Source organism: Ambystoma mexicanum, chromosome 13, assembly GCF_040938575.1.
Source record: "Ambystoma mexicanum isolate Mex_15411 chromosome 13, UKY_AmexF1_1, whole genome shotgun sequence".
NCBI classification, from domain to species: domain Eukaryota; kingdom Metazoa; phylum Chordata; class Amphibia; order Caudata; family Ambystomatidae; genus Ambystoma; species Ambystoma mexicanum.
In genome coordinates, this window is record NC_090938.1 from 355,028,542 (window position 1) to 355,172,720 (window position 144,179).

Consider the following 144,179-nt stretch of genomic DNA (forward strand, 5'->3'; position numbering starts at 1 on the left):
AGCTGCCTCAAATTGAAGAGATTCCGGAGAATGACGAAGTGTTTGCGAACAACCTAACCCATGTCAGTATAGCTAACACTATAACTAACATCAACTCCTCATCAATCTCTAACTCACCGGATTATCGAGCTCCGTGTTCTATGGATTTGGGCATATCTCTTGCGGTATCATATATTCAACCTACCTCGAGACAATGTCCTTCAACCTCAGATAAAGCAGCTAAAACAGTGACAGACAATCTTCTACAAATTACCTTAACAGCCATAAAGTCAACCATCAAAAGTGTATATAAAATGTTCAAATCTCTAGACTCTAAACTCAACCAACAGTCAAGACAAATCGACAAAATCATTGCATGGATGGATACAAATGCTGATGCTCTGCACGCAGCCAACACGACAATTAACTCCAAAAAAAGTGATGGGAACTCTACACTTCCTAAGATCTCCGTGGAGGCAATACCAACTGCAGTTCCAATATACAGACATATTATACGACCAATAGAAGGCGAAGAACCGGCTACTGAAGATGCAAACTCATCATGGATTAGTGTGGATTGTTCCATATCCAAAACTGAACGACCTGCACCGGTGGAGTCCTATGATGTTTTCACCAAACAGCCTCGTCCAACCACTCGCCCGAAACTACTTCTCACAAAGCCTTATCAGACTAACACCAAGTCAAGAAAGGCGGCTACGAAAGTGAAACCACGCAACTTGGTGGTTGACCTCACACAGGCACTGCCGACTCTGTGTTTACAGACTCCAATGCCATTAGAGCAGGTTCCAAAAAGCCAGCATCCATCGACACTCGATATAGAACCCCCTGCAATCATTGTGGCAGGGATGCCAAAGAAACAAAACCCGGGAATAGCTAATCCCCCAACACACTAACCGCTAAATGCCCTACTAGCGCTAGCAGAGAAGTACAACTTGGAGCACAAGGACACTCCAAGTGGTGGGCTCTCCGCAAACGTGTCAGGATCTTCCCAAATACACTGTCCAGTACCTGCTACCAAAGAAACAGCGGTTCAACAATACCTGCATGAACAAACAGAACAGATCAAAGCAGCGGTGGATGAATACTTACAATCTAGAATAAACAACTGCAATACTACTCTCCCCATGAAGTCAACATCAGTGCATACGACTTCTCAAAGAGACAGAAATCTTGACTCAGCAGATGACATCTATGATCCACCAGGCCCTTGTCATTTCCAACCAAACGAGATGCACTTGCCAGAACAGAATCAACACCGGTATGAAAAAGCAGGAACAAGATTGAGATCCAACCAGTTCCCCGGAGATAATAGCGGAACACAAGCAAAGCAGGATACCAAAACAAACAAATTCAAGCAATTCCACACTTTAATATTTAAATGCAGAAATGCTCCATATGAGAAATATGATCTACGCAGATCTAGTATCTTGAATATATTTAACGAACTCCAAGAACTAGAAGATATTTCTTCCGCTGACATCGACCAGGTAGAATTCTTGTGTGATACTAATCTTTCGATAGTGCGATTATGGATTCGCTCTGGCCTAGTTTTAAACACCTTATGGTGAGCAAAAATGGCCTTATTTGAGATGAGCTTTTTTACTTGCTCAAGATCCAGAAAGAAACACCGAGAGATCAGCAAATGCAAAAAAGCCATCAGAAGAAAAGCATAGAAATCAACAGCTTCAACCGGAGTGTGGATGTGCCTTTTGTACCTTACCATTAAAGTCATAACCACCAGCGACTCCAATAAAGTGTGAAGTGTTGTTGCCATCATGGAACTCTCGAGGTCATTACCATCTCCAAACAAATCAAAACAGTGACCTTAATCATTTCGAAATCATGGCCTTACAGGAGACATGGATGCTTTCAAAACCAATATGGGATGATCATTCCATAGCCTTTCTTCCTGCCATTAAATCAACTAAAGGTCGGCCAATGGACGGATTACTGGTTGCAGCTAAATCTAGTAGAGGCTTTACCGTTGACGAATGGGAAACACCAAACCAATTTATGCAACTGGTAAAAATGTCCAAAGGCAATGTGCTCATAGCCTTAATCAATCTGTATAGAAACCCAGGTGCCATTACTGGTAATCTCTTTTATAGAGATCTCTCATCCCTGTTGGAAACAATAGCCAAAACATCAACAATATCTGCTACCATCATCACAGGTGACTTCAATTTAAAGAATATGACCTCTAACTTCAAGCCAATATGTGAAGACTCAATTAGAGACCTAAGCTTTATGAGCGATTGGAAATTTCAGATGGCTAATGGATCATTACCGGAAGACATACCTCCCAACTCGACCTGGCAGAGAGGCTCTTCCACAAGCATCATTGATTATACATTCGTGACTGAGGATTTGTTTATGAAGGCTACAAAATTTGAAATTCAAAAACAGGCAACAAGTGATCATAACATCCTGATCCTCACTTGGCCTTGGCAAAACGACATCATAGTACAGCCACATCACTGGATGACACCAAATCTGATCATCAACAACTCCAGAATAAGATTCAGATGGACTCATGATAATTTGAAAGCTCTAAATCAAATTCTACAGATGCTAGAATTACAAACATCTGTTCCCTCCTGCTCGGACACTTTGTTGATGTTCAAGCATGTCCATCACATCCAGAACGTTGATAAAAACAAACATAAACATACGTACGATAATCAACTTCATCAAGAAAAGACAAGATATAGGCGAGCCCTAAGAACCATCCTCAAATTACCAATGAATGAAAGACAGCAAGCTAAGAATGGCATGAAATGTAAATATAAGAACTCGATATGTGCACACAAGAGCACCATGTTTCAACGCGATGGAGAACATTTCCTGAAATTTGCAAACAATAAAATTACAGCACAGATTTGGTCTATGCTAAATGAAATTTCAGATCATAAACAACTGCACACTCAACTGAATGGTGTCACAGAGGATCAATGGGTCCAACATTTCTCCACTCTGTACCAAGATGATCAATTTGAAAAATATCAATATGTTAGACAATCATCATCACCATGGCAGATGGCATGTACTCCAGAATTTATTGAAGAACTGATCAGTAAATCTTCATCATCGCGTGCAGCGGGCCCTGATGGTTTAACAAGCTTTATGATGAAGGAACATCCTAGACAATGGTCCTGCATTCTCCATAACATCTTTGCAGATATTTTATATACACAATCTATACCAAGGTCATGGCGCACGTCGCTAATTGTCCCCATCTTTAAAAAAGGGAATAGGGCCGATCCATCACATTATCGACCCATAGCCCTCCTTGACACTCCAGGGAAACTTTTTTCGCGTTTAGTATTGAGGGACCTCAATCTATGGATGAATTCAACTCACCAACGTGATCCAAACCAAACAGGTTTTATCCCAGGAATGGGTACAGCGATAAATCTCCTTACTATCATTGCAATAAAACAACAAGCACACTATAACAAAACACCTATCTACTTTGCCTTCATTGACCTAAAGGCGGCATTTGACTCGGTATCAAGAGTCAAACTAATTAACAAATTGAAAGAAGCAAAATGCCCTGGTCATCTTATTGATATCATCTACGCGCTACATTCTGAGACATCTGTGGAGATTAGACTATCCCTCATGGGCCTACTTTCCGTCTCCATCAAAACTGCAAAAGGGTTGAAACAAGGTTGTATTCTTGCTTCTGCATTGTTTAATTTTTTCATTCACACTATAAAAATAGCTTTACAAGATCTCGTCTCGGACTCTCCAAAGTTGAACAATGTAGCTATGAAAGCGCTGTGGTATGAAGATGATCTTGTTCTCATTTCAAAATCTCCCAGTGGGCTTCAAAAACTGCTCACAATTGTTACATTGTATTTTGATAGTAATGATCTGCAGATGAACCTGAACAAATCTCAAATTGTACTGTATATTCCGAAGGCTTCTAGGTACAGTAAAATGACTTGGCAAATTAAAAATGTAAATCTTGAGATTGTGCCAAATTATACCTATTTGGGTGTGGCCTTTGATGCTGTGTCATCTACAACAATCCAATTGAGGATAGTCTCTAACAAAGTGATCCTGGCTATATCCCAAACCAGGCTAATTTTGTATAAATTTGGCACACTTTCCATCTCTGCGGCCATCTTATACTGGCGACAGAAAGTGACACCAACCCTATTATATGGGCTCGAAACAGATATGCCCATCAAAAATCAATATCTTGAAAAATTAGAAGCCAAATATTGGCGTCAGATTCTGGGAGGGCCCCAAAGCACCCCAGGAGCCTGGTTAAGATATGAGCTGGGTCTCACTTCCTTGCATGCTAAATATCAATGGCAACTATGTGCCTTGTATCATCAATGTTTGGCATACGATCATTCTCATACGTTGTTATCGGTACTAGCAAGTTATATGTTTAATTCCACACACTATTTTGTCAAAGAATGGTCTAACTATGTAATGCAAATTATGGCTAGAGCTGAGGTCTCTGTGGACAATTTAGTGTGTAACCCTGATATTGCCAAAAAAATGTTTTCAGGCAAGACTGGTTTGATACTCATACGACCTGTCTCTCCTGCAAGCATTTCAGCTCTAATCTCTTTGGTGATAAAAAAAATGGGTAATCCTGAATTGTATCTATGTAAAGCTCCAAGTCCAAGTATACGATCTGCAAAATTATGATTGCGCTTGAATCTATGGCCAATTTGTGATATTCTGGCACAGAGAAAGCAAATTAGCCAAGAAAGCAACTGTTGTAGATTTTGCTGTGAGCTAACTGTTAAAGAAACTTTGAAACATTTGATCTTACAATGCATAAATCTGTCTCAGTTGAGAAACATTCACTTTGCTAATCACATGCATGAAATAGCGAATACTTCTCGTGGACGCAGATGGTCTCTGATTTTGAGCACTCGATCCATGTATATAGCCACAGTTGGCTTTCTTAAGGCCCTCAACTTGGAAGCTTAGATGCTATAAGCGAATTGTATAAGAGGCGATCTAGAAATTCAATATTGTTGCATGAATCAGTTTAAGCAAACACTGTTTTATATATTTAAATATTACTTCTTTGTATTCGTATTTTATCTTTTTGTATTCTACTGAATGTAACTTAAAAATTGTTTTGCATGAATTGAAAAGTTGAGCAACGAGCTAAATCAATAAAAATAAAATAAAAAATAAAAAACTATAACACCGCAATGTTGAAACATGTCCAGCAGATGCTCCTTTGCATGAAATAGAATAGGATGAAAGGAAACGGTAAACATTTAATTTTAGGGTAAGAGGCTGACTTCTTCACTACTTTCAGCAGCAATGCAGAAATAACAAAGAAGCATCTCCCAAAAGATCCTGGGAGAAAAATACTCAATTAAGTACTCATGTTATCTTCCTTATCAACCAGCATGCACTATTTTGCATAAGTCATTAATCAGTGATGGCAGAGTTCTATAATAGGGTCCTGCAGCATCCAATCGTACCCTTGAGTTACTATTCATTGCTTGGTGAGCCCTGTACTAGCATGCACTAGCATCTGGCCAATCGGGTGTCTGGAAACCATTAGGAATCCATCAGAGATCACTCTTATTCCCTTGGGTACCTGAAAGCCTCCCTTGGCTGTCCATCATCATGCCCCACTTTGGCCGCAGATGCAGGCCCCTTCTCTCTTTCTACCTTCCAGGGCTTTAAATGGACCAGGGCGAGCTGGAGCAGAACCCTGGTAGTTTCCCAAAATGTCTGAGACAGGGCACTGCCTGGGCCACCTGAAGTCCGCTGGCAAACCCAGCCCACCAGGAAACTCTCACATATAAGCGAGAGCTTCAGGCTTCAGAATAAAGCTCTGCCTTTTCTTTATAAATTGTCACTGACCCTCGCAAGGTACCCCTTTGATGTGGTGATCATTGTAAAGACCAGAGGGGGGTGTCTGTACTCCTTCTCTCTATATGGCAGAGGAGAGGTACAGAGGACCACAGCCAAGATTCTCTATTATTGGTAGCGTAGTTGAGCAATCAAGGCCTAGCTTTCAGGAGGTGATGTGGGCTGGTTCTTAAGTACAGTGTAGTCCCCAAGCACCCACAAAGGAATGTCCGCACACTGTATTAGTTAAAACACAGGGCCTCATTACGAGTATGGATATGGCCATGCCGCTTTTAGCGGCAAGGCTACCCCCATACCAGGTACCTGGTCGGGATTCCAGGAATGAGGAATTACCGGGCCATTCTGACCTTGGAGGGCCCAATAATTCCCTTTCCTGGGACCCGGACCCAGTACATCCCCATTCCCATTTGAGCCCCGGTAGGGCTCAATGGGAATGGGGAGGATGCTAACAACGGGCCTGTTAATGATGGGCCCGTTTTTAGCATCCTGGTCTGCTAGCGGGTCCCGCTAAGGACGCCTGGTTTTACCAGACGTCCTTAGCGGGACCCGTGAGCAGACCTGGTAATGAGCGGTAGAGGGTCAACAGCGCTGGCAGCTCTATCACTGCCATTAACCCTCTACCGCCTTCCTCGTAATGAGGCCCACAGTCTTTATATAATTGAGTTTCAAAATGTCACACAAATCAATTAATAAATGTAATCAACAATAGACATAGGAGGAAAGCAGTTGGTTAGAACAGTTGGCAGAATACTGGCCCCTACCACTAGACACAGTTCTGTGTGGAGATCCCCCCACCTGGGCAACCTGTAAAATAAAGATATACCACAAGCCCAGTCCATATATTGTTCAATGAGTCTTATTTCCTTCTAAAGTGTTTCTACTACCCCAATGTACCTGTAATTGCAGAGGTCCCTGAGGAGGCGTCGATGGATCCTTCTTTAAAGCAGGAGCCACGGATCGTCGACAGGCCTTGAAGAAAGTGAACTTGGCATCGATGATCGTCGATGGAAAGTTCGGTGGCGTCGAGGCAGCAGCTTCGATCCTGGCGGTGCTCGTCGACGATGAGTCGAAGACGTCCTGCAAGGATGAGGTGTGTGGGGCACCTCTATGTCAATAGTTCAGGACCGCAAAGAGTTTGTGAAGAACTGTGGCCCAGCAAGAACGTTGAGTCGTCCGGTGTCTCTACGGCCTTTGGGTGGTGGGAAACCCACCAACGGATGCTCCTCGGCGTGTCAACGGCCTGGCCTTCTCCAGTGGGAAAAGGCAGTCGGCGGTGCAGAGGAGCTTGCCCGGGAATCAAATGTCTTAATCAATGGAGGGTTGCGGCTCCCTTCGTAGACGGCACTGCATCAAGCAGTCCCTGCTTCTGGGCAACTAACTTTGACGGACCTCCAGCGGTTATAGCAAATCTGCGAACCCTGATCGACGACAGTAGATGGCTGTCAGATGCTTCTCTTCGTTTCATGTCGGTGGTCCCCATCTCCTGCTGACAGTCTTTTGTAGGCTGAAATCCAGGGCGCGTCAGCAAAGGTTTAGCAGTGTACAATGGTCCCTCGTAGCTCGGGAATAGGGCGCCTGACCAAGTCCTCTCTGGATCAGTCCTTGGAGACAAAGCAGCTTTCAGATCGATGAAGTAGAGCAGCAGCACTACTTCTCTTCCAGAAGGGCTTCAAGGTTAAGCTTCAGTTTCAATGTCAGTTTCAGCTCCAGCTTCTGAATGAATTCTAGCAGTGAGAGGCCCCCAGATATACTGTTGATCTCACATTCATTCTGCTGGGACACACTCAGGCAACCAATCACTCAGAAGGGCATTCAGGCAGTCAATCAGCCAATCAGGCTCACAGCGCATTCAGGCCATTCTTCTCCCTCAAGATACTCACAACACAGAATGTGGATTCGGACAAGTACCACGCCATTCAACACTACACACTGCATTCATACCGGTTTCGAGCAGGGCTATCTCAGTCATTGTGTCAAACACCAGATACTAGACATCCACAACACAGAATGCGTATTTGTCACACACTCGATTCACCCAGGTCCCACCCACAGGCGCATCCTCAACATACAGTCGTCGAAGAGGCTCCAGCCGGTCTGGTCAACACTTCCCCACACTATCATATATTGAACTTCCACCCAACAGCCAGTCAGGGGGAGGGACTGAGTCAGAGCTCCCCTGGACTTCAGGAAAAACCAAGGTAACATGTGATGGAAGGGAAGAGGGCACGGGGGCCATCTTGTCAAGTCAGGTCTTAATTGCAGTGCCGACCCCCCTGCCAGGCAACACCCCTTTTCACACAAGCACCGGCTCAATTTGGAATGCCACCTATAGCTCTGGCCCCTCCATCCTCCCATATAACCGAACTTGAAACTTGCTCTAATCCCCTCTCCTGCAACACCTTCCTCACCTGTTCAGCCCTACCCCTGGCACACGCTCCATCATCAATCCACCACAGAAATACAAAAGGGACAGACTCTCTTTCTATTCTCGATGGCGGTCCTCTTGGCTTGTTTTTTTATAAGGGAACATGCACAAATGTCACGACTGCAATGTCCCTTGGCGTAAAACAAAACCATTAGCGCCCTAGAGGGAAACTCAGAGTGCAAATATTGATAAACTTCGCTTTGTGCTGTGGATAGGGCTGGTAAACGTATTGAGCCCTCATAAAGCCCTCACAGCTCTCAGGGCTGCCTGGTTCTTGCTGGTGGGCCGTTTCTAGCCCTGCCCAGCCCACAGGGCAGTGTGTATCCCTATACGTTTCTGCGTGAACTTTCATTTTTCCTCTTGGTCCACCAACCATTAATTCTGGAGTCCCATAATTAAGGCTCTTGGTTTTTATAGTATTTATGGTTGCACTGTTTCCATCTGTATTAATCCATGTGTTTGTTCTCAATGGGTCTGTATTTAGGCACCTGGCAAAACTTTCCACCGGAAGTCCGACTCTGTAGACTGTGCCACAAGGATATTGAGACTAGTCGCCGCATTTTGACAAATTGTGTACACTTAAGAACGCTATAGGAAGGCCTTTGCCAAGTATTCATGTATTCTTTTTCTTTGCTACTAGACAAGAAAAATTGTGAAACTGAAATGTATTTCTTTTTCAATGTTTTTTAAATTGTTATTTTTTAAATTAGCCTAATTTAATTTTACTATGTACAAAAATAAGTTGTAAGAAGTATATTTGCACCTGTAATTATATGAAAAAAACACATTAACACTTTGAGGCCTGTGATAGGAAGCTGTCTTTCTGCACAATAAGTCAAGCAGTGCAAACCTCCAGCCACTTAAACAGCTTAAAAAGGAATTACATTCCTTTTTAACCTTTCTGTTATGTTACTTTGCACAGCCACTGATCTGTGATGCAACATTGACAATTTAAAGTCCCAAACAAGAGACATTCATTTCTGTTTTTATCATTTTTTTTTTGCAAATAAATACGGAAAAGAAAAAGAGTGATTTCTGTCGGTATTTGTGTCAAATTCAGTAAAAATTGAAAACGGGGCTTGTTAGCTGTAATGAACTTGCTGAGCAGCAATGCTTTCTCTTGATCCACTAATCAGTATTGGTGCAGTCCTAGAATGTGCTCCTTGCGTGAGCAGCCGTGCTCCCTCCTACTCCAGTAATTAGTGCTTCCAAAGTCCTAGAATGGGCTCCTCAACAAGCTCAGTTTCCTCTTGTTCTGCACCAATCAGTGGTTGTTAAGTCCTAGAATGTGCTCCTCGAGCAGCCGTGATTCCTCTTGAGCCACTTAGTGTTTGCTACGCCCTATAAAGTGTTCCTCATTCAAGCAGCCATGCTTTGCCTTGATCCACTGATCAGGGTTTGCTGTGTCCTCTAATGTGGTCTTGCTCAAGCAGCCATGATTCATCTTGACTCACTTAATCAGTGTTTGGCTAAGTTCTATCATGTTCTCTGCAAGCAGCTGTGCTTCCAATTGAGCCACAAACACATGTTTGGTAAGCCCTATAAAGCACTTCTTGAGCATCCTTGATCAACTAATGAGGGTTTTCTAAGACCTATTTGTCCAAGTGAAGTGGACTGGCAAGTGACGCAGTCTGCAGTGTCTTCCGTTACTGCTTGTTTGTTTGGTGCTTATTACTGATCCTGCCTCCTGCTTTGCATAAGCCCTGCCTGCAAGTACCTACATAACTGTCAGCGCCCGTGAAGCGGACCGCAAAGTGGACCCCAAGTGAAGCAGTCTGCAGTCCGCAGGCCTACGGCTGTGGCGTCTGGAACTTCAGCGTCTCCTGTGTCTGTGTAGAAACTGTGCTACGGATACCTTTGGTGAGGGTGTGCACAGCAGCAGAATCTTGCCATTGACTTACTTCGACTGGTCATTTAAGCGACCCCAAGCCTGCAGGAAATCTTCCCTCTGATCTGGGTCTGCTGCCTGCTGCTTCTTTTTCAACCTTGGAGGGTGGCACTTACGTGGCATTCCCCCATCAATATTTGCCTCATTGATTCTCCCTCTCCTTATTTGCCAATGTTAAGCGACCTTAAGCGGCCTAGAGACTGCAGGGTACTCTTCCCTTTGATCTAGGTCTGCAGTTCGCTATTCTGTAGCATGACGCCGGCTACACTCCTTTATATTTCCAACATGAGATAAGGCCTCAGAGTCAATCTGTCCAAGAAGACCAAGCAGAACTATTGGTTCCAGAATGGATTGCAAGCTGTACTATCCATGCTCCACAATAGCCTGCCTCGCCTTGTATCTTTCTGCCACCCTCCTCCAGTCCTGGGGAGCTATGACATGAACTTCCTATTAACATAGAGTTGAAAGGAGTACCATAGCTTGTTTTGAACTCAGACGACTAATTCGACCCAGCTAGTTTTGGAAATGTGGAAATTGTAAATCTACAAATTAAAAATGTCAAAAAATATCAGCTGTCTTTAAAACCCCACTATCAAACTCTGTTTTCTCCCCAATCGCTGGCCAACGATTTATGGACCACTACTTTGTAAAAATCCGTTGCTACTAGTACGGAACATAAATCTGTGGCTCCAGTGAAAGGGATAGCGATACTTGACTACTCGGTTATGAAGGAACAGAGTATCCCTGCTAGGCGTAAAGATCTTATGGACCGGTGCAATATTGAATTTGCAGACCTGGCAGTGGAAAATAATGCTCACATCGGGACCTTGTTAAATGATAATGCTGGCAGTGTCATAAAGCCAACCTGTGACGCATATAATTTGGGCTCTCCATCAGACCTGACAAACATCATCGACAAATATTCAATCACCAACGAACCGGATGGTCACGCACGTGTAAGGTCTGAATCCTCTGCTGAGGCAGTCGACCTCAATGAAAAAGACGCAATGCATCATACTCTCTGTGAAGTCGATGAAATAACTCCCCTCACACACCCTACCAGAGGCGTTGCTGGGGGGTGGGGGGCTGAGGGGGCTATAGCCCCAGGTCTTTTGGTTGTAGCCCCTGATAGAAGCTCAGGGACTACAACCAAAAGGCGATAGCTAGCCCGGAATCCCACCAGTCCTGACATTAAGAAAGCCCCGGATCTTTTACAGACCTAGCAACACCCCTGCACCCTAAGGTTTCTGCATTAAATATGGTCATGAGCTCTTTTGTTTCCCTTTACGACAACATCTGGAAAGAGCAAATGTCTACTAATTCTATGATAACTGAGGTGAATGGCAAATTGGATACCATTGGATCGGAGTTACGCTTTCACCCGATTGTGAATTGCTTGGCAAGCCTTGGTGGTGATCCCATCCCATCCATTGGAAAAAGCGCTTCCACTGGCGAAGTAATCAAAGTTATTGAAATTGCCTATCAGTCCACCAACCACTTTGTTGAAATTGTATCGGTTCCTGTCTCTGCTCCTTCTACATTTCAATGGTACAACTCGAATGAACTCTACCTGCCATCTCGCCCATCTATAATGGGTGGTATCACGATAGATCTAACAGAGGAACCACCGACCCTTCCCAACCTGACCAGTCACAACAAGGTTCATGAAGGGTCCCTCGTGTCCCACAATGCTCCTTTAGCAAACGAATTGACTAGAGCAAAGATGGCCAAACATTTGAGAAAACATTACTACTACCCGGAGAAACATCCAAAGCACCTTAAGACTTAACTCTAAGACATTTTTCCGTTCAAATATGTTGTTAGAGGAATGAAGATCTTTGGAACTTGTAGCAGTGAAGCCGTCTAAGGTAGACTCTAACTCACAGTCGGACACTGTGCCTCAGGACAATCCAACGCCTTCATTACTCCCTGCCTTAACCTGAGGTCAAGTACAGGTGTTATGTGTGATTTTTATTGGCACTGGTAGTCCAAAACCCTCCCCCATTAACTACGTGGCGGAAAAGTACTAATAATTCTTGCATTTATGGCACAAAATCTGTTGAAGCGCAAAAAGGACTTATGGGCAAATGTGATTATTTGTTGTAGTCTCTATACCACCACCAACAGCCAGGCCTTTGACCAATTTATTTATCCTTGTACGGGAGTAGCACTCAACTGCCCAAACCTGGTCTCTGGTTCTTCGGGCACACAACAAATGCTTGTGGAAGGACCTGGCTACAGGCACCTCCCAGGCCACTGCCCAAGCAAGTAATCTTGGTTCTCGGTGTTTTGAGCAGAAAGAGTAACCATGGATTGAGGGCGCTCCTGCATTGGGGAATTAACCATCTAATCTTTATCCCTTTTTGGCAGCAGGCATGGTTCAATTATTCGGGTGATTACACGTGGCCAATTTACAACTGACTGGGTCCCATTCATTCAGTGTTGCGTCAAATAGGCTTAAATCCTATAGTATACTGCAACAAGCAAGAGTTAAGGATGCTCCATGGGGTAAGAACAACAGATCGAAGCGCAGGTAAACGTGAGCTTCAACTATAAATGACTAGCCTAATGGGCTCTAATATCCCGGTTTGCCTGAACCGGTCCAACATCCTACTGATTTTTGCCAAAATCCCAGCTTTAGGTTTACTATCCTCCTCCGATATCGATCGTATTGCCTTTCCTGACAGAAACCATCTTGATGCCTCCATTATCCACTTTAATTGCAACTTGGTTAAGGAGCTTGTCTATTCTCAAAGGCTAAGCCTACAGGCCCTAGGCTGTGATGTCTGCCCCATCATGTCACAAGAGGGTGGAGACCCGGGGTGTCCGGGGGCAGGGGTCTTCGCATTGTGGTACATCCTATCACTCAGGGACCTAGATCAGTGGTGAGGGTTGATTAACAATCTGATGCTAAGAACATTGATTGGGCGGCAGTTAAGTCAACTTTATGTACATAATTATCCTACAGGAGTTTCACCCGTGAAGAGAAACATATCCCTGTGTATCAAATCATGGAACACTAGGGAGAGCCGTCATCTCTTTTCTAACCAGCTCGCTATGTTCACTCTTAAAGAGACAAATTGCATCTTGCTCCAAGAGACCTGGCTGACTGGAACCCCAGTACTTGATGGCTTCCAAGTGTTCACTCAGGCTTCTAAGGCTAGCACGGGTGGGACGGCATCGGGAGGGCTACTATTTGCAGCAGTTTTCTCAAACCTGGGAATGTCTTCAGTAACCATTAACGAACTCCCATTTGGGCCATGGCAGTTGTTTTGTCCCCAGCAGATCTGTCTCTCAATCTACTGGTGGCAAATTTATACTGACACAAGAAGATTGCTGATCTCGATTATTTCTTAGAGGTGATCTGTGAATGCATTCTTCTGTGATCAGCTGACCATCCTCGTGGAAGGGTAATGCTAGCAGGGGATCTAAATGCCAATTGCTTCTTCCAGGATCTGGATTGTGATTTTTGTGATCTACCTTCTGACATGTTCTCTTAGAACTTTAAATCCCAAGCTGGAAGAAGCTGGTGCCTTGCTCTGGGGGTGTTGGGGCTACAGCCTCTAAATGGGAAGGCCTTTAATGAAACAAATGTGGTAGTGCAAACATGGTATAGAGGGGTTAGTTCTTCAATTCTGGACGATGTTTTTATTGATGATTATCTGTCAATCTATTGTACCTCTTTCTCTGTGCTTAGGAACAATTGGAGTAACCATGATTTTTTAAAACTGCATTTGATATTATACTGATTAACAGAGGGCGAACAGACTTGTCGCATTTAAGAACTACACACTCAGGTAATGCAATCCACTGGTCTGACTCTAATATTGCTATTCTAAATCAAGATCTCACTTGATTATGCTGACAACTTCACTCGAGTGGAAGATGGAGAACCTTAATGTGAATAGGTATGAGCATCTCATTTCTGAATTAGTTAATCGTGTAAGAACTAATCCTAGATTTAGACCTATGAGACTGTCCAGACTTATTCACTGTTATAATGAAGAGTTGGGCTTAGCTAAATCTCTTATGAGAAGGGAGATTAGAAAATTTAAGCCATCAACAGATGAGCTTGCGACTAAAGTTAAACTAGTGAAGAAGATCACGCAAAAATGTAAGAACTATTGCAAGTCCAAGCCAGCACAATGAAGCAGTGTGACGCTGAGACCATGTTCCAGGTCTGATTAACTTCAGTCTGGGGGTCGTTTTAGTCATTAATTAAAAATCAAGACCCTACTTTTTCTATCTCACAAACGCTGTTCTGGAGTCGGAATGGGTCTGCTTATTTGAGAACTTATTTGGAGCACCTTCTCAAAATGATACTAATGACTTCATGTTCTGCTAAATATGACCATTCTTGGCAGCCAGAGCTTGATATAGAAGTCAATTATTATCTATTAAAAAAAATGCAAGAAGTCACAAGCCCCGGTTCCGAAAGGCCTAACTAATAATACCTTTAAGGCCGACCCAGTCAATTGGGCTAGCTTAATGTTTCTGCAATTCTGAAGTTTTCTCCACACTGGGTTTCGAGCCCAAAATCCATCAGCCAATCTCATTAACTGGCGCTGACTGTAAGATCTTTTCCTCTTTCCTATTAACTCATCTGGAGCAATGGGCCACCTCTGTGCATAGGCTGAATGATTCCAGACTGGCCTCCATAAGGAACATTCAACTAACATTAATGGCCTCACTTAGAAGTGCATATAGGAATCAGCATGGGCTACCCCTGAAGGTTGTACTTATTTTACATTTTACATTTGTAAAGCGCACTGCAGCCCTGAGGCATAGAGGCGCTGATAAGTGGTGCTTAAGAAGGCTTGATTAAGGGTTACAAAAAAGCCACCCCAGAGGAGATCTTAGAGTATACAAACAGAGTTACAGTATATGGCCTCAATAGACCTCTCTGTGGTGTTTGATTGTGTCGACCGGAATTGATTGTGGACTAAATTGGCTGGCTGGGGCATGTCTCATGGCCTTCTGTGTCTAGTTACTGGTGTTTATGGTAACTCTGGAGTCCAGATCCGGCCGAATCAAAAGGGCGATCTCACAAGAAGAATCCGCACATATGTGGGACTAAGGCAGGGCTGTGTCTTGGCCCCTTGGTTATTCCACCAATACCTATGTGATGTGGCGGTCTGTCTCGATGAAGGGGGCCTAATTACACCAAAGGTGGGCCATAACAGGTATTATGGCTGGCCTACGATGATGATTTTTTGTTACTTGATGAATCTAAGGTCGGTCTCCAAAGCCTCCTGAATATCTTCTCAAAATATGCCAAAGAGAACAGGCTTCTAATTAATCCTAGTAAGACCAGGATCTTGGCTTTTTCAAAGAGAAAGTCCAAAAAATGCAATACCTCTTGGATTGTAGAAAATATAATGATGAAGACCATTTCCAGTCTTGTATGTTTGGTTTTCCAATTCGGGGCACACTCAGACCTGAAAAATATCTCTGAGATCCTCCTGCAAAAAAGCGTCCCTTTTTCAGAGTCTGATAATTAAGATTGATCGCAAATTTGGAAGATGTTCTTTAATACCTGCTCTCACATATGGCCTTGAACTATATGGCGATCCTATTTTTAAACTCCTGGAACGTATTGAGGCAAAGATGTGGTATAAGATCCTGGGCATCCCTCTTGCGGCAATCAGATTTGAATTAGGTATTTAATTTTTAAAAGTCTGTGTTGAGTGGTGCTTGCTGTTATTATATTTAAAACTAAACTCTCCAATAACTGATTCCCTCTATGAGGTTCTGGGTGGAGCCCTTAAGAACTCTAATGACCCCATAGGGAACTCTCACTATCTTGCTCAGTTTGGTTCGAAATGCGAAGCAATTCTCTCAAGAATCTCCTTGGATTTAGATACCTCAATTGCTAATCCGACCAAGGTAAAAAGGGCCCTGTATGACCTAGATTGGGTCACCATGACCAACCTATTTCATTCATACTCTTCTATGAGCCATCTAGCCCATGAGCACAAAAGACAGGGGGATCGCTCCACTATTTTATTTTTTACAATTACCAAATCGACATCATAGGTCTTTGCTTCTCTGGCTACGCTTGAACTTGTTTCCCATGAAGGAGATCTTGCTTAGGAGAAGCATTATAACTGAAGTTAGCAGTGGCTGCAGATTTTGTAATTCTGGTACTGAATCAATCAAACACTTGCTACTACATTGTGAGGCCTTAACTTCCCGCAGGATGAAATTTATGGTGCCACTTCTGGTGTATCACACAAATTTGACAGACGATCTCCTATGGAAAAGATGTTTAAATATTCAGAATGCTCGGGAAGGTTTTGCGGTTTCGGCATTCATTAAAAGTTTAAACTTTATGTCATTTTATTGGTGTTTGCTTGAATTTTCCAGTTAAATTTAGGTTACTTGTTTTTGCTTATTTTATTTTGAGTTTGGAAATTTAGTTTGTTTTACCTGAATTTGATTTTACCTGTATGAAATGCTATGACATGTATCATACTGTTTTGTAGTGTTTTCTTGTTTATGCTTATGTAGTATTTATTCTGTTTTGTAAAGGTTTGATCTAAACCAAATACAATAACTAAAAATAAATAAATAATAATGTCCTATACTGCTCTCCTCGATCTGCTTTGCTTCCTCTTGATCCAGTAATCACTGTTTGCCACGTGCTATAATACCCTTCTTGACCAGTCTTGCTCCTCCTTATCCACAACTCAGAGTTTGGTAGGTTCTATAATGTATGGTTGCATGAGCAGGTGTGATTCCTCTTGAACCACTCTTCAGTCTTTACCAATGCCTGTATGTGCTCTTTGAGCAGATGTGCTTCCTCTTGAACCACTCTTCAGTCTTTACCACTGCCTGTATGTGCCCCTTTAGCAGATGCACTTTCTCTTGAACCGCTCATCAGTCTTTACCAAAGCATATATGCTCTCCATATGCAGATGTGCTCCACCGCTTGCCAGTCTTTACCAATGCCTGTAAGCGCTCCTTGAGCAGATGCGCTTCCTCTTGAACCACTCATCATTCTTTACCAATGCCTGTTTGTGATCCTTGAGGAGATACACTTTCTCTTGAACCAGCAATGTGTGTTTCTAAGTCCGGTTTTCTTTATTCTCGAATTTGTACTTTTAGAGTCGGATAAGTTGCTTCTTGAGAGTCCTCGGTTCCTCCTTTCTTATAAAGTAATTAAACATTAAATTGACTGACCTTAAGCGAGAATATGGAGAAAGACAGAGAAGCTGAACCAAATGCTTTGAAGGTACCAAGAGACTCTGCAAGCAGTTTTCTTCTTGGGTTGAAGACAACTCCAGGATCATTACCCGAAAAGAAGAATAGGATACAATTAACAAAGGAGTATTGTGAATAGCACTAAAAGCAGTGGGATAATCGTGGCTTCCATGTTTCTAAGAAATCATGATTACAAATCTTTGGCTGTCAATGTCCCCATTCCTCCTGATAAGAATATGAACCCTGGAAGTGGGTATGCTGCTATCAGCCTTTTCTCTAGTCCACCAAACCCAACAAGCCAATACTGGACGGTATGAGCGGTGGTGGCATCTCCTAAAACAAAGGCACACTCTAACAGTGGCCATGCTCAGCTCCATGGTGATTCATACCCTTTCAGATATCTACCCACATATAACTTGGGGCTGGTGGGAAAGGATGGATAATCAGTGCTTAGGTGCCACTCTTTTTCTGCCCTGGAGAAAAACAAAAAAATTGGATGGAGAAAAATCCATTAAAGAGATATACAGCGGTCGCAGCAGGAGGCAATCCATACTTTGGGGGGAAGGCGGGACAGGAGAGGGCCTGGAATCCCAAGTGAGCGGCATTAGCACACAGAGAAGAGCGAGAGGAGCCCCCACCCGAGAGGCTAAATGAAGCCTGGTCTGTGAATAAGGAGGCAGCACCCGAGCGAGGGAAGGAACTAGGGAGAGACACCAAGGCACTGAAGAGGTGGACCTTTCCAACACTCGAGGGCAGGACCCCTCCCACACCAGCGCCCATGAGAGGGAGGAGAGCAGGCACGTGGAGCAAAGCAGAGAGGTGCAACAGGTAACACTACCTAGACACGACCATGGCATCTAAGAACAAGGGCAGGCAAACTAAGGGAGTGCTATCGGAGGGGGACAACCCAGGCATTCTACTAACAATGTCATGACCCAGGGTTGCAATCGATGCCCAAACAAGCTCCCAGGAAGAGACGGTGAGCCGCAACGCCCCAGTGGAAGGGGACCAAGCCACCCCAATGTCCCGCCTCGACCTCCACAGAGAAATGCTTACACTGCAAAACCACATGGCAAAGACGTTCCAGGATCAAATTCAGCTGATTTGAACAGACATTAATCAGGCCATGGTGGAAATGAAGCAGGAGGTGGGGCAACTGGGTGAATGAACGGACCTCCTGGAGAGGGGTCTGCAAGAAACGGACAAGGAGACAATGACAAACAGTGAGGCAGTCGAAAGACTGGACACAGCAACAAGGAACCTGGAACTCCGGATGGAGGACATGGAAAACAGATCCAGAAGGGTCAATATACGGCTAAAACTCCTCCCTTAGTCGGTGGGGGATGGGGAGCTGAAAGGGCCCATGCAAGAATTCTTTGCCGAGCTCCTGGGGCAGGCGACACTGAGCGCAGTGGAGCTGGACAGGGTGAACAGGGTTGGACGTATCAACAAAGGCCCGGGAGCTAGGCCTAGTGACGTACTCGTGGGCTTCACAAGATACAGCCAGAAGAAGGCGGTGTTAGAAGCTGCAAGACAGCGAGAACCAGTGCAATACAAAGAACAGAAATTCGAACTATACCAGGACTTAGCTAACAGCACCTTGGTAAAACGCAGTCAAATGACGCTGATCCTCTCAATCCTCAGGGAGCGGGGAATCCGATACAAGTGGACCTTCCCGTTCGGTCTCCTGTTTGAATGGGCAGGGTCACAGAAAAGAATAACCACACTACAAGAGGGAGCAGACCTATGCAGCTGGACCTAGAACAGGGGGACCAGGAACGGAGACCGGATAGACCATCAGGGACAGAGTTCAGACCAAGGCCCAGACCATGGGAATGGAAAACAATCGTAGAGGGCCGGAGGAGGAGACCGGGTCCGCGAGGCCCGACCGGAAAGGGCAAACTTGAGGAGGCAATTGCAGAAAAGGGAATGGTGACTAATGGAGGGAAACCCTAAAATGATGACAAGACAAATGGGTGGTGGACATAAAGACAAATTAAGGGGCAGGTGGAGCGGGAAGGAGCAAACATCATGAGGTCAAGACGTGTGCAGATAACCCAAGGAGGAGGAAGGAGAGGAACAGAGAGGGAGGGAACTGTCATCAGGGGCTGGAGGAGGGGAGGGGAGTGTGGGGGGAGGGGAAAGGGGGAGGAGGCAAAAGGAGGAGGTCGCAGGACAGGGCGGAGAGACAAAGGGAACAGAGGGGGCACTAAGACAGACCAGAGGTGATCCGGCCAAAAGGGCGAGGAATGCTCAAAAGTAGGAGGGAACAAAGGGTGGGGGAATTAACCTGGGGGGTCCTGACACAGGTACAGCACAAGGCAAAGGGACAAACTGTACCCTTAAAGTGGGTGACCCATAATGTTAGGGGACTTAACTCCCCGGTAAAGAGAAAAAAGCTGGAAAGGTTTACGAAGAAGCAGAGGCCGGATATATTAGGGTTGCAAGAAACACACCTCCTATATAAAGATCAGGCTCGGCTAAGGCTACGGGGATTCAACCAAATCTACCAAGCATCAGGGAACACCAAGACAGGGGGGAAGCCTTGGCAATAAGGAACACAGTGAACTTTAGGGAAAACAGCATAGTACGGGACAAGGGAGGCAGATACATAATAGTACGCGGAATGTGCAGGGAAATACCATTCACAAAAGCAGTGGTGTACACCCCCAATATGGGACAGGAAACTTTACTGAAGCGGTTTCTGGATCTATTAGATGAGAGTGCAAGGGGCCACGAGATCCTGATGGGCGACTTTAACCTAGCTTGGGATAGGAAGCGTGACAGGTCAGGAAAAAGAGATGTGGGGGACATAAGGGACAGACTGTTATGAATGGGCCTAAGAGATGTATGGCGAGAAATGAAAGGGGACGAAGAAGGATTCACATTCCTCTCGAGTGTGCATGGCACACAATCTAGAATAGACTATATATGGGTGACAGCCGCCCTCTTCGGAAGGGTTACGGAGGTAGAGGTGGGGACGGTTGGAATAGCAGACTACAAAATCATATTCATGCTAATGGATTTAGGAGATAGAACGGGAGTGTGGGGATGGAAATACCAGGGAACGCTCATGAGAGATCCAATAATTAGAGAGGAAATGGTAGAGAAGATGCATACATTCATGGAGATAAACAGAAGGGGAGACACAAGGGAAGACACCAGGTGGGACGCTTTCAGAGCCACAATGAGGGGGGAGCTGATAGCGGCCAAAGCCCAGAGGGATGGTGTGATGCTGGAAATGCATCGGGGGGACAGGGCCTCCGTATCCTTGTCCTTTACTGCTTTTTATCGTGTGTTCTGTCGTGTTTTCCGCGCAGGAGTTCATGTGGGACTCCTGGCGGTGCAGCTCTCGCTTTTGGTTTGGTGAACAGACCCATGGGATACCCTTATGGCACCCATAGTTAGGGGGACAACCCTGTTCCCCTAGTGTGTGTTTTTGGGCACCTGTGTGTGACCCACAGAGCAGGGTACGGGCTGGTGGCAGCTCTGTGCTGAATTGACTGGGTCCTCCAATCGGTAGATTCCTGATGGAGACTAAATGGCCCCCATGGCCTCTTGCCTTCCATCGCCTGTGACCTTTATCTTCCCGAAGTCCCGGGAAGCCCTGACTCTGTCCTTTCCCCCTGACTAGCTGTTGGGTGGAAGTTCCATATATGGTAGTGTGGGGAAGTGCTGACCAGACTGGCTGGAGCCTTCCCAACGACCGTATGTTGTGGGTACGTCTGAGGGTGGGACCCTGGTGAATGGAGTGTGTGACAAATACGCATTCTGTGTTGTGGGTGTCTAGTATCTGGTGTTTGACACAATGACTGAGACAGCCCTGCCCGAAACTGGTATGAATGCAGTGTGGAGTGTTGAATGGCTCGGTACTTGTCCCAATAGACATAACTTGTTGTGAGTGTCTGGAGAGAAGTGAATGGCCTGAATGCACTGTGTGCCTGATTGGCTGCCTGCCTGCATGAATGCCCGTAGTTGTGATTGGATGATTGAGTGTGACCCAGCGGAATGAATGGGAGATCAGCAGTATATCTGGGGACCTCTCACTGCTAGGAATCGTGTTCAGAAGCTGAAGTTCACTACGACGAGTAACTGGAGTAACTGAAGCTTGACCTTGAAGCCCTGCTTGACGAGAAGAATTGCTGTTGCTCTCCTTAACAATCTGAAAGCTGCTGTGTCTCCAAGGACTGACCCAGAGAGGACCTGGTAAGGCGCCCTCTTCCCAAGCTACGAGGAATCATCGTGCACCAGCTGCTCTTTACCAAAGCTCCCTGGTAGACAGCCCTTTGACAGGCTGTCAACCCTAGACGGGGACTGCCGTTGAATCACAAGGAGAAGCGCTCGGACTGTTGTCCACCACTGTCGACGACCGCCGTCGCCGTCTGGAGCCACCGTGCTCCCGTTTGCCTAAGAACTTCATTGATCCAAGGACACTCATCTGCATCGTCGCCACTGTATCCTGCTGGAGAAGGCCTGACCGTCGACACGCTGAGGAGTATCTGCCCATGGGTTTCCCGCCACCCAAAGACCACAGAGACGCCGACGACTTCACGCCCTTGCTGGGCCACAGTTATTCAAACTCTTATCGGTCCAGAACTATCGACACCGAGGTGCCCCGCACACCTCTTCCTTGCAGGACGTTTACGCTTCCCCGTCAACGAGCACCGCTAGGAACGACATGGCCACTTCACTGTTGTAGCTCGACCTGTTCTCCGTCGGACGTTCGACGACCCGTGACTCCTGCCTTAAAGGGAGGGCACTCAAGAAGGGCCGTCGATTCCCCGACAAGGAACGCTACAATGCCAGGTACTTTGGGGTTGCAGCACTATTGGGAAATCTAGTGTGAACAATATATGGATTGGGCTTGTGATACATCTTTGCTCTACAGGTTGCCCAGGTGGGGGGATCTCCACACAGAACTCTGTCTAGGTAGCGGGACCAGTATTCTGCCAATTGTTCAACCATCTTGCTTTCCTTCCTCTCTCTACTGCTGGTTTCCTCTTTATTGATCTGTGTGACTTTTTTACCGTATAGTTGATGCACTTTAATGAGATCTAATAATCGTTGTGGTACCACTTTAGAACTGTATATATTTACCATGGTTGATTTTCTGAGCACACAGTGCGTTATCGTGATATTGTATTTACCTTTGAATATTAATTATATAAAGACTGTGTTTTAACCGATACAGTTTGCGGACATTCCTTTGTGGGTACTTGGGGACTACACTGTACTTAAGAACCAGCCTGCATCACCTCCTGAGAAACTAGGCCTTGATTGCTCGACCACGTACCAATAATAGAGAATCTTGGCTGGGGTCCTCTGTGCCTCTCCTTTACCATATAGAGAGCGGAAGTACAGACACCCCTCTCCGGCGTCTTTACAGATAGGCAGATGGGGAGCTGGAAAAGCAGCAAGAAGGGGAGGTGGAGGCGGCATGGAAAAGGGCAGAGGAGGCACCAAACAGGACCTCTCTGAGGGACTACAGTAGGGCAGTGGGTCAACTGGGAGTCCTGCGGACCAAGAGAGCAGAAGGGACATTACTCTTCGTCTGGCAAAAATTCTAAGCAAAGGCGAATAAGGCAGACGCCCTTTTGCCACGCCTCCTCAGAGGAGCGGCGATCAAACATGCGATTACGGGCTGAAGACATACTCAGGGAGTAGGACAATGCAAGAGGTGGACATGCAGGAAAGTCAAGCTTCATCCTATGAAAAGCTGTACACATCACAGAACCCCCAGTCCCATAAGCTGGAGGAATTCCTGAAGCGCGTTAACCTGCACAAAATAAGCAGGGAGGCCCGGGAGGCCCTTAACCATGAGATCACGGAGGAAGAGTTGAAGAAGGTTATCGTGGGGTTACCCACGGGTAAGGCCCCAGGCCCAGACGGCTATACAGTGGCATCTTACAAAACATTTGCAACAACACTGGCACCGCATCTCGCCCAGCTCTTCAACTCATTCTTAGAACCGGGCCGGATAGCCCCCTCCATGGAGGAGGATAAAATTACCCTAATCCTAAAACCTCACAAGGACCCCATGGAACACACATCTTATAGACCAATCGCATTAATTAATGTAGATGCAAAAATCTACACAAAAATCTTAGCGACCAGACTGGAGGGGCTACTCCCAGATCTAATCCACCAAGACCAAACAGGTTTCATAGGAGATAGGCAGACGTCGGGTAATATAAGAAGAGTTGCTCATCTATTACAAAAGCACAAAGAATAAACACTCCCACGGTTCCGCTCTCATTGGACGCTGAAAAAGCATTTGACTGCGTAGAGTGGACCTTCCTATTCTGGGTAATGGAAAAGGTGGGGTTGGGGAACAACTTCTTAAAAATGGTGCAGGCTAACTATCAGGAACCTTCAACAAGAGTAACAGTGAACGGAGCTATGTTGCAACCATTTAAACTGTGTAGGGGAACGAAACAAGGCTGCCCGCTCTCCCCGATATTATACGCCATCTACTTAGAGCCTCTCTTACAAGCAATATGAAAGGCAACCGACATCCATGGCATTCTCTTTGGAGGGAAACAGCACAAAGTTGTCGCATTTGCAGACAACATGCTGCTCACTCTAACTAATCCAATAGAATCAATTAAGTCAAGCAGACGAGTGCTGGATGCATTTGGGGAGGTATCATGTTTACGCAAAAACATGGGGAAGTCAGAGCTGATGAACATAACTATGGATAAGGGAGATGGCACCAGATTAAAAAAGGAGACCCAATTTGTATGGAAACCAGGGGGGATTAAATACCTCGGAATTCATAATCAGCCTGACACTCGGGGGATGGTGCGCAGCAAATTATCTTCCGTCACTGACTGGTATAAAGAAGGATCTTCATAAATGGTGGGCCCTGAGAATTTCGTGGCTTGGAGGCTAGCCGCAGTCAAGATGGTCATTCTACCACGCCTGCTGTATCTATTCCAGGCAATCCTGCAGGAAGTACCGGCGAGATTCTTCAGGAAATTACACTCCTTGGCAAAAGAATTTATATGGGAGGGGAAGAGGGCAAGGATCAGCAAACACCAGCTGGAAGCACCCAGGAGAGAGGGGGGCTGGCCCTAGACAGTACTATGAGGCGACCCAGCTACAGGTAATCAAGAAATTGTTAAATTAGGGCCGGGGAAACTTGGTCGGGATGAATAGGGCAGTGACAAGACATAACTTAGAAGAGGTCCTATGGCTTCAGAAACAGCACAGGCCAAAACACATGTACAAAAGCTACACAACAAGCCTAATGGCGGAGAACTGGGACAAACTCGTTAAAACGCAGGGAATAACATCCTTCCTGTCACCGTTCACACCCTTCTTCAATAATTGGGATTTCACTCCCGGAATGTAGCAGGAAGTTTAGGAAATGGCAGGTGGGAGGGTGCAAGAGGATGCAGGATATGTTCCAAGACGGGGAGATCCTGCCCTTCAAAGAATGCAAAAAAAAAATCAGAATAGGAGAAGGGGAAGGGATTAGATATGCCCAGTTGCATCACTGGTTATTACACCCAACAAATAAGGAAGCGGCCTTTAGATAGGAAACTCCCTTTGAGAAATTCTTGATGTCCAATGACAGGACTGAGGGACTGATTTCTAATCTATACAGGATTCTAGATGAGGCAACCCCTAGACAGCAATGGCAGTACATGAGCAGATGGGAACAGATACTGAGAAAGAACATTGGAAAGGGGGAGTGGAGGAAATTATGAGGGGAGATCCCCAAGCTGGCCAGGGCCTCCCAGATATGAGAAACATGGTACAAAATTCTATTTGGGTGGCATTATACCCCTTGTCGCCTCCATAGGATATACCCAGGGGCAACGGCTGAGTGCTGAAGAGGTTGTGGGAATGAACGTACTGCAGAACACATATGGTGGAGGTGTCCGAAGATCGCCCCCATCTGGGAAGAAGTGCAGCAAGCCCAGGAGCAGGCATTCGGGATGGGGGGAAAAGATCCCTGGAGCAGATATTGCTGGGCCTAAAGGGGAGTGAAGCGATGAGGGAACCAAGCAACAAAGAAAAGGTCAGAGTAATCTGTAGTGATTAAGCTTCCCCTGGATCCTGAGCTGAATGCTTGGAATGTTGGAGTGAGTGACAGAGAATGCAGCCTGAGAGAATGTTGATGTATGAATGTGTGCTGTTGAGAGTCAGTTGGAGATTTAGACCCCCTGAGAGAGGATGCCGGTGCATGTTGCCCTAAGCTTGAATGTACCTGACTTGATGTACTTAATAAAATGTACACAACTTTAATTAAAGAAGTTACTAGTACATCCAAAGATGTCAGAGTCATCACTCAAGCTTTACATAATACTAACACTAGTGGCAATGACATTAATTGCACAGAGATGGAAAAGTGGAACCATACCAACAACACAAGACTGGCTACGCAAAGTCTGGGACATCGTTGCGTTAGAATGGGCCACATACGTGATGAACGGAAATGTACAGTACTGTGCAAAAGACTGGGGAGAGACGTTAGCATTCCTTAAAGATGACTATAGAGCGGTGTGGTGCCCTCAGCGTCTTAAACTCATAGAACTTGCAATGAACGCAAAAAACTGCCACTAACAGACGCAACACAAGGGAATGACAAGGACGCCCCGGGGGAGGGGAGGGAGGGAAAGTTCGGGGAATATTTTCTTTTTCTGTTCATTCCTCAGGTTGTAAACTCAATAAAAAGAAGTTTAAAAAAAGAAAAAGAGATATCATTTTTTGGCTACTAAGGGCCCTATGGAAAAAATAGAGCCACAATTACATTTATGATTTTCTTATCAATGCCTCAAGTAATAGGTATGTGTGGTCTGGCAAGACAAAGTTGGAATCCAAACATGTAAGCACCTGGGATTTATAAAATGCGTATTCTCATGAAGATGAGGCCATGGGCTCCACCAGCAAGCGACTGGCCCCTTCCATGATTTCAGTAAACACCTTTGCTGTGGGATTCCTGTGATGCACCACATTGTGGCGGCAAGCAACAGAATCTGCCAATCATCACTGCGGATTGCTATGCACGTATGTGTGTGGGTGTTTCTGTGTGCATAGATCAGTAATGCTGGCCGCCACCCAAAATCATGGAGGTCACCATTACAATTGGCAGGTGCAACAAGTATTGCTTCAGTCCATTGTATTAGCATACCTTTTTATGGATTATTACACATAAGTAAAGACGGAAATAAATGCATTTTTATTTCCCGTAAATCTTTTACGGATGGCAATCTGTTCCACATTGCCATGCTTAACACTGGCTCAGCTGTCAAACACTTGTCTGACATCTGCAACCTCCTTGAACTCCTGGATCTTGATGTCCTTGCCCTCACTGAAACCTGGATCAAGGATAGCTCTGTCACTTGTTTTGATAAACTTATCCAAGAAGGCTACAAGATACTCGCTCTTCCTAGACTAAACAGACCAGGTGGGGGAGTAGCATTGATCTTTCCTAAGTGGATCCCTGTGTCTGTCATTCCCACTCAGGCCTACTCATCCAATGAGTGCCTGGTTTGCAGGCTCTCTCTCTCTCCTAGCTCTACACTCCTGCTGGCCACCTTCTATCGGCCACCTGGTCAGCCCTCCTTCTTCCTTTCGGAATGGGCAGACCTGGCCTACTCTCTCCTTTCCTCCTCTTCTAAACTCCTCCCACTGGGTGATCCAACATCCATCTCGACTCACCTGATTCCTCAAGACCTTTCCACAACCTTTGCGACTCTCTCTCTCTTTCCATCTTACCCTCTGCCCCAACGCACAGTGCTGGCCACACCTTGGATGCTTTCATCTCAAATGACATTCCATATCTATCCCTCTCACTACTTCTCTCCTCTCTTCTCACTTGAAGCTCTCTTCTCCTCTTACATCAGTAAGCCCGGTACTGCCTCCCACCTACAAGGTCATCCGACCCATGAAAAGAGTCTCAGTAGCTGCCTTTGCCTTTACCTACTCTTCTCCTTCCACTCCGACGTCTGACTCCACCTTGACACAGCCCTCTGTAACTTTAACCTCTCCGTTTCCAACACTCTTGATATTCTTGCCCGTGTCATGATGGTACGACTGAAACCTACCAAAAAGTGCAGCTCTTTGTACAATTCTGAACCGGCTGCACTTAAATGCAACTGCAGGGTAGCCGAACGGAAATGGGAATCCTCAGGCGCACCCTCTGACAAACTGGCCTGCCGCCTCCTCAAAAGAAAGTATAGACTCTGCATCCGCTCCAAGAAAAGAGTCTTTTTTTAAGCCCGCATCTCTGCGGCATCCAATAACACAGATGAACATTTCAAAGTCTGAAAGTAACTAAGCACCCCTATCGCAGCCTCCTCCACCATTGCCTCCCACCCCAGGCCCTTGGCTCAGCCCTGGCTGCACATCACAAGGCAAAGGACGTACATCTCTTACTGTGTCTATTTTACCGTTATGATAGCGGTCACATTTGACTTGTAGAAGTGTGAGGGTTGAGAAGATAGTTTATTCACTACCCACCCTTATACTCCTGCAGAGCAGAAGCCCTTTCGTCACAGCCATGTTGGCATTTTTAGATACTTGGGTTACACTTAAAGGAACAGAGACACACATTCTCCCTCTTTGACAAGCCCAGTTGAAGTGACCAGGTCATGGTGGGAAACTTGGGGATGCCCCAGAAAACCTGGGCAAAGAAAGGCATAGAGGGTGGTGGCATCCTTGCCCCATGGCTACCCTGCCCTTTACCTTACGAGCCAGGCAGGGAACTTCATTGCACATTGCATTGCCTGATTCCATCCACAGCTTGAGATGATCTTCAAGCACACGGACACATCTCCATAGCCTGACGCAATATCCACTGGCTTCCAGTGCGAAATCGGATCAAATTCAAAACCCTCTCCCTGAATCAAAAATGTCCAGTATACCGTCTAAGTCAAGTGTCGAAAACCCAGTCCATTAGACCCACTCGCTCAACCCACGAGGGCCAAGTCACCATCCCCAGGTTCAGATGACAAAAAGCAGGCGGATCAAACTTCCCAGTGTGCGGCCAAACACTGGAATTCCATGCATGTGGCCTTGAGGACAGACCCCTCACTATGGTCCTTGCGTAAAATCTTCAAAACATGGCTGTTCGGCCAAGATGGCAACTAACTTAAGGATGATTGTAGCCCAAGCAGCCATCAGCGGTCACTTACCCATTCTTGTCTGTATTTTCTGTAAAGTACAACCTATGCAACTGATTCATGCTTTGTCTGAAACTTATCTCTGCTGTAAGTGACCTGAAACCAATGCAAGAGAACGATGTAATCCATATCCTGCTACCTGCGCGACATGATGATGCAATTGTACAATTATGCAATGACTGTAAACTCTTTTGCTACAAGTAACCTCTGTAACCGACTTCTTAAGAACACAAACCCTAGATGCCTCTGGGTTGTGTGCACTATATAAATGACAACATAAATAAATACATAAAGTAATACAATTCACTCGCTGAAATCATATCCATCCATTCCGTTTTCCTGATTTGAAGGTATTTTAGTTTGTGCTTGTTCTTGTTATCAGTTTCGGGTCAAATTCCCTACGTGTGTAGAACACCATGAAAATTCCCATTTCTAATCAGCACTTCCACACCATTTTCCTGATCATACAGTGCTTTGAGGCTTCTGTCTGCAAACCTGGGTATGATTATTGGATGTTACTTTGCAGGCCGCCCCAGGTCACACATTGCTACATTTGACTTGGAGCTATTCAATTCCAGTTAACTTTCAATGCATTGCCACATTGCTTTGTATAATAAAGCTTGGAGAGGTTTGGGAGTAAATTTGAGTTGCACTGGGTGTCCCTCATACTGGAGTAATGAGATTTGGAAACCCTCTGCGTGTAGAGTATCTAGAAATGCAGATAACTGAGTCCAGTCATGTACTGGCCTCGAGGAAACTCTGTAGATTTTCCAGTGGGCCTCTGCACCTGGGTCACTTTTGTGAAGGAACCCCCCTTTTCTCCTGCTCTTTCCCTCTCTCCTGTCCACATCGCCTTCTTTCTTCCACCTCTTCTACTGCCCTACATCCATTTGAAAGTCTTTGTTATAAAGCTTCCAATATGTTATTGCTCCCTCCTAAAAAATCTTATATGTAACTTGTTTTGTTAGCGACAAATGTTCTTTAAAATTCAACATAGGGGCCCATCTGTTCTAAATGTTCTCAGAGGAGAACCTGTCAAACAGTACTCACGGGTGTGGTTGGGGGAAGGGTAGAGTTGTTTTCTACACTTGCTCACACGCTGTCACACGGGGCAATTTCGAAAAACATGTTCAGGGCCACTTTTGGTTCCCAGTCCACTAGTGACTGAATATAGGCCCCTAGTGTAGAGAATAAAAAGCATTCGTGCTCTTGGGAACCCCGCCTTCACTCCTCGTGTGAATACTCTCACTTGCAGTTCAGTGGAATTATAAATTGGGGTGCTTTGCATTCGCCCCTTTTATCCGGTTCTATGTCCCGTTTGTATCCTTCATATTTATGAAAGCAAGACACTGGGTGCTGAACGATGTAATTAATGTAATATTTTTTTTAAACGTCCAACTTCCGTTACATCCTATTGATCATATTGGAAATGTTTCATGAGTTTCTTATACACACCTGGGGCAGATATAGAAAATGTGCAGAACACTTTCCTTAACTGCAAAGCAAGACAAGGCATGGGAAGTAAACACTGCAGGCTGCATGAACTGTGAACAAGAAAATAAATACCGGCAATAAAACGGTATAGACCTCTAATCAATACTGTACGTGCACATGTGCATGTGGGGTTTGGTGGTGTAATGTGCTTCTTATCTGTGGCTTTGGGTGAGTCTCGCTGCTGGGGTGAGAAGGCCCAGGGCTGCAGAAAGGAAAGACAGTTTTTGTCTGGGCTCTTCCTTCCTTCCTGCCACTGTGTCTCGCGCACAGTAGTACATGGCCGTGTCATCAGCTGTCACCCCCTTCACTTGCAGAAAGTATGTGTTCCGGGCCGTGTCTCTAGTCACGGTGATGCGATTTTGAAATGTCGGGAAGTAAAGGGTTTCTCCACCGGATTTAATCAATCCCATCCACTCCAGGCCTTTCCCTGGCTTTTGTCTGAGCCAGTACCACCAGTTGCCACCTGTTATTGAAACACCAGTCACTGTACAGCTGAGATCTATAGTGGCTGACGGCTTGACCACTCCAGAGCCGGCCTGGGAGAGAGTGATCTGAGGATGGACACCTTTGAAAGAGAAACAGAAATCAGATTAAACCTCTTATGAAACCAGTAATGTAACTCAGTGTCGTACAACCACCTCTCCAGAGGCTCTGCAGAAGCACCCCCATCACCGTGCCCAACTCACCAGACACAATGGACAGCAGAAGAAGAGAAGACACCAGAAATATCATGATTTCTCTAGAATATTCCCAAGAGCAAACGCAGAGAGCTTAACTATCTCTTTCTGGGAGGGCTGCCTCGCTGCTCGAGGGATATCACAGTATAACAGGTGGGTCATTTGCATAGGCATCCAAGCAAAAACTGCAACTGTTCAGAGGCAACAATAGTTCATATCTGACAAATATTATGCAAAACTAGAAAGCTGTCTTAGCTTAGAATCACGTCAGAATAAAACTCACCATTTCCGTTGCTACTCTCTTATGTGAGAAGTATGATTTTGGGTTTATTTGCAGTACTTAGTTTATTGGCTGTTGGAAATTCCCGCCTGTCCCAGATATTAAACCTGGCTCTTAGGACCCTCTTTGTCTTCCTGCATATTTCCAGAATGAGTTGAATGTTCTGCCTCCACCTAAACATGTCATAGGGGCAGGGCCCCCTCCTACGATGGCAACTTCAGACTCATGAGCAATGACACACCAGCTCCTGCACTCCATGTGAACTGCCAACACATTTTATTCATTGATTTTTTTGTTTGCTATGCCCTGTAATTTATTTAAACTGGAGTCACAAAAAACAATGCATATCTTTATCCCCAGCAGTGGCCCGGTGCACCATTTACAGCACATTGTGAAATCCCTAGCTACATTTGTTTGCTCAAACGCAATCTTACAAGTGTATTGAAGTTGCCAGTGCAAGACCCTGTGGTTGTCTTGCAAACATGGTACTCCGCATCGGAACTAGCTACAATTAGTACCTGGCGAGGGTCAATGAGCTTTTAAAATGCAAGAAGCTCATTGGTGCTCGCCCCGGCCTTACCTGTCCCAGAAGGCTCGGAGCTCCATGCGTCCCAGAGTTCTTCCCACGACTGGCCGCCATGGAAAGGTATAGTCCCTTCAACCCTGTTCGATGGTGGCCATTTTTGTTGTTGTTTACTTTTTTTTCAATGTACTTCAATGGCCACCATAGAAAGGGAGAAGCAACTACACGTAGTCCCTTCTCCCTTTCCATGGTGGCCATTTTCTTTGCTTATTATGGCTGCCATGGAAAGAGAAAATGGACTATGTTTTTCCCTCCGTGGTGGCCATTTTTTGTTCTTCGTTTATTTTTCTCGCTGCGAAACGCATCCCGTTTCACAATCGGGGGAAAAAAAAAACATTAGTACCCGGTCTAACGGGCCTGTAACTATGGGCCCCGGGTGCATTACCTTAATGGCCCGCAGTCTTGGGGCATATTGCCAAAATAAAAAATGTTCAGTACATTTACTGTATGCGTATTTTGTGTGGAAATGCAAATAAGATGCCTGATTTATTACGGCTATGGTCTGGGCCCAGATGTTATGGATCTTTTAGAGTTGGTCACTAAATACAAGGACAAGAGGCGTCCTGCTTGCCAATACCACATTCAATTGCAGGCATTAACATTGGATGACGTAAAGATCTTATGTCAGACAGATTGATTTAAGCTGCATTACAGTGATCTACGTCGGTCTTACTGCTGCTGTTTCTGGTCACCACACTTTGGAGGTATATGGAAGTGTAATGTCAACTGCTAGATCTGTTTTGACTACAAGGCGTTTTGTTTCCAACTTTCTGGAAAGTTGAAACATTGCAGGCCGGAACATCTGTGTATTGGCACATGTTGATGGTATAGTTTTATTAGCCCATATACCAAGAGCTTTACAGTATTTGGTTTCTGGTTTTGGAGAATTTATTGCCACTTGAGACTGGGTATTGTTGGGACACAACAAAGTCTAAGCTTATGTGTGTTGGTAACTATTGGGTATTACCTTTAAGAATAACCTGCAGCGGGGTGCCCAGGTATCATACTGTGTAACAAAGTTAGCACAAATTAGCGGTGCAGTGCTGATGTTTGGTAAGAGTCTGGGCGGGTGTATTTAGCAAAAGATGTCTCTGTGGCAAGTTATGGTGAAGAGGTCTGGGGTTACTCGCCTGATGCTGCAATGCACCGCAAAGAACATTATTTCTTATGTTGTTTATTTGGATTGTTGGGGGGGTGCCCCCAGTTAACACATGCATGTGCATGCAGGACTAGGTGAGATTACAGACCTGCTTAATTTTAAATCACTGAAACTGTGGGCTAGACTCTGGGGCAAAAAAGGACATGATCATCATATGTGATGAATCGAGGGAATTCTCATCAGGGGGGAGCTGATGGCTTTGGGACTAGGAAGATGAGCTTGCTAAGCTTAACACGGACTAGGGGATAGGACAAGTGGCATCCCACACCAGGTGAGCCCCACCTTAAAGAACAGGCAATCTTTGAACAGGCATGTGTGTTATGTTATTCTCCCTTGTCTCTGGAAACTGATCGATTTGTAGATTATGAAGAAGTTAAATTATATAAAAATGTATCACTGTCTGACACTATTGCATGGTATGGTTTGTGACTCTTTCCAGGCAGCATCCACACCTCAGAAGAGAGAATGGAGAATAGACCCACCTCCTGGTTTTGTGGAAGAGTAAGACCCAATCAGTATTGCTGCACGAGAAGAGAGGAGCCCGCAGAGATGCATAGGCAGAGGGTCCCTCTCCTGGGAGTAGTGACAAGGAGAACTCAGTGCACGCGTGGCGTGGTGGTTCACCATGGTGAAGCCCAAAGTACTCTCCTTACACCGGCCAACACACCAACCTGAGAAGCCAGCTGCAGAGATGGAGTCAGGGGGTGTATTGGGGGGGCAGCAACCCCTCCTCATGCCCCCCTGTTGCTGTTGCACCCCCAGCCACCTGCAAAAAATAAGTACCTTGTGAGTGGCACGCAGTGCTGCACAGGACAGCGTACCACTCACAGGGTTTTTAAAATATTTCATATGAGCACTGGCTGGCCAGTGAGCACCAGACAGTGCTGTTCCAGTGTGGTGCAGCACACCACTCACAGGGTTCCCACAGCAACCACATTGTTGTTGGCCCACACAGTGGCCTGCCCCAGGGATTCAAGTCCTTCTGGGGCACGCCGTCACTGTGCGCCCAGCACGCTGCTCCCTCGTCATACCGCTTCCCTAGCCAGAAGACCTACGGTAAGTGTAGTGCATGTTTGTATGTATATATGTATTATTGTAATGTGTGCATGTATCATATATTGTATGTATGTATCATGTATTGTAATTAATGTATGTATTGTAGGAATGATATGTATGTATTTTAAGGAATGTATGTATTGATCTGAAAGTCTGTATGACTGCGTATGTATGTATGTGTGTTTGAATGTAATGTTTGAATGTAATGCATTGTGTGTGTGTGTGTGTGTGTGTGTGTGTGTGTGTGTGCTGGACTAGCTGAGTGAGTAGCTGTGCATGTGTGTATTTATGCATGTTTATATTAGTAGAAGAGTTTGTGTAGCCATGTGTGTGTGTGCATTTATAACCTCTCTGCAAGCAAATTACACTGTAAATCCCTTGCAGACAATGCTGAAGTGACCATTACTGGAATAGATAGATTTCCTATCTATGCCACTAATGGTTCCTTTATGGCACATGCATGAAGCTGCTGCCACAACCCATTTATGCAAGTAACAGTCACTTTAAAACATATGCATGAAGAACTTCACTATTCATGAATGCTATCTAAAGTGACCAATACTGGAATAGATATGCTGTGGAAGCAGTGTCATGCATTTGATTTAAATTGACCATTAATGGCATCGCCATGTTGTGCCTATCTTAAATCATATGTGTGTAATTTAAACAGGGGCATCTCATCCATAATGGGCGAGAGAACGTTAATCCCTCTGAGCCCTCAGACATTCTGGAGGAGCTATGTGAGCCCAGGAGCTCTCTCCCAGCTGTCTGTTGCAGCTGAGAGAATGCACCTGGCTGGCTTGAACTGTCATGGGGAAACATGGTTTCCCTTTGACAGTTCATATCCCTGCTGCACATGTACAATGGGCCATGCAAAGCCAGCTGCATTTAGCTTGCTGAGCTTTGCATAGTCCATTTGGGATGTATGCTGGGGTCCTTCACAATTGTATGTCCAATGGAGTGATAATGCCTCACCCCACACATACACATGGGTCAGGAGTTTGCATCAGTAGCACATGTGCAGGAACCAGGAAGCATTCTGCTTCCTGGTTCCTGTTTGCTGTGTGTAGGGAGCTAGAGGGCTCTCTGGAGGCTGCAGCGGAGCAGTATGAAGATCAGCCCACTCTGCATGCAGCTAAGATTTTCATTTGTTTATGTATTATATGTGTGTGCATCAGTGAGTATATGATGTATGGGTGCACATGTGAATGAGTGAGTGAATGCTGTGTGCAAATTGAATGAGCGCGTGAATTTGTTGTGTGCATGTGGGAATATCAGGGGAACATATTTGGATGCTAACACACCTTTTCTTCAATGTGGTAAGTGGGAGCTTCCTTCCGATGTCGATCAGCAAACAGTTTTTGTCTTTCCTTAGCCTTGGTCAGATGCTCTGTCGCCTTCTTAAGAACCTGAGTGATGGTTTTATGCAAGTTTTTTATGGCTGGCATTTCCAGGGTATCGGGTGGATCAAATACTGATGTCCTCGGATGTCTTCTGTGCACAGTGTAGAATGGAGTTTGCCCTGTGATTGTGTGAACTAAGTTGTTGTATGCATACTCAGCTATACAGAGTATATTTTTCCAAGAATCCTCGGACTGTTGCAACATACACATGAGATTTTGCTCTAAAGTTTGGTTGGTTCGTTCAGTTTTAGGGTGATGGCTTGTGGACAACCAGAGATCGATTTTGGCAATCGTACAACACTTTCTCCAAAAGGCAGAAACAAATTGAGTTCCGCGATCAGATTCTAATATTGATGGAAATCCATGCAATCAAACAATTTGCTCTAGGAACACAGAAGCGAGAATTGACACAGTTGGGAGTCCCTTCAGAGGGATGAAATGGGCCATTTTGGAGAATAAATCCACAACGACTAATATGGTGTTGTATCCATTGCAGGGTGGAAGATCCATGATGAAGTCCATCGACAGGGTATGCCAAGGTGCTGGCGGTACTGTTAGGGGATGTATTAAGCCAGCAGGGTTCTGTTTCTGAGACTTGTGTTGTGCACAGACACCGCAGGATTCAATAAATTGGGCCATATTTTTTCGCCAGGTTGGCCACCAGTAGTTTTGCTTTACCTTAGCCTGAGGTTTGGCTATTCCTGGGTGTCCATCCTCTAATGATTCGTGGTAATTTGTGATGATTTGCTTTTGCAGTTCTTGGTCTTGGACATATAATCGTCCTTGGAAATATGGTAGATTGGCTTTTATGGTGTACTGGTCACCTTTTAACAGCCATTCCTGTTGTGTTGATTGATCCATCGGGGATTACAAACTGGTTCTTTGGTCATCCACACACGTGGTGGCAGCTATTCTGGTTTGAATCCTTTCCTCTGGAATTATGGTCAAGGGGTTGGATGCTGTAAAAGCCTCTTTTTCTTCACTCATGCGTGATAGAGCATCTGCTTTAGCATTGCATACTCCAGGTCTATAAGTGATAATAAAATCGTATTCCGTGAAAAAGAGAGCCCAATGAAGTTGACGTGAGGTTTGTTCTTTGCCGGTTTTCAAGTATTGCAAGTTACGGTGGTCCCTGATGACAGTGACCGTATGTCCCGCCCCAAGAAGATAATGTCTCCAGGCCTTGAATGCTGCTTTAATCGCCAGTAATTCCTTATCTGTGATTGCGTAGTTCAACTCGGGGGCTGAAAATTTGCGGGACCAGAATGCGACGGGGTGTAGTTGTCCTGTTTCAGGGTCTTGTTGTGACAATATTGCTCCCATGGCTATTTTTGAATCCTCGGTCTCAACTATGTAAGGTAGGTCTGGTCGTGGGTGTCAAAGGACTGGTGCTGTAGTGAATGCTAGTTTCAACTTCTGGAAGGTTTCTCCAGCTTCTGTTGACCAATGGAACTTTTGATTTTTCTTTAACAAGGAGGTAATTGGATGTACAATTTGTGAAAACCAAGGCATAAACCGACAGTAAAAGTTGGCGAATCTGAGCACGCTTTCAGGGGTGGACTGGCCTATAGGGAACTCTGGAGATTTCCCGGTGGGCCTCTGCACCCTGGGCCTCTTTTGTGTGGCAATTCCACATTTTCTCATAGGAAAAGCATTGGGCTAGCTGAAAATGTGTCATATGGGGCCACGTTGAACTTTATTTCCAGGGCCTCTTTTGGTCGCCAGTAATCATTTCCAGGGTCTCTTTTAGTTCCTAGTCCACCCCTGCATGCTTTGCACTCCTTTCGTGGACGTTGGTGAGGGCCATTGGAGGATTGCATCCACCTTTCGTGTATCCATATGTACGCCTTGTGGTGTGAGCATGAAACCGAGAAACTCGACCTCGGTTACATGGAAAAAACATTTTTCCAACTTTGCATACAATTGGTGTTGTTGAAGCTTCTCTAAGACTGCCCGGACATGGCCTACATGTTACTCCATGGAATTTGAGTATATAAGAATGTCGTCAATGTAAACAAGTGTGCTAACATCCAGTAGTTCACGGAGTACATCATTCATAAAGAATTGGAACTCTGCGGGGGCATTGCATAGCCCGAAGGGCATGACCTGCTATACAAAGAGGCCATACTTCGTGCGGAAGGCCGTGTTCCACCATCTCCTTCTTTTACTCTTACAAGATGGTATGCTCTTCTTAAATCCAGTTTTGTGTAGATTTGAACATGTTTCACTTGAATAAGTGGTAAAGGATATCGATTTTTTTACTGTGATCTGATTGATGGCTTTATAGTCGATGCAAGTTCTTAAGTCCCCCTCCTTTTTAAGCATGAAGAATAAGGGCGAGGAGGCAGACGACTTCAACGGGCGAATGAAACCGTTCGCCAGGTACTGATCGAGGTAAGTTCTAAGATGCTGATTTTCCTGTTCTGTCAGAGTGTATATTTGACTGCAAGGGATCTGGGCTCGGGGTACAAGATCTATTTGACAATCGCAGAGTCTGTGCGGGGGCAGAACGTTGGCTTGCTCATTTTTGAAGACATCCTGGTAATCTTAGTATTCAAGCGGTAAGGAGCTGATGAGGCCCAACACGATTCCTTTCTTCGGTTTCAGATTGGTGTCAACTTTTTTGTAACATGTGTCGGCACAATCCTGAGGAAATGTCAGAACTCGTTTTCGCCAGTCGATCCTAGGATTGTGGGTCTCCAGCCAGGGCATTCCCAATATCATCTGGAACTGATGAGATTGAAAGTAATGTCGTCTTGATGCCTGTCCAGACACAGAAGCTTGACTTTTTCTGTGTATTGTGTCACCGGGCCGGATGATAGCTGAGAACCATCCACAGCAGTGACGTTTTTCGATGTATGCTTCTCTCAGAGAGAAGGCCTATTTGGTCGATGTAGTTACCCACAGCTCCACAACCAATATATGCCTCCAAGGCATGTATTTTTGATGGTTGCTTGTCATTCACCAAAAGCACTGGAAGAACTAGATGTGAGGTCTGTACAGATTCCTTTTTCATGCTCGACAAGTGGACCCCTACACTTGCCGGGCATTGGCGTTTCCCAAGTTCTGTTCTTCTTCTTCATCAGTTTTGTCTGTTGCCCTAACCGTTTTCTTGGGTGGTTTTACTGGGCAGTCACGGAGGAAGTGACCTGCTTATCCACAATATAAGCAAAGCTGTTGTTGTCTTCTTTTTTCCCTTTCTGCTTTGGTAAGGGGACTTCATAATCCACCAATTTGCATTGGCTCAGACTGCTCCTGTGGTTTAGTCTTATTCTCACAAGGTCGTACGTAAACTGACCGTCCCTTTGATCTAGCTCGATCCATTCCAATTCTGCAACTTATGATCCAGTTGCACCGTCAGGTCTATGTACTCCGCACACCTCTCAGGGGGATTCACCACTTGCGCCAACACATCCTTAAGTTGTCCATATAACCCTCGGTAAAAGAGTGTAGTCCTCTTCTCTTCTGGTCCATTGGTCTGGGCTATGAGACGATTGAAGGTTGCAATATAGGTTAATAGATCTTGACTCCCTTGACTGAGTGACAACAACTTGTTGTCCAGAGCTTGTCCTTGAGTATGACGGGCAAACAATTTCTCCATCTATTGTTGGAAATTCCAAAAAGTTCCGGAGTAAAGGGTCATCTTGATTTACCAAAGGTATAGACCAGTCCACCACACTACCTCCTAAATACGAGAGTACAAATGCCACTTTGGCTTGGTAATTAGGAAAGGCTCCTGGTCTGCACAAGAAATAAAGGCAACATTGGTTCATAAATACATCGAACTTGTTTGGGTCGCTGATGAAGCATTCGGGAGGGGCTAAAGGCACTGCTCCTGGAAGAACCACCTGAACCGGTGTTGATTTTTGTGGTGTGGAAGAATGAGAAGAATGGGTCACTCCAGGCAGTGGAACCTGTCCTGTTTGTGCTTGTAGCATTTGTCTTGCCAATTTGTCAGTCCTTTCTCGAGTTACAATAATATCCCTCTGTAATGCATTGGTTTCCTGTCTTGAAGCATGTACTTCAGCCCGTAATTCCCCTAGTAAGAGGGCTAACTGATCTGTTTCTGAAGTTTCCATAATGGCCAGGCAGATAGTATTAGAGGCTTTGCATTCCGTTATGCTCACCTGGTCTCTGCGGAGGCGTTGGGGCATGGTTGCAGCCCTCCCTGAACTTGAATCACCCCCTTCAGGCCACTCCCTCAGTAGAAAAGCTGTGAGCGGTCTTACGTGGTAATAGTGCTTCGGCATGAAGATAACAGTGTGTGAGTGCACCAATCTGTGATTGTTGTACCTCTGGAACCCTTCACCCCAAAGTACGGTTTCTGTGAGCATATGCCGGCCCATAAAGCTCACCTGTGAATTATGGAAGATAAACTCTCCGTCCTGCTACTTCTGGCAGGGGCGCATCAAATGCGATCTAGTTCCTTCACTGATCCCTGATAAGGATTAGTCCAGTCCAGCTGCGACTCTGCTTCTCGTTATAATTGGTAAGTCTTTCTTGAGCTTTTGTGATGCTGTTCGTTCTGTTTAATGTCTTTATATGTTGCTCCTATTTGGGGCCCACCGCAACCCTAGAGAGGCAGTTGACAACACGGAAGGAAGGACGCGAAAGAATAGACACTTTTCAAATTTTTGAGAAGAAATCACAGTTGGGACCAGTGAATCCTGTCAGCATTTGTTCTAAAATCAAGGCCACACACGCCAAATAAACTATGAAAAGGAAATTAACCAATGAACTATTTCTGAAATTCTAATTTGGGAGATCTATATAAATCAAGTCCTGACGACGGGTCCGACACATGCCAGATAGCATTAAATAACTAGCTACTGAGCCTGTTTAACCATCTCTCGCCAGGACCCAGAAACACACTCTTTGGTGTCGACAAAGTCAAGGACAGAAAAATTGACAAAGTCAAAGATAGTGAATTGTATTAAGGTTTCATTTAATAACAAGATGTCACCTTATATGTTTACTAACCTCACTACATCACCAGTATCTGACGAATGTGTTCAGTTCAAACCAACTGATCAAGACAATTGATTTTCAGTATAGGTTCTTTATGGAATGTTATGTGTAAACAAAATGCATTTTTGTCTCTCTTTGTTTTAATATAACATTTTTCTAAGTGTTTTGTATCCATGAATTAAAATATGTATATCTCTGTTTTCTGTCGCAAATAATTGACCGACATGAAAGGTAGCACGTTGTGCAACTAAACACACCTGGCACATGTGTAGGCGGGTAGCTGTTCTTGTGGTATTTTTTTTTTTTTTTATGCCCGCAATAATGTCTCACTTCTGTTTTCTTACCTTAGATGGAAATGCGACCTCAATGCAGCTGTGAGACACGAGACGCGGCCAGATGGAAGATGGATGCTACTGCAATGTTCGACAGCAGGTAAGGGATGGTTTAAGGAAAAGCGCGAAGTATGGCAAAGTGCAACCTTAAACTGACTGTTTTTTCGATGTCTAAACTTGTCTTCTGTTTTTCCTTGCAGGCGCTGCTTTCGACGATGGATCGTGTCATGCTGCGGTGCCAAGATGAAGATTTCGGTGTTCCGGAAAGTGTAAAGATGAATACTTGGTTCACCGAAGAGATGTACAGGTAAGAAGAGCTTCCCCCAGTTGGTATGTATGCTGGCAGGAAGCAGGCTGTCCAGGAAGTAGAATCTTCAAAGGTAAGTCTGACCTCAGGCAACGGTGAGCGTTGCGCTGCTTGCAAGGGCCAGAATAACGCAAAGTTTCTGTCTTGAGGATCGGGGCAGATCATATAGCTGGGATCGGGGGCACGCCCATTAGGGCCAGCTTACCAGCCACACCTTACAACTCCTCAATCCATTAGCAGCCACACCAAAGAATGAACTTGGGGCTGCCTAATGGATGGAATGCTCAAGGTTAATGCATCCTGCTTAATGGATGGAGTGTTCAAGGTTAATGCATCTGAAGTGCTATGTCCCTAATAAAAGCTTTTTGGTGTTAAATTGATGTTCTTGTTTACTTTTGTTCATGAGCCTGGCGCCAGAGGTGCCAGGACAGTGTCCACCCAGGTCCCCTGTACATGCGACCCCTGCATGCCTGTGACCCTGACTTCATGACCATGACACAAACTTAAAGTGCAGCACAGGGTGTGCTTAGAAGAAACCACCATTGAGCTAGTCCCTCATCGTTCCTCTGCTGAATACAAATAAGAGGTGGGGACAGGCAAAGTTACCTTCAATCAACATAGACCATATGGTCAGGAGCCACCGCAGAATGAACTAGAAAAGCCTAACAGTGAGAATTCTTAACGGACACTGCGAAACAATGCCCATTGTAAAAGCCACTCATACTAAAAAGGATGTTGGTCACTTGTTTGATGATGAATCCGCCCGTCGAGGGTCATGGTCTTTGAGAACCTAATGGTTACTGGTTAAAATAGCAGCAATTTTTATGTTTATATTGACATTTGGGTTCTGGTATCTAGAAAATGTGCTTGATGTCTTGTTACCGACTGCATGTACCTCCACTGTGTCTCCACCTTATGTGCATCTGCACATTCTTCCTCCTCGAGACCTCCAACACAGAGGGGGTTATCATAATACTCTTTTAATGATTATGAATGCAACCCATGCCATTCTAAACAAAACCAATTGCTGGGTGTGTTCGCAATTACCGCAACATGGGGACAAGTGACTGGGGTGTATACATCATCTTCCTTTGAGTACTGCCTCTAGGATGGTCTTTTTTTTGCAAATAGGAGCAAGCTCAATGTTGCTTCTATTAGGCCTTCTGACACACTCACTAGACCTTTTCAATCATTGATTTCCTTTAAGATGACTCCCGTAGGCAAAAGGGATGCTGTGCCTCCTTCCTATACTTTCAACCATAGGCCAAGCTCCGTTCCATTCTGCCTACAGAGAGAAGGTTCCCAACCAATGGGTACATTTGAAGGATGTATGAATATTGCAGTACTAACTAGTGAAGATAGACCTTTGCATTTAGGAGATCCTGTTTACTTTGTTTGTGGCAATGAGGTCTATCCGTGGTTACCCAGAGATTAGGAGGGTACTTGTTACTTGTGTATATAGCTGCCAGGAGTAAATGTTTCCACCAACGCCAAAGTCTCTAAAACCCATCCCAGGAGGGATGAGAATGGTGATACTCCTTCACAAGTCTTGGGTGATGTTGCCAAATCCTTCGTGCCATTTTGGGGACAGATAATTGATTCCAAGGATATCAGAAGATTAGCAAGGATATTGGAGAAAACCATCAATTGGACCACTGATATTTTGTATAACATGACGCTAGAGCAAAAGGCAATTAGATTAGTAGCCCTCAAATATAGGATGGTGTTAGACAACATTTTAGCTGAGCATGGTCGGGCATGCAAAATGGTGGGATCTGCATGTTGCGTTTTTGTACCCGATTCCTCTCCCACTATATTTAAGGAAATTCAGAATCTACATACCCTAAGTACTAAAGTACATGTCCCAGAGGGAAACTAGAATATTGGCACATGGTTCTGGGGCTTGTTGCGATCTTGGGTTTGCAAATTCTTTGCAGTCTTAATGGTAATCCTTGCCATTTTTCTGTTCTGCTGTTGGTGTATACAATGTATGTCTGTCATTTGTTCTATGATAGGAGGATGTTGTGCACAAGCCATAGGTGCACTAGGACCTAGGATACATATGCCTGAAAGAGCTACCAATGTCTTAGTAATGCAGGATAGTACCATCAAGGAGTTAATGGCGATTGATATCTCTGAAAATAGTGACTGCTGAGTAAATGCTCCTGGTTTAGGCCAAAAGGAGGGTTAGTAAAACCATATTTCACATAATATTGCCTGATAATGAACATTGGCCTAAGCACATTCGCATTGCACTGAAAACCACGTTCGAATGAACCTGAATGAGGCTGACTACACCGCTGTTTTAGAAGCATCCACCATTTTGTTTAACTACTGTTTCTGTCTCATGTTAAACTGTGTTTCCGGCTGCAGCAGGGAGAGATGAACGTTGCACTGTGTCAACATGTTGAGACTGCTGAAGCAGAATGTTTGTCCTGCCCTAAGAAACCTTGGAGCTGAACCGAACTGCATTTAGATGTTGTCTGCACCAATAGCTTCATCCGTGTTCAAACAGTGGAATAGAATACTGAATAGCTGAAACTGTGTGCCTTTGCAGAAACCCATTGTGTTCATTTCTTGAAACTGGACTTACTTTACGCTCCAGAACCAATGTTACCATTGTATTTTGTGTATAGAAAAACATCTCAAGTGTTTGAAGACAACATTGCTGTATTTGTCATGTGAACTGAGTATGAACCATAGTAAAATTTTAACTTGGAAAAGGGCTGGACGATGTAACCGGATTTTGTGCATAAAAGATGCATGCTTTGTAATGTCCAGCACTCTCTCTCCTCACGGTGTCTGCTGGTACACACTGAGAGGTGTTGGGAGCCAGATAGCTATCTGTACAGAAATAAATAATACATGTATCTCCAAACTCGTGATTGGCGTATTTCATTTTGGTGGTACTAAGCCTCGATATTTCTTTGGTCTTTCATGTGAGCCATGATGTGAGCGGCCAGCATTCCCTTCATTGCCCCAAGGTAAAGCTTGACAGGTCCTGGAACAACTTCACATTATATCCTTGGTATTCGACTTCCTGCACCTGTTTCGCTCTCACTAGGACCTCAGCTTTCCCTTTGTAACGGTGGAATTTCACCACAATGGAGCGTGGCCAATCACTGAATGCTCGTCCTCCTCTGTGAGTGCTTTCTATCTGGACTATTTTCCCTCCTTCCGCTTGGTAGAGGAGTTTCACAATGTCCTGTACTTTCTTCTCTACAGGGCCAGTTATGCATATGTTGGATCTTCGTTCTATATTTTCTAGGTCATAATGTTTTAGGGCACCCTCTTCTTCTCTGAGTTCTATGTCGGTCATGCTCGTATTAAATCTCATCACCACAAGATCTGCTTTAACTGGTTGTGCTCCAGGTTTTCGACCTTCCCCTCGATTCTCTCCACCGTGCCCCATAGTTCACAGATGGATGTTAGGATATCTGAATGAAGAGCTCTTATTTCTGATAATACCTGCAATGTCTTCCTTAATTGTTGCATCCCCCATTTTTACAACGGGTTCCTGGGCCACAAGTGTTGAAGTGTCTGTTTGTCTTCTAAATTTATTGCAGCGTGCCAAGCCCTCTTATTGCTGTTTCCTGAATGGGCAGCCCGTCACCTTCCTTGGTACCTATGATTCGCCTTTTATCTTCTACATTTCTGCAGCATTGCAAGGCTTCTTATTGCTGTTCCTGAACGGCAGTCCGTCACCCTCATGGTTACCTAAGATTGGCCTTTATGGGCCTGTCCCTTAGATCTGTCGCTTGGCTGCTACCGCCCTGTCAGCTGTGGTTCCCCGGTGCCCATCCTTGCTTCCGCGGCAATCCGTTTGTGTTTATGTGTCCCCACTATGCATGGGGAAGACCTCTTCTATCGTTATTAGGCTGAGTGGGGAGCGGGGTAGGAGGCACTGTTATTTTTCCTCTTCATTTTGGCCCTTGATAACCCACCTCAGTGCCTCCGCACCGCAGATTTGCCCAGTCTCACCGTTGCTTCAACGGTAGGTTGCCACAGTGTAAATATGGCACCTTAGCGAGTTCTTTCCGGCAAATTGATGACCTGTGCGTGGTGGGACAGGGTTTGCAGCCACTCTGGGTTCGGGGTCTGGGATTCTCTCCTCATGTGAAGCTGGTGCTGGTCCAATATTGCTGTGTTCAGGCTTGTGTATCTCCGGCACTCTCTTGCTTCCTCCGGACCTTGTCCTCCTTCCCCTGTGCCTCCTCGGAAGGCACAGCATCACCCTTGTGCTGGTCAAATACTCTTATCACACAATGCTAGTTTGTCGGGTGCCCTTCCTCGCTGACTGCCGCAGGCCTCCCCTGTAGCTCCAGGGGTCGCAGATTTCCCGTGCTCAGGGGCAGTGTCCTGTCGCTTTCCTGTCCCTTGCCGAGCGCCCGCTTCTCCTCCTTGTCGTGCTGTGTGAGGGTGTGACCATTAGGCTGCTTTTGATGTGGGCCTTGTCTTCTTCTTCACCATGTCTGTGGCCCCTTGATGTGCTCGATAGTGGATTCAAAATGTGCCCCTCATGTACCACTTCTTCCACCACTGTTTCATCAGGTTTGGGTCTGGGTGAGTGGCAAAGTATGCTCTTTATTGTCTCTTTTTCCCCGGCGGGTTACGGAGCCGAGAGTCAGACAGCTATTACCATCTGTGACCCCTGGTGGTCTCCGGACCAAGTCATTTTATCCAGCCCCCCTTTCAAACATATGGGGCTAAGGTCAAACTCGGCCAATGCACCTAACCACTCTTTAGCCCTCACAATCAACCCTCCATTTTTCACCGACCCATCCCCAACATGAGATTTACTAACACGATCAACATTAAAATAGATAGATAAAATAATAATTCCTCCATGAAAATTCATCAACCAGGCTCTAAATGTCTCTAAATGTCTCTACAATAATGTCAAATATTTCCGCTGTCACAGTGCCCCATGTAGGATCATAGAGTGTTGCCAGCAAAACTGGATCAGTTCTGGGTCCCAGGATCTTTATATGGGCTGCTAAAAAATTAGGATGGACCTTACCAGAAATGTACTCAGTTAAGTTAGCCATAACTCTGGCCCCAATACAGAGGCCACCTTTTGGGCAACCACTTATGGGTTCCCCCGACAAATGGAAGATTAATGAAGAGCCATCCAAATCTAAAGCGGCACACAGCCAATCCCTTGCAAACAGAAGCATGTGACACTCTTCAAAATTTCCATGGTTTGGGGATTGCCCAAGAAAGAGACATGGGACCTCGAGTTCCAGAAAAGCAATTGGATTGTTTCAGCATCTTCAGCTGCAGATTCTCACTGCCAAGCCTGTGGAACCCTAGACCATCGCCCACTCTGTTTCGGACAGTGATTTCAGTTCTGGCCATAATCAATTTATCATTTGCATATAATAAAGCTGGGACTGTACTTGTACCCATTTTATGGAAATTGTTGCCCACATTTTCCAGCCAACTGCCCAGATAATTTTTGAACAGGTTGAATAAAGTGTGGACCATAATTGTTACCCAGGATAAACCCCACTTTAGGGGGACTCAATATAATTTTTCAGCAGATGGCCCAAACCGGATCTGTTCATAAAAAGGCAGTTCTGAGGTCTATGAATGCTAAGTACGGAGGGCCCTTTTTAAGTGTTACATATTTATCATTAGCCCCCTCTGCAGGTACAGCCAGCCAGTCAGGTGGCTAGGAACCCGGGCTGGCACTACCAGTGAAAGCCAGCATTCTATGTCACCTGATGTCTGGCTCCCCACTCGCAATCTTCCCCCGACCCCACCCCAGTTTATTTGTAAAATCCCTCCCCCATTCCCAATTACCTGTTCACTGCGGTGCCAATGCTGCTCCCGTCTGCCCTCTGGCTACCATTGAAATGGAAGAAGGGCTCATACGGAGACCCGCCTTCCTATTCCATGGCAGTCATGTTGGTAGAGTATTTTCTTTCCACAAACGGGACGAAAATAGTTTACATTTAAAAAAAAAAACATTAGCACCTGTGTGTCATGCTACACGGGTGCTAATAGTGATATGCCCCTTGGTGACTGCCCCAACTTGTGGGTAACGACCCGCCACCCTCTTAAGGGTGCTTGTTACCCCCCTGTTGGGACTGCCATCTTGGGGCTTACCACCTCAATGAGCAGGTGAAGTCTTAGGCAATGATCTATTGTGGAAACCCCTTCCCTGAATCAGTCTGCATCGAAGCTAGCACACTATTTCTAGATAAACATAATTCATTCAGACCTTCTGCCTTTTATTTATTAGTGTATCAATGAATGAAATGTGCCTATTGTTGGCTGCCCCCTCATCTTGTTTAAAACAAATCAGTGAGACTGTAGAGGAGGAGCCAAGTACCCCCACTCCACCAGGCACTCCTAATTACCTGAAATGTATGAACCAAAATATGTGACGTATACTGAGCAGGTAAACCAGCAAAGAGAAGAGAGAGGGTTCTGTGCAGTACCCATAAGAATACCTATATCTAAGAGAATATGGGAAGTAAAGTACCCATTGAGGAAACCATACCTACATCCAAGACAATATGATGGCCATTTGAACGAGATTCCTGATGAAGTAAAGAAACTAAATGACCAGGATGAATGGTGACATCATACAAAGTTGAATCTACACCAGATAAAGAGATAATCAGACCAGAGAGGCAGACGATTTACAAGGAACAAAGAAGTGCCAAGGATAAGTAGCATTGTGGGATCAAGATGAAGAAACTTATGCCACAAATGTGATGAAGATACTTAGTTTAAACGTGTACAGATGCAATGAAACGCAAGCAGCAAAGCAATCATGAAGCTAGCCCCATGCTTTCAAAGAGTTAGACCGCAGCAAGCGCCAACATATACATATATACCTCATAGATACATATGGATCAAATAAATATTGAATGTTTCCACTACGTATAAAGCAGTCCTCAACAACGAGGAAGGCCTCAAGTCAGTGTCACAGTTACAAAAGCATTTGAATTAAACAGAATATATTTCAGCTAAGAAGTTGGCTGAGCCAAGAAAGCCAAGGTCTTATCAGAACTGGAATTAGTTGACATTGGATACAATTAACGTGAAAGAACAGAAGCTCCTGTTCAAGAAGGTCAAGTGAAAACAAAAGATGTCAGAGGCCTATTGAAGAATACAATCAAATACACAAAAAGGCTCACTTCGTGGTGTCAAGTCATATGATGGAAGAAAGTTGGACGGATGAGAAGATCACACCTACACACGGAAACCAGATAGTACCCATACTCCTTAAAAAGTCCTAGAGAACAGTACAGACTGAAGGACAACTTCAAAGTACAAATTGACACTGGACCATTGAGATGATGATGGATTATAGTTTTAATTGGTGGGAAGCTGGTATCAAGTCAAGCTCACCCGTACCTGGTTGTTCGGTCTGCGTGCTGCTCACATAGGTGAAAAGTTACTGACGGGGGTTAGAAGCCAACCAATTGTAGGTGACCACTTAGTTGGGGTTCCTATAGTTTGTGTAGCTAATGGGACGTCGTACATTTAGTGATGTTCATAGTGGCCGTATTGAAGGGAGGGCTTAGTTGCCCAACCTGAAGTTAAATATCAAATTATTTCTCTCCATTTCCATACAGATATAACACCTATACTTAGTTATTCACTTAGCACCAATCCAGCTTCCCGATAAGTTTCTGTAGTTTGCCATGGTGGAAGACGCAGGTCAACACGTCAGCTATGGCCAATTATGGGTTTAAGAACACAGATTTTTTATGAAATGAAATGATTGAGAGTTAGAGTATTGAGTGATTGCTGATATTCGTTGTGCTCCCTGTTTAAATACTTTCATTAAAAGAGACAAACTTTTGCCAACCTATTTGTGTCATCTGAATGTTTGATGTTTGATTAAAATCTGCATCCCCATCTTTCTCCAGGGTATTGCTACTCATGTTAAAGGGCTAGAAGCCTCCAGTTCAAGACAATTTCCGCTTTCTTCCAGGGAGGAGCATTCTAATCCAAGGCAATGGATGCGTTAGAAACTTGTGTGAGTAGTGGGGCCCCTAAATGTAAGGCAGAATGATAGCAATCAACTGGGATTAAAATCTGCCCCACTATCTGGGTGCAGACCACTTCCTCTACTTCAACCAGGCATATATGGGGCAACCTAACTTGAGTTAGTCCAGTCCCCACCACCTAGCTGATCTCTTGCACAGCCCCTTCATGCCCTTGTTATGCAATGTGAAAACGACCCTCTCAGGTCTTGGAATCTCTCAGTGAGTCCACAGTTTATAGATAGCTTTTGGATCGCTAAGCTACCAACTACAAGAAAGCCCTCATGACCCCCATTTTGATAGCAGCATTGATGGCTTTTCACACACACTCTATGGGTTTGGTTTAAAACTTATTATAAATACAATTCAAAAAGCCTTTTTTTCCACACCTTTACCAGATGTGGGTCAATTGTTATATCCATCCCCAGACATCTTACTATTTCTCCTCACACTCAGAATCAAACTATTCAAACATAATGTATCCAGAATGTTCCACTGCTCTTGGAAGAGGAAGTGCTTTAGCATGGATTGCATTTCCCAATTTAGCCACTGGGGTTTCACACGCAAACAGGCTGGTCTCATGAGGGTAATGTACTTAAACTATCATCCCAAAATATGGCAAAGCTTTGATAAACTGCTTTACTAATATCAGACTTTCTTATGCAAATCCCCCATTGAGAGGCCTCCCATTCAGCATTACAGACAAAAGCAAACCAAAGCTCCTAGCCTCATGCCTTCTAACAACTTCGTTTTCCAATGTAAACCAAGAGAATTGTGGTGGTTGCTCTTGGCCCATTATATCACTTCCAGATCCTTAAGCATGAACCATGTATTCTTCTGGATTAGGCAAAGGACACCCCGGCATCACGGGAAGGAAAATCTGAGCCACTTGTTTCATTGAGGAATCAAAAGGGCTCCTCCTTACGAAACGTCTTCCATGGACCTCTGACTTCAATAACTCGTCTGCCCCAAAGCCAATGAGGAGGGATCATCCTCTGAATCATTTTAGCCCTCAGAATCAACCATTGAATAAGTACATTTTTGGTTGACAAAGTCATGGACACATATCTGAGCAGGGTACTTTTCGCATCCATGATCTACCGCCAGCATAGAACTTATTCAATAGCGTGTCATCCTTTATCACTTGATCTGAGATGTCAGTTAAATAATCAAACTCCAATACAACTGTATTTATGATCCTGCAAGCTTGTATATCCTGTCCATTCGTCATCTAGTGTAAGTACACCACGGATACAAGAGATTAACATCTATTGCTCGTGTTAGTTAAACATAGTGGTATTCAAAACACCATACTACATTTAATCAGAAACAGTACATTCCAACATGTCTGTGGGATTAGAAGACGTAACTTCAGCGATGTTTACAGAAGGTCTTCAAATGCAGCGATGTAATATAATATGCTGCGCTGTGATTAGTAAAATAGCATTAAACAATGCTGAATGAAAAGACAATGGGGATAAGGGCATAATTAAGTTGGGAGATGGAAACCCCTGCACTAAGGCAATAGCCGCCTTGATTGTATTCCGCTATTCATGCATTAAATAGAAATTCAGCTCTATATGTGAAACTCTAAACTGAGTCCAAAGAACAAAATAGAACAAGAGAACAAACAAATATTCCTACCTGTCAAGTCCGATTCACCAACATGAGAACAATATCAAAAGAAGGAAGGAAATGAATTGACACAAACCGTCTAAGAGGTAAAAGCCTTGCATATATTCAGGCTTAAAACATTTTTTATTAATTCATAATATATGTGCACATTGACTATAGATGGGTTATGCTGCTTTATTGATAGTGGTCACTGTATTTTGCTTTGTAGGCAACAAATTAACCAATCACAATGAAAAGTGTAGTAGATTGGAGGATTAATTCCACGACCCATACAAAGAAATTACAACTAAAAATGTGTGATCAAATAATAATATTTTTTCAAAATTGATAAACGTGAACTTTGTATCCATATTATTAGGTAATCTAGACACCCTTGTTTAATATCTACAGTGTTAATGGACCCAGTGATGGCTAAAAGAAAGTAATGAGAACAGACAGTACAGAGAATGGAATTAAGCACACAGAAGATACACCTTGAACCTCCATTTTGTAAATAAGTGTCAATACAAATATGTTCACAATTGATTTAGTAGAAGCTGTATTGGACACAATGAGGCATAGCATTTTACTGTTGTGAATAATCATCTTTGTCCCTGATGAATGTCTACAACTAACTTTAAAACACAGAAACATTTTGGAAAATGTTACGTATATATTTCACATGCTGCAATTTAAAATTACACTTTTTTATAACAACTTTTTTGTAGAATCTTTGGCCTCAACATGAGTGAGAAAAAGAACAGTTTTAGCGAATCACAGTTGTTGGTGTCTCAGATTAATTTCTTGTTTGTTATGTCAATTTGAATGAATTGATGTGTCCCAGATCAATTTTATGATTGTCATGTTACTTCATAATAATGTCCTTAATAATTTTGTAATTGATATATTATACTGACAATAGAGACTAATAGTTCAGCATCACTATACTGTTTTATACTATAATTGGTAGAAAAAAATTAAAGCACATCAGCAACATGTATTGATCTTATTCTAGTCTTAAGTCTGTGTACTGTGCACACCCGTAGTTTGATTCCTCATTAATTGTTCAGTATATGGTTACCATCCATTCTTGTTCACCATTGTTGTCTGGATATCAATTGAATAATGGTAGAACATATTTGAATATTTCAATGTATTGTTAGACAATGCTTTATTTCGCAGTCAAAGCAGAGTTGCAGAGTCACTATACCAAGCCCTTTTAAGTGAGTGCCAAAATATGCAAGATGGATAACATCAATGCACTGATCTCTGAAAGGGTATTTGGGAATGAGCAAAGTAATCTTTTTGATATGAGTAGTGCTAAATTCACAGAATTAGGAGAGGCAACACTGTCTCTTTTTTACTTCATTTATTGACTGGTATATTGACATATTAAAATGTCTATCTCGTTGTGTAAAGATCTGTGCATGTTGTCCCTTCTGAATGGCAGATATTTGAATTGAGACATACCAGTTGTTCCAGACTCTGATTTGAATTAAAACCCCAATTAATGTCTAAAGAATTCAGATAGCTAATAAACTGAGTTAGTAGAGTTAAATCGTCTTTCCAGATTTCCAATATGTGGCCGATATAACAGTGCTATTTCGTGCGGTTGTTAGAATATGGCTTGTGATTGCAGATGTTTCTATTTTCAAAGTCAGCCATGTACAGTTTCTATAGATAGTCCCATAATGAGATCTGGGTATTTTTATTTTAATAGTTTGCTAAAAGACAACAAAGGATTTTTGGTCAGAAATACTTTGTTATATGTGATAAAAAGACTGTCCTCTAGGTGAAACAATTTTTTACTTTTATTCGGTTTCCTTAGAGGGCAGATTTTCTTCCAAAAGTTCACAGTCCCCTAATTTTTGTTGTAGCATTTTTACCACTGTGACCATGGTGTTTGGGGGGTGGGTATAGTAAGTACATGATGGACCGAAGGTCCTCCTGTCAATTTCTTTTTTTCTCCTTATTTTGTTTTTGTCTTAATGTTGTATAACATTTTTTAAATTTTAGGTCCCTGTGTTATGAACACACAGTGAGAAAATCCTTGATCATTCCTTTTTCTTGTTTTGTGGAAGGATCGAAACATAGTCTGGCTTTTTTATTCAATTTGACTGCACAGGTACAGTTTTATGATGAGCCGGCCGGTTTCAGTGGTATGGACCACTTTCATCACGGCTGGAACCAGGTTGTACAAAGAACACACAAGGGTGCTATACCCTCTATGTAAACACTTGACAGAACCATTGGCGTCAGTACAGCTCAGTGGTTTTCTAGGAGCGCTTATGTTAATTTATAAGCAGTGGTCTGTAAGTGTGAAAAGACACATAGAAATGTAGAAAAAGTTTAAGTGTCTAACCTGTCGCGTTTCTTGTCTTATGAGGACAGGAAGAGTTGGGAAGCAAAATCAATCCATAATTGAAAAGTGCACTGGAATGGAAAAGAGGGACCTTAGTGAGCCTGTTATCTTGTCCTATTGTCAAATATTGAGGGGATGATATGTCTCACCTGCTGCTGTGGGGCATTCATATATATGAACGATATGCCATTGATTAACCGATTCTAATTCTTTTAACATTACATTTTGAATACAATAAAATAAAGATACAATGAAGGCAGTCTTGAACCCTGGCCTATAGTGCTGCATGGCTGCACAGTTAACCGCAAGGCTATACAGATCTTATTGATTTTAGTTTGCACCGGAAGCATCATAACTGCAACTTGTTCTTCATGACCTATGTTAATATAAATAACTAGTGCCCTTGAAGGAAATAATAGCTCGATAGCATAGTGATTGGCGTTGCGGTCTCACAGAGAGTTGGAGACAGCATTAATTATTAGTTCTTTTAAATAATGCTCTGACGTGCTGAAATGTGCTGGGCCCAAAACATCCCTGCGTCGGACTGGTCGCGCCTAACAGGCTGCACCAAACCATCCGCGCCAAACTAGCCACACCAAAATGGGTCTGTACCACAATCTAGGGCTAATAAATGTTTGATTAGGAGCCAGGGTAGCTGAGGGAGGGCTTTTAAGATGTGGCCATTCGTAGAAAGGCTTAGGACCAAATAGACTGCAGCGAGTAGATGGTGGATTCTAGGAGACCATCTCGGGTGGCATTGCCCTAACCCAGGCTTGGGCGCATAAGGGATGTGACAGGATGTGGCAGTCACCCTGCCAAAGGGGGACAGGGAACCCTCTCAACCTGGGACAGGAGGCCACCACAGTGTTTCCCAGAGCCAGTCCTGCCCCAGTGACAGGGTGAGGGAGCTGGGAGGGCCAAAGTATCTGCCCCCCCAATGTGCCTGGTTGAATATAAAAAGCGTTGCCACTTTTCATCCCGTACCTGCAGTCCCACCTGCTGGCTCAGGTTTTCCCTCTTCTATTTTAACACACCAACAACCAGAAATCCGTATGTCGCAGAATGAGATAAGAAATCCACGGCGTGAGGGGCAGTGGCAAATGTTGCGTAAGACGGAATGACCATACAATCCATCCAGCAAAATGCTTTACAAACTATGCTTTTTCATTTACTGTAGCAGGCCGGCAATTCTGAACAGCGATAGGCCCACATTCGAAAAGGAGGCCACTTTATTGAGTGCCACTTGTGTAACACAGCCCCTGGGGGAGAGCAAGGCAGGGATTGGCCCGGGAAACTAGGTGGGCCTGAGAGCCAATGGAAGTGGAGGAGGAGGATAACAAGGAAGAAACAGGAAGGGGAGATGACACAAGAAAAGCGTATAATGAGTAACTCGGAAATAGATTTAGTTTTGCAATACTCAAATACAAATCCATGTAAAGCTCTAAGGAAAATAAAAGACGCAGATTGGGCAAAGTCGATAGACATGACAGTCAGTTTACAACTTACCTCGCACTTACCATGCAACACAATGAAAAGAAATCAGTTGCAGAGCTTTATAAATCAATTCCCAAACAGACAGGCGAGAAACTTAATTTTGCGAGCACGACTCAACTTAATGAAAACCAACGAGATATTACACATCAGGGGACAAGCGCCAACAAATGGCTGTCGTTTCTGTGGCAACACAACACAACCTGTCAAAGTGACAATAAGACAATTCCTCTTGACATGTCCAGCAACAGCTGCCAGCAGACAGCAGTATATGTCCCATATGGCTGGCTTTGACATCGCAAATGAAGAAAACACATGGTGATGGAGAATCATTGGAGGTGACAAAACCACGTGGAAAATTGCAGCAGCTAAAATGCTGGAATATATTGAGCAACGCCTACTTAACAGCAAGGTGTGTTAGCGAACATCAAGTCAGTGTAGACATTTGACAACAAAACCACGACACCATGAAGTGTACACAGACAGTGAGAAATATGCCAGGGAAACAAATGTTACGAATTGACAAGCAAGTTTGTAATTGTAAAAAATCTTATTTGATTAAAAAATAAAGAAAATACGGATATTTTAAAGAAGCATAACATTGGGCATGTATTGGAAATATTTACATTTATTATAGATTAAACAAACAATTACATCCAGAGCTTTATTCGATATTATTAAATACTTTCTAGCTAGCAGGCGTATGGGTATGTAAGAAAGAGTATGGACAAGTAATCCTCCAGAGAGCTGTATTCCAAAACAGGTGTGGATCACATCAGTATTGGCTTCATTTACTGGGGGCTGACGCGCTCTGCTTTCTAGATTGCCTAGAGAATAAAAAACATATGTAATGTCAGGTTCTGGATATAAAACGTTCAAATGATCAGTTCAGGACCAGATGGTGTATTGCATCAAGGCCTGAACGATCCATCAGGGCATAGACATCTAAATGTCAAAAGGGTCCTTTGAAGAAACATACAGGGGTCACAGAATCGTGTAATATTATCAGTGGTCGAAGTGTACGAGAAAAAGTAGTGGAACTATGTTCCCTACTAGCCTGCTACCCGTCCCCACAAACCCCATTGCTCTGCACAATACAAGCCCCCAAACACATGTACTTGCTGTTAAAGGGAACGTTCAGTGCAGTGGACTGAAAGCACAAGTTTCAAACTTTCTACACTTTTATTGTAAAACGGTTTCTTTTTAAAATAAAAGTATTGGAACAGTAAAACTTAATTAAACAAAGTAGAGGAGCACCTCTCTCAACCGCTCCCGCCCACTTCGACCACTGAATATTAGTGGAGGTCTTTACAACAAGTTTGCTGGTGGGGGCAGTGATCTCCCTGCAAGCCTGACCTACTTACTTTCAAATAAATGCCAGAATCACTGGCACCGGTAACACTGGTGTCAGTGATTCCGGCAACCCCATCCCATGGCGTCCTATGTGACTAATACCGTTATATCAGGCGGCAGGAACGCTGATTTAATTCTGGTGGCATCCCACCAGAATTACCGGCGTGATACCACCAAACGTGGAACAAGGGCCACAGACTTTTGAAAATAGTTGAATGATGCGCCTTATGAGGAACATTCCCTGTGTGCAATGTATACATTTCCAAAGCAAGACGTACATCATTCTGGCGGGTTCCATGCTGCTGCCCATCCCCCCTGAAATATGCAGGTCCCCTTTTTGTAACATGTGTCGGCACAATCCTGAGGAAATGTCAGAACTCGTTTTCGCCAGTCGATCCTAGGATTGTGGGTCTCCAGCCAGGGCATTCCCAATATCATCTGGAACTGATGAGATTGAAAGTAATGTCGTCTTGATGCCTGTCCAGACACAGAAGCTTGACTTTTTCTGTGTATTGTGTCACCGGGCCGGATGATAGCTGAGAACCATCCACAGCAGTGACGTTTTTCGATGTATGCTTCTCTCAGAGAGAAGGCCTATTTGGAGAGCCAAATCTTGGTCAATGTAGTTACCCACAGCTCCACAACCAATATATGCCTCCAAGGCATGTAATTTTGATGGTTGCTTGTCATTCACCAAAAGCACTGGAAGAACTAGATGTGAGGTCTGTACGGATTCCTTTTTCATGCTCGACAAGTGGACCCCTACACTTGCCGGGCATTGGCGTTTCCCAAGTTCTGTTCTTCTTCTTCATCAGTTTTGTCTGTTGCCCTAACCGTTTTCTTGGGTGGTTTTACTGGGCAGTCACGGAGGAAGTGACCTGCTTATCCACAATATAAGCAAAGCTGTTGTTGTCTTCTTTTTTCCCTTTCTGCTTTGGTAAGGGGACTTCATAATCCACCAATTTGCATTGGCTCAGACTGCTCCTGTGGTTTAGTCTTATTCTCACAAGGTCGTATGTAAACTGACCGTCCCTTTGATCTAGCTCGATCCATTCCAATTCTGCAACTTATGATCCAGTTGCACCGTCAGGTCTATGTAGTCCGCACACCTCTCAGGGGGATTCACCACTTGCGCCAACACATCCTTAAGTTGTCCATATAACCCTCGGTAAAAGAGTGTAGTCCTCTTCTCTTCTGGTCCATTGGTCTGGGCTATGAGACGATTGAAGGTTGCAATATAGGTTAATAGATCTTGACTCCCTTGACTGAGTGACAACAACTTGTTGTCCAGAGCTTGTCCTTGAGTATGACGGGCAAACCATTTCTCCATCTATTGTTGGAAATTCCAAAAAGTTCCGGAGTAAAGGGTCATCTTGATTTACCAAAGGTATAGACCAGTCCACCACACTACCTCCTAAATACGAGAGTACAATTGCCACTTTGGCTTGGTAATTAGGAAAGGCTCCTGGTCTGCACAAGAAATGAAGGCAACATTGGTTCATAAATACATCGAACTTGTTTGGGTCGCTGATGAAGCATTCGGGAGGGGCTAGAGGCACTGCTCCTGGAAGAACCACCTGAACCGGTGTTGATTTTTGTGGTGTGGAAGAATGAGAAGAATGGGTCACTCCAGGCAGTGGAACCTGTCCTGTTTGTGCTTGTAGCATTTGTCTTGCCAATTTGTCAGTCCTTTCTCGAGTTACAATAATATCCCTCCGTAATGCATTGGTTTCCTGTCTTGAAGCATGTACTTCAGCCCGTAATTCCCCTAGTAAGAGGGCTAACTGATCTGTTTCTGAAGTTTCCATAATGCCCAGGCAGATAGTATTAGAGGCTTTGCATTCCGTTATGCTCACCTGGTCTCTGCGGAGGCGTTGGGGCATGGTTGCAGCCCTCCCTGAACTTGAATCACCCCCTTCAGGCCACTCCCTCAGTAGAAAAGCTGTGAGCGGTGTTACGTGGTAATAGTGCTTCTGCATGAAGATAACAGTGTGTGAGTGCACCAATCTGTGATTGTTGTACGTCTGGAACCCTTCACCCCAAAGTACGGTTTCTGTGAGCATATGCCGGCCCATAAAGCTCACCTGTGAATTATGGAAGATAAACTCTCCGTCCTGCTACTTCTGGCAGGGGCGCATCAAATGCGATCTAGTTCCTTCACTGATCCCTGATAAGGATTAGTCCAGTCCAGCTGCGACTCTGCTTCTCGTTATAATTGGTAAGTCTTTCTTGAGCTTTTGTGATGCTGTTCGTTCTGTTTAATGTCTTTATATGTTGCTCCTATTTGGGGCCCACCGCAACCCTAGAGAGGCAGTTGACAACACGGAAGGAAGGACGCGAAAGAATAGACACTTTTCAAATTTTTGAGAAGAAATCACAGTTGGGACCAGTGAATCCTGTCAGCATTAGTTCTAAAATCAAGGCCACACACGCCAAATAAACTATGAAAAGGAAATTAACCAATGAACTATTTCTGAAATTCTAATTTGGGAGATCTATATAAATCAAGTCCTGACGACGGGTCCGACACATGCCAGATAGCATTAAATAACTAGCTACTGAGCCTGTTTAACCATCTCTCGCCAGGACCCAGAAACACACTCTTTGGTGTCGACAAAGTCAAGGACAGAAAAATTGACAAAGTCAAAGATAGTGAATTGTATTAAGGTTTCATTTAATAACAAGATGTCACCTTATATGTTTACTAACCTCACTACATCACCAGTATCTGACGAATGTGTTCAGTTCAAACCAACTGATCAAGACAATTGATTTTCAGTATAGGTTCTTTATGGAATGTTATGTGTAAACAAAATGCATTTTTGTCTCTCTTTGTTTTAATATAACATTTTTCTAAGTGTTTTGTATCCATGAATTAAAATATGTATATCTTTTTTCTGTCGCAAATAATTGACCGACATGAAAGGTAGCACGTTGTGCAACTAAACACACCTGGCACATGTGTAGGCGGGTAGCTGTTCTTGTGGTATTTTTTTTTTTTTTTATGCCCGCAATAATGTCTCACTTCTGTTTTCTTACCTTAGATGGAAATGCGACCTCAATGCAGCTGTGAGACACGAGACGCGGCCAGATGGAAGATGGATGCTACTGCAATGTTCGACAGCAGGTAAGGGATGGTTTAAGGAAAAGCGCGAAGTATGGCAAAGTGCAACCTTAAACTGACTGTTTTTTCGATGTCTAAACTTGTCTTCTGTTTTTCCTTGCAGGCGCTGCTTTCGACGATGGATCGTGTCATGCTGCGGTGCCAAGATGAAGATTTCGGTGTTCCGGAAAGTGTAAAGATGAATACTTGGTTCACCGAAGAGATGTACAGGTAAGAACAGCTTCCCCCAGTTGGTATGTATGCTGGCAGGAAGCAGGCTGTCCAGGAAGTAGAATCTTCAAAGGTAAGTCTGACCTCAGGCAACGGTGGGCGTTGCGCTGCTTGCAAGGGCCAGAATAACGCAAAGTTTCTGTCTTGAGGATCGGGGCAGATCATATAGCTGGGATCGGGGGCACGCCCATTAGGGCCAGCTTACCAGCCACACCCTACAACTCCTCAATCCATTAGCAGCCACACCCAAGAATGAACTTGGGGCTGCCTAATGGATGGAATGCTCAAGGTTAATGCATCCTGCTTAATGGATGGAGTGTTCAAGGTTAATGCATCTGAAGTGTTATGTCCCTAATAAAAGCTTTTTGGTGTTAAATTGATGTTCTTGTTTACTTTTGTTCATGAGCCTGGCGCCAGAGGTGCCAGGACAGTGTCCACCCAGGTCCCCTGTACATGCGACCCCTGCATGCCTGTGACCCTGACTTCATGACCATGACACAAACTTAAAGTGCAGCACAGGCTGTGCTTAGAAGAAACCACCATTGAGCTAGTCCCTCATCGTTCCTCTGCTGAATACAAATAAGAGGTGGGGACAGGCAAAGTTACCTTCAATCAACATAGACCATATGGTCAGGAGCCACCGCAGAATGAACTAGAAAAGCCTAACAGTGAGAATTCTTGACGGACACTGCGAAACAATGCCCATTGTAAAAGCCACTCATACTAAAAAGGATGTTGGTCACTTGTTTGATGATGAATCCGCCCGTCGAGGGTCATGGTCTTTGAGAACCTAATGGTTACTGGTTAAAATAGCAGCAATTTTTATGTTTATATTGACATTTGGGTTCTGGTATCTAGAAAATGTGCTTGATGTCTTGTTACCGACTGCATGTACCTCCACTGTGTCTCCACCTTATGTGCATCTGCACATTCTTCCTCCTCGAGACCTCCAACACAGAGGGGGTTATCATAATACTCTTTTAATGATTATGAATGCAACCCATGCCATTCTAAACAAAACCAATTGCTGGGTGTGTTCGCATTTACCGCAACATGGGGACAAGTGACTGGGGTGTATACATCATCTTCCTTTGAGTACTGCCTCTAGGATGGTCTTTTTTTTTGCAAATAGGAGCAAGCTCAATGTTGCTTCTATTAGGCCTTCTGACACACTCACTAGACCTTTTCAATCATTGATTTCCTTTAAGATGACTCCTGTAGGCAAAAGGGATGCTGTGCCTCCTTCCTATACTTTCAACCATAGGCCAAGCTCCGTTCCATTCTGCCTACAGAGAGAAGGTTCCCAACCAATGGGTACATTTGAAGGATGTATGAATATTGCAGTACTAACTAGTGAAGATAGACCTTTGCATTTAGGAGATCCTGTTTACTTTGTTTGTGGCAATGAGGTCTATCCGTGGTTACCCAGAGATTAGGAGGGTACTTGTTACTTGTGTATATAGCTGCCAGGAGTAAATGTTTCCACCAACGCCAAAGTCTCTAAAACCCATCCCAGGAGGGATGAGAATGGTGATACTCCTTCACAAGTCTTGGGTGATGTTGCCAAAACCCCTTGCTCACTATTCTTAGAGAGGCACAGATCCACCCTACTGATGAGGTCCAACCAGACCGATACACGTGTCTGGGGTTTCTGTTGGTACTCTTGTTCAGAGGAGAATTGCCTCGCATTTCGGTGCTGGACTGCCCCAGGGCAGGACAAAGACTGATATGTTTGGGATATTTCTTCTCTGTGAAAAGATAGTGAGCTAAAGACTCTGGGTAAGTCTCTCGTAACCAGGACTAATGTCTGGCAGAGAGACTCCCAGGACCCCCCTTGTTAAATCTGCACATTTAAGTAACTTTGGGCCTCACCCTAAGTTACTAGGGGAATCCAGACGTGGACCCCTTGCTCACTATTCTTAGAGAGGCACAGATCCACCCTACTGATGAGGTCCAACCAGACCGAAACACGTGTCTGGGGTTTCTGTTGGTACTCTTGTTCAGAGGAGAATTGCCTCGCATTTCGGTGCTGGACTGCCCCAGGGCAGGACAAAGACTGATATGTTTGGGATATTTCTTCTCTGTGAAAAGATAGTGAGCTAAAGACTCTGGGTAAGTCTCTCGTAACCAGGACTAATGTCTGGCAGAGAGACTCCCAGGACCCCCCTTGTTAAATCTGCACATTTAAGTAACTTTGGGTCTCACCCTAAGTTACTAGGGGAATCCAGACGTGGACCCCTTGCTCACTATTCTTAGAGAGGCACAGATCCACCCTACTGATGAGGTCCAACCAGACCGAAACACGTGTCTGGGGTTTCTGTTGGTACTCTTGTTCAGAGGAGAATTGCCTCGCATTTCGGTGCTGGACTGCCCCAGGGCAGGACAAAGACTGATATGTTTGGGATATTTCTTCTCTGTGAAAAGATAGTGAGCTAAAGACTCTGGGTAAGTCTCTCGTAACCAGGACTAATGTCTGGCAGAGAGACTCCCAGGACCCCCCTTGTTAAATCTGCCAAATCCTTCGTGCCATTTTGGGGACAGATAATTGATTCCAAGGATATCAGAAGATTAGCAAGGATATTGGAGAAAACCATCAATTGGACCACTGATATTTTGTATAACATGACGCTAGAGCAAAAGGCAATTAGATTAGTAGCCCTCAAATATAGGATGGTGTTAGACAACATTTTAGCTGAGCATGGTCGGGCATGCAAAATGGTGGGATCTGCAGGTTGCGTTTTTGTACCCGATTCCTCTCCCACTATATTCAAGGAAATTCAGAATCTACATACCTTAAGTACTAAAGTACATGTCCCAGAGGGAAACTAGAATATTGGCACATGGTTCTGGGGCTTGTTGCGATCTTGGGTTTGCAAATTCTTTGCAGTCTTAATGGTAATCCTTGCCATTTTTCTGTTCTGCTGTTGGTGTATACAATGTATGTCTGTCATTTGTTCTATGATAGGAGGATGTTGTGCACAAGCCATAGGTGCACTAGGACCTAGGATACATATGCCTGAAAGAGCTACCAATGTCTTAGTAATGCAGGTTTGTACCATCAAGGAGTTAATGGCGATTGATATCTCTGAAAATAGTGACTGCTGAGTAAATGCTCCTGGCTTAGACCAAAAGGAGGGTTAGTAAAACCATATTTCACATAATATTGCCTGATAATGAACATTGGCCTAAGCACATTCGCATTGCACTGAAAACCACGTTCGAATGAACCTGAATGAGGCTGACTACACCGCTGTTTTAGAAGCATCCACCATTTTGTTTAACTACTGTTTCTGTCTCATGTTAAACTGTGTTTCCGGCTGCAGCAGGGAAAGATGAACGTTGCACTGTGTCAACATGTTGAGTCTGGTGAAGCAGAATGTTTGTCCTGCCCTAAGAAACCTTGGAGCTGAACCGAACTGCAATTTAGATGTTGTCTGCACCAATAGCTTCATCCGTGTTCAAACAGTGGAATAGAATACTGAATAGCTGAAACTGTGTGCCTTTGCAGAAACCCATTGTGTTCATTTCTTGAAACTGGACTTACTTTACGCTGCAGAACCAATGTTACCATTGTATTTTGTGTATAGAAAAACATCTCAAGTGTTTGAAGACAACATTGCTGTATTTGTCATGTGAACTGAGTATGAACCATAGTAAAATTTTAACTTGGAGAAGGGCTGGACGATGTAACCGGGTTTTGTGCATAAAAGATGCATGCTTTGTAATGTCCAGCACTCTCTCTCCTCACGGTGTCTGCTGGTACACACTGAGAGGTGTTGGGAGCCAGATAGCTATCTGTACAGAAATAAATAATACATGTATCTCCAAACTCGTGATTGGCGTATTTCATTTTGGTGGTACTAAGCCTCGATATTTCTTTGGTCTTTCATGTGAGCCATGATGTGAGCGGCCAGCATTCCCTTCATTGCCCCAAGGTAAGGCTTGACAGGTCCTGGAACAACTTCACATTATATCCTTGGTATTCGACTTCCTACACCTGTTTCGCTCTCACTAGGACCTCAGCTTTCCCTTTGTAACGGTGGAATTTCACCACAATGGAGCGTGGCCAATCACTGAATGCTCGCCCTCCTCTGTGAGTGCTTTCTATCTGGACTATTTTCCCTCCTTCCGCTTGGTAGAGGAGTTTCACAATGTCCTGTACTTTCTTCTCTACAGGGCCAGTTATGCATATGTTGGATCTTCGTTCTATATTTTCTAGGTCATAACGTTTTAGGGCACCCTCTTCTTCTCTGAGTTCTATGTCGGTCATGCTCGTATTAAATCACATCACCACAAGATCTGCTTTAACTGGTTGTGCTCCAGGTTTTGGACCTTCCCCTCTATTCTCTCCACCGTGCCCCATAGTTCACAGATGGATGTTAGGATATCTGAATGAAGAGCTCTTATTTCTGATAATACCTGCAATGTCTTCCTTAATTGTTGCATCCCCCATTTTTACAACGGGTTCCTGGGCCACAAGTGTTGAAGTGTCTGTTTGTCTTCTAAATTTATTGCAGCGTGCCAAGCCCTCTTATTGCTGTTTCCTGAATGGGCAGCCCGTCACCTTCCTTGGTACCTATGATTCACCTTTTATCTTCTACATTTCTGCAGCGTTGCAAGGCTTCTTATTGCTGTTCCTGAACGGCAGTCCGTCACCCTCATGGGTACCTAAGATTAGCCTTTATGGGCCTGTCCTTTAGATCTGTCGCTTGGCTGCTACCGCCCTGTCAGCTGTGGTTCCCCGGTGCCCATCCTTGCTTCCGCGGCAATCCGTTTGTGTTTATGTGTCCCCACTATGCATGGGGAAGGCCTCTTCTATCGTTATTAGGCTGAGTGGGGAGCGGGGTAGGAGGCACTGTTATTTTTCCTCTTCATTTTGGCCCTTGATAACCCACCTCAGTGCCTCCGCACCGCAGATTTGCCCAGTCTCACTGTTGCTTCAACGGTAGGTTGCCCCAGTGTAAATATGGCACCTTAGCGAGTTCTTTCCGGCAAATTGATGACCTGTGCGTGGTGGGACAGGGTTTGCAGCCACTCTGGGTTCGGGGTCTGGGATTCTCTCCTCATGTGAAGCTGGTGCTGGTCCAATATTGCTGTGTTCAGGCTTGTGTATCTCCGGCACTCTCTTGCTTCCTCCGGACCTTGTCCTCCTTCCCCTGTGCCTCCTCGGAAGGCACAGCATCACCCTTGTGCTGGTCAAATACTCTTATCACACAATGCTAGTTTGTCGGGTGCCCTTCCTCGCTGACTGCCGCAGGCCTCCCCTATAGCTCCAGGGGTCGCAGATTTCCCGTGCTCAGGGGCAGTGTCCTGTCGCTTTCCTGTCCCTTGCCGAGCGCCCGCTTCTCCTCCTTGTCGTGCTGTGTGAGGGTGTGACCATTAGGCTGCTTTTGATGTGGGCCTTGTCTTCTTCTTCACCATGTCTGTGGCCCCTTGATGTGCTCGATAGTGGATTCAAAATGTGCCCCTCATGTACCACTTCTTCCACCATTGTTTCATCAGGTTTGGGTCTGGGTGAGTGGCAAAGTATGCTCTTTATTGTCTCTTTTTCCCCGGCGGGTTACGGAGCCGAGAGTCAGACAGCTATTACCATCTGTGACCCCTGGTGGTCTCTGGACCAAGTCATTTTATCCAGCCCCCCTTTCAAACATATGGGGCTAAGGTCAAACTCGGCCAAAGCACACCACTCTTTAGCCCTCACAATCAACCCTCCATTTTTCACCGACCCATCCCCAACATGAGATTTACTAACACGATCAACATTAAAATAGATAGATAAAATAATAATTCCTCCATGAAAATTCATCAACCAGGCTCTAAATGTCTCTAAATGTCTCTACAATAATGTCAAATATTTCCGCTGTCACAGTGCCCCATGTAGGATCATAGAGTGTTGCCAGCAAAACTGGATCCGTTCTGGGTCCCAGGATCTTTATATGGGCTGCTAAAAAATTAGGATGGACCTTACCAGAAATGTACTCAGTTAAGTTAGCCATAACTCTGGCCCCAATACAGAGGCCACCTTTTGGGCAACCACTTATGGGTTCCCCCGACAAATGGAAGATTAATGAAGAGCCATCCAAATCTAAAGCGGCACACAGCCAATCCCTTGCAAACAGAAGCATGTGACACTCTTCAAAATTTCCATGGTTTGGGGATTGCCCAAGAAAGAGACATGGGACCTCGAGTTCCAGAAAAGCAATTGGATTGTTTCAGCATCTTCAGCTGCAGATTGTCACTGCCAACCATCGCCCACTCTGTTTCGGACAGTGATTTCAGTTCTGGCCATAATCAATTTATAATTTGCATATAATAAAGCTGGGACTGTACTTGTACCCATTTTATGGAAATTGTTGCCCACATTTTCCAGCCAACTGCCCAGATAATTTTTGAACAGGTTGAATAAAGTGTGGACCATAATCGTTACCCAGGATAAACCCCACTTTAGGGGGACTCAATATAATTTTTCAGCAGATGGCCCAAACCGGATCTGTTCATAAAAAGGCAGTTCTGAGGTCTATGAATGCTAAGTACGGAGGGCCCTTTTTAAGTGTTACATATTTATCATTAGCCCCCTCTGCAGGTACAGCCAGCCAGTCAGGTGGCTAGGAACCCGGGCTGGCACTACCAGTGAAAGCCAGCATTCTATGTCACCTGATGTCTGGCTCCCCACTCGCAATCTTCCCCCGACCCCACCCCAGTTTATTTGTAAAATCCCTCCCCCATTCCCAATTACCTGTTCACTGCGGTGCCAATGCTGCTCCCGTCTGCTCTCTGGCTACCATTGAAATGGAAGAAGGGCTCATACGGAGACCCGCCTTCCTATTCCATGGCAGTCATGTTGGTAGAGTATTTTCTTTCCACAAACGGGACGAAAATAGTTTACATTTAAAAAAAAAACATTAGCACCTGTGTGTCATGCTACACGGGTGCTAATAGTGATATGCCCCTTGGTGACTGCCCCAACTTGTGGGTAACGGCCTGCCACCCTCTTAAGGGTGCTTGTTACCCACAGGTTGGGACTGACATCTTGGGGCTTACCACCTCAATGAGCAGGTGAAGTCTTAGGCAATGATCTATTGTGGAAACCCCTTCCCTGAATCAGTCTGCATCGAAGCTAGCACACTATTTCTAGATAAACATAATTCATTCAGACCTTCTGCCTTTTATTTATTAGTGTATCAATGAATGAAATGTGCCTATTGTTGGCTGCCCCCTCATCTTGTTTAAAACAAATCAGTGAGACTGTAGAGGAGGAGCCAAGTACCCCCACTCCACCAGGCACTCCTAATTACCTGAAATGTATGAACCAAAATATGTGACGTATACTGAGTAGGTAAACCAGCAAAGAGAAGAGAGAGGGTTCTGTGCAGCACCCATAAGAATACCTATATCTAAGAGAATATGGGAAGTAAAGTACCCATTGAGGAAACCATACCTACATCCAAGACAATATGATGGCCATTTGAACGAGATTCCTGATGAAGTAAAGAAACTAAATGACCAGGATGAATGGTGACATCATACAAAGTTGAATCTACACCAGATAGAAAGATAATCAGACCAGAGAGGCAGACGATTTACAAGGAACAAAGAAGTGCCAAGGATAAGTAACATTGTGGGATCAAGATGAAGAGACTTATGCCACAAATGTGATGAAGATACTTAGTTTAAACGTGTACAGATGCAATGAAACGCAAGCAGCAAAGCAATCATGAAGCTAGCCCCATGCTTTCAAAGAGTTAGACCGCAGCAAGCGCCAACATATACATATATACCTCATAGATACATATGGATCAAATAAATATTGAATGTTTCCACTACGTATAAAGCAGTCCTCAACAACGAGGAAGGACTCAAGTCAGTGTCACAGTTACAAAAGCATTTGAATTAAACAGAATATGTTTCAGCTAAGAAGTTGGCTGAGCCAAGAAAGCCAAGGTCTTATCAGAACTGGAATTAGTTGACATTGGATACAATTAACGTGAAAGAACAGAAGCTCCTGTTCAAGAAGGTCAAGTGAAAACAAAAGATGTCCGAGGCCTATTGAAGAATAAAATCAAATACACAAAAAGGCTCACTTCGTGGTGTCAAGTCATATGATGGAAGAAAGTTGGACGGATGAGAAGATCACACCTACACACGGAAACCAGATAGTACCCATACTCCTTAAAAAGTCCTAGAGAACAGTACAGACTGAAGGACAACTTCAAAGTACAAATTGACACTGGACCATTGAGATGATGATGGATTATAGTTTTAATTGGTGGGAAGCTGGTATCAAATCAAGCTCACCCGTACCTGGTTGTTCGGTCTGCGTGCTGCTCACATAGGTGGAAAGTTACTGACGGGGGTTAGAAGCCAACCAATTGTAGGTGACCACTTAGTTGGGGTTCCTATAGTTTGTGTAGCTAATGGGACGTCGTACATTTAGTGATGTTCATAGTGGCCGTATTGAAGGGAGGGCTTAGTTGCCCAACCTGAAGTTAAATATCAAATTATTTCTCTCCATTTCCATACAGATATAACACCTATACTTAGTTATTCACTTAGCACCAATCCAGCTTCCCGATAAGTTTCTGTAGTTTGCCATGGTGGAAGACGCAGGTCAACACGTCAGCTATGGCCAATTATGGGTTTAAGAACACAGATTTTTTATGAAATGAAATGATTGAGAGTTAGAGTATTGAGTGATTGCTGATGTTCGTTGTGCTCCCTGTTTAAATACTTTCATTAAAAGAGACAAACTTTTGCCAACCTATTTGTGTCATCTGAATGTTTGATGTTTGATTAAAATCTGCATCCCCATCTTTCTCCAGGGTATTGCTACTCATGTTAAAGGGCTAGAAGCCTCCAGTTCAAGACAATTTCCGCTTTCTTCCAGGGAGGAGCATTCTAATCCAAGGCAATGGATGCGTTAGAAACTTGTGTGAGTAGTGGGGCCCCTAAATGTAAGGCAGAATGATAGCAATCAACTGGGATTAAAATCTGCCCCACTATCTGGGTGCAGACCACTTCCTCTACTTCAACCAGGCATATATGGGGCAACCTAACTTGAGTTAGTCCAGTCCCCACCACCTAGCTGATCTCTTGCACAGCCCCTTCATGCCCTTGTTATGCAATGTGAAAACGACCCTCTCAGGTCTTGGAATCTCTCAGTGAGTCCACAGTTTATAGATAGCTTTTGGATCGCTAAGCTACCAACTACAAGAAAGCCCTCATGACCCCCATTTTGATAGCAGCATTGATGGCTTGTCACACACACACTATGGGTTTGGTTTAAAACTTATTATAAATACAATTCAAAAAGCCTTTTTTTCCACACCTTTACCAGATGTGGGTCAATTGTTATATCCATCCCCAGACATCTTACTATTTCTCCTCACACTCAGAATCAAACTATTCAAACATAATGTATCCAGAATGTTCCACTGCTCTTGGAAGAGGAAGTGCTTTAGCATGGATTGCATTTCCCAATTTAGCCACTGGTCTCATGAGGGTAATGTACTTAAACTATCATCTCAAAATATGGCAAAGCTTTGATAAACTGCTTTACTAATATCAGACTTTCTTATGCAAATCCCCCATTGAGAGTCCTCCCATTCAGCGTTACAGACAAAAGCAAACCAAAGCTCCTAGCCTCATGCCTTCTAACAACTTCGTTTTCCAATGTAAACCAAGAGAATTGTGGTGGTTGCTCTTGGCCCATTATATCACTTCCAGATCCTTAAGCATGAACCATGTATTCTTCTGGATTAGGCAAAGGACACCCCGGCATCACGGGAAGGAAAATCTGAGCCACTTGTTTCATTGAGGAATCAAAAGGGCTCCTCCTTACGAAACGTCTTCCATGGACCTCTGACTTCAATAACTCGTCTGCCCCAAAGCCAATGAGGAGGGATCATCCTCTGAATCATTTTAGCCCTCAGAATCAACCATTGAATAAGTACATTTTTGGTTGACAAAGTCATGGACACATATCTGAGCAGGGTACTTTTCGCATCCATGATCTACCGCCAGCATAGAACTTATTCAATAGCGTGTCATCCTTTATCACTTGATCTGAGATGTCAGTTAAATAATCAAACTCCAATACAACTGTATTTATGATCCTGCAAGCTTGTATATCCTGTCCATTCGTCATCTAGTGTAAGTACACCACGGATACAAGAGATTAACATCTATTGCTCGTGTTAGTTAAACATAGTGGTATTCAAAACACCATACTACATTTAATCAGAAACAGTACATTCCAACATGTCTGTGGGATTAGAAGACGTAACTTCAGCGATGTTTACAGAAGGTCTTCAAATGCAGCGATGTAATATAATATGCTGCGCTGTGATTAGTAAAATAGCATTAAACAATGCTGAATGAAAAGACAATGGGGATAAGGGCATAATTAAGTTGGGAGATGGAAACCCCTGCACTAAGGCAATAGCCGCCTTGATTGTATTCCGCTATTCATGCATTAAATAGAAATTCAGCTCTATATGTGAAACTCTAAACTGAGTCCAAAGAACAAAATAGAACAAGAGAACAAACAAATATTCCTACCTGTCAAGTCCGATTCACCAACATGAGAACAATATCAAAAGAAGGAAGGAAATGAATTGACACAAACCGTCTAAGAGGTAAAAGCCTTGCATATATTCAGGCTTAAAACATTTTTTATTAATTCATAATATATGTGCACATTGACTATAGATGGGTTATGCTGCTTTATTGATAGTGGTCACTGTATTTTGCTTTGTAGGCAACAAATTAACCAATCACAATGAAAAGTGTAGTAGATTGGAGGATTAATTCCACGACCCATACAAAGAAATTACAACTAAAAATGTGTGATCAAATAATAATATTTTTTCAAAATTGATAAACGTGAACTTTGTATCCATATTATTAGGTAATCTAGACACCCTTGTTTAATATCTACAGTGTTAATGGACCCAGTGATGGCTAAAAGAAAGTAATGAGAACAGACAGTACAGAGAATGGAATTAAGCACACAGAAGATACACCTTGAACCTCCATTTTGTAAATAAGTGTCAATACAAATATGTTCACAATTGATTTAGTAGAAGCTGTATTGGACACAATGAGGCATAGCATTTTACTGTTGTGAATAATCATCTTTGTCCCTGATGAATGTCTACAACTAACTTTAAAACACAGAAACATTTTGGAAAATGTTACGTATATATTTCACATGCTGCAATTTAAAATTACACTTTTTTATAACAACTTTTTTGTAGAATCTTTGGCCTCAACATGAGTGAGAAAAAGAACAGTTTTAGCGAATCACAGTTGTTGGTGTCTCAGATTAATTTCTTGTTTGTTATGTCAATTTGAATGAATTGATGTGTCCCAGATCAATTTTATGATTGTCATGTTACTTCATAATAATGTCCTTAATAATTTTGTAATTGATATATTATACTGACAATAGAGACTAATAGTTCAGCATCACTATACTGTTTTATACTATAATTGGTAGAAAAAAATTAAAGCACATCAGCAACATGTATTGATCTTATTCTAGTCTTAAGTCTGTGTACTGTGCACACCCGTAGTTTGATTCCTCATTAATTGTTCAGTATATGGTTACCATCCATTCTTGTTCACCATTGTTGTCTGGATATCAATTGAATAATGGTAGAACATATTTGAATATTTCAATGTATTGTTAGACAATGCTTTATTTCGCAGTCAAAGCAGAGTTGCAGAGTCACTATACCAAGCCCTTTTAAGTGAGTGCCAAAATATGCAAGATGGATAACATCAATGCACTGATCTCTGAAAGGGTATTTGGGAATGAGCAAAGTAATCTTTTTGATATGAGTAGTGCTAAATTCACAGAATTAGGAGAGGCAACACTGTCTCTTTTTTACTTCATTTATTGACTGGTATATTGACATATTAAAATGTCTATCTCGTTGTGTAATGATCTGTGCATGTTGTCCCTTCTGAATGGCAGATATTTGAATTGAGACATACCAGTTGTTCCAGACTCTGATTTTAATTAAAACCCCAATTAATGTCTAAAGAATTCAGATAGCTAATAAACTGAGTTAGTAGAGTTAAATCGTCTTTCCAGATTTCCAATATGTGGCCGATATAACAGTGCTATTTCGTGCGGTTGTTAGAATATGGCTTGTGATTGCAGATGTTTCTATTTTCAAAGTCAGCCATGTACAGTTTCTATAGGTAGTCCCATAATGAGATCTGGGTATTTTTATTTTAATAGTTTGCTAAAAGACAACAAAGGATTTTTGGTCAGAAATACTTTGTTATATGTGATAAAAAGACTGTCCTCTAGGTGAAACAATTTTTTACTTTTATTCGGTTTCCTTAGAGGGCAGATTTTCTTCCAAAAGTTCACAGTCCCCTAATTTTTGTTGTAGCATTTTTACCACTGTGACCATGGTGTTTGGGGGGTGGGTATAGTAAGTACATGATGGACCGAAGGTCCTCCTGTCAATTTCTTTTTTTCTCCTTATTTTGTTTTTGTCTTAATGTTGTATAACATTTTTTAAATTTTAGGTCCCTGTGTTATGAACACACAGTGAGAAAATCCTTGATCATTCCTTTTTCTTGTTTTGTGGAAGGATCGAAACATAGTCTGGCTTTTTTATTCAATTTGACTGCACAGGTACAGTTTTATGATGAGCCGGCCGGTTTCAGTGGTATGGACCACTTTCATCACGGCTGGAACCAGGTTGTACAAAGAACACACAAGGGTGCTATACCCTCTATGTAAACACTTGACAGAACCATTGGCGTCAGTACAGCTCAGTGGTTTTCTAGGAGCGCTTATGTTAATTTATAAGCAGTGGTCTGTAAGTGTGAAAAGACACATAGAAATGTAGAAAAAGTTTAAGTGTCTAACCTGTCGCGTTTCTTGTCTTATGAGGAAAGGAAGAGCTGGGAAGCAAAATCAATCCATAATTGAAAAGTGCACTGGAATGGAAAAGAGGGACCTTAGTGAGCCTGTTATCTTGTCCTATTGTCAAATATTGAGGGGATGATATGTCTCACCTGCTGCTGTGGGGCATTCATATATATGAACGATATGCCATTGATTAACCGATTCTAATTCTTTTAACATTACATTTTGAATACAATAAAATAAAGATACAATGAAGGCAGTCTTGAACCCTGGCCTATAGTGCTGCATGGCTGCACAGTTAACCGCAAGGCTATACAGATCTTATTGATTTTAGTTTGCACCGGAAGCATCATAACTGCAACTTGTTCTTCATGACCTATGTTAATATAAATAACTAGTGCCCTTGAAGGAAATAATAGCTCGATAGCATAGTGATTGGCGTTGCGGTCTCACAGAGAGTTGGAGACAGCATTAATTATTAGTTCTTTTAAATAATGCTCTGACGTGCTGAAATGTGCTGGGCCCAAAACATCCCTGCGTCGGACTGGTCGCGCCTAACAGGCTGCACCAAACCATCCGCGCCAAACTAGCCACACCAAAATGGGTCTGTACCACAATCTAGGGCTAATAAATGTTTGATTAGGAGCCAGGGTAGCTGAGGGAGGGCTTTTAAGATGTGGCCATTCGTAGAAAGGCTTAGGACCAAATAGACTGCAGCGAGTAGATGGTGGATTCTAGGAGACCATCTCGGGTGGCATTGCCCTAACCCAGGCTTGGGCGCATAAGGGATGTGACAGGATGTGGCAGTCACCCTGCCAAAGGGGGACAGGGAACCCTCTCAACCTGGGACAGGAGGCCACCACAGTGTTTCCCAGAGCCAGTCCTGCCCCAGTGACAGGGTGAGGGAGCTGGGAGGGCCAAAGTATCTGCCCCCCCAATGTGCCTGGTTGAATATAAAAAGCGTTGCCACTTTTCATCCCGTACCTGCAGTCCCACCTGCTGGCTCAGGTTTTCCCTCTTCTATTTTAACACACCAACAACCAGAAATCCGTATGTCGCAGAATGAGATAAGAAATCCACGGCGTGAGGGGCAGTGGCAAATGTTGCGTAAGACGGAATGACCATACAATCCATCCAGCAAAATGCTTTACAAACTATGCTTTTTCATTTACTGTAGCAGGCCGGCAATTCTGAACAGCGATAGGCCCACATTCGAAAAGGAGGCCACTTTATTGAGTGCCACTTGTGTAACACAGCCCCTGGGGGAGAGCAAGGCAGGGATTGGCCCGGGAAACTAGGTGGGCCTGAGAGCCAATGGAAGTGGAGGAGGAGGATAACAAGGAAGAAACAGGAAGGGGAGATGACACAAGAAAAGCGTATAATGAGTAACTCGGAAATAGATTTAGTTTTGCAATACTCAAATACAAATCCATGTAAAGCTCTAAGGAAAATAAAAGACGCAGATTGGGCAAAGTCGATAGACATCACAGTCAGTTTACAACTTACCTCGCACTTACCATGCAACACAATGAAAAGAAATCAGTTGCAGAGCTTTATAAATCAATTCCCAAACAGACAGGCGAGAAACTTAATTTTGCGAGCACGACTCAACTTAATGAAAACCAACGAGATATTACACATCAGGGGACAAGCGCCAACAAATGGCTGTCGTTTCTGTGGCAACACAACACAACCTGTCAAAGTGACAATAAGACAATTCCTCTTGACATGTCCAGCAACAGCTGCCAGCAGACAGCAGTATATGTCCCATATGGCTGGCTTTGACATCGCAAATGAAGAAAACACATGGTGATGGAGAATCATTGGAGGTGACAAAACCACGTGGAAAATTGCAGCAGCTAAAATGCTGGAATATATTGAGCAACGCCTACTTAACAGCAAGGTGTGTTAGCGAACATCAAGTCAGTGTAGACATTTGACAACAAAACCACGACACCATGAAGCGTACACAGACAGTGAGAAATATGCCAGGGAAACAAATGTTACGAATTGACAAGCAAGTTTGTAATTGTAAAAAATCTTATTTGATTAAAAAATAAAAAAAATAAAGAAAATACGGATATTTTAAAGAAGCATAACATTGGGCATGTATTGGAAATATTTACATTTATTATAGATTAAACAAACAATTACATCCAGAGCTTTATTCGATATTATTAAATACTTTCTAGCTAGCAGGCGTATGGGTATGTAAGAAAGAGTATGGACAAGTAATCCTCCAGAGAGCTGTATTCCAAAACAGGTGTGGATCACATCAGTATTGGCTTCATTTACTGGGGGCTGACGCGCTCTGCTTTCTAGATTGCCTAGAGAATAAAAAACATATGTAATGTCAGGTTCTGGATATAAAACGTTCAAATGATCAGTTCAGGACCAGATGGTGTATTGCATCAAGGCCTGAACGATCCATCAGGGCATAGACATCTAAATGTCAAAAGGGTCCTTTGAAGAAACATACAGGGGTCACAGAATCGTGTAATATTAGCAGTGGTCGAAGTGTACGAGAAAAAGTAGTGGAACTATGTTCCCTACTAGCCTGCTACCCGTCCCCACAAACCCCATTGCTCTGCACAATACAAGCCCCCAAACACATGTACTTGCTGTTAAAGGGAACGTTCAGTGCAGTGGACTGAAAGCGCAAGTTTCAAACTCTTTCTACACTTTTATTGTAAAACGGTTTCTTTTTAAAATAAAAGTATTGGAACAGTAAAACTTAATTAAACAAAGTAGAGGAGCACCTCTCTCAACCGCTCCCGCCCACTTCGACCACTGAATATTAGTGGGGGTCTTTACAACAAGTTTGCTGGTGGGGGCAGTGATCTCCCTGCAAGCCTGACCTACTTACTTTCAAATAAATGCCAGAATCACTGGCACCGGTAACACTGGTGTCAGTGATTCCGGCAACCCCATCCCATGGCGTCCTATGTGACTAATACCGTTATATCAGGCGGCAGGAACGCTGATTTAATTCTGGTGGCATCCCACCAGAATTACCGGCGTGATACCACCAAACGTGGAACGAGGGCCACAGACTTTTGAAAATAGTTGAATGATGCGCCTTATGAGGAACATTCCCTGTGTGCAATGTATACATTTCCAAAGCAAGACGTACATCATTCTGGCGGGTTCCATGCTGCTGCCCATCCCCCCTGAAATATGCAGGTCCCCTTTTAGAATAGGGTGACCTGTGTATTTCTGAAATGAATGCACATGAAAAAAACGCATCCTCAGTGTATTTTATCACATACAGAATTTCAGACGACGCTAGATTTGCACTGTTTTTCCGCACGTCCTTATTTTTGAGAATCAGGCAAGCTCCGAAATATGTAAAATAGTACTATTAATGCAGAGCTTTCCAGGCAATGAAACCAAGAATGTCACATACATTTTCCTTATTAACTATCATCTTTTTGAGGACACGCAGGTGGAGATTGGAAGGTGTCATGCCCCGTTTATTAATGGAGGAATTGTGTCCTGTTTTCTGGGGAGGCCTGAGATAAGCAGTGTTTGTGAGGGTTCTTCTTTGAATCTTTGCCCTTTTCAGATAAAAGTTCCTAACAATATAAAACTGCAGTAATCCAAAAAGAGAATGCGTCTGCTTGGCAGTGTCAAGCAATGTGACATAGATCATGTTTCTTCCTACACGTATGTGTCCAGGTGTGTATAAAGCATGTATCTCTGCACATGAAGGAAGGTGTGGGTCCCTAAGCACAATCAATCAAACAACCTTTTCTAGGACTTTATGAATTTTAAAAATAACATGATGCACCTTCCCAAAGTTCAGAAGACACCTTGGATAATTAAATGTGCACTCAAGAGGTCTCACCCTTCCTCAATGTATGCTACAAATCCATTCAGATGTGGGATAAGGGTGCATTATGGATCTAAACTTTTCTGTATGGAACTCGCAGATGCCAAAGAATTGTCAACAACACGAACTAGATAGGAAAACTCTCATGCCATCATATGGTTGCTACAGTTACCATGGGTATGGAAAACCAACATGTGCAGGTGCTGTTATCATATGCCAAGCACAACTTCAAAGACCCCAATAAAGCCATCTTATGGATACGTTTCCAGATGTAATATTTAGCTTCACGGGGGCGTATGCAAGATATAGCCTTGCAGATGCTTTCATCGTAGCAGGCAGAGACATGTCCCAATAACTGCATCTTATGCCAAGTAAGTCACCATATGTCAGGTGCAGCCTCACAGGTGCTATGCTCATAGGACCAGAGCCACCTCAAACGCTTCAGTATTGGGACGTCAGCAGCCTACCCAGCCAAGCTCATCAATTCAGCAAGACAATTTCTCACCACTGAAAGCTGTATGACCATTGACAGGGCAATTACAGGTATAAAGTCTTATTTGCAGGAACCTCCAAATGGAACAAACTACAAGTATGACATGATATGGCATTTATAACGCAACCCATACACAAGTGTTTCAAGGCGCGACGAGGCAAGGGTGGAGAAAAAGAGGGAGGACAAAGACAACAATCTTACTAGGCCTAGTGACATTGAGATGCAGGGGAGAGGGGAGGGGAAAAGTGTTGGGGGTAGGGGAGGATGGGCAAGTGCTGGACATGGGATCAAAAACAAGAAGTGTGGCTAGCAGGTGGCAAGTGCAAATCTTCAAGTGCAGACAACAGGTGTCTAATAAGGGCAGGTGAGGGTACTGTATGGTTGCAGCTACAAACCACAAGAGCATGGGTTGCCAGGAAGCAGTTCAGGTGTGCAACTGGGCAGGCATGGGCCTTGGCCTGAGTTCAGAAGGTAACCAGGTGTCCAGTGCAGTATCAGACAGGAGATCAGCAGGGGAGAGGAAGGGAGAGGCAGAAGCAAAGAGGAATGTCTTGAGGCGCTTCCGGAACTGGAAATGGTTCTGCTCAAGTTTCAGAGAGGAAGGGAGGCTGTTACAGAGGGAGGCATCAGCCGACCGAAGAAAGAGGTCTGCTCCCAACTCGTTGCTTGGAGAAGCGACTAACCCTCAAGGAGTTGGAGGTATAGAAGCGAAGAGCTTGAGTAGGAAGATATTTTCGAAGAGAGAGTTGGAGGTATTTCGGTTCCAGGCCCCAGGACAATGCAGAGGGTCTGGAACATGATCCTTGCAGCCACTGAGAGCCAATGAAGATATTTCAGGACTGGAGGCCAGGGCCAGTCTCGCAGTCCTGTTCTGGATGAGTTGTAATGGACGGAGAGAGTAGAGGCAAGCAGATTTAAAAAGAGACTGTTGCAATAGTCCAGCCTAGAGAGAAGCAGAGCTCTGGAGACAGTAATCCCCTGGGGAATGGTGAGGGAAGTAAGAATACCTCTGAGGTGTAGCTGGTAGTTTGACTTCTTAGAGACATCAGAGATGTGAGGAGAGATGGAGAGTGTGGAATTGAAGATGACCCCCGAGATCCTTAGCCTCACAAGTCAACCGCGGCACTTCAGACACCTTTAAAACAAACAAAAGTGCCTGCAGTAAGCATTTCAGCTCTCATGTTTTCCCTCAACATGCGAACAAGAGATGAGCTGTGAGTTACCCGCTGCTCTTCTGACACTTTCTAAACTAATGAAATTGACCGCGGTAACGTTTCAGCTTTCAACTCTTAGCAAAGTTATATGTGGCTCTCAACTGAAATATTTACTCAGTGCGACGGTCAAGTTTTAACTGAACTCTCCCACAAGCCTGATCGGAACAGTTCAAATATGAAATAATAACACGAAGCTCACCATACATTGAAATACATGGATTTCCTCATGCGGTTCTTGATAAACTACTTTCACAGTTTAAAGTATTTTTAAAATAAAATTTAATTGCGCTCCCACCAGATTACTGAAGACTGCTGACTGCTTCAATCTTGCTTCTTCACCAGGCTTCTTGAGAACCTGAAGGGTAGGCCAAAAAGTAGCTAAACAAAACTAGGCTATCTACTATAAGGGACATGATGAAAGGCAGTTTAGAATTGACTGCCAAGACAATCTGCCCTCAATAGTCAAAATTAGATCACTTTTGAGAGAATCCACCATTTTGACCTGGGTTCGAACCCAATCCACCATCTTGAATGCTCAATTCTGCTGATCCCTGAAAAAAGTAATTAAGGAAAAAGATAACCATTTTGTATAGCACATAAAACCACAACTCTCCAACTTTTGGACCCTGTAGACTCTGTGTATCTTATTTCTTAGCCTGACTCTTCCCGTATGACCCCTAATGTCCCTGACAGGTGAAGAGTGGCCGGCCAGAGAGTGACAGGAAAGGAAGGTGCAAGTGTGCCAATGAGGAGGATCGCCATCTCCGTATTACAGAACAACGCCCTCTGAGCAGCATTGAACGTACCCGAAAAGGACCATATCACAGCCGCAAGGGAACATGCTCACTTGTCTACCGATCAGGGAAAGGATTATCTTCAAGACTCTTTCTATTACACATAAATGTTTGAGTAAGACTGTCCCACAGTACCTGTCTCAGAAAATCGAAAGATCGAAGCCTAACAGACCTGGAAGATCCATCCATGCATACAAATTAGCCATACCGAGAGTGAAAAGAGCCAAAGGAGGCTGAGTAAGCTTGCCATAGGTTTCTGTCAACCACTGGAATTCACTCCTGTCAGAACTTAGAGCGGAGGAATAATACTTAGCCTTCCGCAAAACCCTATAAACGTTGCTGTTCGTCTAATGCCCACTGTATTAGTCACTTGCATGCAACCTGTCTCTGTAATATTTTTTGTCCCCTTGTCTGTTGAGATACCATGCATTGAATTAAGCTTTGTTTGTTTGTTTGTTTGTTTGTTAATGCGCGCCAAACCCGCGGGTAGCCGGGCGTAACAGTTTACATGAAGACTTAAGCTTGTTACAATGTTTGGCATGAGTATGTACAACACAATGGCAAAAGAGAGCAAATATATGTGAGACTATATACAATCATATGCATATAAAACACAGCGGCAAAAAGCAGATATATACAAGAATATATACAAGCAGAAGCAAGGCATGTCTTGGGGTGTCTAGGCAAAGGGTAAGGTCGTGGCTAGTTGGAGGCTGGGTAAAAGTTATGTTTCATTGGCACGCAGCCAATTGATTATCTTGTGCCTGAACTTTGGGTATGGTTGTTCCGTTCTAAGTTCAAGTGGTAGTTTGTTCCAGCAGTGAGCAGCTTTGACAGGAAAGCTGTATACATGTAACTGCTGTACAACAGCACCCAATTGCCCAAGGGTTTAGGCACTTTACAAATAAAAAATAAATAAATGTAAGTAAAAACAAAACAAAAGAACACACTGCTATACTTTCTGCAGCGCTAAAGCTTTAGTATTCCTAGTGACATTGGTTATTAGTTACATTGACTACTGGTTTCACAAAGGTCTTATATGTCAGATATTATACAGTATTTTTTACACATAGACCATATATGTCCTCAAAGGCTCCTATACTATTTCCATGGGCCATAGAATGCAATTCACAAAATAACTTTTTTATTTCTAAATACATTCATTTTTCAATTAGTCTAATACGTGAAACACATTGGGAAAGGTTCACTGAAGGGGTCGACGTCTCTTGAGACGCATGCAAATAGGGTATGCCTTCCCACTATCGGGTTGTGTGTTGAGATGTTTCGGCGAGCTTGGTTTTCGTGTTTGCCTTTATCGGGACAAAGATTTACCAGTGAACCCTGCAGGGGACACATAATAGGTGTGTTACGTACAGTAAGTAACTTTGTCAGAGGGGCCCTAGTTCTACAAAAGTGCTCCTATGGATTCACAAACCTTAAATTGTATGTTGCATAGTGTCTGCGCCAAAAAACTGATAGGCAGTAGGTAGCTTCAATGGCTTATCAATGTTGTAAAGGGGAAAAGTCCTTTGTCCTTCCAAATTCTTGAAGGACCTATAGTATGGGACAGTGCTGTTAGAAGGACTTGATAGCAAATCTAGTTACTGGGATGATGAACAATTGGAGGTGTTCCTTAACCAGAGTTGGAGAGACCCTGTCCTCCTAAGTTTAGAGATAGGTGTTATGGGTCTGCATGCGTGTAGGTTAATTTTGCTCAATGCTAGTATGAGTAAACGTGTGCTTTCATTTATTACATGTGTCACCCAGTCTTTGATTGTCTGAATGTGGAGAGGGTGAGGATGGCCAATGAATGCACTGGATAAATCAGCAAATGCCATCTTCCCCTCTCACCAGTCATACCGCTAGCTTTTATCTCACACTGGGGTGCGTCACTGCTACCTTTGAGTCAAAAACGAAACAGGTCAGCTCAGTTGAGCAGCCTACAAACTTCAGGATAGGAACGGCTATTTCTTGGGTCTGTAACCTGTGGCGATGTGTTGGACTTTGACCCTTAATACACACAACATTGAGTTTTACCAGTACGCATATGGCACACAAATATACTTCCAAATCTCATCCCCCTCACAATTACACACTCTCAAATGCTGTCTCTGCACCATCAGCACCTGGATGGCGACACACTTTGTTAAGATCTTCCCTTCCAAAACGGAATACCTCTTCATTCTTTCACACACCACATACCTGCTCTTACCAAAACATCTAATCTACAACTTCACCTCCTATTAAAGGTCGGACACATCCTTCCTCCTGCTGACTTACGCACTGCAGTCCAATCAATGGTTCTCTCCAATCTGGACTTCAGCAATGATCGCCTGAATGGACTTCCCAACTGCACACTTAGCCCCTTCATGCCATACAAAACATAGCAGCCAGACTCATTCTTTCCCCCCATTAACTGTATATATCTCGTAATATCCTGTATGTAACTTGTAAGATATGCCTGCAAATATACATAAGAAATTTAATACAACTGTAACATAAGAAATATAAGATTAGAAATGTAAGATATTCATACAACACTAACTTGCATCTGTGACATAAGAAATGTAAGATATTTATGTAACTGTAACCTAAGATGACCACAAGCGCTCAGTTGCCTAACGGCCCGGTGTGCTCTATAAATAAATAAACAATACAATACAATACAATACCTACCCAAACATTCACACATTACCCAGCTCTTTTCCAGCTCCACTGGCTACCTGTACTTTAAAGTTTTGCCTTCAAAGTACTCTGCATTGTTTTAAAAGGCACTCACCCCAAAACCCCATCTTATCTTCATGACAATCTTGAACCCATTACCTACATATTTCACTCTTCAAACATAATACATGCAAAAACCCAATGGGCACCTCCATCACCACTTTCAGAAAGAGCCTCAAAACATACCTCTTTCCCACTCAGATTTCTGCCCATCAACTGCTACTGCTTTTGCTTGTCTATCCTAATCTTCCTATTCAGTTTCACCTCCCACCTTTTCAACCTTTGAACTTGTACAGTGCTCCCAGACCATCTGAGTAGGGCCACTGCTAACCAAAAACCCCAGTAAAATAAAATAATAACATCCCACACCACTGAATAGGGTGGTTAGGGATAATGGCAGTTGTAGTCCAAAACATCTAAACAGCCAAGGGTTGAAGACCAGTGGCCTAGGCCGTCTTTGATGTATTCTTTTGATTTTAAGAGTAATTCAGCATACAAGAACAGATATGACACGGCCAACTAATAGATCAGATTATTGTCAAAAATAAAATGGATGTGGTCACAATAATCACAACATTAATGCATGTTAGACAATTGAGTACATTCTGGGTTATAATTGGGCCTCATTACAAGTGTGCCGGTCCGGTAACAATTGTGCCGGTAAGCTACCCGCACCGTTGTTAACGGACCGGCATACTCCGAGTAGTGCAGCCAGGTGCCATTCCTTCCACCAGGTCTGACCTGGCGGGAGGAAAGGCATCCGGCCGCAGACTTTGACGGAAAGCACCAGCACCATTATTAACGCTGCTTCCATCCTCCCCATTCCCATTGAGTCCAATGGGACTCGAATAGGAATGGAGAGTAATCTTTTCCCGCGCCCGGCAATGGGGAATTACAGAGACCGTCAGGGCTGTAATGCCCTGGTAAGTCCCTATTGCCAGCACGACTACCGCCAGAGTCATAATGAGGCCCATTGTCTCTTGTTTAGTCAATTCTGATGCATTATTTCCTTCTGCATCCTCTGGAATCTATAGTGAAGCAAATGTGCCTTTGCAAGTTCCCACTGGGTAGCCACAGAGTCCCAGGGCATCAGAAAACATTCAGCACAGTAAAGCCCAGGGTTGTACAAGGGATATTATCTCCTTTTGTGCAGACATAGTGCCTCATTACGAGTATGGAGGTAGCCATGCCGCTTTTGGCAGCATGGCTACCCCCATACCGGGTCCGGGTTCCAGGAAAAGGGAATTACCAGGCCACGCCGACTTTGGCGGGCCCGGTAATTCCCATTCTCGGGACCCGGACCAAGTACATCCCCATTCCCATTTGAGCCCCTATAGGACTCTATGGGAATGGGGAGGATGCTAAAAACGGGCCCGTTAATGACGGGCCTGTTGTTAGCATCCTGGTCTGCTAGCGGGTCCCGCTAAGGAAGTCTGATCTAGCAATGCGTCCTGAGCGGGACCTGCTGCAGACCTCGTAATAGGGCGCCCCGGAATGAACGGTGCCGGTCTCTTACCAGCACCATTCATTCCGCGGCCGCCTAACGTGTAATGAGGCCCTGTATAGTCTCTGAGCATTGAAAAAGACAGGTGCCCTTTAAAACACTGAAGGGAAAACCCAGACACTCAGACAATAAAACCATTACTTTTTAGAACCAGTTGTTTCAATGAGGAAATTCAAGCTGCAAGCTTCCACCCATACTTTGTATCTGTTATCCACTATGCCGAGGGAAAGAGAGCAAACACTAATAATGTTTAAATATATCACTTGTTGTGCTTTCTCTCATACAAGTATGATAATGATGTGTTATTCATATAGCACTTTAACCCAAAGCGCTTTACAGAGCACATATTAACATACGATATCACCCAACAGAAATTGGTATTCATTTATCGACCTTGAAAGGATGAAAGGCTGAGTTGGCCTTGCTGGGATTTGAACCTGCAACCTGCAGATCACACTCAGATCGCAGCAGCGAGCACTTAACCCACTGAGCTATCTTACCAGCATTTACAGTGAGAGATTAAATGTTACCACTTTCCAACGCAAACCCTTAATAGGGGAAGCAAACATCAATAACACTTCCTCTGGTTTACCTGGCGTATTCCAGAGGCACTTATAAAGCATCGGGAAGCCTCAGAGGAGATTGCCGCCCTGGGGGGTGAAAACATAGAGCAGTGGCCAGTATGAAATCCAAAATGGTGGCTAACCCTAATATAAGTTTTGGCTAGACCCATGAGAGGCTGCATGACCCCTGTTGCATGGGCAAAAGCAAAAATAGCAGAACCCACCTCACACAGGTACAGTGGATCACGCTGGAACCCACCCAAGGAGAGGAGCAGTCACCAGATAAAAGGAAGCCAGCCCAAGCAGACTTTATCAATCATTTGAAGAACTTTGTGGAGGAAGGCAAATCATGAGAGTCCAGGAGCAGGGAGGGTTGAAAAGAAGAGGAAGACAAGCCTGGGGACAGCTGGGAAATAGTGATTAGCAGACCGTGGAAAACCTGGACCGGAGAGGGTCTCCAAGAAGAAGAGAGCAGAAAGGTCAAGTGATGCAGGCAGGACCTCTTGGTGGGTGGTATGCTGAGAGAGGTGCAGTGTGGTATATGTAGGATGGGTCAGTAAGATGGAAGAGTACAAAGTAAAAAGTGTACAAGCTTTGTCAGGAAAATCAGAGGTACTATTTGGGAACTAGATGGGAACATGGAAGAGTGTTGAGTTTTTTAAGAACTAGAGAGAGCGAAAGACGTTGCCTTGGAAGAGAGCGAGATGGGAAGCAAGGGCTAAAGGTCACTCCCTTTCCAAACAAGGGGGAGAGGAGCCCTAAACTAAGAAAAGCCAATGTGTCCCTGTTAAATCCCTTCTGAATCTTACCCTACTTTTCAGTCTCCAATTGCCAACTATAATGCCAGTCAGCTCCATACACACAGGGCACTTTCTTACTTGTAAAACATTCTTTGCATTTGTTATGGCGAGCCTTTCCACGTTTCTCAGCTTGGTCTTGTTCTGCGTCTTCAGAGTCAGAAGATGTCGGATCATGTGTCTTCTTTTTAGTCTTTCTCCGTTCCGCTGAAATCTCATTGCTGACCAAAGGGCGCATCCCCTCCGCAGCCACCGTGCCAGTCTTTGATCACCAACTTGCACCAGTAACTGCAAAAAGGGACGTCCACAAATTGGGAAAAAGCAAAAAACCCCAATGGAGATATGTGGCTCCTGTTGTTAATCCTTTATGCCAAGCTGTTAGGCATACCAGAGTATTGGAAGTCCACAATGAGGTAAGCAATGGAAGCGGTGAAGAGCAGGGCAGTGGTGTGATAATAAGCATATCAGCGGAATGAAAGGTAATCAAAGAAAGCAGAGAGGAGCGGGGCAGCACTGTGATGAAAGGCGAACCAGCGTACAGGAAGATCACTAAGAAATGTAAGCAAAGGAAGCAGGGAGGAGCAGGACAGAACAGTATAGTAGTGGAAGCCAAGTGGTGCGGGCAAATGGAAGAGAGGAGGTCCAGAGCTAAAGCAGGAAGGTGAGCAACAGGGCAGAAGTGCAAGCAAGGGGAAGCTACTAATACTAGGCATTGTAAACCAAAGTGAGGTTACGGGATGCAACGCAGTGATTGCTGAAAGTCGATTGTTGAAGTAGCGTCGGCCATCTTGAAAAACGACTAAAGCATTAACGGACACTCTGAGCTAGAGCGTAACGGCACTGCTGAATGTAGCCATTTCCATAGGCAATAACGTGGTGCTGTGACAGTACTGCATCATCTTGCAGAACACTTCTAGCATTTTCACAGCCCAAACTACTCACTAAATTTAAAACTATTCCCATGGCGATCACACACCCCCTTGTCTCATCAATAAAAGCTACCTTCCTTTAATTATATGAGCACGTTCTTTCAGGGAAACTCTCAGTGACTGAAGCCATTTGCTTGTCATGTTCTTCTTTTGCCAAATTGGAGAGTGCTATATGGCCATTATGAGTTTGCATAGATAGTCAGATTCATGAATGGGTATTGGCACCCCTGGGATTCGGTCTGGGGTGACCTTTTGGGTCATGAGGTCTCTCATGACTTCTTTGATATCCCTGGTAATAAAGAGGGATACACGAAATATAAGTTGTTGCTAAATCTCACTTCTAGTGAGCATTTTAAGGTGTCCCACTAAAATGGGCTTTTTTCATATATTGATTCTTTGAGCACAACCAATTGTATTCGGCAAACTCAATGCACTGAATACATTATGAATAGAAATCCCCAGGCTATAAGCTGTTGTGCCAGCCAATTAGCTGTTTTAACAGGATCTAATAACCAGTCCTGTTGTTGACAAATAGCCGATTGGTTGTGTTCTTTTGCTGTTATGAATTTGTATCCGTATCTGATACATCCACACAATTGGTAGCATTCAGGGACAGTTTCCTCTTTGGTGATCCCTGTTAGATAGGTGGCGCACCATTCATTACCTAGGGCCAGGCACTCCTGTCAAGGTCAGGGTGTTCTTCCTCTAGGGACAGCTAGCACATTGTTTCCTAATTGTTGTTTGCTAACTATGTGACAGTCAAGTTTACATTGATTCTTCTTTTTCTCCCAAAGAACCATTTATGTTGTGGTACAATTTGGTCTAGAGTAACACGAGTTAACTAGACGGAAGTTCACTTGAAATTGGTAGTTGCTTCACAGTTTGTAAAATTGCACCATTAACAAATGAAAACATGCTTTCACAATTTCCCATTTACATTGATCAATTGTTTTCTTTCTGAAAATGATTTCTGTCACATTGGTAAAACACCTCACTATTTTTATGATAGGACATGTAAGTGTATACCCTTCTGTGCTAGGTATTATCAAGGATCAGGAGTTTATTTGGGTCCAATTTCTTTAATTGCTTAGAAAGTTATACTGAACAATTCAGTTTTTCAATCCATGGGACCATTTCTTCCACTTCCGCTATTCTCATTACCACTTTCACCCCAATAGCAGAAATTCTGTATACTCACATGAATATTTGTAGGTGCCGTGTCTCATTCTTCAAGGGATGAAAGGTTTTCTGTTTTGGTTGTAGGCTGGAGATAGAGGGTGATGGTGAGTGTTGTTTTTTTAATCGTGGTCCTTTTAGCATCATCGTTCCTGGCAATAAGAGGCTGCAGAATGCCAGAAAGTGAGAGCAGATCTTGCATTGGTTCTGCCATTTGATACAACTCTCATGGATCTTTCTACTATTACGTGGCAAATGTAAATAACACATTTATTGATTCAGAAGAAGGAGCTGGTTTTCTCTTAGAATATGTGTGGAATACTACTTTTTGTGTGCTTATTGGTTAATTAAAAACGTATACAAAGACATATTACCTTATACATATTTCAAATGTCATATAAACTATTAAAAATAATATTATAATACAATTTAAGGTCCATTATAAAAAACAAAAAAATACATAGATTGACACTCGGTAAAATCATTACATCATTAATTGATTAAATATTTAGTCAATCAATTTATCATTAAGGTTGATCTTTTGACAACTTCATTTACAATATTCTTCCATATATAATAAGCTGCACCAATGTATGTATACCTGAGATTGTGCCGCATATATAGTAGCCCAAAATTGGTTGGAGGCTATGGCGACTAAATTACTCACCATAGAGTACCCCTAATGTAGAATATACTTAATTTAGGGCACATGGTGAGTAAATATGTCACACTTTTTCAACCTCACGTTCACAATAATGACACTTCCTCATTACATACGGAACAGATTTCCATCCCTCAGTATACTCTTTACAGTATAGTATATTAAAATGTAGCAGCATCATAAATCTTATGGAATCAGAATTACCATATTTTAATACATATTCACGCGTATTCCGTGTCATGTGGTCGCATCACAGAGAGGAGCCCAGCTGTTGTGAGTTGCGTAGGTCGTGAGTTTTATATTGAGGAAGTGTAAGCCTTCTCTGAGTTTTACCTTTAGAAGTCAAGGTAAGCAGCACTTAAAATATATTCTTTGTCGAATGTAGTATTTTTGCAAATCGTTTTTGCTTTGGTTAACTCTGCATGTATTACGAACTGTTCAGACTTCTTTACATTTTCTTTCCTTGCTGATATTAATGCACGTGCGCTGTGACTGAGTTTTTTCAACAATTCTTATGAACTGCCATTTTTTGAAGGAAACTATTTAAGCAACACATATGAGGTTCAGGTTTTGTTGGGCAAAAGACTGGATAAGGCACTTCAAGGAACAAATTATTTAAAATGGCATTTTCAAAGTTATAACAGTGCAGACTGTAAATGAAACCTTCAATTAAAACAAATGAATGTGTTTGAAGTGAATACTTACTTTTTCTGATAAACTACTACAGAATTCATAGAAGAGCATTGCCTACTAGACCAGGCACAAGTTGGCTTCAGACCTATGAGAGGAACAGAATCGGCTCTCCTCTCAATATGGGACGACCTAAAAACAAATGCAGACTCAGACAACAGCACCGCCCTGATTCTCCTTGATCTGTGTGCAGCCTTCGACACTGTCAACCATGAAATCCTCGTGAAGAGACTAGAAGGACTAGGGATAACAGACACTGCCCTACTACGGATCAAATCCTTCCTAACAAACAGAACAGAAACAATATGGATGAAACCTTGTAAATCCAAACCCAGAGTCTCCACGTGCAGAGTACCACAGGGATCATCTTTCTCCCCGCTTCTATTCAACATCTACATATACCTATTAATGAAACTCATAAAAAAACACGGCCTCACATGCTACAACTACGCCGACGATACTCAAATAATCTTCAACATACAAGACACCAGAGAAGAAAACACCATGCTGGAGAATTGCCTTTGTGACATATTCAACTGGATGAACCTCAACCATCTCAAAATCAACCCTGGCAAAACAGAGATAATGATTGTTTCAAAAAAGGGAGGAGACATCAACTACATCCCCTGGCGAAGAGCGCTCGGCACCACACCAGAACCATCATCAACTGTAAAAAACCTAGGGGTCCTGATGGATAAAAATCTCACTCTGGAGTCACAAGTAAACTCGGTAATCAAGAAATGTGTCTTCCTCTTGCGAGCAGCAAAAAGGATCCTACCGTTCCTGTCGTTCGCCAACAAAAGACTTATCATCATCGCTCTGATCATGTCCAGAATAGACTATGCCAATAGCCTATACCTGGGCATGCCCGAACGACTTCTAGAAAAACTGTAACGCATACAAAATGCAGCAGCCAGACTCCTCCTCAAACTACCCAGAAGAGAACACATCACACCCGCGCTAAAAATACTACACTGGCTACCACTGAAACAACGAATAAAGTTCAAGGCCATGTTCATCACGCACAGAGCAATACACAAACAAGGCGCAGAATTCCTAAGTGACAAACTACGCCTACATCAACCGACAAGAACACTAAGATCAAGCACCGACATATGGCTGGAACCAAAACCCTACAACAGAAGAAAACTCGGAGGATCGTCTTTCTCACACCAGGCACCCAAAACCTGGAATGACCTACCTAAGAATATACGGAATACAACAAACCACCTAGCATTCAAGAAACTCCTCAAATCATGGCTCTTCAAAGTGTAACCACAACAGAGACGCTCTAGAATGCCCAGACATTAAAACAATGATGAAAATAACTCCAACCTCGGCCACTCTTAAATTGGACAAACACTCAAACCAAAGAACCAAGCACTCGACAGAGCATAAAACATCATGGAAAATATCCACAAAGGAAGGCTGCAGAGACTGACCACATACTTAGACCCAGACGAAAGCCCTCAAGTGACTCTCCCACTCGTACGTACCGGACAACCATATCCAGACCGGCTGACGCACCTAGATAGACGTTAGCCTGCGTCACATCTGGATAGGATTGATTGAAGGATAACATGCCCGCACCTAGAAAAAACGTGAATGCTAGCATGTGCCACACTTAGAGTTGTGAACACCAGCCTGCATTGCGTTCGGATGGAGTTGTGAATGTTGGCATGCCCACACCTGGATGGAGTCCTAAACATTGGCCTGCGCCGCGTCTAGATGGGAATGTGAGGGCCAGCAAGTGCCACACTCGGACAGAACTGTGAATGTTAGCATGGTAAAGGTCAGGTAACTCACTAACCAATATAAGCTCAAACTCTGCATACTTATATCACTCAAAAAACTCACACAACCATCTCACGCACAACAAGCCGCACGCACTTCACAACACTGCAAAAACACATAAGCCGGAACAACAGCACACGCGGACTGACTCCGATCCGATACCCGCACCAAAGCTCAGCACCCGGTGTATACTGAGTTGAAGCTGCCAACAGAACACCACTCCCCTCACTATCCTACTCCCTTCTTCACCCTACTAACCCATCCCACCTTTATCATTTACAGATCCGCCTGAGCGCCTGGGGACCAATTCCGCTGGTGGCGGTGCGCGGTACAAATACCTTTAACATTTAACAAAGAAAAGCAAAAGCAATTAGTTAAGAATCAATTAAAGACGCTATGCAGAAATAGTTTTTATTTTCTGAAAATATTAGAGTTTAAACAAGTTTGGAAGAAAGAAAGAAGTCTTTGAATAAATATAAGTAAATAAGTAAAATAAACATTTCCAGGGTTTGAAAATCTGTTTTCATTCCATATGAAGAATTTTGGTTTCAGCAGATGAACTCTTTTCAGTAGTAGAGTCTCATGTCAAGCCAGCACTTAAAAGATTTCTCATTTGAGAATTAAAGGGTGCACACTTTAATTCAAAAAGAGAAATTTAACTCATATTAAATGAACATCACATCTTTCCTTGTAAGAAACAAAACTGTTATGAAACTGATTCATTAACAAGGGAACAGTCCTCTAGGCATTAGCAGAGGATAATCAGGTACATCTTATTTGAGTTAGTAATATTATCAGAAATTGATATGTAAATGTAATGCATATTTATTTTTGGTTTAATTTGTTGATTTCTCATCGATGCAGATACTAAACCCAGAAGGGACTTCAAGTTCCAGTGTCTGAATGTATTATTGTATCCAAATTTCCCTTTCCCCCTGGGGTGTTACAGACTCAACTGGTTTTATAGTTAGTTGAGAACGCTACGCTTTGGTGGGTCTGTGGGGTTCAGCAGCTCCCAAGTTGGATTAGAAGACTAGTCTTGACAATGGTAACCAGGGTGGCAGTGTACAGCACCTTAATGAAATATAACACAAAAGGGCAAATGCCCCAGCTCTGTAGTTTCTGCCAGAGTTTTACCTGATTCAAAAAATCAAAGACCCCCCTTATAGTTTATGAAACACATATATAGACTTTTCCTGGATGGGGCTTTTGTCAGTATTCAAAAGGTAATAATTGAGGGTAAACATGTTATTAAGAGTGCTATAACCAGACCTAAAACCACTTTGCTGGTATGGGAAAATATTATTCCCTTTTATCGATTTGTTAATAGGTTTCAGCAAAAGTGAACTAAAAATGTTCCAACACGTATCTGACATGCAAGGAATCTATAGTTGGAGGGCAAGGATCGAGATCCTCTTTTATGAAAAGAAATTCAAACTTCTGTTCTCCAGCTCTGTGGTATTTCACCACTTTCCCATATCAAAGTAAATAGTTTAAACAGCAGTACAGACCACTTCATGGAATTATGTTTAATCACAGCATTCACAAGTGATTTAACCTAGTAATCACCCTAACAATATCCTCTAATTCAAATGGCAGGGTTCATAAATAATCCCCCATTATGGCAGGGATGGGTTCAATTTCTAAGTTGTCTTAAAAATAATAACTACAAACATATCCTACCCATTCTTCAGCACTAATGCCATTAACCTCCGTAGATTATCATCAGCTAGAGTGGTTAGTTTTCAACATTTAAAAAAGCATGTTCCAGTTTGCATTATTAGAATCACATTTATAATAACACAACCAACTCCTATAATGCGTACGGTGATTAGCCTCCACATCCTTTTTCTCCAATTCACTCACTGAATCAGTTTTATTAATCATACAAATATTTTTTCCCAAAAAGTATTTTTGTTATCATAACTAGTACTATCATAATTATTATCAAACTTTTTCCCTGAATACTGCTTAATCTGACATTTAGAGTAATGAGAATAACCTGCAGAATTTTACATATTTCAATGATGTTCATGGAAGTAAAGCGATTATAAACCAATGCCAATGTCTGAACTTCTTCTCAAACCTACCAATATTATGATCCGACCACATTATCCTCTTACCTACTGCATTTACCTAGAAGCTCACGATCTTCCACCTTTGATGGGGATTCATTGTGTCACTTAAATTATGCTCCAGGATTTTATGGTCACTTAAACTGGTATATAAGTGGGCCATGTCTTTCATAATATTACATACCCGTGAACTGTAGTTGTCGACCCAGCCCTTTAAGACGTGGTAGCAATATTTTGTGATGGATGGGGAATCAGAAGATGCTCAAACATCAATAATCAAACTAACTCAAGAAGTTTGTAAATCACATCTGTTTTATTAGCAATTGTCTAAAACCGGGAGTTACAATGAACATCAATGAATTCTCTCAAATGTTCTTACTCAGCAATTTCATAAAAAAAGCAGGTTATATAGCAAAACCTTGTCATCACTGACGTCAATCTACGTGGCAAACTACAAAAACATTCTAGGTAAAGTGTTTGTTTAAAGGATCATCTACGTATACGTTCCATGGGTCTCTAGCATCAGGTGGAGCAACTAAACCCTCCCCTCAAACAGGTCACTATGAACATCATCAAATACACAACATCCCATTGGTTACACAAACTATAGGACTCTATACTACGTGGCCCTCTATAATTGGTTGGCCCCCTTGCACCCCTGTGTACTTTTCCACATACTCCAGCAGCACGCAGGCTGGCATCCAGGTGCTGGTGGGCTGGTCTTGACCATAGCTTCCCACTAATTGGCATGTCATCTATCATCACCCTTGCTCTCTGTCCATCAATTAAGGCTTTGAGCTTGGCCTTGGAAATGTTCTTTGCTCTGGATAATACGAGGGAGTATAGCATACTCTGGCTCCTGGAGTTGGTGTAGCACGTCATGATTGTCTATTTTCACCCTTCCACGTGACTGAAGACCATGTTTTTAGAGTTTACTGTATTTAAAAATTATTATTTAATGAACCTTGAATGTCTTTAATGTTATTGTGCCTCTCCTCTGCTCAGGAGAGAGAGAGAGATTTGGCACATGCCGCAATCCATCCATTACGTAGCTAACCTTAAGAATACTTAGTCTACTTGTGTTTTTTGCATCTGTTTACGTGTAAAAGGACTTAATATCTTCATTGTTTCTGTAGCAAGAGACCCTTCATCTCGAGCCCGAAATGTTGCTGATCTTCGACACTTTTTTCAATGCCTATAGAATGCCTATGTTCTCTTGTCTCTGAATCTCTTCTCGGTGCATCAGCCCCGTTTCGCATGACATCACTAACCTTCTCTTTTTCTCATTTTTCACATTTTTCTAGGATTTCATTCACATGGCCATCATACTGTTGTGTATGTAGGAATGGTTTGCTCAATGGGAACCTTGCTTCCAGGATTCTCCTTGGTATTGGTATCTTCACTGGTGCTGCACATGTCTCACACTCTCGTTCCCCACATACAGGCAACATGGGAGCGGTGCTTGAGGTGGGGGTACTTAGCTCCTTCTCTACACGCCCCTCAACAACAAAGACATAGTCCACTCTGGACTATAGATTGCCAATAGACCATGTATCCCAATCACCCTCATGATTCGATTTTATGGGATTAAGACTTGTCAGACCAACATTTTTTAAGAATCCCAAGCCATTGCATACCATTCCTAAGTTGAACACAATTATTAGGGCATTTAATTAAAGCAGGGGCTTGAGATGGAACAAAAGTTCCACAAGTTTCCATCCGTTCTCCATCACAGTGTCAGCCAAGTGGCAGTGCACATAAAAATCTCCCACTATCATCAAATGAGATTTGGTGACTCCTCAATCCAGCCTTCCATGGTATCCTTTACTAATTTCAATATGGACTAAACATGTGTTTCCCCAGGAGGAAAATACACATTAATAAGAAGAATCTCCCTGAAATTGCATAAACCAGAGATAATACCACTAAGAACATGAGGTAAATTGCCATACCTAAAATACCTCCTCAATGCCAATGTATTATTAGCTCCAATGCTAAATCCTCCAGAGGGTCTATAGACCCCACAGTGACAAGCAGGGCTCACCAGAACCTGAAACCTGACCATTAGTACACTATCACAAACCCATGTTTCTTGAAATGCAAACATTTCTCATCTAGACATTTCCTTGCTTGCCTCAGGGCTGAGAAAAGAGTGGAATTCTTGTGTATTCCATGAGAAAAGTGTAACGGTATCACTTTCCAATAATTTTCATTGACCACTATAGTAATATATTTCTCTGTGCCAGGTAGCAATTTTCCTATTATCACAGGCAACAAGATGATGATCAACATGCATAGGAGCCATTCTATTCTTCACAAATGGACTATTATCATGGGATATAAGATGATTAGTCAAAATGTGGGGTGTATAACTCATGGCATTTACATATTTTTTACATACAAACATTTCAAAACCTTTACTCAGTATTAAAGTCACATGAAGGCTAACTTGTTCAACTATAATGGGAAATACAAATTGAATGATATGATAGCCAATGATCTTGGCAATCAAGGTCAGGCACGTTGATGCACTCTATATCACTGAACGTAATCATACCCAACTCAGAGAAATGGTGGCGCAATCCAAGAACACTTTCCAATTTAAAAATGTGCTATCAGCAGTCGGCATAATTTCCACAAATTTTATAGGATCTCCAAATGTATAATCACGGCACACATGTCCCATGCCATTCAGAGTATTAGAATAATATGATTTGTGAAGCTCACTAACCATATCTTCTCCCAATCTTCTCCCCATCTGGAGTTTCAACATCTCTTTATCCAACCTCCTATCATCAATAACATTATTTGTGGTTGTTAAAGATGTGGGAGATGTATTTGTAAGCTTTACTACTAGATCCATACAGGCACTACTGATATATTTTCATCACAACTGACCCATTTTTCATTAATCCATTTATTCATCGGTCCTATGACATTCTCCCCTACCACACTTTTTTCCCTTGGATTATTACCAACAGGGGTCACCACATAGCAACCACCCACACTAGTACAGATGATATTGTCTGTGTTTGTTTGTGCCAAAGCAGCACTATTCTTTTTAAGCAGTTTCTAGATGAGTACCTTAGGACTTTTGATTTTATTTTTAAGATGTTTTTTATTATTATGTTTCTGTTTATGCCTCTTTTTCGTCCATAATTATGATCATCAATAACAGGACTATCATTAAGATTGTAAGAGTAGGCCAATTTACAGCGGTATCCCTAATTGTAAGGGTACCCTTAATCACGCTCACACCAGAATAAATGCACCCCTCTAGGGAAGTAAGGCCAAGAGTCTATCTTGCAAGGATAACAAATGTTTTCTTTACAGAAATGAGGATAGGAGCCAAGAACTCAGCTGCATGAATGGTCTCTTCTGTCCCTCAACTGTTCCTTTCTCCTGCAAACCGGTCCCATGCAGGAGCTTTTATAGTTATAACTTGCTGTAGTGGCATCTCTGGATATGGGCATTGCTTTATCCCAACCTGTCCTGCTTCCACACAAGGGAGGCTCCAGTCCTCCTTTCTTCATGGTTGTCGATTTCTGTTTAGGACATACTACTTTACATATTGCTAGCCTATGCAAAAATACACTAGCTTCATTTTCTTATCTATGAATATTCAATGTACAAAAACATGTTCCAGTCATTCTCTCCAAACCTTACTCATTCTACTCATATTTTTATCTGGTCCTGTAATTTCGTTTAAACCTGGTTTTCATATTTCTGTATGTTAAAATCTCCTTTCAGCATGCATGGGCTTTTGATAGACAGAAGACAGCTGCTGAGTTAATTTGTGCTGCTCTTCCAGAGCTAGCCTCAGTGATGCAACACTGCATGAGCCCTGTGATCCACTTTTAGTGCAGGCCACATTCCTTCTGGCAGAGAGCCTGCTTCTATCGTGCTTTGAGATTTTAGAACTAAATAGGATTTGACATTTACAAATGTATTCAGGTAATAGTTATTTGCACCTTATAGTTAAATAAATGCCTTCTTTTAGTGCCTGCCCATGTCTGTGTGTGTGATTATTTTTTCATGAAGCCTCTCCTTCCCCTGAGTCCCTTGTAGTGCCTAGAAGCAGTCAACAGAAGCTTTGCCTAATTCTAAAGCGCTTGGGTCTGAAGGAAGGCATGAGCTCCTTCCCAACATTATCAAAAGGGGTCCTATCTTCCACAATTATATTTTCATGTACAGATTTGTTTGTCACCATGGAAGCCTCTATTTCTTCGTTGACATCATTCTGAATAACAGCACATAAATCACTAATCGATGCATCAACGTTTGTCTCCCAACTATAATCATAGTCTTCATCGTTGTTACAACTACAGTTATTCAATATCAGATCAACAATTATTGCCACAATTGTATGAAGGTTTCGATGCTTCTTCATGAAAGATGAACAAAGACCAAAAACCTGCCTGCAATCTCCTCCAACTTGTGGGAAGAGGTCATAGAGTCCTCAGTATCATACAGGATACAGTCAAGTGCAGAAACCTGAGACAGAATTGTACGTTCAAGCATGGATCTATCTCCTGACGAAGGATTAGATGAGGCAGCAATTTGGTTGGATATTGGAATGACATTGTATATTTCCATATTGTTACTATTAATCACGCTGTCAGATACTGGGACCTTAAGATACTACAAAGTCAGTAATTTTAGACTGTTCCTTATCATGTCTCCTATCAATTCTTTTATACTCAGATTTAATATTAGAAGTTTGTTCGTCTTTCTGTTTTTTCTTAGAACGTACATCCATGGAAGATGAGTGTGATAGCCCAGGGACCAAACTACAATTTCTCTTTGTACCTCTTGCATTATGGGAGTGAAGTTTGGGAGGCATCATTTTAGGAAAAAAGTAGAAAATATACACTGCTGCATACTATCAACAAACACCAGACGCTTTACTGAGACCAGCCTGCTGGTAAACTATGTACACTGCAACGGGCAGTTAAAGGGTGCCTCTGTAACTCCCTACCTAGACACCCCACAGGTGCACACTACCTTCTTCCAGTCGTCACACAGAACTGGCCAGGCACTGCAGGGTACTGGAAACATTTGGGGGCCAAGATGTAAAAAGGGGTCCCAGAGCTCACCCATGAAAAAGTCTACCTCCAACGCCCGCACCAGCACCCACTGCCAGCTCAGCATTCAGAAATTCACTTTTCATTGCTCATAACATGTGTTGGTCGCCTGCTGTCAAGCCGCACCAACACTTCCCAACAAACAATACTGGTGGCTTCCGACAGCTGGTATTGTGTCTCTCTCTCTCTCTCTCTCTTTCTCTCTTTCTCTCTTTCTCTCTTTCTCTCTCTCTCTCTCTCTCTCTCTCTCTTTCTCTCTCTCTTTCTCTCTTTCAAATTCAATCAGCTGTTATGTATTACAGTTTACTATGAATACTATAAATATTATGAAATACTAAATGAAGCACTACTACAAAAGTAAATACAAACTACAACAGTGAGCAGTGTGCATAAACTCATGCATTGATATCATAGAGCCTCTGCTCACAGGACTGCTGCCTCCACTCCGAGCTCCACTAGTGCACAACTAGTAGCTCCACCCTTAACCCATCTGCTACCCTGGAGAGTGGTAAACCATAGACTGGAGATCGGAGAACACACAAATCTCCCATGCAGGGATCAATGCCTGAACCGCAGTACAGCAGAAAGGAACAACAGCTTTCCTCTCCAATCTGCTCGTCTGTTGTTAGGCAGAATCAATGCAGTACCCTTTGGGAACACCACACACAATTAAGACTACAAGTGTAAGATCAATTTCACCTTTGGTAAAAGCCTGTACTATACAGTAAAGTGCTAGCAATGGCTGAGCAGCCAGACCTATCTCAAGATTAAAGTGAGCAGTACACGAGGTTACACAAAGGACAACAATCACTATGGTTAAAACAAACACTGATTCAAGGTTTCTGGGTAAAGGAATATACATTTATTTACACCATCAGTTATAAAACAGTTCACTAATATAAAGCAGCATAAAATCACAATCTTAATACACTACAATGACCCCCAATCAATTCTGGACAAGTTAGGCTCAAAATGAAGTGTGAGCAAAATGGCACTCCAGTAATTTAAAAGGGAGAAAAGTCAGGCTTATCAACAATCAATCAGCACCAACAAGATATAGGCAGGGAAATCTAGAAAAGACTTACTACAACTAGGATTCAAGTCAATAGGCCTGTGCCAATGTTAATGGTACGGAGTCTTTGCAGAGGATCACACAGTTCAGAATAGTTTGCGGTTAAGTCTTTGCCAATAGTTCAAAACGAAGTTGGTCGGAAGAAAAGGTATTCAAAGGAGAAGAGAAGGACAAGCCTGGAGAGGGGCGAAAGATTTCAAACACTTTCACCGCGGTCGGACGGTACGAACGACCACATTTGCACAGTACCTTAAATGAAGAAGAATGATGTAGCAGAGGCGGTTGTTCCTGACAGTTCCAGTAGGCTAATGGTTCCTGAAGCAACGGTCATGGTGACAAGAAAGCGAAAGAATGGAGAGTCCTGCACTGCCCATGGAAGACGCCAGCAGCAGAGAAAATCGTTCAATAAAAGGTGCGCTCCTTAAAACCCAAACAGGTCCCGTTCCTCCTGGCTATCCAGTTAACTGCAGCGATGCACAGCAAATTCAACCAGGAGAGGGAGGGCGGCATTTGGCGAGTTGGTTGGTCACACTAAGCTCAAAAGATGAAGATTCCTTGCAGATCTTCTCTGTCGTCGGAGCTTTGGGCGATTCAGACTTGCAGCAGGGCTTCACCGGGAGTCCAGTAGTTGTGCCAGTCCTCTTCCTACAGGTTCTCGTTGGTTCTCACGTTCCAGTGGTGACTCTGACTTCCAAGACCCTGAGACCTGCCTTTAAGCAGTTTTCCCCCATTCACACAGCCTGGCTGTCAATCACACAACAGGGCCACCTAGCCAATCAAACTAGAGTGTGACTTCGCTTTTCAAGGAGACCCTGTGCAGGGGGCCTCAAACTCCTCCCTCACATCCTGTCCACCGAGACATTCAGGCACCTAAGGAGGGCTTCTGGGTAGAAGCCCGCCAAAGGACGGCCAGCAAAGGAACCAAACCAGGTTTGACTCGCAGAGTAAAACACAAGAAAGACCTTTACAAAAATAAATGTCGAATAAACCCGACCGGAACCAAATAAAAATAAAAGGGGAACAGCGGATTAGAGTTTGAGCCTACCATCATAGCCTCTAACAGTACCAAGTCTATTTTCATAGTCCGCAGTGGAATAAAAATGGTAGATACCACTGCCACCATCCAAATCTTAGAGAAAGGGGAACGAAATAATGTTCCATGACAATCAGACAAAAAGGCTAACTATTAACCCTTCCAGTACTCTATGGGAAGATAGGGTGTACTGGGTCTGTCGTTTTAACAAGACTAGTAAAGTCAATGGCAACATTACATTTTTTGGGAGACAGTAGTCAGTCCCAGAAAATGGAGTTTAATAGTGGTAAGTCTAAAAAGACAACCCTGTCTCACTGCACTAAAGGTGCTGTGGGACACACAGTAAAAAGATGATGCCTATGGAGTGGGTGAGACTCCATAGTCCATGAACACAAAAAAAAGGACAACACACAGCAAAACGCATGTAAGAGTGGGAAAAAAAGGCTCACACTCTTACCAGGTGAAAAAATAAATCCTAGACATCCAGCAAAGCTGCTGAGGGACTCAACAGGTAAGGGAAATTAGCCATTCTGGAGAATTTTCCTTAACACTAGCCCCCCCCATACTAAGGGCCAGGAGGATTTAATCCACTGAATCTCTTCACTCTAGTGGGTTATAAACATCCTAGAGAGACCATCAGCATGTTGGTGGTGACATCCTGACCTGTGCTCAGTGGTGAAATCAAACCCTTGCAGGCAGATTGACCATCTTAGTAGTTTTGGGTTCTCCCCTTTCATTTGCATTAACCATCTCAATGGTTGGTGGTCTGTCTGAATCAAAAAAGTTGATCCATACAAGTATGGTCTAAACGTCTTCAGAGACCACACAATAGCAAAGCACTCACGCTCGATTGTTGCCCACCTTGTTTCAGGATCCTTCAGCTTCCTGCTGATGATGCAAATGGGGTGCTCCCTACATTTCTCATCTAGTTGACTAAGGACTGCACCTGTACCTGTATTGGATGCATCTGTCTGCACAATGAGGGTTGATGATAATCATGAGCTCTTAGGACTGGAGCTTGACAAAGGGCTTTATTCAGGTTATAAAAGGTTTGAGTGCACTACTCATTCCATCTGACCTTCTTAGGGAATTTTTGAGAGGAGACTACATTCAAGTGAGAAGCTATGGTCCCATAGTTCTCTATGAAATTCTTGTAGTACCCAGTGAGACCTAGGAAGGCTCTCACCTGGGTTTGAGAAGTAGGGGTGGCCCAATTTTGTATAGCGTGTACTTTGCTAGGCAACGGTCTTATTTTACGTCCTCCTACCTCATGTCCAAGGTAGACCACTTTGCTCTAAACAATTTGACATTTACTTGCCTTTATGGTCAGATGGGCCTGCTCAAGAGCCTGCAATACATATCCTAAGCGGTCAACCTGTTCTTTCCAAGTAGGGCTGAACACTGCAATGTCATCCAAGTATGCCATGCAGACGTCCTCCTTCCCATTTATAACTTGATTAACCATCCAATGGAATGTAGCAGTTGCATTCTTTAATCCAAAAGGCATAACCTTAAACTGGTAGAGGCCTGCTGGGGTTGAAAATGTAGTTTTCTCCATAGCATGGTCTGTCAGGGCTATTTGCCAATAGCCTGAAGTAAGGTCAAATGTAATGAGGAACTTGGCTGCACCAAGTTCATCCACCAGCTCATCTGCCCTTGGTAAAGGGTGGGCATCAGTCTTTGTGACTGCATTTAGAGCTCTATTGTCTACACAGAATCTCAGCTCCTTGGATCCTGCCTTTGGTACTAGAACAACTGGACTAGACCATGGACTTGTAGATGGCTCTATAACCCCGAGATCAAGCATCTTGTTGACCTCCTCCTTTATTTGGGTTCTTACATGGTCTGACATTCTGTAATCCCTGCTTTTCACAGGTAAACAGTCACCAGTTAGAATCTCATGCTGGACCCAAGGGGTCAAGCCTGGTGATAGTGAAAACAGGGAGGCAAACTGATTTAACAGACACTTGCACTCCTCCTGTTGTTCAGATGTCAGATTAGAAGAGAGATGAACTCCTTCTGTTTTCTCATCTAAAGGCTGTCTCCTGAGTAGGTCAGGTAGAGGTTCACTCTCCTCCTCCTCTTGAGCTGAAGCTAGAAGCAAAGCTCCCACTTCTGGTCTCAAGATATAGGCCTTCAAATGGTTGGTGTGAAAGACTCTGTGAGCCTTCTTAAGATTGCCTAAGTCCACCAGATAGTTCACCTCTCCAAGTTTTCCCACAACCTTGAAGGGCCCTATCCACTTTTCCTGCAGATCCCTCTGCCTTGTTGGTACCATAACTAGCACAAGCTGATCTTGAGTGAACTCGACCATGTTGGCCTTCTAGTCATGCCAATGTTTGACCAGAGCCTGACCTGCTTTCAAGTTATCACCAGCTTCTGCATCATGTGTGACATTCTCCTCCGGAGACCTATCACATAGTCAGTCACTCTGACTGGCTGGCAGAAGGAGCACTCTCCAACCCTTCCTTAATCAGGGCCAAAGGACCTCTGACTGGATGGGCATAGAGAAGTTCAAAGGGACTATATCCAACTCCCTCATGAGGGACTTCTCTGTAAGCAAAGAGAAGGCATGGCAGTAGAAGGTCCCACTTTCTTTTAAGGGGTTCTTCTAAAGCACCTATCATGCTCTTCATAGTACGATTAAACCTTTCAACCAGTCCATTTGTCTGTGGATGGTAGGCTGTAGAGAACTTGTAAGTGACACCACAGTTTTTCCATATGGCTTGCATGTAGTGGGAAATAAAATTAGACCCCCTGTCGGATATCACTTCCTTAGGAAACCCTACTCTGGTAAAAATACCAAGTAGAGCCTTAGCCACAGCCTGAGCCGTAAAAGTTCTCATTGGTATCGCCTCAGGAAATCTAGTAGAATGGTCTACTACAACCAGGATAAACCTGTTTCCTGAAGATGTGGGAGGGTCCAGGGGACCAACAACGTTGATTCCTACCCTCTCAAAAGGAACTCCCACCACTGGGAGAGGCACCAATGGTGCCACATTCTTGGCTCCACTCTTGCCATAGCTTTGGCAAGTGTGACAGCTCCTACAGAATTTGTCAATTTCTGAACCCATCTTAGGCCAGTATAAGTATAAAGAGAGCCTTTCCTTGGTCTTTTTGAAACTCAAATGACCAACCAAAGCTATCTCATTGGCCAACTGTAGGAACTGGAGTTTGTTTTCTAGGGACATTACATGTTTCTTGCGTTCCTCAGGGATAGACTCAGTCGGTTCACTGTAGAGGAGGCCATCTTCCCAGTGCAACCTATGCTTCCCAGGCTCTTGCCATCAAGCTGAGAAGCTGCCTGTTGTCGAAGACCTTCAAGAGTCAGACGCTCTCTTTGTCCTCTGCTGAAGTCTGCTCTGTTGGGTCCACCTTCTGCCAGTAAAGACTGCAGCTCAGGATGGTCAACAGGATCCAGATCTCCAACTAGAGTAAGGTCCTCTTCCAGATCTAACTCTTCAGAAGCTGTATCAACACATAGGGTTGTACCTCACACTCAGCCTCAGCTGGTGGAGGAGTGTGACTTTGGACAAACTTGGGGATGTCCTTGTTAGTAGCACAGGTGTGCTATCTGCTTTCTTCTTTGAGGGCTTAGGTTTCCCTTTGCCTTTCTTTTTTGAAATAGCAGTTAGTAAGTCCTGTGGACTGGGGGTGATCGTTTCTTCTATCAGATCCCATGGAGAGCCTCTCATGGTCCTCTCCCTTGCAGGCTTAATGAGCTACTGTTTCCTTTTACTGGGAGGCCTGAGGGTACTAGACACAACTTCAAGAGTTTTTAGGTCATTACCCAACATGACTCTCCCAGGCAAAAAACACACACACACACACGCACGCACTCACGCACACAGGCACCTTTGTTCACACATCCAACCAGTTTCTGTTCGATAATTTGGTTGTTAAAATGCATGATTTTTTTAGTGGCTGCCACTTCAACTCTACACTGTTAGGAGGAACTTAACTCAAGTAAAATAGATGTTCTTTTCTGAAAAGACCCAGATGGACCTTGGGCAGGGAAAGACTGACTGACCACATGAACAAGTGCCTTACAATCTGCCCAATATCTTAAATGTACCTGTGTGGACAGATGCTGTGGATCTGACACTGAAGCAATGAGTGCACTGGAGACTGTTGATGGCACAGTTGGTGCCAACCGTGGGGCAGATGTAGCTATCCATGGGGTGTTGTTGGCTATTTCCATTTGGGGGCAATAGGCAATGTCTTCTCCTAACATCATGTGACGTTGGCCCTGTTTCTGATAACTGCACGTCCATCTCCCTGCAGGCTTCGTCCTCCCAAGTGTCCAGCTGTTCCCATAGATAAAAATGATGGCATCTTCAGGAAAAGAAGCCAATTACATGAGTATGTTCAGTTAATCCGGGTATGCCTCAAATGCTAAAATATTCCACTTTTTCTCTTTGCTAAAGGCCCCCTTCTGCTTAGATATGCCCCTCTAACCCATCTAAAGAGCCATGTAAGGATATTTGGCATGTTACAGCACAGAGTACAGCACTACTGCACAAGTAGCACATTTTTTTTGCAGCACCACCACAAGGGTGCGGTGCATTGCTATATGGGTTACCAGATTAACAAGGAAAGACAGACTATTCAGTCAAAAACGATTTTAACATATAAGATGCAAATCTATTTTTACAGTTAAAAGCACACGTGCTCATTTAAAAATGCACACTATTTTTCACCTGAAATGCCTATGGTGCGAGAGACACATTTGAAAATTAACAGCTAACCTATTAACCATTAACCTGACTAATAAAACCTTATTTAACATAACCCACTAATAAAATGTGTTCTCCACTGCAGAATTAGGCATACTCTGAAAGCCATTTAAATGTGTGTGCAGATTTTTTTTCTCCGTGTTTTTGTGCACAGTAACTGCAGGAAGAAGGAAGTCAGATTTGCAACAATTGCAAATGTATAAGCGAAGCTATTGTTGAAGAGTAGGAGGATGAGAGATGATGGATTTCATTGGGACACGTCATACAGAGGGCTGAGAGGAAAGTTTTAGTGGGCAGTAACGGGGAAAAAGACAGGAGACATTTTTCTGCACTACTGGGGAGAAGACTTGGCTGTGGGACTCCTGACTGAATGCAGATCCCTGCGTCCTGCTACAGTCAAGATTTGGCAGTCGAGATTGGGGAGAGCTGAAAGAAGGACCTTTCCACTGGCTGAGGCATTCCTATCTGCAAAAGCTGAGAATTCCAGGCAATGACCCCGGTTTGAGAAGGCAAGCGTTCCTTTTTGCTGGAGTTAATCCAAGGGAGCCACATTCACAAAGAGAACAGCCAAAGAGAACAACTAAAAAGATAAGGTAATGAGAAGTGTGGGAGCTGAGTGTGTACGGTAATATGCAGTCAGTGTAGGATTCCTGTGCGTGTTTTAATCAAGTGCTAATGTTGCAATTTGAGTTCTGTTCTCCGCCACTCTCTTTGCAGTGTGTCACAGACAATGCTTTGACTGTACCATTTTATTTCTGTAAAGAATGAGATCGTGTTTAAATACAACTTTTATAATACAGAAAAATATTTGAAAACAGACGGGTGATGTTTATTGTTTACCATTACAATGCTGATGATGTGGGGAGATTTTTAAACAGTGCAATGGTCATTTTAAGACAGATGTGTGCATGTCAGAATCAGTATGAATAATTGTGAGTGACTGTAGCATAGCTCGTTGGAGGTACATGAGCCAACGGGAAGAGAGACTCTCTGAACATAGCTCCCTACCGTATATAAGGTAGTGGAAATTACCACAAGACTACCATATATAGCTCTCTGTCGTAAATAAGTCAGTGAGTTCGCCCATGGTGGCACACCAACACTATCACTGGAAAATGTGGTATTCCTAGAATGCAGGTCTGAGGTCTCTCTAGTGATCACACGAAAAATCTAAGCAAAGATAAGGGATTCTGGACATTGGGGCCACAAATAAAACAAGGGAATTATGCTCACCAAAATACCACCAACCACGTATACCAAATATGCAGGTCTGGGTGCTGAAATAATGCATGTCCATTGTATTATTGTTGCACATGGCCAAATCTGAATACAAAGAGTGATTATTGCTAAGTTATTTTTCGGCGGTAATAAAATACCGTCAGGCCCCAAATCTCCACAAAATACCCTACATATTTATGGTGCGTTGCAGGCCGGGAAAGTGATCATAGAGTACCTACTGGGCGTGGCAAGCGTGTCTCACACTGCCATTTGCACATTAAAGGGAACCCATTTTATAATAGCAGTGTGCCACTAAAAACGAATTTCAGAATGTCACAAAGGGAAACCACATTCTCAGATCTAGTGCAATATTTAGAGGCAAAGTTATTTGCACATGGGAATTGGTCTTCGAATAGCACGTTAGAATGGAGTAACCGCATTCAGGGTGAGGTGCAGAAAGAAAAACTAGACAATATTTTTGCAGAAGGCAGCATAATTCAGGTCTGCCTTACAAGATTATTGAATGCAGCCGATAAAAGTGCAGAGAAAGACTGTTTAATACGGCTATGCGGCAAAATATGGTTTATTTTAAACAAGTCCCTGCGAATGCAAGAGAATGATACTCAGCTAATTAACAGGTTAAAGACTGAATTAGAGGGGGCAAGTAAAAATCAGGAAATGTTGAGAGCAGAATTGGATGTATGCCAAAAAGACATGCAATTAAAATGCAGAGACTTTGATACTCAGTTATCCAAAAGCAAGAAACAATTTGAAGATAGTGAGCAAGAATTGGCACACTTAAAAGCCTTAGTGGATCACATTAGGCAGGATAAAGATGAGGTTGTTTCAGAAATGCAGATTTTACAAAAAGAACATTGTGAAAAAGAAGGTGATCTCCAGAGTGCAGAACAAGAAATGATTAAAATGATTCAAGAAAGAGACAAAAGAAATAAAGAGTTCAATGAATGCCAAATGCAAATGTGCGAAATGCAGGAGGTGATTAATAAAATGAGTGATGAAAATAATTATTTGCATGATGAAGCCAACAGACTCCTTAAAAAGTGTAAGGACTTAGAACAGCAAATGTGCATTCCCAGGTCCCAGGAGAGGCGGCAGGGTACAACATTCAATGGAGTGGAGGTGAATTCTAGCTCTGCCCAAAGAGCTAGTGCCCCAGTGACTGGGCCGGTGACTGAACTTGGTTGCAGCGCCCTTGGGGGATTTGATACTCCCATTGGGGGCAGTCACCAATCTCATACACCTGAAAACAGGATTGACTCACAAAATAGTGCAATTCCATGTATTGCAACAAGTAGCCCCATAAAAATAATGAAATCCATTAAAGCCCTGATCAAACCATTTAAAAAGGGAGGTGAATGCTGCATTGAGGATCACTTAGAAGCGGTGCATGACATTTTTAAAGCACTCCAGATACCTAGGGAACAGTACAGACAATATTTTCATTTAACTTTAGATGCCCCGACGGCCAGCATCATAAGGGGATTAAATGAACAGCAGAATATGACATGGCTGGAGTTTGAAAAAGAAATTAGGCGTCATTTTTCTCCTTTTCAGTCATTGCAGGAGGCAAAGAAAGTCGCGTACACAAATACTGCTGGACCTAATACATCCCCTCGCCAATTTTTACAAGACTTAAAAAGATCATTCTCTCGCTTTGATGTATCTTTTGACTCAAATTCCAATGAGTTTAAAACTGCATACTTCTATGGGCTACAGAAAGACATCATATCCCAATTGGTCCGTGAATTTGACCGTGACAAGTCCCTTGAATGGATTGTACATCAAAGCACAAAGCTATATGAGGTACTCTATTGTCAGGGTAGAGAAAGTGATAAAATGAAAGATACCAGGCCTAAATCTAAAGAACCCTCAGCCACAGTAATGGAAATCAGGTCAGCCAAAATGTCCCTTGAGTCTGCTCAAAGTCAAGGTAAAAATAATGTGACACCTGAACAAAGGGGTAATCAACAAAGATCGCCATTTCCTGTACCAATATTCCAAACACATGATCCTAGTAATAGAGAGAGCTACATCAGCCCTAGGTATTTAGGGGATAGACCCCGGGTAAGATACCGGTCTGATATGGCAGGTATGAACAATAACCAGAGACAAAATCAAGATCAAAGAAATGATGGTCCCTACCAGTCATTGGGGACACAGAGCAGATTTGATCCCAGCACCATGACATATGGTAATCAGGATAGGCCCCGATATGTGGATCGATTTACTGATAATGGAAATCAACATAGGGGCCAGTACCCACAATCTGAGAGACAGGACATGAGGCAAAACGTGAACTACAGTCCACGCCAGTACAATGATTCCCCACCAGGGGACTATAATCAAAGGATGGGTGCAACCCGCTCCCCTCCACAAATGAATCAAGAGTTCAGAAACCATCCCAACCGGTATCAATCACCTGAGAGGTATCAGAATAGATCCAATCAGGGGGAAAACAACCAATATCGACCTAGGCCACAGAAAGAGGATCCTAGAGAGATGGAAAGGTTCCAGTGCCTTGAGGCCCAAGTGAAAATGTTAGCTGAGCAAATAGGAAAGCTCTATACAGCGCAAAAACAACCTTCCAAAGAGGGGGCTGATGGCCATAGCAATGACCGGGGGGCTTCCGAAAAGTGACTAAGTACTCATGATAACTGGAGTGCCAAAATGACAGATTGCTCTGATATAATATTGCATAACGACTCTGAGATGCCTAATGGATTAAAAATGAAAGTACCAGTAAATGAAATTGTGATAGAAAGTGCAAATACTTCTAAAAAAGAGGTACGGTTTAACTTAGAGCTAAATAAAACAGTAAAGATTTGCACAAATGAAAAAGAAACATTAGGAATTCCAAAAGAACAAAGGAACAGATTTAAGAAAAATGACTCATGCATGGGGAATACCAGTGAACAGGGAGTAAGTGGGGATGCCATAGCTCCTTCCCTGGGCAAGCAAAACAATGACCAAACACAGACAGAAAAAGGAAATACTCACAAGGAGGGTACAAGTCAATCACCTGAAGAATTCTTTGAGCCACATATTCTTGACGAGGCTGCAAGGGCTGGTATTACACTAAATGATCACAAACACACAGAATTAAAAAATGACAAATTGCTGAATGATGTTATTACACATGTTCAGTTGGAGGATTGTAATGTGGTCTCTGATGTTACCCAGATGGATGGGCGAACAGTGGCCACACTCCAAAAAACCTCTGATCATGGGGAAATGAATAAAGTCTCTCGCGCAGAAATGGGTGAAAAGGAGGGAAAAATGTCTTTTCATTTACCAATGTGCTTAGCCAAAAGTGAGAAAGATCTGAGAAAGGTGAGCCCTGAACTCAGTAAGAATTCACACTTCTTATGTGTATTAGAGGAAGTTGAGGACAGATATTATGCACCCATCACTGTAGAAGAAAAGTGCCACACCTTTGCTATGATTGACACTGGCGCACAGGCCACAATTATGTCCAAGGAGCTGGTAAAGAGTATCAATGAAGGGAGGCCTCCACAGAGTCAGATCACAGTGAAGGAAAATCAAGGCCCAGTGCATAACTTTAATGGGGAGGAGGTGCCCATCATAGATGTAACTGAGGTTGACATAAAAATAGGAAAGCACAGAATGAAACAAGAGGTATTGATCACATCTATTTGTGAAATTCCATTTCTGATGGGGACAGATTGCCTGAAAAGATTGTCTCCTCTCATAGATGGGGTGAATGGAGTGCTGTGGTCCTTAACCAAAAAACCATTGAGGCCTAAGAAGCTAAAATCACAAAACAGCAATATAAAAGAATGTCACACCGTTGCCAAAACAAATGATGCTGTGGAGGTATATCTCCAGAATAGCTGCATACCTAGTGTCACTGTTATATTAATGTGTCAAGACAAAGATCAGAGCGACAATGAAAAACTACCTGTACAAATATACTTGGACCCAAGGAAAGATTGGCAGACTGCCATAGATGAGCACACATTACGTTTCTATTTAAAAGAGAAAACATGCAAACAGAATATTGTTCCTAAAACAGATTCAGAAAAACACATTACCACTCTGGCAGAAATACACATGGAAGATGAGCAACCATGGGTTCATGTTGGTATAAATGATTATCTTAAAACAATAAAAGCCACTTTAGCGCTTGGACATGAAAGGAGTTTCATTAATGAGAAATTGTTGCAAAAAATTATGGAGAGGGAAGAAATCCCGAAATTTAGGATTAAAAACCAATATGTTTCTGGGTTGGACAATCCAGACTTTGAAAACCGAATTGCAGGCAGATGCATGCTTAAAATTAGCATTGGGCAGAAAACAATTTACCATAATGTATGGATAGTGAATGGAGCACAAAATGAATTTTACATGGGCAATGACATCATGCACAGAATGTGTATGGTGTTAGATTTCCTTAATCAAAAAATATGGTCACGCCTAGGTGGGCCGGCACCTGAATTTGAAGACAAAAGAAGGGCTTATCATTGTGCACAACTGGTTCCTTATGCCATCGAATTACAAATAAGGAAAGATACTATTATTCCTGCATTTACAAAACAGTTTGCAATAACACTGAAATGCAAAAATGGGCAGCAGATGAAAGGCTCTGATGCATTTGTATGCCTGAATGAATCCATAAAACAGCAAGGCCTGGATTATGAATACATTCCATTGGTAGACATTGGTGAGGGATCTGTAAAAATCATGGTAAATAATAAAGGTTATCAGGATCTTCATTTAGAGGAAAACTCCCCATTAGGAATGGCCATACAAAAGTCACATTATACGGCAGATTTAAATAACATGGTGATTGGGAATATTCCTGAAAAATATGTAGATGCCAAGGGCGAGTTGCCAGAACACCTGGACTCTCAGCCCAAAGGAATATTTAAAATTCATTCTGTGTATCCTTATGATTCAAATGAGACAGTGTCCTGCCATCAAGAGGATTGCATAATATTTAATTTAAATGAAAATGAAACAGGAAATCAGCCCATTGAAGTGGAAGCTGATATGCCAAAATATTTAAAAGTGGCAGCTCTACAAAAAGACACAGCCACACAGTTAGAGGAAAGCGCTGAGATTCCTTTACCAGAAGAGTTTCCAGAATTTTCCAGAATGGTAGAAGAGCAGATCTCCTTAGCGGATGCATGTGACAGCGTTAAGGATAGAGACGACCTGAGGGAAATATTTATGGAGTTTAAGGATGTATTTGCAAAAGATGCTTATGATTGTGGTTTAACTGATTTACATGTGGCCACACTACCAGAAGGTTGTAGCAGAAATCCAGTGTTTGTACGCCAGTATAGACTACCGCTGGCATGTTTAGAATCATTGGCAGAGATTATTAAAAATTTGGAATCACGGGGAATAATCAGGCCCATTCATAGCACATCCAATACGCCTATTTTAGGTGTGTTAAAGCCAAATGGTCAATGGCGGCTGTGTGCAGACTTAAGAGAGTTAAATAAAAGAGTACCAGTATCTAGATGGCCACTACCATTCATTGATCAGGGCCTAGCTCAGATACATGGTTCAAATGTATTTACCACATTAGATCTCACATCTGGATATTGGTGTGTGTCATTGGCAGAGGAGATACAACACTTATTTTCCTTTACATTTGACAGGACTCAATATGCCTGGCTTAGAGCTCCGTTCGGGTACATCAATAGTGGGAGTGAATTTGGCATATTTTTGAGAAAGGCCATGCCGGATGCAGCGGAAAGAGGAACAATAGTTTATGTGGATGATGTCCTGATAAAAAATGAAAGCCTGAAAAGCCATTTTGATGAAATAAGACATGTACTTGGCCAATTGCAGAAAGCAGGCGCCAAAGTATCTTTGCAAAAAGCACAATGGTGCAAGAAAAAAGTGAACTTTCTAGGGCATGAAGTAACTGAACATGGGCTAAATCCACAAAGGAAGAAAATAGAGGCCATACAAAGATTAAAAGATCCTAAAAATGTGAAACGAGTAAAAAGTTTATTAGGGATGACAGGCTATAACAGAAAGTTCATTGAGAATTATGCAGAAATCACTCAACCATTGACTAAACTGCTTAAACTAAATACTCCCTGGAGATGGGAAAGAGAGCAGTCTGATGCAGTGGCTAGATTGAAGGAATGTCTTGTAAAGGCACCATGTTTAGCATACCCCATAAAGGACAGGGATTTCTTTATAGAAATAGGTTTTTCTGAACATTGTATGTCAGCAGTATTATCACAAAAACACGATTTGAATCACAAAACCATTGCATATGCAAGTAAGGCATTTTCCCAAGTTGAAATGAAATTTAATGAATGTGAAAAGGCCCTATTAACCACTGTGTGGGCGCTACAACATTTCCGCCCCATTGTTCAGGGAGAAAAGGTGATTATTGAAACAAATCATCAACCTTTGCAATTTTTAGAGAGTAAAAGAATTAGATCAGGCAATCTAGCGCAATCCAGAATCACTTCATGGACGCTGACATTACAAGGTTTTCCCGTAGAAGTGAGATATGGACAAAATAAAAAGAGCCCAATTGCTCAAGGGTTAGCTGACTTACATGACTGTGCAGCTGAACAAATACCAAATGGAATGGAAGTGGAAACTAGTTTGCAGGAATTTGAACAATCATCACACAAAGCTTTTGATGAAAAAACATGCAAGGATTTGCCAACTGTATATGTGGATGGTTGTGCTTTTCACATTGAAAATGACAGTAATAAACAATTAGTGGCAGGAATAGGAAATGTCTGGTTGAAATGTGAAGGCGTTCCCAGCATAGGGATGAGGATTGGAGATAGGAGCAGTCAGGTGGCGGAATTGGCAGCCATTTATAAAGCAATTGCTACTGCAGTTGATAAAAAGTTCAGTGAAATTGTCCTGGTGACTGATTCTGACTATGCACGGAATAGCTTTGTGGAGTATCTGCCTGGTTGGAAAGCAAGAGGCATGGTTACATACAACAAAAAGCCACTTAAACATGGAAAAATGATACAAGCCATAGACAAATTGGTGTCAGAAAATAATTTAACAATATACTGGAGAAACATTCGTGGGCATTTAAAAACACCAGGAGAGGATAAGGAGGGAAATGATAAGGCAGACCATCTGGCTAAGATTGGGGCTGTGATGGGAGAATTGCTACATATTGATTATTTAATGGGTGAAATACAAATTGATGCAGTGACACGTTCTAAAGCACCAAAGGAGGTAGATCAACCGGTGGTGCAGTGGAGTCATGACACGCCAGACCAAGATTTGATTGAGGCACAAAAGAATGATCAAATTTTGGGAATCTATTATAATCATTTGATAGATCCTGAACAAAATCCTTTAACAGAAAAAGATTGTATGGGAAAAGAAGAGTTGAGGGTGTTATTAAAGAACAAAACACGAATTAGATTACAGGATGGACTCATGATTAGAGAGTCCATAACAGGGCAAATACAGTGGGTAGTACCCCTTTCATTCAGAGGACTAATGCTACACCATGCACATGATGGCATAACTGCAGGCCATAGAGGTTCACAAAAAACATTAGAAATACTAAAAGATTATGCTTACTGGCCACATATGTCCCAAGATGTGGAATTATATACTAGAGGATGTCTAGTATGCGCCCAATTTAAACCTGCTTCACCAATGCATAGAGCACCATTGATGAAAAGAGGCCTAACTCTCCCATGGTCAGATTTGCAAATAGACTATGTAGGTCCTTTAAAAAGGTCGAGCAGGGGACACCGTTATATTTTGAGTGTGGTATGTTTGATGTCAAAGTGGATTGAATGCATTCCTGCACCAGATTGTAGTGCGCAAACAGCAGCCACATTGCTGGTGAATCATGTGTTCTCAAGGTTTGGGTTGCCACAAAGAATTGAGGCAGACAGAGGAAGTCATTTCACAAGTACTCTAATGAGTAAGGTATGGCAAATACTAGGTGTAAAAAGGAAACTACATATCGCATATCGGGCGGCGTCTTCAGGTACAGTTGAAAGAAGCAATAGGTCTGTTGTGGATATTTTAAAGAAATTTGTGGCAGAAGCAGGTTCCAGCTGGGATTTACGTTTACCGTTGGTTCTGATGGCAATCAGGTCGACTCCTGCCAAAGCAACAGGTGTTAGCCCCCATGAGGCCTTGACAGGTAGGAAAATGGTGTTACCACAACACCTACTATACAGAACACATGAGCAAACTCTAGTGAGTGCATCCACAGTTCATGAATATATTGATGAACTGAGGAGGCATTTGCAACATGCATTTGCTTTTGTGCAGAGAAATCTGGAAAGAGCTGCTGACAGTGCTAAGTCATATTATGACAAAAATACATCAGTAAAGGAATACAATGTAGGGGATCAGGTGTACAAGTTTCATTTTGGAAAAAGTAAACAGAAAAATTCTAAATTTCTAGCAGCCTGGCAGGGGCCATTTCGAATTATAGATAAGGTTTCTCCTGTAGTGTATAAAATTTTGAAAAATGAAGGTGAAACAGCAATAGAGCAGTTTGTCCATGTAAATCAAATCAAACCATGCCATCCCAGACATGAGATCAGGCGGCTTGAGCATGTAGAAACAGATAAAATCCCTTGAACACAAAAAGAGAAAATAAATGGGTACAATCAGGAGGCAATGACAAAGAAGTTAAAAAGTTGATTGTTATGAAGGCACATAAACACTGTAGTATATGTAAAACATAATATAAAATAAATATAACTAAATAAATAAATAAATAAATAAATGCACATATAACGGAAGCTCGTGGTTGGTGTGCAGAGAGAAAGTGTGTTAAATATTGAATGCTGTTTTATATATGCTTGTTTTCTTTTAACTTGTATTTGATTTCAGAAAAAAACAGAAAAAAAAAAAAAAAAAAAAAAAAAAATATATATAAACGAAATATTTTTACCAAGCATGTTTTATTTTTGGCAAAAGGTGGAAATTAGTATTGTGCTATGTACTTAATCTGTTTCTTTTCTATTTGATTTAGAAAACTAACATTATTTGATCGGAGGTTCCGGGACCAGAGGCCACGGGAGACGATGGAGTCCTGGAGTCCCCTGGATGAAGACCAAAAGATGCCTGCCTCCAGGTGGAGGTGAAGACAAAATAACCGGAATGCCAAAAGAGATGACTACTGTGGATTCAAGATTGCCAAGATGAAAGAGTACTCGAATGAACCGAATAACATCGCTGGTCGGGACATACCAAAAGAGACAAAACAGAAGTTCCGGCATATGAAGTTCCACGTATTTATTATTTTAATTATTTATTTTAATTTGTTATATTAATTATTTGTTTTAGTTAGTTGTTTTATTTCGTTGTTTTTAATTGACTTGGAAAATTTAAACTTAAAGTAATGCCACTTCCACTGAGAAGGCAAATGTGAAACATTTTATGAACTGATGGACTCAGATGAAGTGTTGATTGCAAATTTTTCATTGATGCACATGAATATTCATTTTGTTGGATTGCTATATTGTAAAAAAAAAAAAAAAGAGAGAGAACAAGTTGTTTTTAGGAATTGGCTTGGATTATAGCCAAGTTCTAAAAACAAAAGGAGGGTATATGTAAGGATATTTGGCATGTTACAGCACAGAGTACAGCACTACTGCACAAGTAGCACATTTTTTTGCAGCACCACCACAAGGGTGCGGTGCATTGCTATATGGGTTACCAGATTAACAAGGAAAGACAGACTATTCAGTCAAAAACGATTTTAACATATAAGATGCAAATCTATTTTTACAGTTAAAAGCACACGTGCTCATTTAAAAATGCACACTATTTTTCACCTGAAATGCCTATGGTGCGAGAGACACATTTGAAAATTAACAGCTAACCTATTAACCATTAACCTGACTAATAAAACCTTATTTAACATAACCCACTAATAAAATGTGTTCTCCACTGCAGAATTAGGCATACTCTGAAAGCCATTTAAATGTGTGTGCAGATTTTTTTTCTCCGTGTTTTTGTGCACAGTAACTGCAGGAAGAAGGAAGTCAGATTTGCAACAATTGCAAATGTATAAGCGAAGCTATTGTTGAAGAGTAGGAGGATGAGAGATGATGGATTTCATTGGGACACGTCATACAGAGGGCTGAGAGGAAAGTTTTAGTGGGCAGTAACGGGGAAAAAGACAGGAGACATTTTTCTGCACTACTGGGGAGAAGACTTGGCTGTGGGACTCCTGACTGAATGCAGATCCCTGCGTCCTGCTACAGTCAAGATTTGGCAGTCGAGATTGGGGAGAGCTGAAAGAAGGACCTTTCCACTGGCTGAGGCATTCCTATCTGCAAAAGCTGAGAATTCCAGGCAATGACCCCGGTTTGAGAAGGCAAGCGTTCCTTTTTGCTGGAGTTAATCCAAGGGAGCCACATTCACAAAGAGAACAGCCAAAGAGAACAACTAAAAAGATAAGGTAATGAGAAGTGTGGGAGCTGAGTGTGTACGGTAATATGCAGTCAGTGTAGGATTCCTGTGCGTGTTTTAATCAAGTGCTAATGTTGCAATTTGAGTTCTGTTCTCCGCCACTCTCTTTGCAGTGTGTCACAGACAATGCTTTGACTGTACCATTTTATTTCTGTAAAGAATGAGATCGTGTTTAAATACAACTTTTATAATACAGAAAAATATTTGAAAACAGACGGGTGATGTTTATTGTTTACCATTACAATGCTGATGATGTGGGGAGATTTTTAAACAGTGCAATGGTCATTTTAAGACAGATGTGTGCATGTCAGAATCAGTATGAATAATTGTGAGTGACTGTAGCATAGCTCGTTGGAGGTACCAAGAGCCAACGGGAAGAGAGACTCTCTGAACATAGCTCCCTACCGTATATAAGGTAGTGGAAATTACCACAAGACTACCATATATAGCTCTCTGTCGTAAATAAGTCAGTGAGTTCGCCCATGGTGGCACACCAACACTATCACTGGAAAATGTGGTATTCCTAGAATGCAGGTCTGAGGTCTCTCTAGTGATCACACGAAAAATCTAAGCAAAGATAAGGGATTCTGGACATTGGGGCCACAAATAAAACAAGGGAATTATGCTCACCAAAATACCACCAACCACGTATACCAAATATGCAGGTCTGGGTGCTGAAATAATGCATGTCCATTGTATTATTGTTGCACATGGCCAAATCTGAATACAAAGAGTGATTATTGCTAAGTTATTTTTCGGCGGTAATAAAATACCGTCAGGCCCCAAATCTCCACAAAATACCCTACAGCCATTATGTCTTCTTCCTGAATCACCAGCCGCATATCATTTTGAGCGAGTGCTTCTTCTTGGGAGGAATTTCTCCAGAAACTGTGTTGAGTAACTCGGGAGGTCCCTCATCATACTATCCAGGCTTTGACCTCACACAGGTGTCCCATGATCACTTAGTAATGGTGCCGGTGCTTCAGTGAATGATCTGCTGGTAGGGGCATGAACTACTGGTAGGTCAGGCCTGCTGGTAGTTTACAGCGCCTACCGACAGAGCCGGAGTGACCCGGTCTGGAAAATGTGCCAGTAACCAGTGAAAACTGACTCGGTCATGAAAAGGTGCTAGAATCCATTGTTACTGGCACAATTTTCCAGAACGGGTCACTCGTAATGAGGGCCACTGTGTTCAGTACCTCTGGAGGTCCTTCATCATAATATGCAGGCTTTGACCTCACGCAGGTGTACCACGATCACCTAGTGTAGCTGTCGCCAAGCAGCCTGTGCACAACGCTTAGAAAGGTACGAGGGACATCAGAAAATAGTATAATATGTTATGTCCTTGACAAATTTAATGTCAATGACGTGTTTGCAAAAATAGAATTTTTCATCTGAATTAAGATAATTTACAAAGATCTAAGCACTGAGGAAAGGTCATGGGTCCCTTTAAAAATACTTTTGGTCCTTATGGGTGCACAATCTACACATTATGCAGATTGGTGAACACATTAAACAGTTGTAGTTGGGTCACAAGGTGGCCTCCCAATCGCAAGGAAACCTGTGTCCCAGCCCTTTACTTATATTTCTCCATCAATGGCCTTCTTAGTGTTGAAGTGTTGGTCGAATCAATGTATAGGTAAAGTAAACTATATGTTATGATATAGAATTCTTTGTTGTATATAGTTCCATTGTTGTCCCTAGTTTCTTCTTCGTGTATGGTTCTGGAATTTAGATTTCAGAACCATACATGAAGCTGCCTGGCTGTTGATGGTTGGCCTCTTGGAGACTTCCTTCCAATAAACTCACTAAGATAAATATCTATATGCTCTGAGTCACTGTATTACATTTGGCAACGAGGATGGGATTATGCTGAAGTAAGTCCCCGAATGCGGTTGCAGTGTTGGAACCCACTGCCACGAGCAACACTAATGGCGTGGAACAGAATGGAACCGCGCACAAGATTGATAAAGTAATGCGAGCGCGGTGCTGAGAACAAAGGAGAAAGGTTGGTGAAACAAGAAAAATCACTGTATTGTACAAGTGCGGGCAATCGCGACATTCGAACGGTGTGCGAGAGTGGGAGGCCAACGGATGCTGAATGGAAAAGAGCACCCGGAGCGTGATGATGTGCGACGTGACAGCCTCCTGAAGTGAAGGTACTGCCAGATATTAGAGTAAGGAACCCTCCGACGTTGTCTATGTGCCGCCATTTTGAGGACCTTTGTTGCTATGGATATCGTGTTACATATTGTGAATCTGAATAAACACAATACATGACTGCGGCCGATAAGGAATTGATATTAATGTACGGCACAGTGAAAACGGAATAGCGTGGATGCACATTGAACAATATTAAGGAAATAAAAACACAGTGTGCCGCAATAGCAAGTGTCGCATGCAAAGTAAAAAAAAAAAACAAGGATTGATATTAATGTGCGGCGCAGTGAAAACGGAATAGTGTGGATGCACATTGAACAATATTAAGGAATTAAAAACACAAAGTGCCGTAATAGCAAGTGTTGCATGCAAAGTAGAAAAAAAAGAAAATATATGCTGTGTGAATGTTCATATGGAGATGTAGCACAACATGTCATTGCATGCTAAATATAGATCTTCATAAAGGTGACAAAGGAAAGGAGAAATAAAAAAAAACTATTTCAATTACACAAACTTCAAGACATGAAATAACAAGGTGGGGTTAAACAGATAAAAGAACATGTTGACAAAATGCAGAACTTTGTGGCCCCAATCAAATTTTTAGCACAGTCTGGGAATCCAATATGGTCTTGGGAGCAATGGCAAGACAATTTTCAAGTTTATTTGAGGGCAATTGGAGGGGCTAAATTTAATGATGACTTGAAGGAGGCCATCCTATTAAACTGTGTGAGTGCAGAGGCACTAAGAATTTTTAGGACATTGCCTGAGCTTGAAGATGCAGAGGAAGGCTCTGGAGATTCTGCAAGTGGAGTTAGAAAATATGAGACGGCAAAGGAAAAATTGAGTAAGCACTTTGGAAATAAGACCAACATAGTTTTGGAACGATACAGGTTATTTTCTAGAAGAAAGAAGAAAGGTGAAAGTATTGATGCTTATATAGCTGCATTGAGGGGTTTGCTGTCGACATGTGACTTTACAGGAGTGGCAGATGAGTATTTGAGGGATCAACTTGTCTTACATGTAGCTGATCCTCAGATTCAACAGCGGTTGTGGCAAGCAAGGAACCCAACACTAGAACAGGCAGTAGAAATTGCCAGATCGATAGAACTGGGTGAAAGATGCATGAAGGAAGTTCAAAACAAACTGGAATGTGCAGAAATAAAATCAGTTCAAAGTATTGATGATGGGCAATGTAATAAAGATGAAGAAGCATTGGTTGCCATTGTAAAGAGAATAGTTAAATCGGACTTTGGAATGAGTTCCAGGCAAGATAAGGAAAGCACATACAGACCACAAAATCGATGTTATAAATGTGGTTGGTACGGACACATGAATACAGAAAATGATTGTCCAGTGCTATCAGCTGAATGTTACAAATGTGGACAAGTGGGTCATTTTGGAAAAGTCTGTCGCAACAGCAGGGGAAGAGGCAGATTTAACTCATGTTACATGAATAATGCTCAAAGAAATGCTGGTCGCTATGGTAGAGGAGCCATGACAAGCATAAAAGCTTTAGAAGAAATTGGTGGTCCAAGTAGTTTGTTAGCCATCACAAATGGATTTGAAGAAGAAGTACAGATACTAGCTTTCACACCAAACGAGGATGGTGTTGGTCCATGGGTGCCTATGGCTATAAATGGTATAACATTACAAGTTATGGTTACTACAGGTTCTCCTTATACAATGGTAGATGTGAAGACCTATCTCAAGGTATTTAAAAAAAAATGTGGAGGATTTACATATAGCCAAGGTAAAAACCACTGGTTATGGCAAGACACCTATACATATCATAGGTTACACATGGGTACATTTGGATTTTGAAGGAAGGAAAACTTACTGCAGACTATATGTGGCTGAAAATGGGTTTTCCATAGTTGGTTGGTGGGAACAAGTGTTGTTAAAGATCAGAATACATCCTGGTGAAAGTGTACCCATTTTATGCATTTCTGAAAATAGTTGTAACATGTCTGAAAATTTAGCCAAGAGCTTTCCCAAGGTGTTCAATGACAACATTGGTGTTCTGAAAGGTTTTAAACATCGCATTGTACTCAAGAGAGGGGCAATACCAGTGGTACATAAGGTAAGGAATATATCACTGAAATTTGAAACACTTGTGTATAGGCGCGTTACAAATGCCATATCATATAAATTGGTACGAGAGAAGCATTACAAAAAGAACTGGACAAACTGTGCAAACAAGACATTATTGAACCAATTGAGAGCTCTGAATGAGTTATTCCCAATTGTAATTGTGAAAAAAACAGATGGGTCGATCAGAATGTGTGTTGATTTGAGAGATCTGAAAAGTAACATCTGGGTGGATCGCCATCCCCTACCAAACATTGGGGAAATGCTTACCACAGTGAAGCCGGCAAAATTTTTAACAACATTAGATCTATCTTCTGCATATCATCAGGTTGTATTAGATGAAGAATCCAGACATCATACTTTATTTATAACACCGTTGGGAGCATTTAGGTACAAAAGAATGCCGTTTGGGCTAGCATCAGCAGCTGCTATTTTTCAGAGACTAATGCACCACTTGTTTAATGGCCTCCAGGGAGTACATTATTTTCAGGATGATATATTAGTATCTGCCATGTCTGAAAATGAACACGATGCAAAGTTGTTAGGTGTATTACAAGTTATCCAACAGAAAGGTTTGACACTCAAGATTGAAAAATGTAAAACAAAGAAGAATGAAGTAACCTACCTGGGTCATTGTATCAATGCGGAAGGCATAAAACCCAAGGAAGCATTAGTAGACACCATTCTCAAAATTCCTGATCCAACCAACAAAGACCAGCTCCGGAATTTTTTGGGTTTGACGGAGTATTATTCTAAATTTGTAGACCATTATTCAGATAAAACCAAACAAATGAGGGATCTGATGTGCAAAGGTACAAAGTTTTATTGGTCTGAAGAATGTAAGAGGGAATTCAGTATGATAAAAACACTAATCAACAAAGCACCAGCTCTAAAAATGTTTGACTGTTGCGCTAAAACCATGATATCGGTAGACGCCAGCAACATAGGCTTGAGGGGTGTCTTGGAGCAGGTGCAAGAAGGACAGGTAGTTCCAATTGCCTTTGCCTCCAGAACCTTAAGAGGTGCTGAGAAGAACTATTCTACCATCGAGAAGGAGGCATTAGGGGTCAAATGGATTTTAGAACACTTCAAAGGGCTAATTTGTGGACTTCCCATTGACCTCAAAACAGATCACAAGCCACTTATACATGTATTGAATTCCAAGAACCCAAATTTGACATCTCCACGGATAAGAAGGTGGACCTTAATCATTATGTATCATCTACCATGTGATATTGATAGTAATGATCACAATATCAAGGAGGAATTAACAGAAGATCAAAACATGGACTGCAACATAGCGCATATACATACCTGTTTCTCGAAGGAGGAATGGATTGAGGCCAGGAAACAAGCTACTGAACAATAACTTTTGAGAGATGCGATTGGAAATGGATGGAGAGATGTAGATAAGAATATCAGATCCTGGGAGAAGATAAAAGTTGAGTTGACATGTGAAAGTGCATCTATTTACAGGGGAGATCGTATAGTTCCTCCAGTGTTGATGAGAGAGAGAGAATCATGGAAATTGCCCATGAAGGCCATGTGGGGAGAAATTTGACTAAGAGAAGAGTGAGGGAAGCCTACTGGTGGCCTAACGTGGGGTGAACTAGAAATTACACCATTCCAACCAGTAGAAGTACCCAATTCAGTGTGGAGAAACTTAGCAATTGATATAGCTGGACCATATGAAGTACTTGGACCACAAAAAGTTTACTTCATTGTATTGATGGATTATACATCCAAATGGGTGGAGTGTGGTATTACTGAAGAGTCTGTGTCAGCTATGAAAGTTGTAAAGTTTATTGAGGAAATATTCAGTAGAGAAGGAGAACCACAAGTATTTATATCTGATAATGGAGCCCAATTTATGTCACAGGAAGTTTAAAGTTTCTTGAAGGGGCGAGCTATTAAACACTACACAACAGCATTATACCATCCCATGGTTAATGGGTTGGTAGAAAGAATGAACAGTTTTATAAAAGGAATCATTCAGTTGGTTGTAGTCAATAATTTACCATGGAAAGAGACACTTAAAGAAGCTATCAATACATATAAAGTCACTCCACACTCAGTGACTGAGGAGGAACCATTCACTCTGATGAGAGGGAGAATGGCCATTAATAGATTTCGATCTGCTTGGATGTCATTAAAAAGAAATAAAGAAATAAATTTGGAAGACATTGTGAACAAAGTGAGGAAAAGACAGGATCAGTATAAAAAGTATTATGACAAACAGAAGCATGTTATGGAAAGCAGAATTGAGAAGGGTGATTGGATAAGGGTTAAAGAACCCAACAGAGTAATGAAAGGAGAGTCTAAATATTGAGAACCCCAGAGAGTTATGGATTGTTCCAAGAAGTCAGTACTTTTAGAAGATGGCAAGAAGTGGTCTTGCAATGATATCATTTTAACAAAGGAAGAAGAAATATGTAGAAATTAAACAAGTCAGAATCCAAACAGGGTGTTGTTTAAAGATACTTGTACATCTTCAAGAGTTGCCAGTGGACACAGTACACCTACAAGTAGTAGAGATGCATCAGGGAAGACATTGGGCCTCATTAAACGGTAGGCGGTAAGGGTTTATCAGTACCAGTATTTTAGCAGTAAATCCTTACCGCCTTACTACGAGGTCCCTTTGCGGGTTGGGGATTTTAACGCCTGCTTTTTGCAGGCGTTAAAAACCAACCCGAAAAGGGACCCAGGGAGCTAATTACGGTACCGCAATTTGCGGTTCCCGTAATTAGTGCTTTCCCCATTCCCATTATGCCCTATGGGGCAAAAATGGGAATGGGGAAGGGCAATGGTGGAAGGGGGAATTACCGCCCCGCCAACCTTGGAATGGGCCGGTAATTCCCTTTTCCACCAAGGTGGTGCCGGTATTTTACCAGCATGAACCATGGCGCTAATAGCGCCATGGTTCTCCGCCTACCATGTAATGAGGCCCAATAAGTCAAGAATTACTTGGAGATATAAGTGGGGACAATTATATATCTTCAAGATCCAGGTGAAGTGTGCGGAAATACAAGCAAGACTATACATATTATTAAACATTAATACATAAGCAAGGAATATGTGTATTTACAGAAGGTTCCATCAACTACTTCTCTAAGAGCACTGAAAGGTGTTTTTGTATCCTTTTTCAAAGTTGGTGACTATAGGTCTATTAATGGTTGTTTCAATCACATAATATGTTGTCTTTTAAATGCATGTGACATTTTCAAGACAATTTCATACACTATAGTAGTTTTTAATTATTGTTATTTAAATGAATATAGGGGAGGAGATGTTATGATGTAGAATTCTTTGTTGTATATAGTTCCATTGTTGTCCCTAGTTTATCCTTCGTGTATGGTTCTGGAATTTAGATTTCAGAACCATACATGTTAAAGGTTGGCCTCTTGGGGACATCCTTTCAATAAACCCACTAAGATAAATATCTATATGCTGTGAGTCACTTTATTACACTACAGTAATAACAAAGGTCAGAACTGAAGGAGTGTATCTCTGGTGGCAGGGAGTCCCCCGGCTACCAAATATGAGCAAAAGGGTTCTTCAAGGAGACTGGCTGCATGCCACCTGCATGTTCCTGAACAGGGCCCCATGGGAACTCAGGTGTTGCATTTGGAAATCCAGCAACTCTCCCCATCCTGTCCTCACAGTGCTGTTTCTTACAGTCAGGCACATCCTTTCTGTTTTGGACTAACCACATTTACACATAACCTGATCTACTGGAAGAATGTCTATCGCATCCCCCAGAAAGCTGCCTTCCCCTATTGAGCTTGGCTTATCACATACTGTATGAAAGCTGGCAGCTTTTCCTTTAAGCATTGCTTTTTTTCTTCTTCAGTTAATAACACATTTGTGAGTGCCAAAAAGTAAAATGCTCTTGCTTTCAATGTTCTTTCTATAGTCCAGATAAGAGCACTTCTTCTTGCTCTGAAGGTTTGGGCAACCCTTTCTGATGCCACCCTGTAGCCACTGTAGAATACCAGAGCAAAGCACATCATTCACAGGGGCTTGAACCATTTGGGGACAGGGAGGGAAGTGATAGGATACAAAAAAGTCACGTGTGAGTGGACATAATATAGACCAGCATTCAGAGACCACAAGACAAACAACTAAACAAGGAGAAATCCTGAGGCAATCATGAAGGCAAGGACATGTGTGACAACCTTTCTTATTCACTTGCAAAGGTGGTTTGCAGCAGTGTGTCTCAAAATCAGACTTGTGTGTTTCACCCTGCAAATATTGCATTAAACATTAAACGCCTGGTCAGTGATCCGAACCAACTGGTCTTGGCCACCACCTCGAGGCAATAGGCCGAAACTAAGCACCAGCTTTTGCTAAGGAGTGTGGCACCGCTGCTATCTAGTATAGCCAGCCAGCCCAGTGCTTAATGCTATTAGCACACCCCTGCCCACGCACCAACATCAGGATGCTAATGATAAACGAGCCATACATTTATGGGCTTCCTGTTTGGGTGTTTGTATAGGCGTTTGAAGAACAGGTACTTCAATTTCGATCAGAAATGACTTCTGAAGGGTACCTGTGCAACAGCCCAGAGATTATAAACTGCGGTGACACAGTGTATAGGGTGCAAACTAAGTGGTACTTAGACCCGGGATTTAAGCATTTATATTTTGGAGGTAAAATGTCACCTACCTTTTTTTCTTCCATCTCGTCTATAAAATGTAGCAAGGAATGTGTGCCCAGAAAACCGAAGATCACAGGCACTCTAATTCCAGAAACCCCCCACGAAATATATGGGCAGGGTTGTGGAAATACAAATGGAAAACTCTCCAAGTAGCTAGTCTCCCGGCCTGTGAAAGCACAGAGAAACGCAAAGTCGTACAACAGTTGTGTCTAAGGCCAATTTAGCTGTGCCCTCTCCAAGCTCCAAGCTAAGCAATGACCAGCCATGCCACATTCTAGAGTTCTCTTCCCTGACTTCACAATGGCTGTGGCATGGTGCTTTGATGATGCCACAAAGGCACGGACAATACAGGATTCCATGGCAACTGGCAACCAGAAGAATAGAGTTCGATAGCATGATTTGATTGGAAGGTGTTGTGAATGTCTAATTGAAGTCATATTAAGTCTTGTACAGTTGGAAGCATCTAAACCAGGAAATTACTTGCATTACTACGTGTTATAAATATTATGCACAGAAATGGCAAACACTACAACAAAGAGAAGTGTCACTAGTTTTAATCAGATGAACAGCTAATAACATTTAAAAATGTATATTCATTTGATAACATTTATACCATTCTGCACCTTCTGTGTCAAATTCCATGAGACTGTGAAAAGAATCCTCCATTAAAGATAAGGCTGGCCATGTTATTTTTCAAGGGGTTACTGCCGGTGAGACTACTCATCGATGGGCTTGAAAAATTGGAGAGGACACTAGCTTTGTAAAATACCTGCACATCTCCCAGTGGGCCCCATCTACGTCCACACAGGATGCTTAAAACTGACTGACAGCTATAAGCAGCCAGGCTCCACAGCTACATTTCTAGTGCACTTCCAATTCAATTAATTAATTTTGCATGAAGATGTGCGCGATACCTCAGAGCACTTACCTCTAAACCCATCTGGAATAAAGAAGGCGGGCAGATGTCTGACAAATCAAAGTGAATTTATCAGAATAAACCGCCATGTCTGCAGCTAACAGTGGGCAAAGCTCCCGCTAACCGCCACCCTTGGGTCAACAGGCTACCCTAACATTCCAAGATCACCATGAAAACATATGACACCATAAGCTACCATGGCAAACAATGTGATGACTGATAGCACATATGCCACACCACCAAACAACAGAGGGAGGAGAAGCACACACAGAACAATGATGTGAAAAAATCAGTGTTGAACGCAATGTGCTCTTCATGCTGATCAGCCCAGCTGTGTCTTTCCTCAATGTATTTCCTAAATCTCCAGCTCTCTTGCATCTTTGCAGCTGCCTGTCAACTACATTCCCATGTGCTTTTGCTAAGTCTTTACTTCTTCAAAGGAGAGGCCGTGATGAATTGGATTCCGCTCCTCAGGAGTACATGGATGAATAGGGGTAAAATGGCCTCTCAGCCCTCACACTTCTACAAACCAAAACCCACCGCAATCATCAATGTAAAACAAGGACAGTTAAGAGATGTACCATCTTCGCCTTTTGTAGTAACGTGGGCCATGGGAAGGCTATGCTCTTAAAGTGGTGTGAAGGTGAACCAATAGTGACCCAAACAACACAGGCCACCATAAAGAGAATGTCCAGTCAAGGTTCTATAAAAATATATATACTTTAATTAAACACACTATCTGCAGTAGAACAAATAGAACGTTCTGTATGAAAACCCACCAAATGGAAAACAGAGAAGTTTTGACAGACTCAGGAAATAACCACTTTGAGCATAGTTCCAGGGAGGTTGGTAAGTTACTAGCCCTGAAGAGGATATGTTGATGAAAACAGGTGTGATTATGTCCTAACCAGACTCTGGGGCCCAAGTGGACTGAGTGGGCAATTCATGGTCAACAGTACATGTATTCGGCTCTTGGTGGGTTGGCAAAGTCAGACCCAGTGTTGAGCGTTTGGAGCAAGTGGATCAAGCTCAGTTTGGGCACGTTGGATAATGTAGGCCTTTTAGGGTATTTTGCAGTATTTTGGTGAGTCCCAAATGTATAAGACCGCTTGAAATGATTTGTATATCGGGATCATAAACAGTGAGCCAAAACCAGACCTGGTGCACCCTCACAATTTCATTATCACGTGGTATTTTATCTACAACATTACTTTGGTGGTAACCCAGAATATACTTACCAGGGCACCTGAAAACAGTTATCCATATAACCAGCCCCTTAGAATATTAGTGACTTGACTTAGGCGTTTTACCACTTGCTGTAAAATGAAAATACCACATGCGGTAAAAGGAGAATACCACTTGCTTCACATCTGTCTGTATGCTATCACAAATAACCAGGACACATAATAAACACACCGATGCTGACTTACTTCTTTTCTTTTTGTGCTTTATAAGGGATTAGCAAAGTACAACAGCATGTGCAATGCTCTGAATTTTCATATTACATTCCCTGTAATTCAAAAATGAAAATGAAATAGACACAAATACATTTCCTTTGCAATTGTTTTCCCCGCGATAAATGAGCTTTTCCCACAAAAATCTTCAAACAATTTTCTTTGCGATAGATGCCAAGAGTCCTTCTAGAACTGACCTTGACAATTATCACTTTGCTCACTTGGAAACTGCTTATGGGACAGTGAATAATACATAAACAATGTGTTAATTTGTGACAAGATCTGCCAGACTACAACTGCCTGCAACATACACTCACCAAGCAGACAGACATGCAACTTAATTTTACTGGTATCTCACCTAAAAGCATGCTGTGTTCTGTGTGACCTTGAACTGCAAAGCCAGGACTTCTCTCTCCACTCGGACTGCTTACAATTTCTTTTCCTGTCTGATTGGACAGAGTCGGCATGGAAATGTTCTTATCTGCTTCTTTTTCCCTCTCCCCCTGGATGAACCCCACAGAGTTTTTTTCCCCAGCCTGCCTGCGCCGTCAGAAAATGCAGCACACCGACCCAGATCCGGAGAAAGCGAGAGAGTGACCCCTCCCTCTGACTGACAGCTCTTTTTAAATTCTCTCTGTGAGCTGCCCATGAAATATATGTTTGCCTGACATGACTGCCTCACACTGTGATGGCAGGTGCCAATCACAACCACCCACCTTTGTTCAGTAACCAATCCACTAGAAAGTTCCAAAGAGCACGTGTTTAGCCTGTCACCTCTGCACAGAGATTCTGCCAGCAAACTGATATAAAAAAAGTTACATATCTCTGCATTGGTTTCCTGCAGAGCGAACATGAACAATGGGGCTACTTTGAACAATGTGGATCTTTAAGTTCGACATCTCCAACTTGTCACATCTTCTGCAGAATATGTTTAATTTCTCATGTTTATCCCATTTTTCCAAGCACATTGCACAGCCTGTGCTGGTACAATTTTGAAAAGGGAGCCGGGGTCCGAGACCACCCCTCCACCGCATTAAGTTCACGATGAGACGAAAGTCCAGAAATGCTTGCAGCCACCCATCTTATTTCGGACAAATCCCAAATGCACCAATGATTGACAAGTACACTGAGAGGTACCCACTCAGCCAGCCATACAGACCAAATACAATGCAAATCTTTCCATGTGTGGGAGAAGAGCCTATGATCATGAACAGAGATGCCTATGTGCACAGCCTCGACTAAGCACCAATATGCTATGTTACTGACATCATTATTGACACCACAACATAGCAGCATTAGACATCAAGCACACGTGTAGTCCGCACTATACCACACAAACACTGGAATACATGAAGAACATGAGCGCACAGTACTATAGCTAGAGGACAGATACATATACATGCTATCATTGCTTTACTATGTTGTCATTAGCCAAATGCAGAAATGCAGAACCACAAGGTGCAAGAGATCCTGAGAAAGCTTGCCAATGCTTAACGCAAACAACCCTATGGGACTGCAGGAATATATATGGAACCTGGCAGAATCAAGTGTGACTAACCTACAAATAACGTAGCATGCTATGGGCAATGTAGAAACCGCATTATAAGGTTTATTAAAAAATACAGCAGGCCTCAGGCCACTGAGCAGGAGACGAGCTGAACCAATCCAGGCTGGACAGAGAGCAAGATGCGTGAGACAGGCCCACGGCCAAGGTCAGATATATGAAGACACATTCTAATCCCCAGATGACAAAGGGGCCAGCTGCAGAGAAACAGAATAAATCCTCACAATTAGAAGCTGCAGAGCTCGATTTTCTGGTCTCTAAATACGTGGTACAGCCAAATGAAACAATGGACATTCTTCTATGGTGGGAAAGGGGCGCTGATCCCAGCAAAAGAAGACGAAGGCTGCGTCACTTGTTGCAACATACAGAGTATATTCTCATAGGCAAATATGGTGTACACAAGTTACAATACAGACACATAATCATTCACATCACCTTGAAAAAGTACACAGCGAGCTGAGAACTCATTCAAGTCCCGGGCCTGGGGGATCAGCTCTAACCAATCACGGTTTAGTATTCCAGGGGTAGATGTTAACGGACAAGAACCAATAGTAAGCCCACTACTCTGCAACTATGTAATAGATGGTGAATTGGGGATGGGACAGGCCAGCCACCTGACATGCAAGGGCCAGTAGAATAACTTCTATGGGTAGCCATATAGGTAAAAGAGGTCTCAATATTCAATCCCTCACAATGATAGGTTTTTCGGAGAAGGGTCCAAGTGATGACAGAGTAATGATGCAATTTTGCAGTAAAACTGGCTTGTGAGCCAGGTGACATAGAGAAGTACTGGAATCCACCTGTGTTCTTGTATTGATCCGTGTTGGTTTTATTTGCAATAGACAGCAGTTTGAACTTGCCATTGACCGAGTCCTCTGTGTATTCTGGGGGAGGGAATTGGGCTCTAAAAGTCTGTGGACTTAGAGCATCGCTCTGGAATACCTGGGAGTTGCACACAACAAGTTGATAGCAGAGCTGATAGTTTGCTGTGTCAGTCCGGCACAAGGTTGTCTCCTCCACAGCAGAACCTGAGAAGCTGCAGGACCATCGCATATTTTGATAAGACAGGAAACGTGTACCAGTGGAATGGCCATCAGGAGCCAGCTTGGAAAACATCCTGCCCGAAGTCAGCGAGGAGTCCAGGCAGACCAGGACGGGGAAGCAGCAGTTTCAGGAGGACACAGCAGCCGAGCAGTGCCAGCAGGCTATGGAGTGTAAGTATTGACCCAGTCAAACGGCAACTGTGGGTGTGCGGGAGAGTATTGAGTATTGTGGAGTATTGTTTAGTATTGTTGAGTATTGTCAAAGTATTGTCTAGCATTGTCAAAGTTAGTAGGGACAGGAGCGGAGGTAGATGTCCTTTTTATATGTTTATGGCACATTTGAGTTTAGAGGTAAACGCTTCTGGTGAACAACCTAGACTATTGACTCGAAGGCACGGATGACAGCGGTTATGTAAATAGTGGATTTCCTGTGGGTTGGGCGTTTTAGCTCGGGTCATAGTTGACAGTATCCACGTGAGGTTTAGCAAGGAAGCTGGCCTAGATTACGGAAGGTGAGTCGACAGGTTAAGTCTTCAGAAGTGAGATGTTTTGAATGCAAGATGACGCAGCGGGCACAGTGCGATCACAAGGGAATATTGATATACTCTGCCTGGAGGCGGGAAGACAGGTGTGGGGTTTTTGTGTATTTTGGGGGTAACAGGCTATAATAATGGGCGCACAGTATTTGATTTCTCACCACTACCTTGTTTAGTAAATTGGTGATGTCATCCATAGGGTTACACATAGTACACAGAGAGCACGAGACGATAACGAGCTAGCATTGAAAACTCGAGATTGGCAGACGAGCCGAACCAGTGGGGGGACGCGGAAGGCGCATGGGCAAGATTGTGGGTGTGCCTGAGGAGGCAGTGACGGCGAATATGTAAAGGGGAGGTGCACTGAGCACGCCTGATAGGTTGTCGAACCAGAGAGGCTCGTAGTGGAGTTAGATCGCATTTATTATTACATTGTGCCTTTTTCGTCAACAGCGGATTGTCGAAGCCCTCGATTTGAGGTCAGGTAAAAGACAAAAGCCATTCGCAATGAATCAGGGGAAGTGCGGAGGTGACACATCTGTACAGCACCTGTGCTAGACACTCCCGCGCTACAGAGAGAAAATATGTAAATACTGAATAGAATGGTCTAAAAGCACTGAGGGAAAGTTAACTAAACCATGGCGACCTTGCAGAAGTTTCGCCTAAGACTTGCAACAATCACTACTGACACTTATACAGGGTGCCTATAAGGTGAAGAAGTTGGCAGGCCACATGGCGACATTCGAAATGTGGCACATGTTTCAGTAGGCCGATGGGGATGCAGCGGGTTGTCAGTGGATGCTGAGTCAGCAGGAGCTGCCGCAGTCCATGACCCATCCTTACGCTCCCCCAAATGTCTCTCCAGGGGTAGTCTCAGACGACACAGATGATGAGCAAGGGATGTACCCACTACAGGAAGTAAGAGCATTATGGGAATTAAGAGCAGCAGAGGGGTACTCAAATCCGACATATAAGCCACCACCATACACTAAGGAAGATGGGCAGAGAGTCACAGGACAGCCAATCAGTGAACGGGAGACGAGTAGCAAGGCGCAGAAGTGCACGAAGGAGGGGCTTGGGAGCATAGCCATGCATTAATTGATAGGGGTACAGATACTCCTGAAGCTGGAAGGGAATACAGATGAGGAGACAGAGGGGGTGGTTAAGGCAATGGAAGGTCTGTAGGGGAGCAGTGAAGCATCGGACTGGGCTGAAATAATTGAGTAGATGGACAGAAGGGAGAAGGAAAGTAAGGAGAGATCAGAGAGAGAAGACAGGGAAAGGTGAAAGGAGAAAGAAAAGGAGCAAGGGCAGAGATAAAGAGAAGAGAGGGTAGAAGGAGATTGTAGAGAAAGGAAGCGTAAGGAGCGCAAGCAATCGGACAGAAGGATAAGAGAAGTCGAAGAGATCGAGAGGCGGAGGGAAGTAGAAGAGCAGGAAAAACAGAAGTTGCTTGAGAGGGAACAGAGGAAGTTGCAGGTGGACAGATTGGCAAGGGAACGTGCACGCAAGGAGAAGGACGAGCGAGCAATAAGGGTGGTAAAGACACAATGGACAGCAGATCGGGGAAACAGCAGCCTCGAGGAGGCCAGATAGCACGACCTCACGAGACAGGAGTACCACAGAATGGGACGTAACGAGCCTAGAGGCCTGGGGGGATACCTGCATTCATCAGACAATTTACAGTAGCATTAAAATACCAAAAGGGACAACAGAAAAAGGGTTCTGATGCATTTGTATGGGTAGATGAATCCCTGAGCAGCAAAAGTTAGAATGCGAATAGACACCACTGATAGAGATTGGGGACGGACCCATTCAAATCCTGGTGGACTATAAAGGGGGTCAAGACATCATTTGGAAGAGAATTCCACAATAGGAATGGCAATACAGATGTCTTATTACACTGGGCCTTTTCTTCCCCCATTCAGGATTCTCAAACTTAGGTGTGTCTTCTCACCTGTCTTAAAATGTGCATTTTGTGAGCTCCTTAATCCTGTGTGTCGTCATCTTGCCCTACTGCTCAATTTGCTTGCCTCTCGTGTCCTGTCTGCCTACTCTAGTTTCCTTCGCTAGTGTCTACCCCTCTCCCTTCCAACCCTCTCCTCTCCCACCTACTCTATGGTGCTCTCCATCTCTCCTATCTTCTCCAACTGCTTCTCTATTGACTATCCTGCACTCCTCACTAAATCTGGTAGGAAGAAGTTTAAAAAGGACATCCTGGTCTCCAACCCAGGCCTCCCTATCTCTGACACCTACATCTGTGCCTCCTCCAAAGAAACGCTCACCGACATCCTCTTTGTCGTGCCTTCACCAGAACTATTTACCCTTCATGTGGTCTCTGTGCTCTCTCCTTTCTCCTCTTCTCCCATTAATGGTGGCACTTCCATTCCTCTAAGGTCATCATTAATGTTTACTCTAATGGGACCGTCCTGGTCCAAGACCCTCAGGCCAACATCTACCTCTTTAATAGATGCTTCACCGTGCCTCATCAACTTCCTTTCTTCTCCTGCTGTCCCCTCTCCCCTGTCCGTAACTACCTCACATCCCCCTTCTGCCTCCTCCTTGGCAACCTTGACTTCCACTTCCTTCTGTGCCCCTTCTCTGGCTCCTTCTACACCTCTGCAGGGCATACCTCTGATCTGTACCCCTCCCCGGAAGTCCTTCAAGGATGGCAACCTTCTCCACATTGCCTCTCTTAACTGTTACTTTGCTGTCAAACATTCCTCTGATATCTGCCGCCTTCTGGAAGAACTTGACCTGGATGTCCCCAGTCTCACCGAGACAAGGTTCACGGCCAGCTCTGTCACTAGCTTTGACACGCTCCTACCTGATAGCTACAAGATCCTCTCAGCGCATAGTTCCAACCGCTCTGGTTGGGGTGTAGCCCTGATCTTCCCGAGTGGATTCCTGCCTCTGTCACTCCTACTTAGGCCTACTCCTCTTTTGAATGCCTCATCTGCAGGCTCTCTCTCTCCCCTGGCCATTCCCTTACTGTGGCTACTATCTATTGACCACCTGGTCAGATCTCCTCCTTCCTCTCTGAGTGGGCGGACCTCTCCTCCTCACTCTTGGCCTTAACCACTCAACTCCTCCTTCTTGGAGACTTCCACATCCACCTGGATGCCTCTTGTCCTCCCTCAGGACTCTTTCATGACCTCTGCGACTCTCTCTCACTCACTATTCTCCACTCTGGCCCGACTCATTCTGCAGGGTGCACGCTGGATGTTCTGATCTCCTCAGACCTTCCCCTTTCTAACCCTCTCACCACTCCTCTCTCCTGGAGTGATCACTTTCTCCTCTCCTCCCACCTCACCCTCCCTACTCCTCAGGCCAAGCCACTTCCATCACCGCCACCCACCTTCTCGGTCATCTGACCCATGAAGCGTGTGCCAGCTGAGGCTTTCGCCGCCACCTTCTCTTCCCCACTACCCCTTTGGCTGACTCTCATCCTGACACAGCCCTCTCCACGCTCCATTCTGCTATATCTGATACTCTTGATATCCTTGCCCCTGTCATGAGAATCCGCCTGAAGCCGAAAGCCAAGTGCAACTCCTGGTACCACTAAGACCTCGTAACCCTGAAACGCAAATGCAGGGTGGCCGAGACGAAATGGTGTGCTTCATGTACATCCTCTGACAAACTGGCCTGCTGCCTGCTGCAAAGGCAATACAGGCTCTCTGTTCTAACCAAGAAGAAAGCACATATCCAAGACCGCGTCTCTGCAGCATCTAACAACTCGGCTGAACTCTTTAAAATCTGCAAGGAACTGGCCAATCCTGCTGCAGTCTCTACTTCTCCTGTCCCCTCCCAGGCCCTCTGCACGGCACTGGCTTCTAACTTCATCTAAAAAACTCAGGACATCCTGTCCTCACTCTTCACCCATCCCCACCCTACTCCCAGTATCTAGACAAGTCCAATCTATGAAGGTCTTGTCGAAATAGGTTCAACCCTGTTCCTCCAAAGCTATCAAGGACCACATTGACTCCCTGGCTCCTGCCCTGGCAGACTTCTGCAATCACTCCTTCATCACTGGAGTCTTCCCTTCCCCCCTGAAGCACTCACTTGTGCATCCTATTCTAAAGAAACCCTCCGCCGACCCCTCCTGCACGGCTAACTATCGCCCAATCTCTATCCCTCCCTTTCTGGACAAGCTCCTGGAGAAACTAGCCATCTCCCAGCTTAATCCTGATACTGAATCTGTTGGTTGTCTTCATGACCATCAGTCTGGCTTCAGAGCTGCCAGAAGCACGGAAACTGCTCTCCTGAACATCCGTGAAGACCTGCTCTCCAACCTTGACTCAAACACCCCTTGTGTCCTCATCCTGCTTGATTGCTCTTCTGCCTTTAACACTGTCAACCATGTCATCCTGCTTAACTGTCTCCTTGATAACCTGGGTATCACTGGTCAGGCTCTGGTGTGGCTGACTTCTTTCCTCTCAGACCCACCCTCCCAGGTCCAACTGGGGTCCTTCCTCTCCGCTATCTTTTTCTCTACCTGTGGTGTCCCCCGGGGGTCTAACCTCTCTCCCTGGTTGTTCAACCAATACCTGGCACTCCTTGCCCACCACATTGCTGCTCTCTGCCCCAACTTTCAGTACTATGCAGATGACACCCAGCTCATTTTCAGGCTACCCTCAGCAACCTCCTCTCCTTCCCTCATCTCTGACTGTCTGTCCGCTATCCAGGAGGGGTGTGCCGCCAATGACCTCTGCCTTAATGCCAGTAAGACTGAAATTCTTCTCATCAGCACACCCGCTCCCTCCTTCCCTGTATCTCACTGGCTGGCCTCTATTGGCCCTCTTCCTGCTCCCACCTGCAAGGCTAAAAACCTTGGGGTGATCTTTGACTCCACACTCTCCTTCTCTCCTCACATCTCTGACGTCTCTAAGAAGTCACACTACCAACTGCACATCCTCAGAGGTATTCTTCCTTTCCTCTCCTTCCTCCCAAAGCTCACTGTCTCCAGAGCTCTGGTTCTCTCTAGGCTGGACTATTGCAACAGCATCTTTCTGAATATGCCTGCGTCTACTCTTTGACCTCTAAAACCTATCCAGAACAGGACTGCAAGACTTATCCTTGGCCTCAAGCCCAGGGATCGTATCTCTCCATGACTGAAATCTCTGCACTGGCTCCCAGTGGCTGCGAGGATTAAGTTCAAAACCCTCTGCATCGCCCACAAGGCCTTCTGGGGCCTGGGGCCTCAATACCTTCAACTCTCTCTTCCTAAATATCTTCCTTCTCAAGCTCTTCGGTCATCCGCCTCCAACTCCCTCTGGGTCAGTCGCTTCTCCAAGCAACGAGTTGGTGGTCGATCTCTTTCTTCGGCTGGTGCCTCCCTCTGGAACAGCCTCCCTGCCTCCCTTAAACTTGAGGAGAACCATCTCCGGTTCCAGAAGCACCTCAAAACCTTTCTCTTCGCTTCTGGCTTTTCTCCTCCTCTCCTCTGCTGACCTCCTGGCTGTAACCGGATCTTCACTGGCTACCTGAACACCCTCTGCTCTCTGGCCCAGGACCCTCCCCCGCCCGTGTCACACATCTGCACTGCCCACGGGCATCCCCCACACTTGGGGACTGTTTCTATATCCCTACAGCCCCACTACCAGCCCTTGACACCTGATATATGCACTTACCCTTGCCACTTGTTGGCCATTACTTACTATTGTTATCATCTTTCCCATCTACTGCACTGTCCCTGCCCCCTTCCCATGAACTTGCACGATCTGAATGACACCTGGTCTAGTAGCATCATTGCCTGTCCTCCCTTTGCTCCCCTCCCTTGCATCATTGTGCCTTGAAACACTTGTGTATAGGCGCGTTATAAATGTCATATCATATCATACTGCCGATTTCAGTAACCCAGTGATTGGGAACATTCCTGAAAGCTATGTGACTGCACAGGGTGAGTTGCCAGAATCATTGGAGTCTAAACCTAGAGGAATCTTTAAATTTTGGTCTGTGTACCCTTATGAGCCTAGTGAAATAGTCTGCTGTCATCAAGATGATTGTGTTCTATTCAAATTAAGTGTATCTAAAAGAGAAAAGCAACATTTTGAAATGGAGGTCAATATTCCAAAATATTTGAGTGCAGCGCCCCTCGAAAGAGGCACTGTCACACAATTAGAGGAAAGTACAGAGATTCCTCCTTTGGAGGACTTCCCAGAGCTTTCTAAAACGGTCAAGGAGAAAATTCAAGCGGCAAATGCTTGCACAAGCAAAGAAGAAAAATGTCAATTGAGAAAAATATGTGTGGAATTCAAACATGTATTTGCCAAAGATGCCTATGATTGTGGGTTCACCGATTTGCATGTTGTTACACTACCAGAAGGACATGGTAGGAAGCCAGTATTTGTGCAACAGTATAGGTTAACCCTGGCATGTTTGTAATCACTCGCTAAAATAATCAAAAATCCACAATCTAGAGGAATCATTAGGCCTATTCATAGCACATCAAATACCTCTATATTAGGTGTACTAAAACCTAATGGCCAACAGCGCGTGTATGCAAATCTACGAGAAAAGGTACCTGTTTCAAGGTGGCCCCTTCCATTTATTGATCAGGGTCTTGCAAAGGTTCAAAGGTTAAAGTTGTTTACCACATTAGACCTTACAGCTGTATACTGGTGTGTGCCAGTAACTGAAGATATTCAAAATGTGTTTGCATTTCTTTTTGACAAATAACTATATGCATGGTCCCGCACACCTTTTGGGTATGTCAATAGTGGCAGTGAGTTTGGGATATTCTTGAGCAAGGCCCTCCCGGATGCAGATGAAAGCGGGACAATAGTTTATGTGGATGATGTGCTAATCTGAAATGAATATCTGAAAAACCACTTCAATGATATTAGACATGTGCTCAGTCAGCTACAGAAGGCTGGGGCAAAAGTATGTTTACAGAAAGCACAGTGGTGTTGAAAAAAGCTAAACTTCCTAGGTCATGAAGTGATAGAGCATGGATTAAACCCACAAAAGAAAAAAGTGGAGGAAATTCATGAACTAAAAGAACCCACTAATTTGAAACGTTTAAAGAGTTTGTTAGGAATTACAAGTTGCAACAGCAAATGTATTGAGAATTATGCGCAGATTACACAACCTTTAACGAGATTACTGAAGCAGGGCGTACCCTGGAAATGGGAAAAGGAACAAAAAGAGGCAGTCGCCAGGCTAAAAGAGTGTCTATTGACAGCACATTGTTTGGCATATCCAATTAAAAATAACTGGATTTCTTTGTAGAAATAGGATTTACAGTTCAATGCATGCCAGAAGTGTTACATCAAAAACATGACGCAAATAACAAAACCACTGCATATGCTAGCAAAGCATTGTCACAGGTAGAGACCAAATTTAGTGAATCTGAAAAAGTGTTGGGCGTTGCAACATTTCCACCCATAATTCAAGGGGAGCGGGTGATTGTTGAAACAAATCACCAGCCTCTGCAATTTTTGCAAAGAAAGAGAATCAAGGAGTAGCAGAGTAGCATGATTATGCAGCTGTCTATTCTCCTGATGACATAGAGCTGGAAAATAGTTTGAATGAATTTGTGAAATCTCCATACAAGGCATTCAATGAAGAAACATGTAAGGATTTAACAACTGTGCATGTAGATGGATGTGCATACCATGAAGAGAATGATACAGAAAAAGAGTTTGTAGCAGGAGTAGGAAACATATGGTCTAAATGCAACAACATTCCAAGGGTAAGCATGAGGATGATGAGAAAAGTAGTCAAGTGGCAGAATTGGCCGCTATTTATAAGGACATATCTACAGCAGTAGAAAATACACTCAAAGAAATAGTCCTAGTAACTGATTCTGATTATGCGTGAAATAGTTTTGTAGCGTATTTAGCTGGCTGGAAAGTGAAAGGCATGCTTACCTATAACAAGAAACCACATAAACATGGCAAGATGATTAAGACTATAGACAAGCTTGTGTCAGGAATAATCTGATAATCCATTGAAGGAAAATACGTGGTCATTCGAAAACACCAGGTGATGATGAGGAGGGAAATGATAAGGTAGATCAATTAGCCAAAAATTGGAGCTGTAATGGGGGAGTTATTTCCTATTGAACACCTGCTTGGTGAAATACTGCTAGATGCAATAATACGCTCCAAGACTCCAAAAGCCTTTGGACAGCCTGTGGCACAATGGAGTTTTGATACGCCAGATCAACACTTGATAAAAACTCAAAAGGAAGACCTTATTCTAAGCCTATTTTACAACCATTTGGTAGACGCAGAACAAAATCCTCTGAGTGAAGAGTACTGCAAATGGGAAGAGGAATTGAGAGTGCTTTTAAAAAACAAAAAGATAATTAGATTACAAGACGGACTGATGATTAGATCATCTGTGACCGGCCAAATCCAATGGGTAGTGCCTCTGTCATTTTGGGGATTGATGCTACATCATGCTCACAATGCCATAGCTGTAGGACAAAGGGGAACTTTGGAGATTTTAAAAGATTATGCCTATTGGCCACACATGTCCAAGATTTTGAGCTCTACACCAGATGGTGTTGAGTGTGTGCACAATTTCAACCTGCGTCACTGGCTCATATAGCACCACTGATGAAAAGGGGCTTGATGCTCCCATGGTCTGATTTACAAGTTGATTATTTTGTGCCCGTAAGAAGATCAGCAAGGGGAAACAGGTACATGCTGACAGTAACTTGTCTAATGTCCAAATGGGTGTATTGCATTCCAGCTCAAGACTGCAGTGCGCAAACAGTGACCATTCTACTTGTAAATCATATTTTTTCAAGATTTGGTTTACCTCAAAGAATAGAGTCAGACCGTTTAAGTGATTTCACAAGTGCATTGATGACACAAATATGGCAAATCTTGGGTGTGAAGAGAAAGCTACACATTCCTTACCAGGCCTCCTCTTCAATACTGACGGACTCTGTTTTTCGGGGCAGACTTGAATTTCTCGAGTGCTCAGCTATAGCCGGGTGCTAGAGAAATGCTGCAAACCAACCATTCACAGGAGACTGTAGTCGCTTGGAGATGGGTTTATCCAACACTTTTGAGGTCAGTGAGCCAGGCTCCTGGGCACTTGCTGGCAAAGGAAGACCTTTAATTAATAAATACTGGAAAATCCCCCCATGGCAGATGGGCCTGGGAAGAGGGCTGTGGGATGAGGGAGTTGTTGTTTTAGCCCTGCACAATGTTTTCCTATTTGTTCATCTAACATTTTTACTTGTGCCTCTAAGCACTAGAATCTATCCAGTTTTCTGAACTCATCCCTCTGTGTTCTAGGCCGGTACTGGTTAGATTCATATTGGTCTGGCCTATTTTGGTTCCTTTCAGGAGACTGATTACTGTTAGAGTTATCCCTGAACTCCAGGGACAAAGGAGCATGGGGAGCGTGGGGTGACTGTCCTCTGTCCCTGGTCCCCCTGTGGGGAGGCCTGAACATAGGAGCGAGGTTGATATGTTACATTTTCTCTCTCATTTGATTGGTATTCTTCCCTTTGCTGATTTCCATTTTCCATGAACCTATCCACATATCTTGGCCATGTTTGATTTCCATATATCTTTGTAGCAGGGTTAAACCTACTTGGTGCCCCCATTGCCTAGTAGGGTCTGTTATGCATTTGACTTTGGGTGTTATTCGGTCCTACCATATCATACCGATATCCAACCCTTGATGAATTGCCAAGTTATCTGGGACTAATGTAAGAATCTCTCTGGCTGAAGTCTGTGGATTAAAATACAGTTGCCTGGGATGGTGCTGCCTTCCCTTGCATGGCCACGCCCTTCTGGTAATGTGGTGTGTCATTCTTTATTTTAGCAATCTCTAATGACAAGTTTTCCCTGGTTTGATTTCTTACACTGCAGTGGGTAGTATCCTTTGTCTTCTGCTACTTTGATTCCTTACTTTTACCCTCATTGTATGAAATTACCTCATAAATGTTAGTCGATTGCTCAAGAATCCACTGCAAACCCTTGTCTCTAGTGAATTTACAGTCTAAATGGGAGACAACTTCTCGCTGCAGGCCGTAAGGGAACGTGTTCTTGAATTCTAGTGAGTTTACATCACATCCTTTGTCTTCTGCTACTTTGATTCCTTACTTTTACCCTCATTATATGAAATTACCTCATAAATGTTAGTCGATTGCTCAAGAATCCACTGCAAACCCTTGTCTCTAGTGAATTTACAGTCTAAATGGGAGACAACTTCTCGCTGCAGGCCGTAAGGGAACGTTTTCTTGAATTCTAGTGAGTTTACATCACAGCTAACGTCAAATCGAGAGAAAGGTCATTTTAGATTTTGCACAAAGTATCGTGCGGATTAATCTGGTTGAGCATTCATGGTATATACTGCTTTTTTCGTGTCCTCAATGGAGTGAAATGGAGAGAAATGTTTTCTAATCTTCGTCTCAAAAGCAACCCATTGTAAATGTTCTTGTTTATTCAGACCTGGTATGATGCTAGTAGAAATAGGGTCCATTGTAAAATGGAAAAACCTGACATTGAGTTTTAGGAATAGCTAAAGTATGAAATAGCTCGAAGACAGCCTCCAAATGTTCCTCAATACTTACACCAGAATATTTCCTAAAAGGTTTAATTAAGTTCTTAATATTCCTCATGATTTAAATTGGATTTAAATGTACTTTGTTTTGACCAATCTCACTCTGACCGGTGCAAGCAGACCCGGTCTCAAGCACTGGACAGTGTGAGGTGTCAGAAGTGTGAGGCAGACAACTTGCTATATGTTTTTCATAAAATGCCATTTTATTAACTCAAAATGGTTTTACATACACCTCACTATCCCTACTCTGATGAAGATGTTCTGCCTATCAAAATAAACTAAAGAAAACTCAAAAGGTATCTGTCCATCACACTTCATACATACAATCAACTTGACAAGGTAATATATGACAATTCAAATACAACCGAAATAACAATTATGTTAAAAACCTGATAACTGTTTCTCCTTGTAACCTGGGTGAGTTCCCCTTCCCTGGATTCAAACAGTTACAAACTGGAAAGTTCCATCTTGCAACAAAGTTCTAATAACGTTCTTCTTGCTCCAAAAGGAAAGTCTCTCACTTTTACTTCACAAACAGTTCAAAATATTCAACAAGTCTTCATCTCTCCACTTGTGGCAGAGAGTTCAACCCAACTTCTTCTCAGAAAGTATACTTCCACAGTTGGTCTGTATCAGCAAAAATGATTTGTCAGGATGATTCCACAACAGTTCAGAATATACTTTAGCGGTCTTGCCATTTCTTCTTCTTTGCAGCCTTTAACCACAAAGCAGTACTTCAATGACTTCTTCCTGGTCTACTCAACTGCCAGGACTATTACTACAGAGACCCTTGCCCTGGAATACTTGCCTGCCAGGATTCGATGGAACTCCTAACACTACTACAAGTACTTCTGTGGTAAAGGTTTGCTTCAAACAACTTATCAAAGTTTCTTGACTTTCCACAACATCAGTTTTTACTACTTCTTCTGGGAAGACATGAAACACATTGGTGCTTTTTGTTCCACACTTGTGATTGCCACTAGCAATACAGGTTATTCTCCTCTCCTCATGAATACTTTCTTCAAGAGGGCATCTTCCCTGCCACTCTTGTTTTCCCACTCTTATGTTAACCACGTTCTGATAATGGCTGTGTCTCACACTTGCTCCTCATTGGCTTAGACAATGCATGTTAAGGTCAGTTACAACTATTGCTTCCTTCTCACCCTGGCTATAGGGTTTACAAACAACTTGCTTTTTAATTGCCCTCTCTTGGCTTTGGTAATGTTGGTTCTTATTAACTTGTTTTGTTATTGCTCTCTCGTGGTTTTGCCAATAATAGTTCTGATTAGCTTCTAGTAATATTGCCCTCTCTTGGCTTTGGCAATAACTCTGACCTTTATAAGTACAATGACACCTTTCTGATCTGTTCCCAAAGTTCTTTTTATTCTGCTACTTTAGCTTCTTTGTATCAGTTTGGTATTCAAAGTGATTCTTATTCTGCCACTTCAATTTCTTTACATCAGTTGGGTATTCAAAATGATTAGATTGAGCCAGTGGGCAATCGCAGAGCGTTCTGGGGTCACAAAATACTAGTGAACTCACCGGGTACCGCATACGCATCCACGCGCTCCTCTGTCTCCGGGTCTTCTGATTCTTCTGCTTCACTCTGCCCAGCAAACTGCTTCTCTCTGCTTCCTGCAGAGCTCTTCACTCCCGGGATACTCTGTTTCTCTGTACACCGTGATTACTGGTGGACACACGCCGAGTTCGGACCGATGGGAGGAGGCGCCTTAACCATCCAGCCCTGTGTCAGGTTCATTTGACTTTCCTGGCATGACGACCTGATTTTTTACCGGTCGAGTGCTGTCCCGTGAGACTAATTGATGTAGAGAGAGCCCACACAGCTGACAGAGTGAGCCGCGAGGTGCAGCCCTATGATGTCTGGTGGAAGTTGCATTTACAGCTAAACTTCAAACGCTTCTGGGGCTATTCCAGTGATTGGGCATCAAAAGTGTTTTCCCCTGCGAACTGTCGACAAAGACCACGCACTTGAAATCTTTAGTGAGGTCTTCTAACCCTCTCACCGCGGTACAATTGCACAGTGATTCTTGTGCTTACTGTAGGACGTTGACTTGAGTAATACAACTGTACATGTTGTGGCGACATACACAATCCCTGCCGCTGTGTTGCATCCCCCTCCCGCTGGATCAGAAGCCAAGCTGATTGCTAGAGCAGGAACTAGCCGTTCTGATTTTTCAGTGTTTAACCCCCACTCGACATCTGTAGTGAGTGGCTGGATGGAGATTGTTTCCGAGTGAGACACTCTCCAATTAGATTACGGTTGTTGCCGTTTTTTTTAACAACCTTTCAAAATTGCACAAACTTTTTTTAATGCAAATTGTTTTCTTAACATTAGTGCACGCCCCTGATGAATTTCCCTTTACTGTGTGTGTTTGGAATGAATGAGGAATGTAACATGTTGGGTTGAATGGGAGTGAAGTATAGTGAGATTTATTGTCTATTCGAGTTTAGTCGAGTTTGATACAGGTCATCTCCAGTTATTGTTGTGTGACTGCAGACAAGTGATTCTTGTGATTTTTTTTCAATTGTAATTGTTTTGCAACCAGAGTTATCTTGGTTCATTTACACTCTCTTTCCCCGTGTACTCTGTTTTGTGCGATTTTCCCCTTTTTGTTGCAATCTGTACCATATTGTATTGACAAATTGTAATAACCTTTGAAGATGCTGATTTTTTTAATTGCAATAATAAAATGTATATGCCAATATTTTGCCTAATTTGTATGCTATAGTGGTAAGGCTGTTGGTTAGCTTCCCAATTACCTTTTTAGGGTCACTGTAACCCTTCATTGAGATTCGCTACAGTGCGAGGTGGATGCTTCACTAGTGTGACTACACGTTTCACCTAAACTGATGTATATTGTTTAGGTTCCCCTAAGTCAGGGGGAAAGTTTGGTGGAGCAGTATACATATTTCCCCTGACCTCTTCTTGTGTTTGATTGAGAATACTCTGTTGCTTGCCTGACATTGGAGCCCAATTTACCAAGGGGAAAGCTTTTCAACTCAATGCTTCCCACCATGCAACCTCTGCATTCACGGTCTTCAGGGTTAAAGCTTGCACAGACAATGCTTCCCACTGTGCAATCTCTGCATACAAGGTCTGTGAAGGTAGAGACCCTCTCAGAAACGGCATCCAATCTGAAAATCGCAATGTCTCCGGCGTCTCTGCTTTCCTTCAACTTCTGCTGCAACTGCAACGTGGAGTTACTGCAATCACTCCACCTTGCATTACTTCTCTTCACAACCTTCACCTGAGGGGGCCTTTTATACTTCCCAATCTCCCTCAGGTGTGGGTCATTAGTCCCATTAGACGGCAACTTGCAGTTCAGTGCCTCTGCATCCCTCTTCTTCATCCCAGTACTGTGGGCATTGTATGACTTGAAGTCCTCAATGTTCAAATTACTTCTTTAAATGGAAATGTTGTTTCCAAATTTACCAACTTCATTTCTATCCCTAACTGCATCTTCTAAATGAGTGCTATAAGGACTTGATGAGTGGTTCTGCTTTAAAGGAGATTTACAGTTTTAAGAAACTGAGATGTTAATGTTTTGAGATTCGCATTTAACGTTCCCCTGTTGATCACAGGAGCTTTCACCATCATAAATGGGTGTGACTTTATGGGAGGGAGTTCTTACTCCCAATAAATGATTGATCATGTCAGTTTTCATCACCATCAAGATAATTAACTTGGGGAAATAAAACTCCCTCCGACAGCCGGCCATTACATATTCTGGCATCACTGACATGTCTTCTTCTGAGGAAGACAAATTCTGTGTTACTCCCAACAAAGTCCTCCTGTTCCTTTGTGGCCTTCTCCTCCCAATTGATCCTTCTGGCTAATACTACCCGAGGGTCAGGATCAGGTAGTGGCATAGCCTCAGTGAAATGCATGCACTGCTGTCCACGAGATATTGAGGAAAGCTCTGGATTTCTAAAATACAACTTTTGTCATAAAATGTTCTCCAAGTTGCATGTTATTCTTGTGTTTCTTCATAAATTGCAGAACTTTCTTTCCTAAGCTTAACTATTAACTCATTTATTTTTGTGATCTGCATTTTATAGTCGCTGCTCACTTCCATCTTCCTATCATCTTCAGACATCAACCTAAAAACTTCATTTTCTAATGATTGTATATCCCTGGAGGGCTGCTTATGTTTGCTATTGTCTGCACTCCTGAAAAAGCAAGATCTCTGTCAGTCTGGATACTTTCTAGAATTGTTTTTAAGTGGGCAATTGCCCTTTCACATTCCCACATCTGCCTCTCTTTTTGCGCATTCTACAAATTTAAAGCATCACATTCGGCTTGCAATTGTGTATTGAGCGGTCCCTTTTCTGAACTCTCTTCTAACTGAGACACTTTTTGATGCATAGCTGTCAACTCACATTGCAGGCCTGCAATGACTTCACTATCCTTTATCCTTTATCCTCAGATCAATGAGCCTGTGCAAAACGAACCATGATGTCGCTCCAAGGTGAATCAATTAATCTCAGTGAGCATGACTGTAGTACATTCCCATCTGCAAACAACTGTGCTATGCATCCTTCACTTATCTCGGACACTATTCGCTC